The sequence below is a fragment of the Sabethes cyaneus genome, chromosome 3, assembly GCF_943734655.1.
Source record: "Sabethes cyaneus chromosome 3, idSabCyanKW18_F2, whole genome shotgun sequence".
NCBI classification, from domain to species: Eukaryota; Metazoa; Arthropoda; class Insecta; order Diptera; family Culicidae; genus Sabethes; species Sabethes cyaneus.
The window spans coordinates 13,997,425-14,134,391 of record NC_071355.1 but is presented as its reverse complement, the minus strand read 5'-3'; the positions used below and the strand labels follow the sequence as shown (position 1 = coordinate 14,134,391).

Genomic DNA, 136,967 nt, shown 5'->3' with positions numbered 1-136,967 from the left:
TTGCCAATCATTCAAGGCGTGTTGACCGCAGACTAAAAATGAACTTGAAACTTCTTCTGTTAGAGTTTAAAACCTACTCGCAAGTAATGACATTCAGTTGTGCATCAGCGGCACTCGCATTTTTACTAGATTTCGATATTTGACGATTCATATCGGTCATGATATCTGAAGTAATGAATACTAACATGTTCAGTGTTTAAACACACAATCCATGGGAAGTGACCATGGGAAGTGGTCGAAAAACGATCGAACACATAAGCATTCCAGTGCGGCGTTGAACAACTTCAACGGAATAAAACGCCGCTTCTGTAAAAACACGATTCTGAAACTTTATGTACCTTTTCCTCAGAAGCTACACAACGTGTCGAAACAAACTTTTCTTAATATTTTTTGAAACGATGGTTCTACAATTGATGAAGGGACGGTAGGGGAAAGAAATGAAAATTTTTTTTGGTGAAGGAGGGGAAGAGCGGAAAGGAAGGAGGGGGGGGGGTATTGGTAGCTATGCTTGACAAGTAGTCATTTTGACTCCTACCTTTTGTCCAATGCTGGAAGGTGCATGAGTCGAACCAAGCTGTAATCTGAAATTATAACTGGATTCGAACCCACAACACCCGCCAGGGCATGTGGTTCGCTGGTACTTGTACCTTTGAACCATTGAGGCGCTGGACAAAAGGAGACCGCAAAATCCACTTCTCAAGAATAGCGACGCGTTTGGTTGGGTTATCGACACATATTGTGCCGCTTCCTGCATCAATTGCAGATTACCACCGAACGAGAAGTTTTAATCTAACTACTATTTACTTTCAGACTTTCAGGACGACGACACTGTGCCGGCCCTTACGACTTGCAAGGTACTGCACGTGACGTTGTTCGTCTGTCAGCTTGTGTTAGCCGCGTTAGCCGCATAGCTACCAATACCCCCCCCCTTCCTTTCCGCTCTTCCCCTCCTTCACAAAAAAAAATTTCATTTCTTTCCCCTACCGTCCCTTCATCAATTGTAGAACCATCGTTTCAAAAAATGTAAATATATATGTATGACTACATTTCAAGGTCAAGACTAAAAAACTTGAGATTAGTCTAAACTTTTCTTGTTTTGTTAGTAGAAGCTTGGCAGTAGTAGTAGTAGTAGTAGTAGTAGTAGTAGTAGTAGTAGTAGTAGTAGTAGTAGTAGTAGTAGTAGTAGTAGTAGTAGTAGTAGTAGTAGTAGTAGTAGTAGTAGTAGTAGTAGTAGTAGTAGTAGTAGTAGTAGTAGTAGTAGTAGTAGTAGTAGTAGTAGTAGTAGTAGTAGTAGTAGTAGTAGTAGTAGTAGTAGTAGTAGTAGTAGTAGTAGTAGTAGTAGTAGTAGTAGTAGTAGTAGTAGTAGTAGTAGTAGTAGTAGTAGTAGTAGTAGTAGTAGTAGTAGTAGTAGTAGTAGTAGTAGTAGTAGTAGTAGTAGTAGTAGTAGTAGTAGTAGTAGTAGTAGTAGTAGTAGTAGTAGTAGTAGTAGTAGTAGTAGTAGTAGTAGTAGTAGTAGTAGTAGTAGTAGTAGTAGTAGTAGTAGTAGTAGTAGTAGTAGTAGTAGTAGTAGTAGTAGTAGTAGTAGTAGTAGTAGTAGTAGTAGTAGTAGTAGTAGTAGTAGTAGTAGTAGTAGTAGTAGTAGTAGTAGTAGTAGTAGTAGTAGTAGTAGTAGTAGTAGTAGTAGTAGTAGTAGTAGTAGTAGTAGTAGTAGTAGTAGTAGTAGTAGTAGTAGTAGTAGTAGTAGTAGTAGTAGTAGTAGTAGTAGTAGTAGTAGTAGTAGTAGTAGTAGTAGTAGTAGTAGTAGTAGTAGTAGTAGTAGTAGTAGTAGTAGTAGTAGTAGTAGTAGTAGTAGTAGTAGTAGTAGTAGTAGTAGTAGTAGTAGTAGTAGTAGTAGTAGTAGTAGTAGTAGTAGTAGTAGTAGTAGTAGTAGTAGTAGTAGTAGTAGTAGTACATTTTAGGTCCGGACTTCTGGTAGGAACTGGAACCATAGACAAACAGACTTAGCAACACAAACAAGCATGTACATAACATCTTGGAGCATAATAAGAAAGAGTGCTAATAATAACACATGGCAACAACTAAATAATAAATGGACTGCACTCATCAACGATAATAGATTAAAACTGCATAAAAACCGGAAAATGGCTCAAGCTAAAATATTTGGACAAATTTACTTGAATAGCCTCTAGGCAGTAGTTACATTACACGATCGCTACATTTTAAAATTAGCTTAGCGATAATAATTATATTGATGACTAAAATTTGATTTTTTATTTTACTGTCACACATATTTTCAATGGTTGAAAAGGTATTAAACGCGTTTAGCGTAACTCGATAGTTTAGAGTTTTATTCTCGTTTGTGATCCTGAAATTACGCCATTTCATATTAGTCCAAAACTAAAAAAACGTGCGCACATGAATTTTACGTAGGAAAAGTGTTTGTGAAACCTTTGCAAGTGTTGCTTAAAATTGAAAACTCTATCCTTTGGTGGAATTCAACTTTTGATTAATCCCCCTAAAAGTAAAACAAAAAATTTATTTTTCGTCATTTTCCATATAACACATTGATGTGTTCTGCAAAGTTTTAGAGCATATTATTATAAGAAATTTTCAGCAAAACAGTAACCTTCTATCTCTTTAGCGAAGATAAAAAAATCCGAAGATTGAAAAAATCGTTAAACTCTGTTTTAGCTCTTTTTGTAGTTGTTGTATGACTTTTTCATGTTCTACAAAGTCGTACAAATGGTAAAAATACATAACTATGCCAAATATAGTATACCTCTATGGCGATATCCATTTAGTACGCCACGCAAATTTCGACCAAAAACATAACAAAAATTACCTTCTATGTTAAAATGAAAGTTTAATTATAATTACCCGAATAAATTTTCCACTTGAAATTTTTTTCTTGTGATACCACATCCCTTTCTTTGCTTGTTTAGGAGCTGTAAAATTTTCAACATAAAAAAACCCAATTTCGACCCCGATTTACTCAACTAGTATGTATCGACAGACGGTTACGAATGAAACCTTCTGGATTTTGTAGCATTTTTCATATAGTGTCTAGTTCATGTGATTACTTAGCTGCCGGCTGCCGATAGTCGAGTAATTCGGGGTCAAAATTGGGGATTTTTTTATATTAAAAGTTCTACAGTTCCTAAACAAGCAACCACAGAGTTATACTATATTTAGCAAAGTTGTGTATTTTTACTATTTGTACAACTCAGAACATGGAAAAATCATACAATAACTACAAAAAGAGCTAAAATAGAAAAATTGATTTTAACGATTCATATATAAGAAGTAGAATTTTTCTATCTTCGCTGAAGAGATAGAAGATTACTGTTTTCAGCAAAATTTCTTATAATAATATGCTCTAAAACTTCGCAGAACACATCTGTGTGTTATATTGAAACTGAAGAAAACTGAGTTTTTCATTTCACTTGTAGGGGGATTAATCAAAAGTTGAATTCCACCAAACGAAAGATCTTTTAATCTAAAGAAACTGTTGCAAAGGTTCCACAGACCTAAAATCAAGATTTCCTACTCAAAACTCTAGTGGGAACGTTTTGGTTCACTGATTTTGGATCGCTGTGCATTTGGTGCTTTTCATTCCGTCAAGTACTGACCGGAATCTTGGTCATTTTCGCATATTTACGTACTGAACAACCTTATTTGACTTTCTTCAACGGGTCTACAAAGTTTTCTGTAGAGTAATGCATATTCTGCGATCCGTTTTTCCCCGATATGATCCTGCTACATCCGCGCGGAATTATAAACAACACTAATTTATCTGCTCTTAATTCCGCTCACAACAAATCTTTAAACAAAACAGACAGAAAAATGAGTTATCCATAACTATTTCCATAGAACAGTTAAATGTACATCTATGTACCGTTCTGATTCAAACTTCGAACACTTAAGCTATGCTGAAACTTTCTTCAATGAAAAATGTTGGAAAACATCTTTATTCTACTCCCATAAATGGTTTAATAGCATGACAATTTAATTATTTTCGTGTTAAAATTTTAAAAATGAGGATAAAATGTTAATTTACATTGAAAAACACTAAAAAACTGCTGTTCGGTTTTGATTCAAACTTCGAACACTTTCATGGTCGACATTCAAAGCATGAATATTTCAGCCTTAGACACCGAACACTTGTATTACTTTGAAAAGTATTAATGTTTTTAGTGTAATTCAACATAAATAAGTGAAAATTCATCCTTTTTCTAAACACTGTCTTTTTAAATTCACCTACCAGTATGATTTAAATTTTTCACACAATAATTAGTTTCAATCCGTACTTCTGTAGTCAATTGCTAATATTTTCAAACTCTATGTACCACATCTAAAGCAAGTTGCCTTTGTACAGCTTTACAATGCAGATAATTCATTTTCCCGAAGGAAAATCCGGAAAAAAACGGATATTATTCGTGGGTGTTCGAAGTTTGAATCACACCTCAAAACGTGATTCAAACTTCGAACACTTTTTATTTATCTAATATCTTTGAAATAATGCATGAAATATTGTATTTTAACTATGCTTTAGTACGTATATACCTTGCACTTACCTAATAATCACGAAGTGGGAAGGTAAATGTTCTAAAATTGGTAAAATAATGCAAACGAAAAAACAGCCATTTTTGCACGAAACGCTAAGAGTATACGAACGAAGTTAAAATCTGAGCTCTCACTTTTTTCCAGCGCCTGCTGATTTCTTACAAGGAGTCCTACAGTTCAATGTCATACCCCACCGGATAGAGGACATTCTAACGAACACGGTGGTGTACAATAAGCATAATATTTTATCATAGTAGCGAAACTAACGAGCATTTTATTCTGAAGTGTTCGAAGTTTGAGACTGTTCTAAGTTTGAATCAAAACGGTACCTATGTAGCACAAATTCACCATAAAAAATACTTTTTGGAGCGAAAAAAAACCTTCCGATAATTTAGACCTTCGCTTAGAACAATTGTTAACAAAACATTCGGAAATCACGTTTTGGTCAGCGTGCAATGAAAAGTTTTTAACAAAAACATTAAAGGAACATGGTATACCATGATATTATACTTATTAATGACGTTTTAGTGAAATTTACTGTTGAAAAATTGATTTTTAGGATAAGTGCGCGGAATAATGTGCTGCGCGGAATTACCCGCAGGCACGGTAACTATGCATTTTTAGGTCCCACTTGCCCCGGGGTACCTTATATCCGAAGGCTTCATAAGACGTTCGAGCCCAGCTTGCATAAACCATCAACAAATTTAGGCGCGTAAAGTTGAAGTTGCCTGACCTCATTTTAGGGTCAAGACAAAAACACCAGGTTGGGAAAATGAAGACAAATTTTTATTTTTCAGCCATATTTTTTCCTTCTTTTTCTCAAACTATGTTTAGTTGACAAAGCTGCCAAGCTTCTACCAATAAAACCAAAAAAAATTGATTCAATACGTTGTGTAGTTTCTGAGAAAAAGGTACATAAAATTTGAAAATCGTATTTTTACAGAAGCGGCGTCTTATTCCGGCGAGGTTATTCAACGCCGCAGTGGAATGCGTATGTGTTTGATCATTTTACGGCCACTTCCCGTCGTCGGATCTTTACAAAATTAGTATAAAAATAAACAAAAAAGACTGCAGAATCAAAATCTGAAATAAAAAATTTGACTTTTCCAAAAATTTTAGTCGCTTGTGTCCTTAAAAAGAAATGAACACCGGGAGGCAAGACAGAAGTTTGACAGAAAACGTTATTCTGCAGTTCGTTTCCGTTAGATGAGTTTCGCTAATCGATTTTAATTTGTCATTTTTTAATTAGCTGAACCTTGCATGGCATTTTTTAAAAAAAATTTTATTTACATGTTAAAGGTAACAAATACACACTACTTTTTCTAAAAGTTTCATTGCTGGCGAATAATAAATAATAAGCACCATTTTTGGTTAGGCTCTTTTGAAAAAGCAGTCGACAACTTAAAAAAATACCTGATATGATAAAATGACACAATTTTTTAAGGAGAACAACTACGCAAAGTTTCAGCTAAATCAAAAATGATGTTTTCTTTATTGGTGTGGATGCGTAGAAGATTTTCCGCTCGATTGGTGCAAAAATATTTAAAATCGATCTGGAAACCGTTAAGCTATTAGCGCTCAAAATCTTTCATTTTTTCGTGTCGCTCGCATTTTCTCTAACTTTTTGAAATGATACCCTATCCCAAATCTTGCCATAAGACGTAGCCCTACGTCAAAAATTAATCAACAGTTAAGTTGCTTACCTTGTTTTAATATTCAAACTAATGAAGAATTTTTCATGGAGCATTCTTCTTAAAATAGGATCTTTGAAGAGAAACATCAGAGGCATTTTTTAAATTTAATTTATTTGTAAAATATTAGCAGATATAAACAATATTATATTATAGTATTCTTCAGTATATTTCGAACCAAACTGAATTTGATGAAGACCGTCGCAATATTAGCCATTTTGACAATTATTCCTTTTTCGTTATTGTTCATTTAGCTTGGAAATGTACTAACTTCAATGGTTCAAATTAAACAGCTTCTAAAATGATGTCGGTTCTGCGGCAACGGATGGTTTTGCATGATGATTGATTTGTCTTGCTTGTGATACCGAGAATCGGATAACCACAACGCGTTCTAAGCAACTTTGTACAATGTAATGTAAGTTTAATGCTAAACTAGTCTTCGCGTAACACGTCTCCGAAACAGTCTTCTATTCGAGCAGAAGCCCGTAGGCGACAGAGATTAAGATAATCCAATCGATATAAATCCTTATCGTAATGTACCGTCCAGCCGCGCCTTGTATGTTCTACTCTGTGCAACCGCAATCGAACATCCCGCTCAGCGAAAGACGTCATCAACTCCGAACTGATTGATTGGTCTGTTGATAGTTGCTTGAGCCTTGGACAGCGGAGCGCAATTAACGAAAATACTTTAGGCATGAAGCGCGCTGCAATTCCTGAATGAATGGTTAGTTTCTCCAGCTCACTGTACCAACGCATGATACTAAAATGATGCTCAATCCTTGCCAACCACAATCGATTCCGGTTTACAATAACTTCAGGGGGTGGTTGCTGCTCTAGAGTCTCCAACCATCGATCAGTTGATGCTTTAACTTTATCGTGACGTGGCGTACAATCGATAAAAATTATCGTCAGAGAGCGAACAAAGCTTGGCTCGATGATGCCGATCGTTTGGAAGGCTGAAAACGATGCAGTCATACTTTCTAGAAAAGGAACGTAAAGTTCCAGCCGAAGTCGGACAGCATTAAGCCTGGTGCAATCTGTGAGCAGCACGGTGAGTTGTTTCAGTTTTGGCAGATAAAGTATATGCGTATATCTCGGCAAAGTTGGGAGTTGGTACGCAAGAATGTCCATTTCATCAATGATCAATTCTTGAAGTTCAGGAAATTCGAAAAACAGCAAATCATTCACAGTCAGAACAAACTTTATCAGTTTCAATTTTGTGAGGTTGACGCAGCTGCTACGAACGGCAGCCATTGCCTTACTGTGGCCGCAGCGCATGGTGAGGCTATTTATATTACGAAAATTCTGAAATATCGATGTCCAGTCGTCGGAATCGCTACCCATAAAGCTAACGTTGATATCTAAATGCTGTAGAGAAGGCAAGCTTCTACCCAACAGGTGCATGGAACTCGGAATCGTCAGATGACGGTGGTAGAACCCTGCTATCTTGGCCGACAAAATGGGACGTCGACGCTCAAGAAAATCGATCGTAGCGAGCATCTTATTCCAATCGAGCCGCCTCCATCTGTAGGTTTTTGGAAAACATATGCTCTGAAATTCCTGCTGGCTATGCTCAATCAGTTTTTCGTCTATCAGCTGTATTTTGCTATTTACGGATTGAAACACTCTCACGGAAAGACCCTCACGTAGAAGCTTTCGTGAACTAAATAATGTCAAATGCCACTGTTTGCAAACCACTGAAGCACGTAACTGATCCGGAACACTCAGTTGTAGAAAAATCTTCTCGGAAATATGCACTGGTAGGTTGGCGTACAACTCATTCGACGATGACTCCATACCGGTTTTAGATTCACTCTGGTTTGCACTGCAACTTATGATTGAACCGATCCGATCCATGCAGAAGGAGTCGCTTTGAAAGCAATGGAACCCAACCACGAAGGGATGCCATATTTAGCTTCGTGTATTTCAGCTATAAGTCGTATTCAGGACATATTCAGAATCTTTTGAACGAAGGTTAATGCTGCGTAAGAGCAAACTACGACATTTTTGAATGACATTTTATGAAAAGTAGTGAATAATAATTGAAAATGAAGTGTAAATATTAAACTGAATTCCGTACATTTTGTTTGCGGATCTGTATTTATGTAAAAATTGAAAATTCCTATGGAACTGGCACCTCTGTCAAACAGGTAGCGTAGGAACACCGCAGGCTGTTGTGACCTGATATGATTACCTCCAGAGGTAACCGTATCCAGCTTTTTACGAGCCATAATGGCGGACGTGTTCGTAATATTTGAACAGCATTTTTGACATTTCCCTAATACATCGCACGTTTTCTTTCCGCGCGTTCAAGGTAAAACTGAAGGAATGTACGGAAAGACAACGTGCGATGTATTAGGGAAATGTCAAAACTCCGATCTCTCAACCTAAATGGTCAATTTTTAGACAATTGAGCCAAAATCTGTAGTAAACGAGCACGCTTAGTTATTGTGCTATGTGTTTATGTGTCAGTTGTTGAAACATGCCTTTGGGGCACCATGCACTTCAAAATAAATTAAATTTGACAGGCAGTAGCAAAAAACGCCATCAAAATGTATTTTCTTAGCTGAAGTGCTAAGCACTCGATCAAATTTGCTAAGATCATAGCAGCGTGAAAACATATTACCTTCTTCGGTATTCTATGATAACAAATAGATACAAGCATATGTAAACGTTCTATATCAAATTTGGCTGAAAAAATGCTGAATTTGCGGAATTTATTCCATTAAAGTAATTGATCGGAATTACTGGCAAAATGCAAGTTAACGAAGTTGCTATTTGGATTTTAGGATTAATTGCAACATGATAACATGGTAGAATTGTCGAAATTTTTTGACGTAGAACTACGTCTTACGGTTGGGTGTCAACCAAAATTTGGAGTCAAGCCACCGTCACGAAAGAATGAAAGATTTTGAACGCTAGTAGCTCTTCCAATTTAAAACGGATTTTGATCATAAACGATGCAGCAATTGTATGGCTTTCTTGAAAAAATTGTTTGCCAATCGCTAAATAATGAAAATTAACGGAAGCTTTCAAGCTAAAAATTTTGCATACATTTTCCATATGATAGTCTTGCTTCCCAGGCACGGACGACCATTACACACCAAGCTTGTGGCTGTTGCTGATTAGCATAAGCAAGCATAAGTATAAGCATAAGCATAGGATTCCGCCCGTGTGATGCTAGTCGGTTATTCACCAGGACCGATGAAAATTGCAAAATGATGTCTGGAACACGCATGCTTAGGACAGCGCACTGTTCCTGGTGGGTGGGAAGGAATGTTAGTCCAATACTTGTTGCTAATAAAGACCAGGGAATCCTCTGCATCTTCACAAGCATCAAGCTTGTGGCTGCTGCCGATTCAAGACAAAGAAACAAAACAAACTTGCGTGTGTTTTGCTTACTATAGAGCACAGTATAGCCTTGGTGCTACATTCCGATTTGGAATTTTGACCTTCTGTTTTTATACCACAGACTTCGCAGCCTGTAAGAGTACGGGACAATTGTAGGACTAGTGCTACAAATCCTTTGACTCTTTCAGTCGAGATTCGAACATGTGATGTCTAGCTTCCCGATCAGGTAATTCTAACAAAAATCTTACAGAATTGTTGCTCAAGTTGATATTTCTATCCAACTTTGTCATACATGTTTCTACCAAGATTCTATCTCGTTCTGTTACTTATAAATTGATTTGTTACAATTTGGTTATACAGCAAGACAGAATACTGATTTTTGTTACTCATATGGATATAAACTAGATCAAATTATATCATAATTTGATGTATTTGTGATATGCCTTGAGCAAATTTTGGTCCAATTTTAGTTATTTCAACTGCTATCGAGACCAAGTTTATAACCGAACGCAAAGGAGACTTTGTTATAAAATACTTATTATCTAGAACTAATCTTGTTATAAATTAGATATATTCATTTGATCAAGGTTATTACACCAGTGCCGTACCTCGAGGCCAACTGAGAGGCTCAGACGTTTTGCTTTTCTAACGCTGCAAACAAGCGACAGTGACAGCGCAGTTATGAACTATCTTATTAATGCGTGTTCTTTTAATATAACAACAACATATTATTTTGAGGACTTAAGTTTTCTCCTAGAACTTTGTTAATAGCTGGATGCGTGAGGCAAATTTCTATACGCAAATTCCAATCTTAGCACTGGTACAAATTTTCGTTTTTGATATCACAAAACAGCTCACCTACGGTACAGCAAGATAATATTATTATTATATTGTTTGTTTTTTTTTTACTTTACGCTATTTTACGCTACACATATACCAATATGGTGTAAAAAGTTTTCTTTAATATTCGAGGTTTCTTCGCGAAAACCAGCCTCACGTAGTTCTACACCAACTACGAGGTCATGTCTGGAACACAACCTTTCTGATTTGATTTGTACTATTATTTATGATCAAAGCTTTATGAAAACGTCGAATGTGACCCATTTTTATTGTAATTGTAACAGTTGAACAAAGATAAAAGAAGAGGAAAGTTTTATAATCCGCTTGACGATCTTTTGAGTATACAAATTTTATGAAAATTAAGCAAATGACAATAATGATCATTAACGCAAGCAGAAGATGACTGGAAGGGAGAGTGTCGTTTAACTACATAAATGCAATACATTTCAGATCCATTTGGTACGAGTTGACAATAGGGTAAGGAACGAGTTAAGCAGTGTCACCTATTTTAATCAGTTGAACATAAATGAGCCGAAAATGCACTTTTTTATTCATATTTTCAAAATCTTTTGATAGGATCATTTTCACAAATCACTCAACCATACACACAAACACAATTTACTGAGTTTCCGACAAGAAATATGATGAACTAGAGGACCCGGCGCGCGTTGCTACGCCATGCATAATTTAATGTATATTTTCGTCACCGTAGCATTTTAAATAAAATTATTAGGCCATTGCAAATAATTTTAAAAGTTTTTGTCACCCCCCCCCCCCCGCCACTTGGAAATTGCCTGAAAATAATTTAAAAAGGGGGTACATTCTTGCAACCAAGAGCTTTCTTTTTGACAACCCAAGATATTCCTAAATCATGCCGCAAATTTCTAATCCAACGCATCAGCATTTGTGACTCGAGCAGTCCAACGTAACAATTTGGGTTTTATTACCAACCCTTAAAATGGTAATGTTGGCAAAATCGTAATAAAACATCAGTTGAAAACTGGTCAGAAACCATAAACTTAGTGTAATCACAACATTATTTTCTTCATATTTTCATTTCAACAATGTGTTTTTTCTTCAATTTTTTTTTAAATAGGTATTATATTATCTTACTTTTATTTAATTTGACCCATTATCTAGGCTTCACCGATTTATTCTTAACAATTGTGTACCAAATTTATCTTATATTTTAGTATGGACGGCAACACTCGCGAGTTCGATTACTTTTTGAGTATTGCAAAAAATTCTGTTTAATCTGTATGAGAGCCCTCCCCTCTTCAAGAGAGGAGAGGAATCTCAATACGCCATAAAAAAAATTGTGCCTCCAGTAACTTCCAAATTCATTTGCTTGATTAATAGTCGAGTTATGGGAAATTTGTGTTTTATTTGTATGGGAGCCCCCCCCCCTCTTAGAGAAAGGAGGTTTCTCAATCTACCATAGAAAAAAAATTCTACCTCCAGAAACCCCCACATGCCAAATTTGGTTCCATTTGCTTGATTAATAATCAAGCTGTGAGGAAATTTTTGTTTTATTTGTATGAAATACCCCGCCCCCCGCCTCCCTCTTAAAGGGAGGAGAGGTTTTAATTTACCATAGAAAAAATTTCTGCCTCCAAAAACCTTCACATACCAAATTTGGTTCCATTTGCTTGATTAGTTCCCGAGTTATAGAGAAATTTATGTTTCATTTGTACGGGAGCCCTCCCCTTTCTAGAGGAGGAGGGGTCTCAAACATCCATAGAAAAAAATCATGTCTCTAAAATCCCCCACATGCCAAATTTGGTTCCATTTGCTTGATTAATAGTCAAGTTATGTGGAAATTTTGGTATTATTTGTATGGGAGCCCCCCCCCTCTTAGAAGAAGGAGGGTTCTCAATCTACAATAGAAAAAATTTGTGCCTCCAAAAACCTTCACATGCCAAATTTGGTTCCATTTGCTTGATTAGTTCCCGAGTTATGCAGAAATTTGTGTTTCATTTGTATGGGAGCCCCCCCTTCTAGAGGGGGGAGGGGTCTCAAACCATGCTAACAACATTCCTCACATCAAACGCAATGTGTATGCCAAGTTTCATCAAAATCCGTCGAGCGGTTTGCGAGTCTATACCGGACACACGAACAGCATTTCATTTTTATATATAGATTAAAAATTGTTGTCCAAAAACGTACATTTTTCAGCTGCTCTTCAGCAATCGCCACCTTGCTACTGACGAATTCATCAAATTTTCAGCACTGATTACAACCACTCTGAAAGTCAAGCACTCAATTGTCACATACCATATTATTCAGTCTCTTTTTTTCTATTATCTAAGGCTTTGTCACTAGCCGAAAGTTTTATTATTTTCTAACAAAACTGAAAACAAATTCTGAATTGATGGGACCTGTTCACCAGTAGCAGCAGCTGCAGCACAACTGATGAACTATCGTGTTGCCAAGATACTGTCTCGGTTCTGGAAATAAGAATTTTAAGTTTGAAATTAACTGAAACCTCCTATGGTGAAAACGTGGTTCAATACTTTTAAGAGAAATGTATGTTCATAATTAATTTTTCTTTATTAAAAACAACAAAAAAGACAGCTTTTTCAATAATTTTCGAAGATTTTCTCAGTGATTTAATGAAGCAACGATGTGTTTCAATGTTATTTGCTTTGACAACACTGTTCAGTCGGATCGTTTGTACTGCTATATGTTTACCTCTTTTGTTCTCCCACCATCTTTATGAACAGCGAGTGAGACGTCAAACACGCAGTTTCCCATAAGAACACTAGAGAATAAAAGAGACGACGAATACCGTTTGCCGAACGGTGCGGTGAGTGTATGCCCCGATAAACAATTTAGACAGATGGCATTTTACGATTCTATGCCGATACGCTATGCCGATTAGTAGGTCACGGATAGGAACGCGAACTTACTGAATAGGGGGAAAAGTTCGAGGGATTTTTTATGGGGACTCAACAATAGTGTCTTCCAATGGTAACAGCTTGAAGAACTAAAGATAGCTAAAAAAAGCTAAAAACTAAACTTAGTCAACCCATCGCTTGTAATAAGGTAAAACAATCAGTGACCCGCTTAGACTGCTTAAAACCGGTTCTTTACCCTAGTTTTATACTTTAACAGCTCATCATGACGTGATCGGAATTAGATACACCTGTGATCGGAATTAGGTGCACTGATACATCATACTTTGACGCATTTTTTTTAACTTTCGGTAAATAATTTAGGTAGTATTTTTTCATGAAACATAATTGAAAATACTTGCTAAAGACACATGCCGTGTAAATAAATATCAAAGCTATATTTTTCAGTAGGGGCTCAAAGATGAATCATGCCTTAGGTGATCGGAATTAGGTGCTTTCACGGTACTAGCTGACCCGACAAACTTCGTATTGCCACAAATTAAACTGTAAAAAACTGTTAAAAAATTACCGAATACCGAATACCATTTTGCGGAACACCAATTCTCGGTTGACCATAACGCGGAATATAGAGTTTCGCAGAATAAGATTTCGCGAAAAACCTTATACGCGGGATGTTCCATTTCACGGAAAATGTTTTCATAGAAAGTACCATTTCGCAGGAGTGACCCAACAGTGGCCGACGCTTCCGACGGCAGGTCGCCGGCAACACTCGTGGCCTGCGTCCGCCTCGCCCTGAATCACCTAGTGTTACTATTGATAATTTCTGGTGGTCTTGTTACTGACTAATGTTTTATGAAAGAGTCTTAAATTTCTCGAGTTCGATTAGTATTTGAGTTACGTAAAAATTTATGTTTTATTTGTCTGGGAGTCCTTATCCCTCTACCACAGGGGTGAGGGGTCTCAAACCATCAAGGAAAAAGAAAACTGAAGGAAAATAATTTTTTTATTTCACTTTTAGGGGGATTAATAAAAATTCGAATTCCACCAGACGATAGAGCATTCAATTTCAAGAAACTCTTCCAAAAGTTTGATAAACTTGAAACCAAGCTTTCCTAGTCAAAACTCTAGTGCGCACGTTTTCTTTGGTTTTAGACTATTGTGCGCGCGAGTAACTGTGTTACAAAAGTTAGCGCGAGTGTTCGAGGGTTAATATCTTTTGACCGGAAAAACCAATTCTTATAAAATTTTGCATATATATTCGTAGTGTCAAAACCTCTCGTTTGACATTAAAATAATTGAAATTAGGCAAATTAATTATTTTCCTTGGTTAAAATCATTATAAATTATAGTTAATTTTGGTGTGGTGTATACGGTTGCTCATAACTTTCAAACTAAACGTCCAATCAAAAAACAATTCAATAGTGATCTTTCCGGCTATATTACCTTTCAAATGAAACTAATAGCGGAAACTAATAGCGCATAAATCGGTTTAGCCATTTCTGAGAAACAGGCGATCATTTGGACCTTGTCAAAACTGGTTTTTTAAGCGTAACTTTTAAACTGCATATTTGGTTTCGATGAAACTTAGTAGAAAGTTTAGCGATAGCAAGAGCTTTCATTTGGTACTAAGATCATTAAAATTGGTTGTGTAGTTCCGAAAAAAACCGTGTCACGTAGTTTTCACATTTTTGCCTATAACTTTTAAACGAATCGTCGTACTACTAGGCATAAATGCCTTTCAAACAAAAGTAATAGCGGATGAATCGGTTCAGCCATCTCCGAGATACAGGTGATAAAAAATGAGCTGTACACACATACATACACACACATACAGACATTGCTCAATTCGTCGAACCCTATCGATTGGTATATGACACTTGGCCCTCCGGGCCTTGGTTCTATTTCGCGTTTTTCGACCATCTGATTTGGGTGACAAAAATTTTGAAAATGATTTGCAATGGCCTTAAAAAGTTTTGATAAGTGCTACTTTAGATTCGGAGATAACCGGAATGTATGACCAAGGGGAGGGAGCAAGCTGCGATTCTTACCACAAAAATGTGGCGTCCAGTTAGGGGCCCGGTTTTCATTACAGACGGAATAAGGCGCCAATAAAGTAGACTGAAACGGATTGCTTGGAGAACAGAAGGCGTACAACAGACGCTCTGTTCTGAAAGGACATAAAATTCACGATATCGATTAAGTCAAGTGATCACGAATGATGAACGTCACGATGCACGTTTTTGTTTCTGATGGCTACACCTTTCAGCGCAGAAGAATATGCAGATAGAGCTCTGCTGTTAATAATGATACCTGGCAGACCGGAAGCATTGAATCTCGGCTACACCTGAGTCGAGCAGGGACAAGGCAGGAGCTATCATAGTGTTTTTAGAAGCCACTTCCGCGGACAGGAGCTTCTCTTTACTAGGCGATTCACGACTAGTTTCATATTTTCGAACAGTCCTCAAAAAGTATTTTATAGTTAACAAACAAGAGACCAATGGCATTTATTGTTTGAATTGCATCTGATCATGAGTTATTCGAACGTGAGATTTTTTCGCTTCGTACATGACATAGACGGCCTGTCTGCATGTCACGGGATTCATGACTTTTGGCGCTCCCAGAGATATGATTATCAGTAGCACCTAGTTTAAAAGCCGAATTCACGAAAAGTTGAAGCAAATCGATCTAATTAGACAGTGAAGATACGATCCGATGTATTGCTGAAAGGACTATTTAGGGATGGGCATCTATCGGAGTTGCAGCAAGACACATGAGCTGGATTGAGCTTTCATAGTGATAGACGAGATATGGAAACGGACAGCTGAATGCCAACATAAGAATCTCCCAGTGTGCCAGGGAGCAACAAACACTGGTTTAACATGCCAGCATGTTAGAATCTCGTCTAGGAGGGACTGTTAGAGACAACAGGCTCGTAGCACTAGACCCGCAAAGGTCCTGTACTCTTACAGCTGTCCTATAAAATCCTATATCCTGTAAAAAAAACTAATAGGTCTATCACAAAAGATTTGCCAGAAAAGTGTCGAAACGTAGGGAAAACATCAGATTATCGTTCAAATATACTCGAAGAAATGCTAACGAAATGAAAACAAGGTATTTAAAATATCTCATTTTACTATCTATACAAGAATTAATATTAAAAATAACTTAATTAATGAACTTTTCTACGGTCCGTATTAGTAACCATAACGTCATAATCGTGCATTGTCGATGGAAGACAGCTTCTTACGTAGATACGCATATCTGGCTTTTTTCTCGAGAAATTCGGCACTATTGTATTCCTCAAGGATAGTTTTTTCGATTTCCTTATATCGCTCCCGCTGTCGAATAAGCTCTTCCTCGAGTTGGGCGAATTTTTCGGCTCTTTGTTGGATGGCCTCGTGCAGTCGAAGGTATTCTTGGTGTTCGCCATCGTCGTTCTTCCGACTGTGATCAGCCAACCGCGGTTCCTTAGCCTTAGGCATAATATCAACGTCATCGCTATCAAGCCGTCTTTTGCCACCGATTGGCAAGTTGTTGTTGTTGGCCGAACTCTGTTTGGAGGTGGATGAACCTGTGTCGGAACGCGGTTTACGCTTTTTCATCGCTTGCCGCTCCTGTTCGGAATAGAACGGCCAGTCTTCCTTCACCTCCTTCCAAATGTGCCGCCGCAGTACGTAAACTTGACCACAGAAAGTGGTGATGTCATTCAGTACTTGTGTTATGCACTTTTGTTCTTCCTCGCGAATGCCTTCGGCGGTCAATTTTGCAACCAGCTCTGCCTTTTTACACACCTTTACTGCTAGTAGATGGATTAATCTTTCCCTAATACTCCGCTTCATTATTTCACGGTTGATCCTTTCGTCGGGCTTGGCCACCGGGATTTTGGCAGATTTATCTTTTTGTCTAGCCATCAGCCATTGCTTGGCTTTCTCGTACGCGTCTTCGCTGTCTTGAAGGTCCATTTTTTGCCCTATGTGGGCCACATTGTGTAGCTGTTGGCCCGGACTTTGTTTGACGCATTCCGTCGACGCGCTGCCTTCGATGTCCGAAACGGTGAAGGTGAATTTTTGATCACCGAAAGATATATGACCCTGGCGGCCGTTTTCGGTCACTTGCATTTGTGGTCTCATCGAGGATCCACCTTTAAGCTGACTCTCAATAGCGAGCAACATAGAGTCTGTTAATTTGACTTGTATAACCGACTTGCTACAACCGGGGTTTGGCTGAGCTAGCCCATATTTTCCGGAGTTGAAAGCAGCCATTATGTTTACTGGATTCGAGCAGTATAAACTAAACTAGCAGTATAAATAAATTTTAGCAAACTTCAGACTCAATAATTTCACTAACCACTTCTGACTACTGTCGTGTTTGAACTGACTTCTTGTTGCTAAATTTCGTTATTTAAGGACACACTCGATGCACGCTGTAAGTCGGTACGTTACCGTACGTACGTTAGGTACGGCTGTTGATAGTGGGTTACCTAATTTTTAAAAGCGTTACCACAGACAAACAAACATAACACTTGGAAGATTTATATGATCTATATGATCGACATATAGAATAGTAACTAGCAAGTATTTTTTTATGGGTAATTCCTCTCCGTTCGTAAAAAGCGCCACTTTGATGACAACAGAAACATTCCCAACTAAGCCCAAATTTGAAATGACGAAGTAATTGGTGGGAAGAATGGAAAAGGAGAGTTATGTCTGTTTGTCTGTGGCATTACCTCGGGTTTAAAGACTTCCCCAAAAAGAAAAATTTTAAAGCACTTTAAATTAAAAGAAAGAATTTTATATACGAATTTTTTGTTTATATGTGTTCGAAATTTCAGATCATAACGCCCTCCAGATATAGTTTGCCAAACGACTCAAAAAATATGTATGTACCTTTACTAATATTAGCAAAACCTTCGATGCTCAGGGAAATCGCAGAAATCCTCACAGATCTACGACGCACTAAGCCTAATTAACTAGGGGGGAGTCCTATATGGTCGGACACTTTAGGTTTTCAGATAAAACTCCATAAATACCGGCTTTATTACATTGGTCTTTCCTTTAATGTGGAGATAAACAATATTATCAGCAAAAAAAATCACAAGGGTTGTGCCAACGACCGGTTGGCGGAGAATTACGTTATGCGGGGTTCGTGATGAAAGTTTGAATATAAACAGCAGTTTTCATTTGCAGTAGGGGGAAGTCCTGTATGGCCGGACAGACCGCTATGCCCTGACAAAGGCGATTTCTCAAAAACAAAAAAACGATAAAAATATTAGCTTAATGGTACTATTGTCCTATTCTTTCCAAATAATTTGATCATTCCTTGTTTTCGAGATATCGCTAGTGTCCGGTCCTAGAGGCCTATCCGGCCAAACAGAACTTCCCCCGAGGGGCAAGACACTGTTGAAAATATATTACTTTCCCCTATGGAAATATTTTTTCACCCTTAATATACAGGCCGGACTCGATTATTCCGGGATTCGATTATCCGGGTGAAAGAAAATTTTTGTTTAACCTTAATGTTATAGTTTTCATGCTACTTGATGATTTCAACTAGACAGTAAAAAAATTGCAAAAAGAATTTGATGACCTTAGGGGATATTGATCAATAATAAAAAAAACATTTCTAATACCTAAATATTGAAAAACATAACATACAGAAAATAATATTACAGGGATACCGCGATATAGACAATTTATAATTTCAAAAAGTTGTCTTTTATCGAAATTGTCTTATATCGTAACATGATTTTTTCAAGAAAATTTACTTTAACGATCGCCAATTTTGTTCTGTGTTGTGTGTTTATGTTTTTTGAACTATTTATTATTGTTTGAACTATTAGTTTTATTAATATTTTTTGAAACGATGGTTCTACAATTGATAAAGGGACAGTAGGGGAAAGAAATGAAATTTTTTTTGGTGAAGGAGGGGAAGACCTTTTGTCCAATGCTGGAGGAGTCAAAATGACTACTTGTCAAACATAGCTACCCCCCCCTCTTCCTTTCCGCTTTTCCCCTCCTTCACCAAAAAAAAAACTTTCATTTCTTTCCCCTACCGTCCCTTCATCAATTGTAGAACCATCGTTTCAAAAAATATTAATTTATATGTATGACCACATTTCAAGGTCAAGACTGAAAACTTGAGATTAGTCTATTAGTTTTACACAATTTCTAGGGCTATTTTGAAATAATGAACATCTTCATGGCGCCGATTTTGGAATGGAAAATTAGCTCTGGTATCGTTATCGTATATACAGTGATGACCCGATTTTGTCACTCGTCGATTTTGTCACCCCCGATTTTATTACGTTTTTACCCGATTTTGTAACGCTTTTGTTTTGTCAAAGTGAACTGCTTTTCTGTTCAGATTTCATATGTTTTTGACACATTCCGGCGTGACGTTACATCGTATTTGTGCACAGTATTTGTGTTTCAGCTAAGAAAATCGTTGAGAAACCCCCAAATATTATTATATATTTGGAAAGAGCATAAAATTTCCTATTAAAAATGAACAAATTAATAGCATTTGCCTTACCTAGATGGTTTTGGAAAGCAAATATGTAGCGTGACGTTACAATACGCCAGAAATTTGTCTTTTGCTTCTGTTAAAAATATGAAAATTCTGCTCTCTTTCAAATTTTATCTAAAGACTTTCTTTTATGATTTGATAAGAGATGAATACTGAACAACTTGCTATGTTCAGAATTCCGATAATTAGTGAAGTTAATTTTTAAACAGATTTTACTTTTCGTGACGTTACAACGCTCTGCTCTACACAGAGAGGGTCGTAGCTCCGTTGTAACGTCACGAAAAATCTGTTCAGTTAATATTCGTCAATTATCGCTGTTGCTGCCTTCTGTATATAACATACTAGCTGACCCGACAAACTTCGTATTGCCACAAAATAACCTGTGTTGTACATAAATCATGAATCTCGGGTGATCTTTGTCACAATCTCGAGTTTTGCAAGTTTCTGAGGATTCCAATCTTAGATGATTCATTTTGGCAGTTACGTAACTATGAAAGCATCCCAGGTAACCAATAAGCATCACCAATGCTATTCAAATGTAGGCCAATAAGCATTTAAATCGCCTTAAATGCTACTTAAATGCTATTTTGGTAAAATATACAGCTACTTTACTGATAACCTTCTTATAGTGCTGACAATGCTAATTTACAGCTAATTACCGACACAAAGAATTTGAATACAATTTTAGGTACCAATTTACAACACCTATGCAGTCAAAAAGCTAATATACAACAACGTGCAGTATAAAATGCCAGATACGCTGATTTGCTGCTTATGTTAATGCTTATTAGTTACCAGGAATGGGTAGTTTAATATACAAATTTGCAATTTTTCCTCACAGTAAAGTAGAAAACAACTCCCCTGTCCCCTCATTGCATAGCCAGTAATGTACAACATTACGCCGAATATCATTTTGCGAAAAACCTTAAGCGGAATGTACCATTTCACGGAAAACTTTTTGTGGAAAGTACCATTTCGCGATCCTCTCCTTACTCGCTGTCGCTCGTTCCAGGAAACCCAGGTAGACCTAGGAAAATAAATAAACCTAGACAGTAGTGATTTCTGCGGGGAGTTGCCTCCTCACAGTGTGCGGCGCTTCCGACGGCGGGTAGCCGGCAACACTCGCGGCCGTCTCGTCCTGAATGATCTAGTGTTACTATAGATAGTTTTTGTGGTCTTGTTATTGACTAATGTTTTATGGAAGAGTCTCGAATTTCTCGAGTCCGATTAGTTTTTGAGTTTCGCAAAAAATTCTGTTTTATTTGTATGAGAGTTCATATCCCCCTACCACAGGTGTGAGAGGTCTCTAACTATCATGAAATAAATTCAAAACTCCAAAATCTCCCACATTCCAAATTTGGTTCCATTTGGTTGATTAGTTCCCGATTTATGAGGAAATTTGTATGTCATTTGTGTAGAAGCCCCCTCTCTTAAAGGGGAGATGGGTCATAACTCGCTTTCTAAAGAGAAGAGGGGTCTCAATTCACCATAGAAAAAAATCTTGCCTCCAAAACCACTTACATGTCCAATTTGGTCCCATTTGCTTGATTAGTTCTCGAGTTATGAGGAAATTTGTATTTCATTTATATAGGAGCCCCCCCCCCCCCTCCTAAAGTGGGGAGGGGTCCTAATTCACCATAGAAAATATTCTTGCCGACAAAAACACCCACATGCTAAATTTGGTTCCATTTGCTTGATTAGTTCTCGAGTTATGAGGAAATTTGTATTTCGTTTGTATAGGAACCCCCCCCCCCTTTTAAAGTAGGGGAGGGGTCGTAATTCACCATAGAAAATATTCTTGCCCTCGAAAACTTTCACATGCCAAATTTGTATAGGAGCCCCCCCTCCTAAAGTGGGAAGGGGTCCCAATTCATCATTGAAAAAATTTTCGTCTCCAAAAACACCCACATGCCAAATTTGGTTCCATTTGGTTTTAATAGTTCTCGAATTATGAGGAAATTTGTATTTCATTTGTGTAGAAGCCCCCCCTCTTAAAGGGGAGAGGAGTTATAATTTCCCTTTTAAAGAGGGGAGGGGTCCCAATTTACCATAGAATAAATTCTTGTCACCAAAAACACCCACATGCCAAATTTTGTTCTTTTTGCTTGATTAGTTCTCGAGTTATGCAGAAATATGTGTTTCATTTGTATGGGAGCCCCCCGTCTTAGTGGGGAGAGGGGTCTCTAACCATCACTAAAACCTTTCCTAGCCCCAAAAACCTCTACATGCAAATTTTCACGCCGATTGGTTCAGTAGTTTTCGATTCTATAAGGAACATCCCGACAGACAGACAGACAGAAATCCATTTTTATATAGAAGATAATCCAAAACCGTGTTGTTAATTTGTCTTTTCACTATTTTGCCTACGTAATTGTGGGGTTCTTCACAAATTACGTCGCGCAGTGGGAGGGATTCTAAGAAAGTGAGACGTAAGTAATAGCATCGAAACCATAAAACATAGCATAATAGTAGCTTCAGAAAAGTTTCTTCATTTAAAAAGCACTTTCTAGTGGTGAAAAAATATTCGGACATTAGGGTGTCCTCAAGCAGATACAAAAAGTATTTTCTCTATTTTAAGTCAAAAATGATTGCTGCCCACAGAAAATTTATAGAAAAACTAATTTTAAGAAACTTTGTTGAAAGCTAAAGATTTATATATTTTACATGAAAAAAGTTATAGAGCCAAACTCTTAGGGACACCCTTAAAATATTTTTTTTCGATCTACCTCTTTAATAACGCTTCGTATGGCTTGCGAATGTTCTAAAAAATTGGTAATCTAATCAAATTGCACATTTTTGTCGAAAATAGTAGAGCACTATCTTTTTCCCTTTAGACGCTATCACTGGCTTTTTTTATTTTTACATGTACTCTTTAAGGGGGTCTATCTGCGATAGAATCGAAAGAAATCAATCTAAATGTAATGCTTGACTATTGAAACGTTGAAAAGAATTGCAGGCAACCAGCCGACGCAAAGCAGCCAATGAAATGTTCAAAACTCTTCTTTGAGAATTGCTGCTTTACGTCACATCCACAAATAACCCTTCATCACTGTTTCTCTGCAAAACAAATTCGAACAAATTCTTGCAGCATTTAGATACAATCTGGCAAAAAAAAAGAAACAACTACAGCTCACTTTTCTTTCAGGACATCAATTTAGACTAGATTAAATGTTCAAAGATAAACTCGATTGAAAAGTAGAGGTGGTTTATACTTGAATAAAAATAATTACTTTCAGGACATCAAATTGGACAAGGTTAAATGTTCAAACGATAACATCGGTTAAAGGAAAAAAGACTGGCCTACTTCCCAAGCACATATGTTAAATTGGTATACGTTTATAAGTTGTAAAGAATCTTCGACCTGTTGGAACGGGAAACTGTTCAAACTTTGGTGACGCCTTTTCAAACCAATCAGGTTGCGAGCATTTTTAGTTGGTAAATGTTTCATTAATTTCAATTTTTCAATACACTTACGAATTGTTAGCGTTCTTCATTTGGGCCAACGCGTAGAAGATGTTTCAATCGATTGGTGCAAAAATTTTGAAAATCAATCGGGAAACCGGGCGAAAGATTTTATGTTCCGGAACTTGTGCTGATTCGTCGGGGAATCTAAGATTCCTAAAAACAGCGACGAAGTCAGTTTAAACACGATAGCAGTCAGAAGTAAAGATTCCTGTTATTGAAATTATTGAGTTTCGAGTTTATTAAACTATAGTGAATCCAGTAAATAATACTAGGGCTGCACTTAACACCGGAAGCTATAGGTAGCTCAGCCAAACCCCAGTAGCAAGTAGCAAGTCGGTTATACATGTCAAATTAACCGATTCTATGCTGCGCGCTATTGAGAGTCAGCTTAAAGGTGGATCCTCTATGAGACCACAAATGCAAGTGATCGAAAACGGCCGCCAGGGTCATATATCTTTCGGTGACCAAAAATTCACCTTCACCGTTTCGGACATCGAAGGCAGCGCGTCGACGGATTGCGTCAAACAAAGTCCGGGCCAACAGCTACACAATGTGGCCCACATAGGCCAAAAAATGGACCTTCAAGACACCGAAGACGCGTACGAGAAAGCCAAGCAATGGCTGATTAGGCAAAAAGATAAATCTGCCAAAATCCCGGTGACCAAGCCCGACGAAAGGATCAACCGTGAAATAATGAAACCACCTACTGGCGATGAAGTCCTCATGTTCTAACAAAATTTCTTAAGCCCGCTGTAAACCTAGGCCAATTTGATGTCTGTGTTAGGAAAGTACGTCAGAAACTGTGGCAAGTATCCTCACCCCGGTAATATTCTTTAGGATCGTGACAAAGCTAGTCCAATTTGATGTCCTGAAAGTACAGTTGTAAAAAAATCAGTGGGGTTGGGTACAAGAGTCTTGTCTTGTCACATGCACAAATATCCCTTCGGTACTGTTTCCGTATAAGACAACACTTCCGAACAAATTCTCGCAACCTAAACGGATACTAACTGGCAAACGGTTCACTTTTTATGACGTTTTACTTTCAGGACATCAATTTGGACTAGATTCAATGTTTGAAGATAAACTCAGTTTAAAAGAAGGGGCGGTTTTATACTTTAACAAAATTGTTCACTTTCAGGACATCAAATTAGACTAGGTTAAATGTTCAAACGATAACATCGGTTGAAGAAGAGGGGTAGTTTGCACTCTGGCGTACTTTCCAAGCACAGATATCAAATTGGTATAGATTAAACGTCGTAAAGAATCTTCTACCTGTTGGAACGGGGAGTTTCTGGCTTTATTCTTTGCAGCGAGTGCATACTTAAACAACGAAATTTAGCAGTAGTCAGAAGTGGTTAGTGAAATTATTGAGTCTGAAGTTTGTTAAAGTTTATTTATACTGCTAGAATCCAGTAAAGATTATGGCTGCTCTCAACTCCGAAAACTATGGGCTAGCTCAGCCACGCACCGATGGTAACAAGTCCCTTATACACGTAAAATTAAAAAGCTTATTTTTTCGGCACAACGTTACAAGAAACGTAGATTTTAGCAAGATAATTAACTTCCTAAATTACTATGAACACGTAAAAATTGACCAGAATAAGTCAGGGTTTGAAAACTGTTTTAAAGGATTTGTCCACGAATAACGCTTCATAGATAATTTCCGTGAAGAAATACAAGTATGGTGTCTTTGACAAAGTTTGTATTGATATTTACTACAACTTTGCCGAAAGTACCAGATCTGTATCTCGAATATACGAGAAAATAAATTTCGTATCTCATTTTTAAGGGGCTTGTTATACCAAGAAATGTTTCTAAAGACACTACATGCGGACCACTGTGCATTAGGAGAGAATCTTGTTTGAGAAAATATACACTGATTTTTTTTCCGGTTTTAAAATTTCAATGGTGAAAATTTCTGGAGGGGGCCTGGTCCCCCAGGCACTCCCTCTAGCTACGCCAATGTGATTCTCCGTGTGGCAATTCTTCCATTGAGTAAGAATAGAAAAGTTAATGAATTGAGTTATATTTTCGAGATTGCCAGGTTGAATGGTTATAAGAAAGAAACCATCAAAGCTATTTTGAATGAAAAAGGAAATTATTACTTAGAATTTCTTTTATGACACTAATCGCTATAGCAGAAGATCTGAAAAGGGTGGTTGTCGAGAATGATAGTGGTTTAACACATCAGCTTCATACAAAATTTAAAAAGTATGGAATGGATGTCGTCTACACTAGTAGAAATAACCAGCTCCAAACACGATTAGGATCCACAAAAGATCCTATCGGTGAATTGATCAAAGCAGGAGTCTACTAAATTGCATGTAGTCACTGTGATAAGATTTATATCGAACAAACAAAAAGAAATTTTGGAATCCGATTCAAGGAGCATGTTTCAGAAGTAACAAAAGCTAGGAAAGAACTACAGGAGAAAGAATTTTACCACTTCAAATCCAAAGTATCCGAGCACATTTTCGAAGAACATCCATAACTTTTGAAAACATTAACCTTCTTCGCCCTGTCAATAATATTTGGAAGCTGGATGTTGCCGAATCTCTTGAAATTTAAAAAAAATCCATCCAATCTTTTAAATAATCAAACAGGTAATAGCATTTCGCCGCTTTTTTACCTAGCAAGTAATTAAAATATGTTTTTTGGGATATGGCAACTACCGGTTTTTGCGCGCCCACCGGATTATGTACCCACAATCCCTATTCCAAACTGCTATACCACAAACAGTCTAAGTTAGTTTGACACTGATGAAGGTCTCACGTCGAGACCGAAATACGTATTTATCAATAAAACACAGTAGTTAAGAATTAAAGAATATAAATAACTTTTGTTTTCCTAGTTTTCATCGTTTATGGAATTGTTTATTATTTCAGACGTCAGTGACTGAAAGACTGAATTGAAGAAAGCAGTTCGAGATTGGTTCGAGCACTATGACTGAATTCATTTGACGGTACCGTCTTAGTCGAGCAAAATTTGACATTATGTATGGGACATTTGTAGAAATAGTTATTGTCTACAACTTAGCTGAATAAAGTTTTGCTGTATCTTTTGTAGGTACGATGCTACAATGCTAGTAGCTCATTAGTAGCTAAGTGACTGTTCACAAATATCTGCGATTCACAGGACCTGAGAGGTGAAGTTGAGTACGAAGTACGCATCAGGTTATAATAGAGATTACAGATCTCCCTATCTCTATATCTCCTTTATGACTTTTTAAACTGTGTCGATTGGACCGCTTGCAAGCAAAATGCAGACTGCCTACCATACATTATGCCTTCCATTCCCTATCCTCCGATATCAGCATCTTTGGTAGCACGTGCCTCACCATTACAAGCAATTGACCATTATGTCTATCGTTCATTATACCTAACGTGCGTGTGCCTAATAGGGTACATTCAATAAACCCATGCTTAGGTCTCTTAACGTCGAAGGGATTAATTCTACTCTGATTCAAACTGATTCGTTTATCATAGCGCATTCGGTCACCTCACCACTTCATAAAAGTCTAGCAATTATATTTTCGATCTGGACTATTTTTTATCAAATTTTGTTCCAGATTCTGGAATAAATTTGGACTAGACTAGAGGCCATGTTTCAGTCACACATCATTTTATATCAGATTTTGGACCCAAATATCAGCTCGGGTTCCAGAAACGTAGCATGACATTATGGCAGCCTTGGCCAAAACCTAATTTGGCGCCTGCTCATTTCTCAACTCAGTGTTCCTTTGAAGTTAATTAGTTTTTAGAGTAATACTGTAAGACATGATTCGTACAACCTCCAATATGCAGTACTTTGCGACACTTGACTGTGGCTTCAGGGTGTTTTTGGCGCCCCGAGTACTAGGGCTCTTGGTGGGGGCCAGTCTGGTCATTTGCACGCTACAGCGCTGTGTCAATTAGTCAAATATTTCTCGGAAATGGCCGAACCAATTTAGGTACAATTGGCCATTTCTGAGTAAGGATGGACCCAAAAATCACCATTTTTGCCAAGAATTCCATCTTTGAGAGTTGATAACTTTTAAGCCACTGAATTGCTTTCTATTATTAAGGTATCCAATGGAAGCTATTTCAAATAGCTTTCCAGGAATAATATGGCGCTGAAGCTTACAGTTGGCGAGAATACAACGTCGAGACGTCCGGTGGTCTGTTTTTGTCTGCAATTTGTCTGAATTATTAACAGAGATTTTCATTTATTGTTTAGGATACTTTTAACAACGACGAACCAGAAATATGTGTTTCCATGTTTTTCCGAACTACTTACTTGGAAATCTTGGAATGCTCGTACTATAAAAATTCAGTTCCTTTCAACATTAGGTGGTTTTGAATCGGGTTTTAGTTTGATGCCTCCTGAATCATGTAGCCCGTGTGCGTCACCTCGCGTCTAATTGATAGCGAATCAGTGGTACCTATCTATCCTTATTTTTCGATAATTTCGTCACAAACGCACTTTAGATGTGATAATTTAGGTTCGGTGATAACCGGAATGTATGACCAAGGGGAGGGAGCAAGCTGCGATTCTTACCACAAAAATGTAGCGTCCTGTTAGGGGCCCGGTTTTCATTACAGACGGATTAAGGCGCCAATAAAGTAGATTGAAACGGATTGCTTGGAGAACAGAAGGCGTACAACAGACGCCCTGTTCTGAAAGGACTTAAATTCACGATATCGATTAAGTCAAGTGATCACGAATGATGAACGTCGCGATGCACGTTTTGTTTCTGATGGCTGCATCTTTCAGCGCAGAAGAATATGCAGATAGAGCTCTGCTGTTAATAATGATACCTGCCAGACCGGAAGCATTGAATCTCGGCTACGCCTGAGTCGAGCAGGGACAAGGCAGGAGCTATCATAGTGTTTTTCGAAGTCACTTCCGCGGACAGAAGCTTCTCTTTACTAGGCGATTCTGAAAAGAAACCCCTATCTGGGTAGAACTTCATGACTAGTTTCATATTTTCGAACAGTTCTCAAAAAGTATTTTATAGTTAACAAACAAGAGACCAATGAAATTTATTGTTTGAATTGCATCTGATCATGAGTTACTCGAACGTGAGATTTTTTCGCTTCGTACCTGACATAGACGGCCTCCCTCTGCAGCGAGGATGTCATGGGGTTCATGACTTTTGGCGCTCCCAGAGATAGGTTATCAGCTACTTTAAAAGCCGAATTCACGAAAAGTTGAAGCTAATCGATCTAATTAGACAGTGGAGGTACGATCCGATGTATTGCTGAAAGGACTATTTAGGGATGGGCATCTATCGGAGTTGCAGCAACATACATGAGCTGGATAGAGCTTTCATAGTGATAGGCGAGATATGGAAACGGACAGCTGAATGCCAACATAAGAATCTCCCAGTGTGCCAGGGAGCAACAAACACTGGTTTAACATGCCAGCATGTTAGAATCTCGTCCAGGAGGGACTGTTAGAGACAATAGGCTCGTAGCACTAGACCCGCAAAGGTCCTGTACTCTTACAGCTGGCCTAGTATCCGGGGCTAGAGGCCTGTCGGGCCATACAGGACTTCCCCCTACTGCAAATGAAAACTGCTGTTTATATTCAAACTTTCATCTTGAAACCCGCATAACGTAATTCTCCGCCAACCGGTCGTTGGCACAACCCTTGTGATTTTTTTGCTGATAGTATTGTTTATCTCCACAGTAGAGGAAAGACCAATGTAATAAAGCCGGTATTTATGGAGTTTTATCTGAAAACCTAAAGTGTCCGACCATATAGGACTCCCCCCTAGTTAATTAGGCTTAGTGCGTCGTAGATCTGTGAGGATTTCTGCGATTTCTCTGAGCATCGAAGGTTTTGCTAATATTAGTAAAGGTACATACATATTTTTTGAGTCGTTTGGCAAACTATATCTGGAGGGCGTTATGATCTGAAATTTCGAACACATATAAACAAAAAATTCGTATATAAAATTCTTTCTTTTAATTTAAAGTGCTTTAAAATTTTTCTTTTTGGGGAAGTCTTTAAACCCGAGGTAATGCCACAGACAAACAGCCATAACTCTCGTTTTCCATTCTTCCCACCGATTAGGGTAATCAACGTAATTTGGACCCCAGCAGCAGCTGTACATAATTTGGACACTTACAGCAAAATCAAATGGAAATATCCAAATTATGTATAACTGCTGATGGGGTCCAAAATAGGTTGGTTACCCTACTTCATCATTTCAAATTTGGGCTTAGTTGGGAATGTTTCTGTAGTCATCAAAGTGGCGCTTTTTACGTACGGAGAGGAATTACCCATAAAAAATACTTGCTAGTTACTATTCTATATGTCGATCATATAGATCATATGAATCTTCCAAGTGTTATGTTTGTTTGTCTGTGGTAACGCTTTTAAAAATTAGGTAACCCACTACCTACAGCCGTACCTAACGTACGTACGGTAACGTACCGACTTACAGCGTTTACCTATAATTTGATCGGCTTTAATAACGAAATTTAGCAACAAGAAGTCAGTTCAAACACGACAGTAGTCAGAAGTGGTTAGTGAAATTATTGAGTCTGAAGTTTGCTAAAGTTTATTTATACTGCTAGTTTATACTGCTCGAATCCAGTAAATATAATGGCTGCTTTCAACTCCGGAAAATATGGGCTAGCTCAGCCACAATCCGATGGCAAGTCCAAGTCCCTGATTTATGTTTCATTGGATGATTCAGTGCTGCGAGCTCTTGAGGATCAACAGAGGGCTAATATCCAAATACTCACAAACGGCCAGGGCAGCATATCTATTGCGAACAGCGCTGGTGGCGACCAAAAGTTCACCTTTACTATATCGGACGTTGAAGGTGATCGGTCGATGGAATGCATCCACCAACACCAACAACAGCTGCACCATGTGGCCCGTATACGGCACGAAATGCGTTTTCAAGGCACCGAAGACGTGTACGAGAAAGCAAAGCGACGGCTGATGGCACAAAAACAACAATCTTTCATAATCCCGGTGACCAAGCCCGACGAAAGGATCAACCGTGAAATAATGAAGCGGAGTATTAGGGAAAGATTAATCCATCTACTAGCAGTAAAGGTGTGTAAAAAGGCAGAGCTGGTTGCGAAATTGACCGCCGAAGGCATTCGCGAGGAAGAACAAAAGTGCATAACACAAGTACTGAATGACATCACCACTTTCTGTGGTCAAGTTTACGTACTGCGGCGGCACATTTGGAAGGAGGTGAAGGAAGACTGGCCGTTCTATTCCGAACAGGAGCGGCAAGCGATGAAAAAGCGTAAACCGCGTTCCGACACAGGTTCATCCACCTCCAAACAGAGTTCGGCCAACAACAACAACTTGCCAATCGGTGGCAAAAGACGGCTTGATAGCGATGACGTTGATATTATACGTAAGGCTAAGGAACCGCGGTTGGCTGATCACAGTCGGAAGAACGACGATGGCGAACACGAAGAATACCTTCGACTGCACGAGGCCATCCAACAAAGAGCCGAAAAATTCGCCCAACTCGAGGAAGAGCTTATTCGACAGCGGGAGCGCTATAAGGAAATCGAAAAAACTATCCTTGAGGAATACAATAGTGATGCATATCTACGTAAGAAGCTGTCTTCCATCGACAATGCACGATTATGACGTTACGGTTACTAATACGGACCGTAGAAAAGATCATTAATTAAGTTATTTTTAAGATTAATTCTTGTATAGATAGTAAAATTTGTAGTTTGGTTGCATATTTAGGTTTAAGTGACTTTTTGTGAATACAATTGCATGAGATATTTTAAATACCTTGTTTTCATTTCGTTAGTGTTTCTTCGAGTATATTTGAACGATAATCTGACGTTTTCCCTACGTTTCGACACGTTTCGACACCTATTAGTTTTTCACAGGATATAGGATTTTATAGGCCAGCTGTAAGAGTACAGGACCTTTGCGGGTCTAGTGCTACGAGCCTATTGTCTCTAACAGTCCCTCCTAGACGAGATTCTAACATGCTGGCATGTCAGACCAGTGTTTGTTGCACACTGAGGCACACTGGAAGATTCTTATGTTGGCATTCAGCTGTCCGTTTCCATATCTCGTCTATCACTATGAAAGCTCAATTCAGGTCATGTGTGTTGCTGCAACTTCGATAGATGCCCATCCCTAAATAGCCCTTTCAGCAATCCATCGGATCGTACCTTCACTGTCCAATTAGATCGATTTGCTTCAACTTTTCGTGAATTCGGCTTTTAAAGTAGCTGATAACCTATCTCTGGGAGCGCCAAAAGTCATGAACCCCATGACATCCTCGCTGCAGAGGAAGGCCGTCTATGTCATGTACGAAGCGAAAAAATCTCACGTTCGAGTAACTCATGATCAGATGTACTTCAAACAATTCGTCAATTCATTGGTCTCTTGTTTGTTAACTATAAAGTACTTTTTGAGGACTGTTCGAAAATATGAAACTAGTCGTGAAGTCCTACCCAGATTGGGTTATCTTTTCAGAATCGCCTAGTAAAGAGAAGCTCCTGTCCGGGGAAGTGGCTTCGAAAAACACGATGATAGCTCCTGCCTTGTCCCTGCTCGACTCAGGCGTAGCCGAGATTCAATGCTTCCGGTCTGGCAGGTATCATTATTAACAGCAGATCTCTATCTGCATATTCTTCTGCGCTGAAAGATGCAGCCATCAGAAACAAAACGTGCATCGCGACGTCCATCATTCGTGATCACTTGACTTAATCGATATCGTGAATTTTATGTCCTTTCAGAACAGAGCATCTGTTGTACGCCTTCTGTTCTCCAAGCAATCCGTTCCAATCTACTTTATTGGCGCCTTAATCCGTCTGTAATGAAAACCAGGCCCCTAACTGGACGCCACATTTTTGTGGTAAGAATCGCAGCTTGATCCCTCCCCTTGGTCATACATTCCGGTTATCACCGAATCTAAATTATCACATCTAAAGTGCGTTTGTGACGAAATTATCGAAAAATAAGGATAGATAGGTACCACTGATTCGCTGTCAATTAGACGCGAGGTGACGCACACGGGCTACATGATTCAGGAGGCATCAAACTAAAACCCGATTCCATCCACCTAATGTTGAAAGGAACTGAATTTTTATAGTACGAGCATTGCAAGATTTCCAAGTAAGTAGTTCGTAAAAGCATGGAAACACATATTTCTGGTTCGTCGTTGTTAAAAGTATCCTAAACAATAAATGAAAATCTCTGTTAATAATTCAGACAAATTGCAGACAAAAACAGACCACTGGACGTCTCGACGTTGTATTCTCGCCAACTGTAAGCTTCAGCGCCATATTATTCCTGGAAAGCTAGTTGAAATAGCTTCCATTGGATACCTTAATAATAGAAAGCAATTCAGTGGCTTAAAAGTTATCAACTCTCAAAGATGAAATTCTTGGAAAAAATGCTGATTTTTGGGTCCATCCTTACTCATAAATTGCCAATTGTGCCTAAATTGGTTCGGCCATTTCCGAGAAACATTTGACTAATTGACACAGCGCTGTAGCGTGCAGATGACCAGACTGGCCCCCACCAAGAGCCCTAGTTCTCGGGGCGCCAAAAATACCCTGAACTTCAGTAAGCCACTGTCAAGTGTTGCGAAGTACTGCATATAGGGAGTTGTACGAATCACGTCTTACAGTATTACTCTAAAAACTAATTAACTTCAAAGGAACACTGAGTTGAGAAATGAGCAGGCGCCAAATTGGGGTTTCGCCAAGGCTGCCATAATGTCACGCTACGTTTCTGGAACCAGAGCTGGCATTTTGGTCAAAAATCTGATAAAAAATGTTGTGTGACTGAAACATGGCCCCTAATCTAGTCCAAATTTATTCCAGAATCTGGATACAATCCATCGACCCGTCACTTTCGACGCCCGATATAGCGAAGGGGAACTTTTGGTCATAGATATGTGGCCCTGCCCGTTTGCGAGGATTTGCATTTTAACCTTCCGTTGCCCCTCAAGAGCTCGCAACATTGCATCAATTAATGAGACGCAAATCATGGTCTTCCCCTCCGGCAGGCTTGGCATACACTTTTCGCTTCGATTGTGCTCTTTTGATTACTGCATCTCAGCCAAGCAAAATTTGAAAAAGTGATGTATGGAGTGTTTGTAGAATTTGTTATTATCTACAATATTGCTGAAGTAAGCATTACTGTGCATTTTGTATTTATGGTGCTATAAGGCTGCTACCTTTTTGGTAGCAGCCTGGGGCGCTCTTTTTGCTGCCAAAGGCAATGCGGCCCTACAGCGCCGTAAATTCTAAACATAAAACTTTACGTTCTTCAGCAATATTATAGATAATTACTAGCTCTACAAATGCTCTATACAATACTTTTTCAAATTCTGTTGGGCTGAGGAGCAGTAACCAAAAGAGCAAAATCAAAGCGAAAAGTGTATGCCAAGCTTGCCCTCCGGTTGCGGTTGAGCTAGGCCAAAGCTTCCGACGTTCAGAGCAGCCGCCATTTTTGGATTGACGGCATGTGGCTGCTGATGCACCGTCGTTGCCGCCTGTTGCTTTATGCTACAGGCACTGTTTTTCGGTGGTGTTAAAGTCAAATTGCGTGAAGGAGGAGGAATGCTCTGCTTTGCTACTTTTACTTTGTGCCCAATGCCCTACCATCGGGCATAATGATTTGGGTACATTTTTGTTTCTGCGCCGCTTTAACTACCGCCAGTCGATCTTTCGTTTTCACGTACACTTCTTCGGTGGCCTGAAGATTCGCTTTATGTTCTATGCGTGCCACATTACATAGCTGTTGGTTGGCATTTTGGTGGATGCATTCCGTTAAGCTGCAGCCTTCGACGTCTGAAATGGAGAAGGTGAATTTTTGGTCACTACCGGTGCTGTTCACGAAAGATATATGACCCTGATTTCCGACGAATTTTATTTTTGGTGGCATCGAGGATCCACCTGCAAGCTGACTCTCAATAGTCCGCAACATGGAATCCGTTAATTTTAGGTGTATAAGGGACTTCCTACCATCGGTGCGTGGCTGAGCTAGCCCATATTTTCCGGAGTTGAAAGCAGCCATTATGTTTACTGGATTCGAGCAGTATAAACTAAACTAGCAGTATAAATAAACTTTAGCAAACTTCAGACTCAATAATTTCACTAACCACTTCTGACTACTGTGGTGTTTGAACTAACTTCTTATTGTTAAATTTCGTTGTTTAAGTATACACTCGCTGCAAAGCATAATGTCAGAAACTCTCCGTTCCAACAGGTGGAAGATTCTTTACGACGTTCAATCTATACCAATTTGATATCTGTGCTTGGGAAGTACGCCAGAGTGCAAACTACTCCTCTTCTTCAACCGATGTTATCGTTTGAACATTTAACCTAGTCCAAATTGATGCCCTGAAAGTAAAACGTCATAAAAAGTGAACCGTTTGCCAGTTTGTATCCATTTAGGTACTGCGAGAATTTGTTCGGAAGTGTTGTCTTATACGGAAATAGTACTGAAGGGATATTTGTGCATGTGACAAGACAAGACTCTTGTACCCAACCCCACTGATTTTTTTATAACTGTACTTTCAGGACATCAAATTGGACTAGCTTTGTTACGATCCTAAAGAATATTACTGGGGTGAGGATACTTACCACAGTTTCTGACGTACTTTCCTAACACAGACATCAAATTGGCCTAGGTTTATAGCGGGCTTAAGAAATTTTGTTAGAACATGAGGACTTCATCGCCAGTAGGTGGTTTCATTATTTCACGGTTGATCCTTTCATCAGTCTTGGTTACCGGGGTTTTGGCAGATTTTTCCTTTTGCGTCAGCAGCCATTGCTTGGCTTTCTTGTACACGTCTTCGATGTCTTGAAGGTCAATTTTTTGTCCTATGTGGGCCACATTGTTTGACGCATTCCGTCGACGCGCTGCCTTCGATGTCCGAAACGGTGAAGGTGAATTTTTGGTCACCGAAAGATATATGACCCTGGCGGCCGTTTTCGATCATTTGCATTTGTGGTCTCATCGAGGATCCACATTTAAGCTGACTCTCAATAGCGCACAGCATAGAATCGGTTGATTTGACATGTATAACCGACTTGCTACAACCGGGGTTTGGCTGAGCTAGCCCATATTTTCCGGAGTTGAAAGCAGCCATTATGTTTACTGGATTCGAGCAGTATAAACTAAACTAGCAGTATAAATAAACTTTAGCAAACTTTAGACTCAATAATTTCACTAACCACTTCTGACTACTGTCGTGTTTGAACTAACTTCTTATTGCTAAATTTCGTTGTTTAAATATACACTCGCTGCAAAGCATAATGTCAGAAACTCTCCGTTCCAACAGGTGGAAGATTCTTTACGACGTTCAATCTATACCAATTTGATATCTGTGCTTGGGAAGTACGCCAGAGTGCAAACTACTCCTCTTCTTCAACCGATGCTATCGTTTGAACATTTAACCTAGTCCAATTTGATGTCCTGAAAGTGAACAATTTTGTTAAAGTATAAAACCGCCCCTTCTTTTAAGCTGTGTTTATCTTCAAACATTGAATCTAGTCCAAATTGATGTCCTGAAAGTAAAACGATATAAAAAGTGAACCGTTTGCCAGTTTGTATCCATTTAGGTACTGCGAGAATTTGTTCGGAAGTGTTGTCTTATACGGAAACAGTACTGAAGGGATATTTGTGCATGTGACAAGACAAGACTCTTGTACCCAACCCCGCCGATTGTTTTATAACTGTAATTTCAGGACATCAAATTGGACTAGCTTTGTCACGATCCTAAAGAATATTACTGGGGTGAGGATTTTTACCACAGACGTACTTTTCTAACACAGACATCAAATTGGCCTAGGTTTATAGCGGGCTTAAGAAATTTTGTTAGAACATGAGGACTTCATCGCCAGTAGGTGGTTTCATTATTTCACGGTTGATCCTTTCATCGGGCTTGGTCACCGGGATTTTGGCAGATTTTTCCTTTTGCGTTATCAGCCATTGCTTGGCTTTCTTGTACACGTCTTCGGTGTCTTGAAGGTCCATTTTTTGCCCTATGTGGGCCACATTGTGTAGCTGTTGGCCCGGACTTTGTTTGACGCATTCCGTCGACGCGCTGCCTTCGATGTCCGAAACGGTGAAGGTGAATTTTTGGTCACCGAAAGATATATGACCCTGGCGGCCGTTTTCGATTACTTGCATTTGTGGTCTCATCGAGGATCCACCTTTAAGCTGACTCTCAATAGCGCGCAGCATAGAATCGGTTAATTTGCCATGTATAACGGTCTTGCTACAATCGGGGTGTGGCTGAGCTACCCATAGCTTCCGGTGTTAAGTGCAGCCCTAGTATTCTTTACTGGATTCACTATAGTTTAATAAACTCGAAACTCAATAATTTCAATAACAGGAGTCTTTACTTCTGACTGCTATCGTGTTTAAACTGACTTCGTCGCTGTTTTTTTAGGAATCTTAGATTCCCCGAGGAATCAGCACAAGTTCCGGAACATAAAATCTTTCGCCCGGTTTCCCGATTGATTTTCAAAATTTTTGCACCAATCGATTGAAACATCTTCTACGAGTTGGCCCAAATAAGAACGCTAACAATTCGTAAGTGTATTGAAAAATTGAAATTAATGAAACATTTACCAACTAAAAATGCTCGCAACCTGATTGGTTTGAAAAGGCGTCACCAAAGTTTGAACAGTTTCCCGTTCCAACAGGTCGAAGATTCTTTACAACTTATAAACGTATACCAATTTAATATATGTGCTTGGGAAGTACGCCAATCTTTCTTCCTTTAACCGATGTTATCGTTTGAACATTTAACCTTGTCCAATTTGATGTCCTGAAAGTAATTGTTTTTATTTAAGTATAAACCACCCCTTCTTTTCAATCGAGTTTATCTTTAAACATTTAATCTAGTCTAAATTGATGTCCTGAAAGAAAAGTGAGCTGTAGTTGTTACTTTTTTTGCCAGATTGTATCTAAATGCTGCAAGAATTTGTTCGAATTTGTTTTGCAGAGAAACAGTGATGAAGGGATATTTGTGGATGTGACGTAACGCAGCAATTCTCAAAGAAGAGTTTTGAACATTTCATTGGCTGCTTTGCGTCGGCTGGTTGCCTGCAATTCTTTTCAACGTTTCAGTAGTCAAGCATTACATTTAGATTAATTTCTTTCGAAAATTTCTTTCGATTCTATCGCAGTAATTAGAGTAAATTCATAGAACATTATAATATGTTACTAACTGACCCGACAAACTTCGTATTGCCACAAATTAAACTGTGTTGTACATAAATCTCGGATGACCTTTGTCACAATCTCGAGTTTTGCAAGTTTCTGAGGAGTGCATGGGTGTTTTAATATACAAATTTTCCTCACAGCAGAAAACAAATCCCCCCATCGCTCAGCCTGATAAAATAAAGCGGATAGCATTTAAATATTCGCCATCATTACAAACCATTTCGCCGAATACCATTTTGCGGAACACCAATTCTCGGTTAACCATAACGCGGGATATAGAGTTTCGCAGAATACCATTTCGCGAAAAACCTTACGCGGGATGTACTATTTCACGGAAAATCTTTTCGTAGAAAGTACCATTTCGCAGGGGTGACCCAACTGAAGGAAAGTAATAGAGTAGGGGTAGGGGCCCACAACACCTGCCAGGGTTCAAATCCGGTTATAATCTCTGATTACAGCTTGGTTCGACCCATGCACCTTCCAGCATTGGACAAAAGATAGGAGTCACAACGACAACTTGTTAAGCATAGCTACCTATTACCCCCCCCCCCTTCCTTTCCACCCCTTCCCCTTCATTCCCGGAAAAAATCCTTCTTCATTACTTTCCCTTCATCAATTGTAGAATCATCGTTTCAAAAAAATATTAATATATGCCTGACCGCATTTCAAGGTCATGACTAAAGTCACGAGTTTGGTCAACAGAAATTTGTGTTTCATTTGTATGGGAGCCCCCCCCCCCCTCTTAGTGGGGGGAGCGTTACTAACGCTCTTTAATAACGCTTCGTACGCCTTTTAGATGTTCTAAGAAATTGGTAATAGAATTAACCTCCACGTTTTCGTCGATGATAGTAGAGATCTATGTTTTTTTCCTTTAGGAGCTATCCCTTGTTTCTTTTATTTATACATGTTCACCTACGGTTGTCTTCATAATAACTTTTTTTAGATTTTCCACATTATACCCTAAGTTGTACATGGTGGAATACAGAATAAATTAACTCATAAAAAACAAGTGAGATTAGCTGCTCATAGCTGCTCTCCCTCGAGATACACCCCCTTAAAGAGTACATGTAAAAATTAAAAAAGTCAGTGATAGCGTCTAAAGGGAAAAAGATAGTGCTCTACTATTTTCGACAAAAAATGTGCAATTTAATTAGATTACCAATTTTTTAGAACATTCGCAAGCCATACAAAGCGTTATTAAAGAGGTAGATCGAAAAAAAATATTTTAAGGGTGTCCCTAAGAGTTCGGCTCTATAACTTTTTTCATGTAAAATATATAAATCTTTAGCTTTCAACAAAGTTTCTTAAAATTAGTTTTTCTATAAATTTTCTGTGGGCAGCAATCATTTTTGACTTAAAATAGAGAAAATACTTTTTGTATCTGCTTGAGGACACCCTAATGTCCGAATATTTTTTCACCACTAGAAAGTGCTTTTTAAATGAAGAAACTTTTCTGAAGCTACTATTATGCTATGTTTTATGGTTTCGATGCTATTACTTACGTCTCACTTTCTTAGAATCCCTCCCACTGCGCGACGTAATTTGTGAAGAACCCCACAATTACGTAGGCAAAATAGTGAAAAGACAAATTAACAACACGGTTTTGGATTATATGTTATATACAGAAGGCAGCAACAGCGATAATTAACGAATATTAAATGAACAGATTTTTCGTGACGTTACAACGGAGCTACGACCCTCTCTGTGCAAAGCAGAGCGTTGTAACGTCACGAAAAGTAAAATCTGTTTAAAAATTAACTTCACTAATTATCGGAATTCTGAACATAGCAAGTTGTTCAGTATTCATCTCTTATCAAATCATAAAAGAAAGTCTTTAGATAAAATTTGAAAGAGAGCAGAATTTTCATATTTTTTAACAGAAGAACCAAAAGACAAATTTCTGGCGTGTTGTAACGTCACGCTATATATTTGCTTTCCAAAACAATCTAGGTAAGGCAAATGCTATTAATTTGTTCATTTTTAATAGGAAATTTTATGCTCTTTCCAAATATATAATAATATTTGGGGGTTTCTCAACGATTTTCTTAGCTGAAACACAAATACTGTGCACAAATACGATGTAACGTCACGCCGGAATGTGTCAAAAACATATGAAATCTGAACAGAAAAGCAGTTCACTTTGACAAAACAAAAGCGTTGCAAAATCGGTACGTACGTATCCTCCAGCATTGGACAAAAGGTAGGAGTCAAAATGACTACTTGTCAAGCATAGCTACCAATACCTCCACCCCCCTCTTCCTTTCCGCTTTTCCCCTCCTTCACCAAAAAAAAATTTCATTTCTTTCCCCTACTGTCCCTTCATCAATTGTAGAACCATCGTTTCAAAAAATATTAATAAAACTAATAGTTCAAACAATAATAAATAGTTCAGAAAACATAAACACACAACACAGAACAAAATTGGCGATCGTTAAAGTAAATTTTCGTGAAAAAATCATGTTACGATATAAGACAATTTCGATAAAAGACAACTTTTTGAAATTATAAATTGTCTATATCGCGGTATCCCTGTAATATTATTTTCTGTATGTTATGTTTTTCAATATTTAGGTATTAGAAATGTTTTTTTTTTATTATTGATCAATATTCCCTAAAGTCATCAAATTCTTTTTGCAATTTTTTTACTGTCTAGTTGAAATCATCAAGTAGCATGAAAACTATAACATTAAGGTTAAACAAAAATTTTCTTTCACCCAGATAATCGAATCCCGGAATAATCGAGTCCGGCCTGTATATTAAGGGTGAAAAAATATTTCCATAGAGGAAAGTAATATATTTTCAACAGTGTCTTGCCCCTCGGGGGAAGTTCTGTTTAGGCCCGGACACTAGCGATATCTCGAAAATAAGGAATGATCAAATTATTTGAAAAGAATAGGACAATAGTACCATTAAGCTAATATTATTATCGTTTTTTTGTTTTTGAGAAATCGCCACTGTCCGGGCATAGAGGTCTGTCCGGTCATACAGGACTTCCCCCTACTGCAAATGAAAACTGCTGTTTATATTCAAACTTTCATCACGAAACCCGCATAACGTAATTCTCCGCCAACCGGTCGTTGGCACAACCCTTGTGATCGGAGTATACCACAATAGATCTAACTAATGGTCGCAGTGGTCCTTCTTCTTCTTCAGCAGCATAGAGCCGGGGTGGCTCGTGCTGTTTCAAGCACTCGTCTCCATTCAACTCGGTCTTGGGCCACTCGTCGCCAATTTCCTAGTCGTCTCAGAAGTCGCAAATCGCTTTCGACCTGGTCGAGCCATCGTGCACGTTGGGCCCCCCTGTTCCTGGTGCCGGTGGGGTTGTTGAAGAGGACCGTTTTCGTCGCACTGTCGTCCGGCATCCTTGCGACGTGTCCGGCCCACCGTAGCCTGCTAACTTTCGCTAGATGTACGATGGGAGTCTCCCCAAGCAGTGCCTGTAGCTCGTGATTCATACGCCTCCGCCACTCTCCGCTTTCAGTTTGTACTCCGCCAAATATCGTCCGCAGCACTTTCCGCTCAAACACGGCAAGGGCGTGCATGTCCTCCGTAAGCAGCGTCACGGCTTCAAGTCCATAAAGAACTACCGGTCTAATAATGGTTTTGTACATTGTTAGCTTCGTGCAGCGGCGTATGCTTCCTAATCGTAGCGTTTTACGAAGGGCAAAGTAGGCCCGATTTCCCGCTTGGATGCGCCGCTGGATCTCCTTACTAGTGTTGTTGTCCGCGGTCACCAGCGATCCCAAATACACGAACTCTTCTACCACTTCTAGTTCGTCGCCGTCAACGGTTACCGTCCGTGGGAGGCGCGCATTTGTTTCCTTTGAGCCTCTTCCTTTCATGTATTTGGTCTTCGACGCATTTATTTTTAGCCCAATTCTCCTAGACTCCGCTTTCAGTCTGGCGTAGATTGCCTCCGCCGTCGCAAAGTTCCTGGCTATGATATCGAAGTCATCTGCAAAGCCTAAAAGTTGGCTACTCTTGGTAAAAATCGTGCCTCTCGTTTCAATGTGTCCAGTGGTCCAGGCTCCCATAAAAAAAAACCCTTGTGATATTTTTGCTGATAATATTGTTTATCTCCACATTACAGGAAAAACCAATGTAATAAAGCCGGTATTTATGGAGTTCTATCTGAAAACCTAAAGTGTCCGACCATATAGGACTCCCCCCTAGTTAATTAGGCTTAGTGCGTCGTAGATCTGTGAGGATTTCTGCGATTTCTCTGAGCATCGAAGGTTTTGCTAATATTAGTAAAGGTACATACATATTTTTTGAGTCGTTTGGCAAACTATTTCTGGAGGGCGCCATGATCTGAAATTTCAAACACATATAAAGAAAAAAATCGTATGTAAAATTCTTTCTTTTAAAGTGCTTTAAATTTCTTTTGGGAAGTCTTTACAACCGATGTAACGCCACAGACAAACAGACATAACTCTCGTTTTCCATTCTTCCCACCGATTAGGGTAATCAACGTAATTTGGACCCCATCAGCAGCTGTACATAATTTGGACACTTACAGCAAAATCAAATGGAAGTGTCCAAATTATGTATAGCTGCTGATGGGGTCCAAAATAGGTTGGTTACCCTACTTCATCATTTCAAATTTGGGCTTAGTTGGGAATGTTTCTGTAGTCATCAAAGTGGCGCTTTTTACGTACGAAGGGGAATTACCCATAGAAAATACTTGCTAGTTACTATTCTATATGTCGATCATATAGATCATATAAATCTTCCAAGTGTTATGTTTGTTTGTCTGTGGTAACGCTTTTAAAAATTAGGTAACCCACTACCTACAGCCGTACCTAACGTACGTACGGTAACGTACCGACTTACAGCGTGCAGCGAGTGTATCCTTAAATAACGAAATTTAGCAACAAGAAGTCAGTTCAAACACGACAGTAGTCAGAAGTGGTTAGTGAAATTATTGAGTCTGAAGTTTGCTAAAGTTTATTTATACTGCTAGTTTAGTTTATACTGCTCGAATCCAGTAAACATAATGGCTGCTTTCAACTCCGGAAAATATGGGCTAGCTCAGCCAAACCCCGGTTGTAGCAAGTCGGTTATACATGTCAAATTAACCGATTCTATGCTGCGCGCTATTGAGAGTCAGCTGGCAGGTGGATCCTCGATGAGACCACAAATGCAAGTGATCGAAAACGGCCGCCAGGGTCATATATCTTTCGGTGACCAAAAATTCACCTTCACCGTTTCGGACATCGAAGGCAGCGCGTCGACGGAATGCGTCAAACAAAGTCCGGGCCAACAGCTACACAATGTGGCCCACATAGGGCAAAAAATGGACCTTCAAGACAGCGAAGACGTGTACGAGAAAGCCAAGCAATGGCTGATGGCTCAAAAACAAAAATCTGCCAAAATCCCGGTGACCAAGCCCGACGAAAGGATCAACCGAGAAATAATGAAGCGGAGTATTCGGGAAAGATTAATCCATCTACTAGCAGTAAAGGCGTGTAAAAAGGCAGAGCTGGTTGCAAAATTGACCGCCGAAGGCATTCGCGAGGAAGAACAAAAGTGCATAACACAAGTACTGAATGACATCACCACTTTCTGTGGTCAAGTTTACGTACTGCGGCGGCACATTTGGAAGGAGGTGAAGGAAGACTGGCCGTTCTATTCCGAACAGGAGCGGCAAGCGATGAAAAAGCGTAAACCGCGTTCCGACACAGGTTCATCCACCTCCAAACAGAGTTCGGCCAATAGTAACAACTTGCCAATTGGTGGCAAAAGACGGCTTGATAGTGATGACGTTGATATGCGTAAGGCTAAGGAACCGCGGTTGGCTGATCACAGTCGGAAGAACGACGATGGCGAACACGAAGAATACCTTCGACTGCACGAGGCCATCCAACAAAGAGCCGAAAAATTCGCCCAACTCGAGGAAGAGCTTATTCGACAGCGGGAGCGCTATAAGGAAATCGAAAAAACTATCCTTGAGGAATACAATAGTGCCGAATTTCTCGAGAAAAAAGCCAGATATGCGTATCTACGTAAGAAGCTGTCTTCCATCGACAATGCACGATTATGACGTTACGGTTACTAATACGGACCGTAGAAAAAATCATTAATTAAGTTATTTTTAAGATTAATTCTTGTATAGATAGTAAAATTTGTAGTTTGGTTGCATATTTAGGTTTAAGTGACTTTTTGTGAATACAATTGCATGAGATATTTTAAATAGCTTGTTTTCATTTCGTTTTAGCGTTTCTTCGAGTATATTTGAACGATAATCTGATGTTTTCCTGACGTTTCGACACTTTTCTGGCAATTTTTTTGTGATAGACCTATTAGTTTTTCACAGGATATAGGATTTTATAGGCCAGCTGTAAGAGTACAGGACCTTTGCGGGTCTAGTGCTACGAGCCAATTGTCTCTAACAGCCCCTCCTAGACGAGATTCTAACATGCTGGCATGTCAGACCAGTGTTTGTTGCACCCTGAGGCACACTGGGAGATTCTTATGTTGACATTCAGCTGTCCGTTTCCATATCTTGCCTATCACTATGAAAGCTCAATCCAGCTCATGTGTGTTGCTGCAACTTCGATAGATGCCCATCTCTAAATAGCCCTTTCAGCAATACATCGGATCGTACCTTCACTGTCTAATTAGATCGATTAGCTTCAACTTTTCGTGAATTCGGCTTTTAAAGTAGCTGATAACCTATCTCTGGGAGCGCCAAAAGTCATGAACCCCATGACATCCTCGCTGCAGAGGGAGGCCGTCTATGTCGTGTACGAAGCGAAAAAATCTCACGTTTGAGTAACTCATGATCAGATGCACTTCAAACAATAAATTTCATTGGTCTCTTGTTTGTTAACTATAAAATACTTTTTGAGGACTGTTCGAAAATATGAAACTAGTTGTGAATCGCCTAGTAAAGAGAAGCTCCTGTCCGCGGAAGTGGCTTCTAAAAACACTATGATAGCTCCTGCCTTGTCCCTGCTCGACTCAGGCGTAGCCGAGATTCAATGCTTCCGGTCTGCCAGGTATCATTATTAACAGCAGAGCTCTATCTGCATATTCTTCTGCGCTGAAAGATGTAGCCATCAGAAACAAAAACGTGCATCGTGACGTCCATCATTCGTGATCACTTGACTTAATCGATATCGTGAATTTTATGTCCTTTCAGAACAGAGCATCTGTTGTACGCCTTCTGTTCTCCAAGCAATCCGTTCCAATCTACTTTATTGGCGCCTAAATCCGTCTGTAATGAAAACCGGGCCCCTAACTGGACGCCACATTTTTGTGGTAAGAATCGCAGCTTGCTCCCTCCCCTTGGTCATACATTCCGGTTATCTCCGAATCTAAATTATCACATCTAAAGTGCGTTTGTGACGAAATTATCGAAAAATAAGGATAGATAGGTACCACTGATTCGCTATCAATTAGACGCGAGGTGACGCACACGGGCTACATGATTCAGGAGGCATCAAACTAAAACCCGATTCAATCCACCTAATGGTGAAAGGAACTGAATTTTTATAGTACGAGCATTCCAAGATTTCCAAGTAAGTAGTTCGGAAAAGCATGGAAACACATATTTCTGGTTCGTAGCTTAATGGTACTATTATCCTATTCTTTCCAAATAATTTTATCATTCCTTGTTTTCGAGAAATCGCTAGTGTCCGGGGCTAGAGGCCTGTCCGCCCATACAGGACTTCCCCCGAGGGGTAAGACACTGAGTTTTCCCTATGGAGATATTTTTTCAATCTTAATATATTTCTACCGTTCCCACTCTAATATAACCTAAAGCCCTATAAAGATATACATTTATAGGGCTTCAATGCAAATATGGGAATGGGAAGATAAAATAATCTATTATATAACCTATTTATATAAGAGGCTTATGTCTGTCCCGAAAACCAGGCCTCTGACAGGACGTCACCTCTCTGGTAGACAGCTGGACTTTCTCGATTGCTTAACTGGTTGACTGGACTGCTCGACTGGACTGGTCGATTAGACTGCTCGATTTGATAGCTCGACTGTACTGCTTAACTGACCTGCTTGACTGAACTGTTCGATTCGACTGCTCGACTCAACTGCTTGATTGGACAGCTCCAGTGGACTACTCGACTTAACTACTCGATTCGACTGCTTGACACATTTGCTTGCCTTACTACTCGACTCGATTGCTCGACTGCATGATTGAACTGCTCGACTGAACTGTTCGATTCTACTGCTCGACTGGACTGCTTGACTGGACAGCATGAGTCATCTGCTCGACTACACTACTCGACTCAACTGTTCGATTCGACGCTCGACTCGACGGTCTCGATTCAACTGCTTGATTCCACTGCTCGACTAGACTACTCGACTCAATTGCTCGACTCGACTGCTCGACTCAACTGCTCGATTCGACTGCTGGACTTGACTGTTCGACTCGATTGCTTGATTCGACTGCTCGACTCGCCCGCTCTACTCGATTGCTTGTCGCGATATTGTATGGTCGATGTTAAAGCAGACCGGACCAAGTCACAAAATTTTTAAAAATGAGTTTTTGATAGTAAACGATCAAGAATTTTCTAAGCAACATTTTACTCTAATAATACTACATAAATGTTGCAAACAGCCAGAGTTATAAGATGATTTCGAATGCAGCAAACTTTGAATGCGTTTTTCTCGAAGTCAAAAACTTGCCACCCAGTTCTGTCTGACTTAACACCGGCTATATGAATCGGTTTGCGGGAGACAATCGATGATTCAGAGCCACTTACACAAAAAGTCATATTGCCCGCCTATAGAATCAGAGTCTAGCATTCCAGTCAAGCAGTTGTGATGCGTGAGGCAGCAAATGAAAAACAGAATCGAGGATGAAGCTTAACAATAATTTTCCATTCGATGATATCTATGCCGGATTACCACCGGCGGGGTCCAAGCTGTGCTGATTTATTTAGGTCAAGAAACATGTATGCCAAGTTTATGACAGAACAATCACGAATTTCCGGAGTTATGGCGCAACACATTCACTTTTATATACTAAAATATGTTAGGACCCCACATATTCATGAAGTTTATTTAGGCCATTGCAAATCAAAAATGAGTCTCCGAGTTGAAGTAACGCTTCTAGCACGAAACAGAAATAGAAATTCAAACAATGGAATTTCCGAAAATCGTCCAAAAAAATTTTCCTTCGTTTTTGTCTTTTTTCGTATATTTTTGCATAGAAAATAATAACGTATATATTATAAGCAAGAATAGATTCGGTTTTCACGTTTAAACCTTAAAATAAATTCTTAAAATCCATGAGAGGGAGGGAGGCCATAACTCCGAAATGCCTGGATGGTTCTCCATCAACCTTGGCATACTTGATATAAGGGAATTAGCACTGAGAGGTTGCCAAAAGGGCGGGGGGGGGGGGGCTAACAAGGGGCTAAGTAAAAGGGGATGCGTTTCTCTTGCATTTAAACCGATTGCAGTTGTGCAAATAACTTGGAGAAAACAGGGGGTTCCACCGATCAGGTATTGTAAGAAAGACCTTTGTTTAGTTTCCATTATAGTGATTTTCATAGAGCAAACGAATGCATAATTAGCTACGTGACAGAAGAGGGAGCTGACTGGGAAAAAATCAAGAAGTAGGGAGACGAAGAACGCGAGTATGATTGTATGTTTCGCCATACCTCCGGAACTTCTGAACTGTTCTTTGTTGACAAAAGAGGGAGATGGTCTCTTACAAGGGGAAAAAGGTTCAAATGGGTAAAGGGGTACGTTTCTCTTGCAATTAGAACGATAGCAGTTGTACAGGTTGCTGGATTTCTGAAAGGGGGGATAAGGTGGCCGTTAACAAAGGGAAGGTTCAAAAACGGGTTTTTGTCGATTTATAGGGATTACCGGAAAGAAGTCAGATTTAGAAATGGCTGGGGGACAACATAAGGGAAATTGATAAAGAGAGTAGACACATTAAAATGAAAGAAGGGTTTTGTTTTTTGCATTATGAGAATTTTCGTTACAATAACAGATGTACAAGTGGCTAAGAGGCAAAGGGGCCCCGAGTAAGATCGGGTAATCAGCTAGTGCAAAATAAAAAAGTTACGTAAAAAAATCGCAAAACAGCAGAGTCACTCTAACTTAATTCAGGAAAAAACACCCTAATACGGAAACGGTTTGAGATAGAGGGATTTCGTCTTCTGTAATATTGCTCGAAATTTATTTCTCAAGCTGTCAAAAAAAGACAAAGATCCGATTTACTCTAATCAAAGATACATTGTCTATTGTTAAAACAAAATTAGTGATGCTAATTTTCACCTTTTGTCCGACTTTTCGGTCTTTTGTAGTTTTATAGAAATCAGAACAGATTTTTAAATTCTTTCCGACGTTTCGGCTTTGTATTTAAGCCTGTGTTAATTTCTTCAAAACACTGAAAAGCCGGACAAAAAGTGAAAATTAACTTCAAAAAGACACCAGTCGATAGAATACATTTTATACAAAATTAGTGAAAATTTGAAAACGGTCCGTAATCGGCTGTACGGCGAAGCTTCCGTTTGATGTCGGAACAGGCGCGTTGTGCGCGGTCGTCATGTCAACTTTGCGAATGCATCTCTTGAATCTATCAATCAACTGTGTGCAATTCGTGGCTCTCCAGTTACTTTTGTACACCAAGGTGCTCAAAATCTCGAAGAAGGCCAATGATCAAAATCGACTGGCAGATGAAATGGTAAATCTAAATTAGCTCCAATTGAGTCACGAAGCAATTTTCGGAAATGTAAAATTACAGACTGAATTATTGAAAGCATAAAACTAGTCGTGGAAACAAGAAGTTACATTTTTTTCTCAATTTCCATACTCCATAAATGACATAGAATTAAAATTAAATGCTTTAGAGCTGTATAGAAATGTCGGCAATATTAGATCAAAAATTGTACATAACAGTTTAATGAAGTTGCGATGCAAAAAGGTCACCAACCAATGCAATCATTAATATGCAGAGGAGGCCGCAGTTAAGTTTTTTCATCCTCATAATTTCAGCTGATGGTATCTTTTTGCCCCTTCCCCTAGACTGCACTTTTACTGCGGTTGCTCCCGTTTGTTCCGTTGCGTTTAGCCGACTTTTTTTTTGGCTGTCCACTTTTTTGGCAAACCACGATAACAGCCAGTCATAACAAGTGCCGCAAACGGAGGAGGTAAAATCATCCCCAGCCAGAATCCTGTCTTTTTCATCGGTTTGTTTTTTTCCCCCAGTTTGTTTTCTTTTCCGGGCAATCAGTCGGTTTTTTTTGTTTCAGTCTCTCTCTCTGGTTGCTCGTGCAGCCTCCAAATGTCCATCCCGTCGTCCTTGAGGAGCAAACTCAACAAGAAAAAAGGGAAAGTGATAAATTGCGGCTTTCGGTTGTTGAGTGTTGTTTTTTGTGTGTACAACATAATTTCAGTTTTCTGGAGGGTGTGCTAAAAGGGGGTTAAACATCTTTAGCCTTTTTTGTGTCACCGAAACTGTCACAGGCAGGTTGCTCAACTGGATGTCAATGAAGATAGGGAGTGAGTTTTGTTTGTTCCATGAAACTGGTAAGGTTTCATCCCGCATGAACAATAAATATCGCTTACTTGGCTCACTTTTGCCTTCAACGGAGAGGAAATAGGTTACTACGCACATCGATAAAGAAATTATATTCAGAATTGTATGACTTGACTGAGTACATTCCAATTACTGATGAATTCCGTTGATGTTTTAATAACAGATTTCAAGAAGTAACATTTTACACCCCTCCACTCTACTCGTAGCTGCAGTCTGGTCCAAGCAAGCAGCGAACTATCCAACTATTTTTCAACAATAACAAAACTTATTTTCTTTAGTGCATAAGTCGAGTGGATCAGGCTGACATGCCGAGAAGCAGGCGTTGATAGTCGCGATCGAAAGCAAGCTGCCGGCAAACTCCGAGTCTCGGTTGCATTGCAATTGCACTGCACTTATGCATGCCTGCAATGTGCGCTGCGCTTGTATGCAGGCATAGTGCATTCGTGTACCTTTACAGTAGTGGTAAGTAAGTACGCGCGAAAAGGGCACCGGACGGCGCAAGCTGCAATTGCAATTGCACGCCTACCGGCTTCTGCGTAATCGTTTTTGCTCGACTTACATACTGATTTCCATTCTGAGTCTCTCTCTCTCTCTCTCCACAGCAAACAGTCGGGTTGGTGGTTGTACTGGCAGACAATGGGATGCAAGTAGAAAATGTTCAAGAATAATATATTTACAGTCGTTCTACAATCATGGGTCACTTAACGAATCGTCGCTCTACAAAACAAATTAATGTCTACTTTAACGGAAAACTAGCAGACATTAATTTTTCGTCGGAGAGTCCAATTTCGGAAGCAGTTTTTGGACCCAAAAGCGGGGTTCTGTTTATAGAAATGTATTCACTGTATTCTTCTTGCCAATCTGAACACAGCGAATATATTTTCGAGAACAGAAATTTTGATTCAAACAAAAAACTGCTTTTGAAATTTGCAGAATCGATGACGACTAATTTCAGCTTAAAACAAATCATTTATCAGAACAATCAGAACAAAACAACCGCCCAGTTAGCTATTTAATTTATTTTAACAAGGCTTACGAATTTACTAGCCGCACGTTCAGATGTTTACAATTTCAGCGTTAGTTTGACAGCTGGACTATGCAGCAAAATGAAAAAATTCAAAACTTATTTTATTCGGCGTTCATGCCTACTATAGACTTGTTTAGTAGTACAGAATGAATACATCTATTAATGAAAAATCATTTTTTCTATCAATGAGTAATATTAGAACGAAAATAAGTCACAAAAGTCAAAAGTGATCAATAATTATGTGTGACCCAAAATCAGGGAATCAAAAATCACGAACGCGCAAGAGACAATGATATTGTCCCTACTTCAAGATGTTGCGACAACGTATGATGAAAGTTTGTCACTATTGCATGGAAGTTAGGACAAAGACAAGTTATCGTAGCTGTTTATCGTGGATACAGATGTTTCATAACAAACAACTATGTTGTTGCTTGCGAAAAAGACACACTGATGTATGCAACACGTATCGTACGCAACAAAAGCAACCTTAATCATGTCACACTGGGTCGGCAGTGGCAGTGTTTGGTAGTTACCAAGGTAACGTTGGTAACTTTTGTACGCCAGACTTTAGGTCAAAGCAAGCTAGTCTTTTTCTTAAGGTTTTTGATGTTTGTCCCTTTTGTTCAAGTTGCTGATAAAATATTGTCTTTTACCAGCCGACTGGCGACAAAGACATATTTTATTGTATACCTGCATTCATTGGCTTAGCTAGGAAATTTCTCTAGAGGGGGCCTAGGGGGTGCCTTCCAAAAAATTTTTGATTATGATTTTGTTACTTTTGCTGTCGCCGATAGCACAAGGTTTTGTAGGGAAATACCAGGCGGGCTTGATGAGGGTCCGCGCAATTACCAGAAATGTCGGGAGTATAACCTGTCCGCGTATCACATCTTTATTGATTTCAAAGCAACATACGATACAGTCGATCGAGACCAGCTATGGCAGATAATGCACGAACACGGTTTTGCGAATAAACTGACGCCACTGAACAGGGCTACATTGGAGAAAGTGTTGTGTTTCGTGTGCATATCGGGGATACTTTTGAGTTACTTTGCGACACGGCGAAAGTTGAGACAAGGTGACGGCATATTTTGCATGCTATTCAACATCGCTCTTGAAGGGGTGATCCGACGAAATCGGAATCTACTACGAGTGTTCTAAACATAAATGCGGCCAAGACCAAATACTCAAAGAAAACAAATGCGTTCCTCTCGCGGACACCAACGGGACTGGCTTTCTCACACAATGAATAAAAGGATGGATTGTGTGACGGCAACCATCCGCCAACGGCGGTGGCTGCTAGTGCACTGAATGCTGAATGCTATTTACTGATTGCCTTTTATACACTTGTAGTAAATAGTTTATTACGTGTTCAGAACAATAGCCTTTGTGCATAAAATTCAGTTGAACAGACAGTAGCGTTTTGCGACAATATTCGGTTCTACAATAGAAGCTAACTGCGAGGGAATATTACAATGCGGCTTTCTGCCGCAACACAATCATTTCAAATTTTCGCTTAAGCCAAGAGTCAAACAACAGTCGCTGCGCGAGAACGCCACTCGCATATTACGCCGCAACATATTTATTTTAGGGTTATGTTGCGGCCGTGCAGGATACGGTGGAGCTCATTCCGGTTTCATGCGGGTCATAAAGAGGCTGACTTACAATCATTTCTGTCCTTCAACGGGAACCTGTTTTGGTGGGCACCATCGACGTATTGTTCGGTTCCATTGATCACGTGGGCGAAGGTTCTACTTCTGGTGCTCGGATGCGCAGGGGAAACTCATCGGCCTCAGCGTTAGTAAGCTTTAGCCTTCGAAACGTCCGTTTCCTCCTGGCAACCCACCCGTGTGACGACGACGATATCGGAAAGGGGCTCGTCGGCCACTATAGCACCCTTCGACAGTCCGGGGTATAGGCTACAGTTGAAACTTACAGACGATTTCTGTCCGCCGATGCTTTCTGTGTCTTCTTCCGGTGTCAAATGAGGTTATCGAAAAAACTGGATGCCATTACTGTCCAAAACAGACGATGTTTCGGTAAATGCACGTGGTACTCAACAACGATCGTACTTTACTGGTTCCGGAACACTGTTTCCTTGTGACTCGTTGGCTCGGCGACGTGAGGGTATCTCGATAACTACAGCAACTATGGCGTGGTGTAGATACTTGGTCCCGAGGGAAACGTCGGACCCACAATTCTGCCTCCGTTCCGGGAACTTTCCAGGTCGCTGGTTTCCGAACGGCTCCGATAGATTGACGACCTTTTAATACCGCGCACGAGGCCAAAATTCCAATCAAAACATGCACACGCGGAACACTTCAAAATGTGCGACAACTAAAGTGGCTTCTGATCCACACGGATGTCCACAGCCAACTGCCTTCCGTTTTTGATTCCTCTTTTCTTCCGCGTTTTCCCACCAGACAGAGATCAAATTTCGCTCTCATTCGTCAAAACCCGGATACTACAGCGCAGCCAATTTTTAGGCGAATTTTGGGGTTAATAGGGGCTACTCACAGTTAGTTAGATTTCCAACTTTTCCAAGCTTTTGGTCCCTATCGTTTTGTAAAACTGCGTATGGTTGGTTGTATCGTAGAGCGACTTTGTTGTCATTGGTATAACACCGGTAACAAGGTGATGCGCTGTTTAATAAAAGGCATTTTCTATTTGATAGTCACAAAGTACAAATACGTTTTTATATACCGATAGTTTTTACAATTTACGGAGGGAACGGAAAAAGAAAGTAATGAAACAAAGAGTGAAGCAACGCTTAAGAAGTTGTGTACCGCAATCTTTTATCCAAGCTGGGGGATTCATTTTTTATTTTCCTGTATGGTCACTGCGACCAGTATCGTTTGATCTATTGTGATATCGCCCGGGTGTTTGTTGTATAACCCGCACTCAATTATTTTTGCTATAATCGCTATTGAGTGAGCGATATGCTTATTGAATTTTATGCGTACTTGTGTGTCATTGGGTACTCTTCCTTCAATGCTTTTCTCTACTTTACCCACCTCGTTCCACGTTACAGCGCTGTCCCCAATTATAGCCTTAGCGCATATAAGGGTCTCATTTTTGCACTGTCAATAGGCCATATCGGGATGACATAGAATTCAGCAAGAAGGAAGGGTGGTGAGGGGCTTGAGAATAAACCCATGCTAAAGTCACTTTAACATCGAATGGTCTGATTCATGAATCGAATCAAGCTGTAATCGGAGCATTACTACCGGATTAGAATCCACTCCTCCTCCTAGGCCCTGTGGCTCGCCGGTAGTAATGTTCCTTTGAACCACAGAGGTGCTGGAGATTCCACAACCCCTTTATTAAGCCTGCGACGTATCGCAAACTCTACCAACACTTGGCAGGTTGAGTTTAAGTTCAAATACAGTGTGTTTATGTTTAGTTAGTTGAGTTATTTTGGGAGAGATTCCCATCGTACACCTGGCGAAAGTTGGAAAACTACGGTGGGCCGACCACGTCGCAACGATGCCGGACGACTGTGCAGTGATATCCGTTTTCTTCAAAAACTTCACTGGACCAGGAATAGAGGGACCCAACGTGCTAGATAGGTCGACAAGGCTCAAGCCGACTTGCGTGTGTTGAGAGACGCACAACGAACTGGCGACGAGTAGCCCAGGATCGAGTACAGTGGAGAGGAATTCTTGAAACCGCAAGAGACACCACCGCTCTCGGCTGGTAAAGTAAATGGGATTTTGAGGAAAGTTTCCTCCTTCCTACCTGTGACCACGTTAAAAACACAATATATTTCACTAGTTCAGTCCCCACTCCAAGTCATCATTATGAGAACTCTGAATGATACAAAACTGGTGCAACAAAAGCTGTTTACATACTACACGACTACTATGCCAGAAGCCTGATTATTCAATGCTACCGATCCGAGTGCTACAAGAGTTCCAAATGTTGGTTCACTTGCGAAATATCATTACTGATTCCTCTTCTGTACCGAGTAGAATGCACGAAAGTCGCTTCAGTAGACAAATAGGTCATCTTTACCCGCCAAGATTTACCACCAAGTTCGGTCGTAAAAAATTTTCTGTATCGTCAGCAATCTATGCAATAACCTCCCACCCTCGTGCAAGAATGCCCCATCAATCTAGAATTTTAAACGATGCCTGCGAGCAAAAACTGAGCAAATCTATACCTATAAAAATGGATTTCTGTCTGTCCCTATGTTCCTTATAGAATCGAAAACTACTGAACCAATCGGCGTGAAAATTTGCATGTAGGGGTTTTTGGGGCTAGAGAGGGTTCTCTCGATGGCAAAAGACCCTTCCCCCCACTAAGAGGGGGGGGGGGGGGGCTCCCATACAAAAATGGATTTGTTTGTCTGCCCGAATGTTCCTTATAGAATCGAAAACTACTGAACCGATCAGCGTGAAAATTTGCATATAGGGGTTTTGGGGGCCAGGGAAGGTTCTTAAGATGGTAAGAGACCCCTCCCCCACTAAGAGAGGGGGCTCCCATACAAATGAAATACAAATTTCTGCATAACTCGAGAACTAATCAAGCAAATGGAACAAAATTTTACATGTGGGCGTTTTTGGAGACTAGAATTTTTTCTATGATGGATTGAGACCCTTCCCCACTTTAGGAGGGGGGCTCCTATACAAATGAAATACAAATTTCCTCATAACTCGAAAACAAATTAATCAAATGGAACCATATTTGGCATGTGGGTGTTTTTCGAGGCATGAATTTTTTCCATGATGAATTAGGACCCCTCTCCCTTTTTAGGAGGGGGGACTCCTATACAAATGAAATAAAAATTTCCTCATAACTCGAAAAGTAATCAAGCAAATGGAACCAAATTTGGCATGTGGGCGGTTTTGGAGGCAGGATTTTTTTAATGATGGTTTGAGACCCCTCATCCCTGTGGTAGGGGATAAGGACTCTCATACAAATCGAACTCGAGAAATTTTAGACTCTTTCATAAAACATTATTTATTTATTTAATTGCTTAGTCAACAGGTAAAAAGTCACCCCAATGACAGATTGTGCTATATAACTATAGATGCATAAAGGTACACACACATAGACAACATACATTAACATAATACACGCTTAAAACTACACTTATTAGTTTGTCGAGATACATTAAAATTAAATACGTTATAACATTTGTTGAATACACGAGGCATGCTACGCATTGGTTCGTTAAGTCCATAATTTGTTCTCGCTGCTGAGCTAATGCTAAGAAACGAATGGGACCGAAGATTGCGGCGACGTATGCTGATATCTAAGGTACTGAGCAGCGCAGAACAATCGATGTGTCCTTGCAAGAGATCACCAATAAAGGACGCTTTTGCTACATTTCGTCTCTCCTCTAGTAGTTCCAAATTAATAAGCATGCATCTGCTTTTATAGCTAGGCAGATTTAATGGAGCCGTCCACCTGAGATGACGTAGAGCGAAGCGGATGAATTTTCGCTGAATAGCCTCAATGCGTTGAGTTTCGTTCTGGTAATAAGGAGACCAGACGATGGACGCATATTCTAGGACAGGTCGCACAATCGAGCAATATAGAGTTTTCAGGCAGTAAACAACCTTAAACTTCTTCGCAAAGCGAAATAAAAAGCCCAGCTGCGAAGAGTCTTTTGACACGATGTAAGCGACGTGATCCTTAAAGGTTAGTTTAGTGTCGATTAGGATTCCCAAATCCTTGACTGTTGATTCGCGCTTCAACTGCACACCCTCTAAGGCATAGTTAAAGTGGAATAGTGATTGTCTTCGACCAAAAGAGATTATCGAGCATTTGGATACGTTAAAGGGCCAAACAGAATGCTGCGTCAACGCGTCCGTCAGCGTTATTCTGACAGTTTTCCCATGGGTTTACTGTCAAATTGACGCTGACGGATGCGTTGACGCAGCATTCTGTTTGGCCCTTAAGCGACATGCGGTTCATTTGGCACCATTCTGCGAAAACTTCCAGCTGTTTTTGTAGGAAAAGTGCATCTTGTGGTTGTTTTATAGTGTAGTATAGTTTTAAATCGTCGGCGTACGAAAGTTTCATGCAATTCAAAATGAAATTGACATCGTTCATGTATAACAAGAATAAAAAAGGCCCAAGATGACTCCCTTGTGGAACGCCGGACCAAACTGAGAACGGAGATGAAATATGATCACCTATTTTAACAGACATACTCCGACCGCTTAGGTAAGATTGGAGCCAAAGAAGCAAATGTTCATTCATGCCCAGTTTATCAAATTTAGCTATCGCTATTTGATGATTCATAGTATCAAATGCTGCGGATAAGTCTGTGTATATTGCGTCCACTTGATTGCCAGTCTCTATTTGGCATATCACAAACGACGTGAAGCAGGTTAAGTTGGTTGACGTGGATCGTTTTGGCATAAATCCGTGCTGATCAGGCGAAATGTAATGTTTGTATCTCTGGACTAGCTCTTGAAGAATAATTAACTCGAACAGTTTAGAAGTGGCACTTAACGCAGCAATGCCTCGATAATGTAACAACTCCCAACTGAGCTGCTACCCCGACCAACTTCAGCAGCACGAGACCCGGAATTCGTCGCAAGGTCGGCGCGCTACTGGGCAAACTAGAGGGATTTCGCGATACAAAGTTCTCACTGAAACGGCCAACTTCTTTGAAAAACGTGTACTTTATAGTGCAGTGTGGTGTGTTCGATAGGTTGGGATCACGGTGCGTATCACTCACTTTTTCCTTCTCTGCTCGTGGACGGTGACGAAGACGAGACCGACGAGCGCTCGTTGATCCCCGCGGCAGCTAACGGTGTCTTCCCGGCCGGTTGCAAAATGGCGTCGACTCTTAACGGGTGGCAAATGGGCGACCTGGAAAGGCGTTCCAGGTGGGTTCTTTCAGGCGCTTCCTTCGTTGTCGGAAATCGGCTGGCGACGGACGATACCGACTTTTGCCAGGCCGAGAAGAGAATCCTCCTTTGTACTTAGGGCCGATGCCCGAGGGTTGTGGTCCTCCTTGGCGTTTATGAACGCGGACGATCAGAGGACGAATCGCTGGTCTTTTACGGTTAGACGTTCAAAGTGCCTTCGGTTGCTCGCAAGCTCCCGGAAATGCGATTGCCAATCGCAATAAACGGTATCGACAGAAAAATATGTCCAAGTATACCGAAATATACCAAAAGGTTCTGCATATGGGAGGGAAATTTACCCTTTTAGCCTAATTGTCGAGTTGTAGGTTTTATGTTTCCTTTGAAATTACCTGAATGCCTGTCTCAGACAATTGATTTTATATAAAAGACTTTTAAAGTCGCACTTTGGCACCTGAATAATTACAGCTTTATGCACTTCTTGAGCACTCGCTCGCCTGATTTCAAATGGCCGTTGGCGCATTATCGAGAACTACCCATAGATTTGGCGGTTTGTCGACTGTATTGTGTATTGTGCCGTTACCCGTCTACCCATCGGTGTTGTAGCGTGTGTTTGAAGTGTGTTAATGTTTAGTACTGATATTCAAAATAGGTGGGCGTTTATGATAATCTTGCATAGTAATTTAAAAAAGTATTTAATTATACTGTAACGATCGGTTACAATAATTCGATACGATTCGCTTGCAACCTTTCTTAAAAACAGGAAAAACATACGATTGTTTCCAGCAGTTTGGGAATACGCCTGTAGCTAAGGATAAGTTAAATACTGTTGCAAGAGGTGTCGCAAGTGTCTCCATACAGCGTTTCAGAATGACTGACGGGATACCGTCTGGGCCGTGTCCCTTAGATGATTTTAAGGCTTTTCCAGCTGATTTAAGCATGTCAACGGAGATAACAAATGGCAATGCGGGTACAGAAAGTCGGGGAACGTTTCCGGTAGCGACAATTACATCCTGCGGTTCGAGACGTTTATTTGTGAACATGTTACTAAAATGAGAACGAAACAAGTCTGCGATGTCAGCAGTGGAGTCGGCTATCAATAACATTTCAATCACAAGACCACCAAAAACTATCAATAGTAACATTAGATAATTCAGCGCGAGACGGCCACAGGCCGCGAGTGTTGCCGGCTACCTGCCGTCGGAAGCACCGGCCACTGCGGGGGCAGCCTCCCGTAGAGATCACCTCTATCTAGGTTTATTTATTTTCCTAGATCTACTGACCTCTATTACTTTTCTTCAGTTGGATCACCCCTGCGAAATGGTACTTTCTACGAAAAGATTTTCCGTGAAATGGTACATCCCGCGTGAGGTTTTTCGTGAAATGGTATTCTGCGAAACTCTATATTCCGCGTTATGGTCAACCGAGAATTGATGATGGCGAATATTTAAATGCTATCCGCTTTATTTTATCAGGCTGAGCGACGGGGGGAGTTGTTTTCTACTTTACTGTGAGGAAAATTTGTATATTAAAACACCCATGAACTCCCCAGAAACTTGCAAAATTCGAGATTGTGAGAAAGGTCATCCGAGATTCAGGATTTAAGTACAACACAGATTAATTTGTGGCAATACGAAGTTTGTCGGGTCAGCTAGTACTTCTATATAACAGCAAATGCTCACTGGAAGTGAAATTAATCAAACTTTGTAAAATAAATGTTTGACGAAGTGACGAAGTGCATTTATTTAACCTGAAAGTAGTTAACTTCAACAAGCAAAAGATAATATATATAAATTTAAAAAAAATGTTTTTACCCCATATCCCTTTTCATATAGCATGAAAGAAAACTTCGAGTCAACAACGTTCCCAACAGAGCTTGAAAGCGTTACCACGCAAAGCTACCGCACAACAGCACATGTGCGTTATGGTGCCATAACGAGGCACGTAACGCTAGTTAGCCTATGCACAAACCATTATGGTGAGTGAAAGTTGTGCGAATCTAGCTTTCAGTTGAGCTTTTTATGGAACGACTGAAGCTTTTGTAACCCTTTAGCGCCTCTTACTGCTAACTGTTCTAGTTTACAGGCAGTCCTTATTATAACGTTACTACCTAGGGGTGAGCAAGGTAAGACCACTCGCTGCCGGTGTAAAAACACCCACCCTATAGTGTTACAGCGCATTACTCAATTGTCCTGCACAGTAGGCGACAAAGTCCGTCGAACAAAAAGCAGGAGGCCAAATTTCGTCGGAATGTAGCGACCAAGACTTTGCTTTTGCAATAGGCCTAGCTAGGCATTGCATTCATAAGTCCTATTAAGTATGACTGCGCACAAGTTTTCATAAAATTCTGCGAACCCCTTCTGACCAAACCTGTACGAAAATTTTGCTAGTGCCTAACCTACATTTCTCAACGAGTTGTGACACACTTAGGCAGTTAATTTTGAGGTTATTTGGTATTAAAATAATTAATTTGTTCTTAATTCGAAAGCCAATAATACAAAGCGACGAAGTTTTTGTGGTTACTGGAAAGGGTACTTCCAGCTGAACATTTTGAATTTTTCCTTCATACAAATTGAATATTATAAAAAAGGCAATCTATGAAAGAAAAACGAAATAGTAATGTGAATTCAAGGAAAACTCTCACCAATCCATGCCTTCCTTGTCCAACGGCGTTGTCGGAGCCTTCCGACAGGAAGTATCAATATTCGCGATGACAGCTTTTTTTGTGTGTTTAAAGTAGAAAATGCTGCAATATCACACGCCAGGGTTAAACAAAATTCACTGAAATATTGTTCCACAGACTAAATAACTTGTAACCTATTAAAATAACACGAATAATCACTGTTTAGAAAAGGTATTCTTGTTTTCTGAAAGTTGTTTCAAAGATTCGTTCCTACAAGCGTGGTAGATGAAAACAATCGCGAAAAAATTTGACAACTGTTCGCGGCATGGTTTGCTGCGATCGGCTGTCACGCTGAGGTGAGTTGGCGCCTGTCATCGTCAACATTTAATTATACGAAAATAAATAAAATATTTTACAGAAAATTTTGGGAATTATGTAAAAAATGTTCACTCCTGTTTGTTTCAACAATCACCGTAATCAGGAAACCCTTCCAGTATGTTTTATTACCTTTTAATTTTATTTATTCAATGTAATAATATTACCATTATAATTGTAATAATAATTTTAATATATAATAATTATAATTAATTAATATAATATAATGATATGATAATAGGTATTTACAGATTTCTTTATTCCGTCCGCCCTTCTTCCACTTGATTACGACGACGTTCGCTCTTCCCTTTTTTTACCCGCCCGCTGTATGTTATAATAATTCGCCCAGCAGTGGGGTTTTGGAAGGGGGGCTTTGAACAAAACTTTTGGGAAAGCCCACGGTTCAGAGGGTTCATGACCAGTTTCATGACAGTTCCTTCAGCCGCAAGCCGTCCCTTCTTCCGCTGCTGTGGGTGTGTCTGGATTTTTTTTCTTTTTCTATGGCTAGAGCTACACGGTTTTTTGCATATTTTGTTAAATGTTTTTGTTTGTTTTGCTTTTTTCCTTTTTCTTTTCCTGTGTCACAAATTAATTCATTTTTACACACATGAACGGGATCGCGCACGCGATCTAAAATTTTACCTAATTCAACATAAATCCGTTTTCCATTGTTTCTTTTTTTGTTGTGTTTTATTTTCTCCTTCCGATTGTGGTTTTTTTTTGTTTGCTTGCGACGGAAATAACTTTCCCATTCAATTCAACATTCGTTTATCTACATAGATTTTTCACTCCCCCCCAGCCCCCAGCCCATTCGCGCCACAAAATTGGGGAGGGAAGGTGTATTTCGACCGCTTCCGGTTAGAGGCAGCGACAAAAACAGAAAACATAAACTAAAATAAAACAGATTTTCTCTCGTCGGAAAGTTAAGTTCCTCGCTTTTTGTTTTCTCCACTTCGCTTCAAGCATACTCGTCCGTAATTATAATTATAATCGTAAAAACTAACCGAATAATAAATTAACAAACTTTCTCTTAAAAACGTAATTTGTGTTTGTTTGTTTGCTTGCTTGATATTTTCTTTCTTTATATTCATTTCATATTGTTGCTGGGAGACTGGTGCGACTTTTCTAAAGTCGCACACTTTGCGCGCTGTGTTCTCTCTCATGAAGAATTGCCATTTTTAATTCTTTCAGAACAAAAAGCGTTAAAAGGAAAAACAAAACAAAAAAATTAAGCAGATAATAAATTCATTTTGAACTATTGGCGCGCGTTCGGCCGATTTTTTTTCTTGTCCTTTTTTTTTTGTTTGACGCTTTTACGTATTGCAATTTTCCTGTTTGTTTTGTTTTAAATTATTATTTTCCTTTAAAGTACTCATTTCGTTCCAGTGTGTGTTTTTATAGTTCAATTTTTACAGGGTAAACATTTTCCGGGGCGGTTACCACCCCTCCCCCGCCCCCGGATACGGAAAGTTCACATTCCTAGCTATTTTCGTTCGTTTTGTTTTGTTTCCGTTATTTTGATGTTGCTGTTGTTGTTTGAATCAAACAATTTGATGGACCGGTTGATGCAAACAGCATGCGCAGCTTGCTTCGATCCAATCGCCAATGACAAACGAAGAAAAGCGTTTTTGCCGTTTTGTTTGTTTGTTTGTTTGCTTGACCAAAACGAATATTTTTTCTTATGTTCACTTAAAAATTCTGAATAAATACAAGACTTTTTTTCCACTTCTTGTGTGGGTTGCTTTTTTGCTCCATTAAATTCGGATATGCGTTCATCATTTTTTTGTTTGCTTGTTTGTTCTGATGTTGTATTCTGATTCTGATTAGCTTCCGATGATTTTGTTTCTTTGTTTTTCAACTGAGAAAATTATTTACAAAAGATTTTTCTTTTTACACGTCAGGCGAGCGACTGTTTTGAAACGTTTTGACGACGTTCGGTCGGAAAAGTTTCAAACAATCAGCGCACCCCGATTAAAGTAGAGGGGGGTTGTTTTTGGAAATTCGATTACTGACTTTTTCCGTTCGTTTTTACTTGTCTCCGCTAAATACAATACATTTCCTCTGTTTTTCATCATGCTATTTTGTGTTTTTGTTTAGATTGTTTAAATATATTTGGTTGGTTTTGAGATCGTTTCATCCTTACTTGCTTGATAAACATATGTTTTTCTTTCTTCAGCTTGACAATGTACGGGGTTTTTTGAGTCATTCTAAAATCCTGTAATTTTCGCATAATTTTTTTAACGGTCACTGCTCTGCTAAAACCAGTGTGAAGAAAAAAAATGGAAAAGAAATAATAAATATAATCATCGTTAAAAACACCGATCATCCGCTGACAGCAGCCGGCTGGTCAGCCGAAAAGACTCGTTAACCTATAATTTCCGCTATTTCCCGAGATTTACATAACTATCCGCTAGATATTTGGCCATTTTCATATTTGTTACGTGTCTGTCTGTCTGTCCGTGTGAATGTGTGTGTGTGTGTGTTTGAGTATGTGTGTCACCTCTTATAAACACTGTTTTTGCTGTTTAATGGGAATTTATGTACAAGAAGATAAGCCAGAGCCTGCTTTGAGTTCGTTTCAAATATTTTGATTTTCCGTTCACGAGTTGCCCCTTCGATTAAAGTTTAGATTTTTTTGATTATAATTATCTTTACTTCGCAGGAAATGTTCGGGCTTTTTGTTTTGTTTGTTTTTTATTCTGCTTGGAAAACGGGACATTCATCGTTAATTCAATTTACCTATAAGTACGTGTTTTTTTGCTTATTATTTCTTTTGTTTAGATAATAATGTTATTATTCTGCTTACTCATTACTATCGGATAAGATTCGAGAAGGTAGAAGTAAATGCAATTTGGAGAAAACTCATTTTTTCTTACACGATCGTAGAACTACAAACAGAAAAATAGAAGATTTCGGTTTTCCCTTGTTCTATATAAAAAGTATATCCCTCTTAAAAGTTACGCTAGCGGCTTAAAATATACTAATTATTCATACTTTTTTTTTATCAATATTATGTTATATTTAAAACTTGTTTTAACAGTCTTCTTATATTGATAGTTCAAAAGAAGGAAAAGTGGTAAAACTAACCGATTTCTCAAAGGGTTAAGAACTGAACTGAAAGTGAAACTATTTACAATACAACAGGAAAGGAACGGAAAATAAACATTTGCGTGTGTGTGTGTGTTGTTTACAACTGAGGAAGTTGAGGATCGCAGACAGTTTGGACTTAGAGGCTTAGGAAAAAAAATAGTACGAGCTTCCTATGTGTAAAAAAATCAGTAATTCGATAACAACTTAAAACAGAAGAGTACGAGACATTCTTCCTTAATCACAATTAATCGTCCGTAATCCACTTCCGGAGGGGGTTCGAGCTCTAACGCCTCCCGCCCCTCGGAAGCGCTCAGACTTTGCTCTTTTTTCATCTTCGAATCATCATTTTCGCTTATTGTTTATACATACAATTATTTGTTTTGTTTTTTTTTGTTTGTTTAGCTATTCTCGATTGCACTGACCTTATTTATTTTATTGGCTCCCGCTGGCTTCCCACCGTGGTATGCGTCGCCGGCGCTGACCGTTGATCACCGATATTGTTCGTTGGTTTATAACCTCACTTTTCGGGGGATTGGATGGGGGCGTTCGTTACTAAGCGTTTCGCTTAGTATTCCCACCGTTCGTTTTCCTCCATCATCATTTCCGTCTTCACCTGCACGAGTTCTTTGTCTTTTTCCGACCGTTCGCCTTCCGTCTCCGACGAGGCAGCCCCAATCACCGAAGAAGATTCATCTTTCTCCGGTCGTTCGTCCGCATCCATTCGATCCTCAATCGATTGCTTCGAATGGGTTGATTTGGCATCGTCCTGCTCGTTGTCACTGCCGGAGGCAGCCGCCGCGACGGCTGCCGCAGCCGCAGCCATAGCCGCCACAAACCTCTGCTGAACGGACTGCACTCCATCCTGTTGCAGCATGCAAACCCCATTCAGCAGATCGCCATCCTTCTTCCCATCGCCGCCTGGAATGTTCGTCTTCTTATCATCCTGCCAGTCCGGATTAACCCACTGTGGAGCCGCCGGTTTTCGCCTGTTAATCCGGGACATAGCTTGCAAACTAGCCAACGATAAACTCGTCGCCGAGTGATCATCTCCATCACCGCCCCGCTTAGACCCATCATCAACAGACTCCGCATCACTATCCCCATCATTATCACCATCCTCTTCAAACTCCTCCTCACCTTCCCGCTTCACAGAGGAAGGCATCGACAGATCCAGTCCACTCATCTGTTCACTAACAGCTTTATTCAGTGCTGCCAGATCCACATCTCCGGGGATGAATCCCCGACCAATCAGCGCTGCCAGGTTCGGATTGGCAGCAAAATACGGAGGGTAAGGCAACGGAACCCCACTCAATCCCATTCGCTCCTTCTGGATCTCCATCAGTCGCTGACTGAGCAGAACCCGAAATTGAACGGGATCGAACGGCGCCCCAGATTGGTTTTCACGCGACGGGATCGGTTCGCTCGGTTGACCGTGCGGCACTTGCTGTTTCAGCCGCATCCGGTGGTTGTGGAACCAGTTGGTGATGGTGCGTGTCGAAAGCCCAAGCTCGGTCGCCAGGAATTCGATTGTCTGTACGTTCGGGTACGGGTCCAGGGCGAACGCCAGCCGGAGGGCTTCCTTCTGCTCCTCGGAGAAGAGCACCCGTTGCTTCTTGTTGGGCGGAGCCGCTGCCGAGCCGACCGAACCCGGTCCGGGCGAATTGGAGTGGTAGAATTCGGAGGTGTCGTTGCTGCTGGTGTCGGAGCTGTTGTCCTGCGCTCCCGGACCGGTCGATCGGCGCCGTTTGCTCGCTTCGCGACGTTCGTTTTTCAGCATCTGCAACCGTTCGACGTTGTTGGCATCGCTCAGCCAGAGCTGCATCCGGATGAACGGTTCGCGACCCTTGATGCTGAGCATGTGCCAGGGTTTCGGTTTGGAGAGGAGCTCGGAGACGGAACCCTGCGACAGGCCGAGGACGGCTTCGCCGAAGATCTGCGCAGAAACAATTGCGAAATTAGTTTGAAGTTTGGTAAAAGAAGGGTTTGGAGAACTTACCTTCTGACCGATGTTGTTGGCAAGCAGGGCTTCCTTGATCTTGGTGGTGATGACTTGCGTGTCGAGATCCTGCGTAAGGGCGGCCATTTCGTAGACGGTCGGCGAGATGTGCTGGTGCATACTGCCGCGCATGGTGTTGACTCCTGGTGGTGGTCCCGGTTGGTGATGAGAAGTGGGTGTTTGGGGTGGTTGAGACTGTTGCTGGGGCGAGTGGACTCCCAGCATGACGGGTTTCTTGTCCATGCCAAGGGGGACTGAAGTTTGCAGCGGAATGGCGTGTTGTGGTGGAATGCCGGGTGGTGTGAGTAGCATGGTTTGCGGCGAAGGTTGCTGGCGTTGTTGGTGAAGGGATTGGGATTGCACTTGTTGCTGGGAGGAGGGGATCGGTGATGGTTGTGACGAGGCAGGTTGATGCCGAGCAGCGGCTTCCTGTTGGGCTTGATGCTGGGCTGCTGCCGCAGCTGCCAGATGCTGCTGGTGCAGCTGCTGCTGATGCTGTTGGAGTTGCTGGGCTTGTGACGTGGGAGGCATCTGTTGCATTTGAGATATTTGCAGCTGGAGGAGCGTCTTTTGGTCTTGCTGGAGTTTACTGATCGAGTCGCTGAGCATCTTGGGCATGGGAGGCATCTGTTTGGAGATCATTCCGGGGATCTGAGGGGTTCCGCTGTAGTTGCCGGTTCGCATCAGCTTCTCCGGGGCGATCTTGTACTGACTGGCGACTAGCTTGTGGACGGCGTTGTCGTCCTCCAAGAACATTTTCATGCGGATGAAGGGTTCGCGACCCTTTTGCGTGAGCATGTGCCAGGGCTTCGGTCGGGCCAGCAGATCGCTGACGGATCCTTGCGACAGACCGAGCACGGATTCGCCGAACAGCCGCTGGCTGATGGAGTATTGCGAGAGGGATTCCTTGACCCGTCGGACGATGTCTTCGGTGTTGAGGTTGTTGTACAGATCGAACTGCTGCTGAGTGATGGGCGGCAGAATGGCTTTCAGCGGTCTTTGCTGCGTGCTGTGATGGGGAGTTACGGGAGGTTGAGTAATTAGGGAATTGGTGATGGAGGCCATTCGTTGCAGCGGACTGGCGGTAACACCGAAGTCATCCGTAGGTGCGATAACCGGTGGCAGGATGCTGTTACTGATCGGACTCGGGGCGGACGACGCGGTGGTGGTCGGCGTACAGGTTCCCGGTTCCGGTTTCGGTTTGACTAAGCTGAACGCACTGTGCTTCATGGCGTCATCCACCTCCTTGTTGGCGGCATCGATTTCGCTCTCCAGATCGGTCAGCGAACCGTTCAGTTTGGTTGATTGTTTCTCTTTGGGTAACGACAGGTCCTGAGCGGACCCGTTCAGTCCGGATTGCTGGTGATGGTGGTGCTGTTGCTGCTGTTGTTGCTGCTGTTGAGCGGCAGCGGCATGCTGCTGAGCTGCTTGCGCTGCTTGCTGTTGCTGGTGGAGGGCCAGGAAGTTCGGAAGGTTCGAGATATTTGGCATGTTTGGCAGGCCACCTCCGGTGGCAGCGCTTTGCTGCAGCTTCGCCAACTCCCTGTGGTAAGCCTCCAAAGTCATGCGGATGTTATCGTCCTGGAGACGCTCCAATGGCGGCATTCCTCCACTGAGGAAATGTGGAAAAAGAAAACTGAGGAGAACAAGGTTAGATTTCAAACCACAAACCATAAAAAGTGAGACGGTAAACTTACTTTGGAAAATCTCGAGGACTTCGCATCAGTTTCGAGAACTCCTCCTGGTAGATTTTAGCGATTTTGTCCTGCGGGATGTCGTCGCTGTCGAACTTCTTCATCGCGGCTCGTCGGTTCAGGTAATCTTTGGCAAACGGTGACTGCACGTCCCGGTTGTGCGGAGACTTGGAGTCGTTATCACTATGCTGGGAGTCGTCCAGCGAGTTGAGCTGCAGCTGCTGCTGTAGCTGGAGCTGTTGGTGCATTTGCTGCTGCTGATGTTGCTGCTGTTGCTGCTGCTGCTGGGAGGGATGCTGAGGAGTACCGAGCCCGGTCGGGTCGCGTTTGATCATCGACTGAGCCTCGGACAGGATGTGCTGGATTCGGTCGTCATTCATGTCGGAACCGTCGGGCCGGCCGAACGATGGCATTCCGGGTTCTTTACCTGCAATTAGCACATATCTGTCATAAAACAAAAAACGAGGCATCTCAGACCTGCATTTCGGGGGCGTCGGGGTGGATTTGACGAGCGAGAGCGGTGAAAGTCCTGCGGGCCAGAATAGAGGAGCAGAAACAAAAAAAAAAACCAAACCAAACCAAAGTCAGTCGAACCTCCCTGCCCACTGAGCTCGATTATTGCGAAACAGTTTTCAGTCGCATGTGTATGGGAGAACAATCGAAGGAGGCCGGGGGTTATGGGCGTCGCTTTTATCTTTTTCTTTACCACATCCTCTCGTATCGTATCCGCTTCTTCGTCGCAGAAGCGGTCGTCGACGCAGAAATGGATAAAAACCACTACTTGAAGTCTAGATTTTATGTGAACGAGCATATCATCATCATCATCGTTGTCGTCGTCGTCGTTGAGGACGACGACGGGGAAGAACTTTAACCGAACCGAACCGACTATCCAGCGCAGCCAGCGGCGCGGCGCGGCGCGCCTTGGTGGCAGGAGAAGATGGCAAAAAAAGTCCAACGATGTGCAATCTCAAGTCTCGATCTGTATTTATATATGTTTCAGCTTTTATGAAATTTATATAAAACGACTTTACATCTCTTTTCTCTTTGGTCGTGGTCGGCACGGTGAATGATGGCGAACGCGCACAAACGGCACAAACAAATGGCGAAGCACTTCTTTTGCTTTATGTTTTTTTTTCCTTTTTATTTTCCTTTCTGCTGTCCCTTGTTCGCTCTCCATCGCATCATGAGATGCGATGCCAACCGCGGACGGGCAGCGGTAGGTACAGGTTAAAAACAAGAGCCCAGTTTCAGCGCACAGCACAACAGTGGATCCTCCGGATGGGGCACTCACTCCGTCGTCGTCGCAGGATCATCGCAGGCGCTAGCAGTGTACTAGGAGCGTGCGGAACTAATTGGCATTTAAAGGGGCAACCACGATGACGACGCTGGCTGACGCTGACGTTGACAACGACGACAATGTCGTCGTCGTCGGTGAAGCTGTCACGAGGTGAAAAAGACACCTACTACGATGCATCCCCATTTCTATTGCTAGTCAGGCTCTAAGTGGCTCCTAATGTAAACAAGCCACGTATGACAGCTCAAATTAGCAAAACGGGAAAGAATAATAATTTACCGCCACGGGATTTATCAGTCAGACGACGGGGATGTTGACGACCTTCCAGGAATCAATCTAGAGTGTGTGTGTGCATAGGAGACCGCACTCTTCGTCCGAAAGATGAATTTCGAAATTTAATCATTAGTGCACGCGAGATTTGGTCACGCAAAATACGGTCCCTCCTCCCCGGTTCCCGTCACCATCATCGTAGGTCTGTCATTAAACGGTAGCACCGCACTGATAATTCCGAAGAACCGTTTTTTTTCTGTTCGTTTTTCTCGTCAATCGTTTCTCATCCGACTGTCACACGATGGCAATGGATGGATAGATGGACGGATGGCCGGGGAAAATATTCCGGTATTTCACTGGGAGCGGGTGTGGAGGCGGTAGTGGTTTTATTGAAAAGATGTGTCGTTTTTTTTGTTTGTTTGTGAACTGAACATGATTGAAGGACAACAATCTTGGCCCCCCGATTGCCCAGTAATGTTGTGCCGAAGAGGGAAAAGGGGAACGAACGATGATGACGACGACGACGACGACGGTTGAGACTGATTGTGGGAGGAAGTAATTACTACAAATGTCTGTCATTTGAGGATGCTCTTTTTTCCCTAGATGGTGTGTTTGCTATTGATCCGTAACTCCGTGAGTGAGACAGGCAGACAGTGGCTTTTGTGTTCCATTCGAGTTCAAGATGTGATCAGCCTTCCGTTCGTTCCGTGGCGGTGGTTTCGCTGCTCGATGCCTTGTTCAATTCTTTTGATTGATTATGAACCCTCGGTAGGAGCGGCCGCAGGAGTGTTGCCAGATTTTGCTGAAGAAAAATCCGTAGTTTTACCGAAGCAAACGTTATAATTTTGTTTTAAATACATATTGGAAAAAAGCAAAATTTAATCAAATTTTAGTTTACTTTAAAGTTCAATCGACATTTGTGCTTCAACGCTTTTTCGGCGGATTTTTGCTGTTTTATTGATCTTTCTGGTTGCCGTTTTGGCGTCATTTGTCGTCGTTTCTTCATTTATTTGTTATCATCTTTTGTTTTTGTTTTGTTGTTTTCTACCTGTTGCAATTCTTTGTACTGCCTTTTCGTCGTCTTATTGTCGTATAATCTTATCTTCTGTGCATGTTTTAACGCTTTTAAATGTCTTTTTTCGTATTTGTCTTGTTCTTTTGTTTGTGTTTTCCCGTTGTTTTGGTGTCTTTTTGTCGTCTTTTCATCGTATTTTCATATTATTTCCGTCGTATTTTTGTCGTCTTTCGTCATCTCGCAATCTTTTCATCGCTTTTTTGTTGTCTTTACACAACGTTTTCGCCTCTTCATTTCATTTGTCTTCAGTTTGTATTTCCTCACCATATTGTTGTTTGTTCGACGGTTCAACGCCGTTTTCTTTTCTTTTCTCCGTATTACTCCACTTTTTATCTTCTCTTCGTCGTATTTTTGACTTCTTTCAGTGGTCTGTAAACCATCTTTTCATCATATTTTCGTCGTGTTTTGAGCTCTGGTGCTGGTTTTTTGGTCGTTTTTTTTGTTGCAGTTTCATCATTGGTCGTCTTTTCTTCATTAAATGATTTTATTTGTCTTGGTTGTCGTTTCGTCGTTTTTTTCTAGTCCCCTCTTTGCCATTTGTTCGTTGCCCTATTTCTTGTCCAGATAACAATGCAATGCAAAAATGCATATTGTCCTTATATTTTCGTCGTCTTTTTGCATGTTTTGACGCTTTTATACGTGTTTTTGTCGTTTTGTTCTGTTTTGTGTGCCGTTTTGTGTTTCCGTCATTCTAATCGTCGTCTTTTTGTCACTTTTTTGCCATTCTTTGTCTCCTATTTGTTGTATTTCGTCATCATATCGCTGTCTATTCGACGGTTGAACGCCGTATTTTGTTTTTTCTTTGTTTTCTATATCCATTTGTCCTAGTTTATTTGTCTCCGTCTTTTATTTTCGTTTCGCTGTTTTTTTCTGTTGCATTTTCGTCACTTTTTTGTCATTTTTTCGTTGTTCTATTTTTTGTTAAGGTAACAGTAATATTGTCTTCTTCTTCTTCCTCTTCTTCTTTTACTGTCAATATCTTTTTGTCATCTTTTGTGCATGTCTTGACGCTTCAGAATGTCTTTTTGTATCTCCTTTTTTGTGGCATCTTTTCGTCGCCTTTTCTTCATTTTTTTATTGTTTTCACCATATTTTTGTCTTCTATTTGCTGTATCACTTTGTTTTCTTTTCTCAGTATTAGTCGTCTTTTAGTTATCTCTCTGTTGTATTTTTGTCGTATATTAATCGTTTGTTTTTTTGTTATTTTTTGTCGCTTCTTTGACGTTTTCGGAGTCTTTTTATCATATTTTTGTTGTATTTCATGTATTTTCTTCGTCTTTTTGCCTACTTGCCATCACTTTTTCGTCATGTTTCGCAATCTTTTTCTTTTGCATTTGCTGTCTTCCCGACGTTATTTCGTCGTCGTTTTGTCATGTTATTGTCTTTTCTTCGTATTCGTCCTCTTTTTGTCATCTCTCTGTCGTATTTTAGTTGTCTTTTCATCGCTTTCTTATTTTCGTCGTCTTACACGTTGTCACGATTTGTTGTTTTTTTAATGTCTTTCAATCGTATGTTTTTCAATTTTGTTTTGTTGGTCTTTTTGTTGTTTTTTCGTCGTCTCTTCTTGTTATTTCCGTCGTATTTTTGTTGTCTTCCTTCGCCTTTTCATCAACTTTTCATTAGCGTTTCGCCATCACTTCGTCACTTTTTTTTGCTTGTTTTGACGCTTCTGAATGTCTTTTTGTCGTTTTTATCTCCTTTTTTTGTTTTGGCATCTCTCCGACGCCTTTTCCTCACTTTTTTATTGTTTTCACCAAAGTTTTGTCTTCTGTTTGCCGTATTTTGTCATCACACTGATTTCTTTTCTCAGTATTAGTTGTCTTTTTGTCATCTCTCTGTTGTATTTTTGTCGTATTTTAATGGTCTGCTTTTTTGTTGTTTTTTGTCGCTTCTTTGGCGTTTTTGGCGTCCTTTTATCAATTGTTTTTACCGTCTTTTTGCCTTGCTTGCCATCACTTTTTCGTCATGTTTTGGCGGTATCTTTGCCGCCTTTTTGCAGTCTTTACGTCGTTATTTCGTCGTCTTTTCGTCATGTTATTGTCTTTATTCGTATTCGTCCTCTTTTTGTCATCTCTCTGTAATTCTCTTAACATGTTCTCGTCGTCCAGTTCGTTGTCACGATTTATTATTGCTGTTTTTGACGTTTTTTCGTCGTCTTTTCATGTTATTTCCGTTGAATTTTGTCGTCTTCCGTCGCCTTTTCCTTAACTTTTTTTTGTCGTCGTATCGCCATTCTTTTGTTGTTGTCTTCTCGTCTACTTTTTGCCATTGTCAAAACAACAAAAATGCCGTCTTTTTACTGTTTCATCGTTCGTCCATTCAGTGTCTTTCACTCGTACATTCGACAGCTCTTCGTCGTTTTTTTAGCACGTGATAATTGGCCTTTTAGGCGTTTTTCAAACGATTTTTTCTCATTCTTTGTGGTGTTTTTTTTGCGACTTTGGCGTCTTTCCACCGCACAGTGGCGCCAGTCAGAACAAAACTGAGACAAAACTAATAAAATTGGCAAAGTAGCATGGAACTTACTTATTTTGTATATAACTGTGAACCAAATTGACCACTAAAACTTAAAGTTTTCAAATATTAAAAAAATCAATAATTAGGGTGTCTCTAAAATAATTCTCTAAGAAAAGTTTCATAACTACTTGAACTATTATTTTTATTTTGTGTTTTTTTGCATTGGGATAATTAGGAGAAGTAGTAATGACCTTGTAACACTCAGCAAATCATAAGGTTGCGCCACATTTAAAAATAAATTTTTAATTATAAAAATAGCGCTTTCTCCAGCCAATAACCATGTTTATTCACTAAAATTTGAATATCAAAGTGTCACTTCTGCTCTGTCAACCTGGTACTAACCTATACCTGTTAAATGCTCAAAGATTTACTTTAAAAATATCTGTAACAGTATTGCTTGAAGTAATTACAAAGTGGAATTGCCTAAAAACACATGGTTCTATAAAATACAATATAGGGGGGCTCTGTAGCCGCAAGGTTACCGAGTCTGCTTTGACAAGCGAATGGTCATGGGTTCGAATCTTAGTAGAATCAGGCCATTCGATGTCAAAGTGACTTTAGCATGGGTTTATTCTCAGGCCCCTCATCGCCCTTCCTTCATGCTGAGTTCTATATTATCCCGATATGGCCTATTGACAGTGCAAAAATGAGACCCTTGTAGTAAAAATGCACTGGTTTGCTACGCCAGGGATGACTATAATTGGGGACTGTGCGCTGTCATGTGGAACGAGGTGGATAAAGTAGAGTAAAGCATTGAAAGAAGGGTACCCAATTACACACAAGCACGCATAAAAAAAGAAATTCAATAAGCATATCGCTCACTCAATAGCGACTATAGCTAAAATAAATGCAGTGCGGGTTATACAACAAACACCCGGGCGATATCACAATAGATCTAACTTACTGGTCGCAGTGATGAGTCCATACAGGAAAAAAAAAAAAAAAAAAAATACAATATTTTTAGTCTTTGCGCAAATCTGCGCAAAATGCGGATATGATTTTTGGAAAGTAGACTAAATTCTACATAAAATATGAAAAAATGACGGTTACCTTCCGTTCCCAAAAAAAGATGCTAAACTTTGAAAATGCGAAGTCACATGTGTGTTACTATTTGGAGATTTGAAGCAAATATATTTTAGAGTGTACTTGATTTTCGTCAATCTGCAAAATAAGGTGCTAATCTATAACCATTTCAATATCAAATCACGTTTTTTTTGTATGCAAATACCTAACAGGATACGATTAAAAACCGTTTTTCGAAACTTGCGTTGAATGAAAAATATGAGAAGTTGTCACACAAACCTCAGATTCAAAAATTTCTCCAAAAAGCTGTATCATTCCCAGCACTTTGAAATTTTGCAATTAAGTTATTTAGTCTGTCTACTTTCATAGAAAAATAATACTTCATGAAAAACTTCAACTCCATTTTGGGTATTTTGTCCCAATATTTTCCACTGTGCACCGTTATTTCACCCTTTTCAGCGATTTCTATTCATTTTATGTCGTTTTTTGTGGCATTTTTGTTTGCTCGCTTTTTCGGAAGCTTTTTGTGTTTGTCGTCTTTTTTCAATAGGCTTCCGCCTATTTGTCACCACCTTTCCGTGGTTTTTTTAATTGCCTTTATTCAGCGACTTTTGCCATTTCCGTGGTTTTTTTTTCGTTTCTGTTTTTGGCGTCTTTTTGCCATCAGCTTTTCTTCCTGTTTTTGTTCGGTTTCCGTCTTTTTTCAATGAGCTTTTCGATAATTTGTAATCACCTTTTCGTCGTCGGTCCATCGTCTTTTTGCTGCCTTTTTACTAACTCTTCGTGGCGTTTTCATCGCCTTTTTGTCATCTCTTTGTCGTATTTTTTCTGTCCTATCATCGTTTATGCGGGTTTTTGTTACTTTCTTCAATGGCTTTTGCCGCTTTTGTCGTGTTTTCTTCGATTTTTGGCATCTTCTCAATGTTCTTTAGTTTTTTTTATTGCCCTTTCGTCACTTTTTCCGCCGTCTTGTGTATTGTCAAGACAACAAAAATGTTGTCTTTTAACTGCCTTTCTGTCGTTATTCCATTCTCTTTCTGTCGTAGATTCGATATCTTTTCGTTGTCTTTTTAGCATATTTTGTCACCTTTTTGATGCGTCTAAACAACTCGTTTTCGGTTTTTCGTGGTTTTTGTTCTATTTGTTGCTGTTTTGCCATCTTTTAATCGTATTTTCGCCATCTTTACATGGTTTCTTTGTCTCTTTTCAACGATTTGCGATCACTTTATATTGTCATCTTTGCCTTTATTAGTTCTTCCATCGTCTTTATTTTGTTTATTCGACATATTTTTATCGTTTTTTCAGCGAATTTTGTTACCTTTTTGATGCTCTTTAAACGACCTTTTGTCATTTTGTTTTACAGTCTTTTTCTCGTATTTTCGCCATCATTACATGGTTTCTTAGTTTGTGGTCAACGATTTGTGATCATTATATTTCTTCGTCTTTTGTGGTATTTTTGTTTGCTCGTTTTTTCTGCGGTTTTTCATTATGTTTTTGTTGACTTGCTCCTTTTTTCAATGAACTTTAGGCCTATTTGTCACCACTTTTTCGTCATCATTGCTACCTCTTCGTGGTCTTTTCATCGTCTTTTTGTCATCTCTTTGTCGTGTGTTTGTTATCGTTTCATAGTATTTTCGTAGTCTGTTCATCGTTGTTGTGTTTCCGTCTTTTTCCGTCACTTTTTTTTCATTTTTTTGCCATCTTTCTGTCCGTTTATTGCTGCCTTTGTATCGTTCTTCCGTTCTCTTTTTGTCGTATATTCGACATCTTTTTGTCGTCTTTTTAGCATGTTTTGTCGCCTTTATGATGCTTTTTAAACGACTTTTTGTCTTTCTTTGTCGTGTTTTTCGCTGTTCTAGTATTAAATCAGTAGAAGTTGCACATTGAGAATGCCAGGCTATTCCCAAACACCAATCAATTGGTTCTTTGTACAATCTTACTGGTTCGGCCAATCGCAGAATGCAACTACGAACCGTCTACCTAAGCTAAGCTAAGCTTCTTTTGTCATGTTTTTTGTTGTTGCTGATGCTATTTTGGCGTCCTTTCGTCAACTCGACTTCTTTTTTTCGTTTTTTTTCTGCGGTCTTTTCCGCTTTGGTCGTTTTATTTTGTCTTTTCGTTATTATTTTACCATTTTTTCGACATTCTGTTTGTTCTCAATACAGTAAAATGGTTGTCTTTTTACTGTCTTTTCGTCTGCAGTATTCGACTTCTTTTCACCATCGTCGTTCGTTCATCGTTGCATGTCTTGTCACTTTTTAAATGCTTTTCTGTCATTTTGTTGTTTTTTGTCGCTGTTTTAGTGCCAGTTCATCGTCTTTTCATTCTATTTTCATGTTGTTTCCGTCTTATTATCGACGGCTTTCGTCGTCTTATCGTCAACTTTTCATCGTATTATCACAGTGAGGAAAAAATACTTTTTCGTCATCTTTTCATCGTACTTTCGTTGTCTTTTCTTCGTATTTTAGTCATCGCCTTTTTGGTGTATTCTAAATGCTTAAATATTCAACAGATTTTAATTATTGCCTGAGAGAAGTAAAGCTAATTGATACAAATAAGACAAGGATTACAGCTACTAGGTTATGTCTGGATCAACCTTATTCGCTTGACAGCATGCAGCATTATCGCAACTCTTCCAGATTTAATTCAATAAAATTTAGAGTTAACTCTCTTTATTATTTTGTTCGTATAAAGGGTGTCCAACATCAAATTGCACTACGGAAGAAACGCTGTAGAAAATTACTCAATTGACCGATCCTTTTCAAACTTTCAGACAATAAAATACAACCCAACAATAAAATACAAATCAACTTCGATGCCCTAACCGTATGCTTGCACCTTACACTTTACTTCATTCATAAGATTTTGTACAACATCTGGCTGCAGGTTCTTCTTCAAAAACCCACTATTCCCGCATGTCTTTCCCAGATTTGACATCTTTGGGATGCTTCCGTAGTACCTGCTTCATAATAGCCCACTCAAGTAGCACACATTTGTCATTTCTGGTTGCTGCAACCTATTTATGACTGAAATTAGTCAGTAGGGCAGTATTTTTAGTTCCGGTGCGTTGAAGAGGTTGATGTCTTTGGGTACGAAAGTAGCCCCGTTGGCTTCCTACCACTCCAGGACATCTTTTGAATAGTAGCACGAAAATAGATCCGGCCAAATGATCGTAAGGTTCTCGTGTTGCACCAGCAAAGGAAGCAGACGCTTCTGTAGACACTTCTTGAGGTAGATCTGCTCGTTTACAGTTCCGATAGCCACGAACGGCGCATCCGTTTGTCACATGAGCAGATCACTTGCCAAATCATGTAGTGTTTGGCAAACTTTGAAAGTTTCTACTTCCTTACTTCCTCTGAAACATCAAAATTGTGCTGGGCGGTGTTTCGCAGAGTTTCGCAGAAACGTTTATTCACACGGCCGACCGTTGACTGCACGATTCCGAGTGCTTTTCCGATGAGAGGGTTGAAGATTTTCCTCTTGTTTGCGCAAAATCAATTCGCGACGTTGCTTTTCGGGTGACGCCATTTTTTCCAATTTTTGGAAAACTGACAGTGATAAAAATACAATACAATAAACTTTACACTCTAAACTACTTCTACCCAAATTTTCAAGAGAAAATGCCCAATGGGTAATTTTATACAGCGTTTCTTCCGCGGTGCAATTTAATGGGGGACTCGCTTTATTTCTATAAGAAGACCATTATTAGAAACTTTCGTGTGGGCTCTTTAAGTTTAATGTAGCGTACTCGTGATTTGTCCGTAGAAAATTTCTAAATTCGTAGCACTGCGGATAAACCCGTAGATCTGGCACTACTGGCCCGGCAGCAACGGGCTCGCAGGGTTCAGGTTCAATTCACGCTGGAGAGCAGGAAGGAAGAGGTTTACCTCTTCATGCTTTCTATACCGTAGAAAAGAATTCAAAGTGAACAGTTGAATACGCACTGGATGTAAGTTTTTCTGAAAGTGGAATAATCCCTCGGTTTCGAAATCGAACACTCTAACATGAGGAGGACCCCTCATGTCTTCTGCTAATAATAATTATCGAACACACGAGCTGGCACAGGCCGGAGGCCGCAGGAAATGTATTGAAAACAGAAGATTTATTTGATAGCAATACACAGCCGCGGGGAAGGAACACAACTCAGGAAGAAAAATTACAATCGCGATTCTAATTTTCGTATTTTTTTGTGCTTAGCAGGTTCGCGGTTCAACGCCTGATTTGATGTGGGCGCGAGAGGTTCAATCACTTTTTTCCTCTCTACCTCACAGGCTGAGTCTCTATATGCCTCGCACTAGGAAGGGGAGAAAAAACGAGTGAACCAATAGCCTCGGGCCCCGGGCGGTTGCTTGGATCGGATCGCATGGCTTGCTTGCTGTTTGCACACGTGTCAACTTCGAGTGGTTTACAGCCAGCAGTGGAGGGCTGTGATTCGAGTTTAATTAACAAATCGTTAACCTGCTGGCCTGCTGGTTTGGCATCCCCCCCCCCACCTGGTTGGTGGGGGCGAACCGGCTAGGGGCGTGATCGCAAAAGGTGGAGTTGTAACGAATGATGTACCGCCAATTGACAAGCTCGTCACAGGCGATTCCAGCCCGGCAGCAGCCAGCGGTGGTCGATCTCTTGAGAGTATAGTCGTTTAGCGCGCGTGTAATGAGACGCGTCCGGCAGGGCACAGGCAGGCGGAACATCGGACTCCAGCTTCAGTTTCATTCAGAGCTGACAACGTTTTCGAATGGGTCCGTCCGTCAGTCAAGGGTCGGGGGAGGCCGGTCAAATGATATTTATAAATACTGAATTTTAAAATGCAATGATCATTTCGAACTGACACTTCATTAGGTTTTATCGTGCTTTTCCGTTTCTGTGCGGCTACCGGCACAGCCGGCTGGCCGGCCGGCCGGGCCGTTACCGGAGTGGTGAAAGCGCAACGCGTTTAGTGCAGCGCTCATGTGTGAACTGCAAATTGTGATTATTACTAAATTATTTTTATTGCCCTGCTCTATCTCTCTATCTCCGGCCCAGACCCAGACAGGGTCGCCCGAGAGGCTGCCGGTATTTGATCGAAATTTTCAAATCTGGCGAAAACGAGGTGTGAGAACGCTCCCATCACCATTAATAATGCCCCTCGAAGCAGGCAATCATCGGGAGCTTTAATTATAGCGATGATGAAATAATTTAGAATTTTGCAATAATTAAAACTGATTTTTCGGCCAGCATCGTCGGCGACGTCGTGGTCGTCGTCGTCGTCGGTTGGTCGGTCGGTCGGTGGCGGCCCCCCGCGGTTAATGGATCATATCGAGTGTCGGTAGTAATTAAACGTGTGCCCCGCACTTTAGAGTACGATGCACCCCTTCCCGAAGCCGGGGATGAAGGATGAAGCGGGCGAGAAACCGGGCATACCATCTATTAGACCACCGACCGACCGGTGTCCAGCAGCAGCAGCAGCCGGCCGGCCGGCTGGCCGCGACTCGGCAGTGAATCTCTTCTAATTAGCAGCAAAAATCAGTGGGTTGAGCGTTGTGAAAAATTATTGCTTGCAGGAGCAGACTCGCGTGAAAGGCTTTTCCCCCCCGTCAAACGGCACCGTCCGGCCGGCCGGGGGTTATTTGTGCGTGGATAATAATGGCCAGCTAATCGCTGCGAATTCGTTGATCTATCGGCGGGCGGTAGAATGTTCTGTTTATGAATTTGCTAATCTGTGGATTATTGGAATGATTTCCATAAGTTCGGCGAACGATTGATGGACTCGAGAAAGTACGAGTGCGAGCTAAAATTGGGTACAAACGACTAAGTGAAGAAGTTTTGCATTAAAACTTGTACGTTAAGAAATTTAATGTCCATTTTAATGCATATCCACATGTTTATTCCAGCAATAAAATCCATTCCAACACACGCTTTGCGTGTGCATCGATGTTGTTTTTATTGCTCCATGTTCGGTATTAACTTTAATAGGTAAATTATAAATAAATAGATCAACGATGTGTTAAATGTACTGTTTAATTCAAATAGTCATAATCGCTTTGAATAACCATGGCGCATTAAAAAAAAAGAAGAAACTTTTCGTGACTAAAACTGAAGCCCCGCATAAAAATGTTGTTTTTATCGTGTGTTTTTTTTACGAGTTTAACTACTTGTTTTAAACCCCAGAAAACTGCACTGGAATAATTTAGCTGACAACCATTGAACATACCAATAGTCCAGTGCCCGGTGCCATCAGATGTCAATTTACCCGGGGCAGAGAAAATTGAATTCTCTGGCATTCGCGCCTGAAGTGTTCTGAAATTACAGAAAATTAATCTAAAGCACCACCGTAATGATTATGGAAATATTTTCGCTCCGTTTTCTGTGCCTTTGCCTTGAAAGTAAGAGTAAAACAAATGATAAACGGAATGGAAGATTGGTTTCAGCAAAAGATGCATCCAGCCCAGCGTCTACTGCGATCGTAATCGCGGCACCAAATGTTCCATCGGATAGGAAAAATCTGACATGAAAATGAGCTTTCGAATCATCATTCTTCGGTTGGTTTGCACAATTTTCCTCTGGGGATCACAGCAAACCGCGACCGGGAACATAATTTATCGTGTCAAGAATTTTCTCCTACGAACATGTTTAAGTTAAATAAGTATTATTTTAACAAAGTGAGTGTGTGTGGTTAGCTCTTTTGGACACGAAGTGCGGACCCGAAGCGGCTTTGTTTGGATCTCGCCATGTTCAAATAAATACTTTTCCTTCAGCTGATACGGTAAGGAATGGACCAATCAAGGGTATTTTGTTCATAATTTCAGAATCTTTTGACGAGAACATCATCTTGAATCTCTTAACTATACCTAGATGTAATTCATACAAACACAATTTACTGTGTTTTCGTTGAGAAATATGATGAATTTAAAAAAGTCGCATTTTTTCAGCTGCTGAATCTCCACCTCGTTACTTTGAGCACTGATTACAGCCTTTCTAAAAGTTAAGTACTCAGTTTCAACATTCCATTCCAGGCATTTGATGCCTTGGTCACTAGCTTATAACCGTGATAATTCGGGACATGTCAGTTAAAATTCAGGACTGCTTAAGAAAACCGCTTGGTGATTAAGCTGTATTCAGGTTGATTAAAATTAGTTCCAGAGCCTCAATTTTTAATGTAAAATATCAGAAGTTTAGCGTAATAACAGTGATTTTCAGTGGTGACAGCTTGAATAGGTCAAGTGAACACGAAGATTGGTATGCTGTTATCCCCCCGCTTAGTCGACCCCCATCGTTTATAATAAGGGAAAATGTACAATTGTAAATATACAATAGAGAAAAGCGTCTGGTACGGGAGGTCCATGCCTTCTTCTTCGCCTTCAATTTAAAGGAGTTGAATCGAGTTGGTTTCAGTGATGGTGATTTCAGTATTGAAGAAAAGCTCTACCTTCGGCAGCCATATAAGCTCGAAATCGAATATCTGTTTAGGAATTTCTGAATGAAGATCTGAGTCACCATTTTGTGTATTTCAAGGCAGCACACGATACAGTCGAATGTGAACAGCTATGGCAGAAAATGCCCCAAAAAATGATTTTCCGGACAAACTGTCATGACTGGTCAAAGCTACCATGGAGCGAGCAATATGTTACGTATGTACGTGTTTCGAAGGCACTCTCAAGTCCTTTCGAATTGCGCTGAGAGTTGCGGCAAGGGGATGGACTATTGAAGGTGTGATCTGGCGAGCGGGCGTCGAAACTAGAGCAACGATTTTTGACAAAAGTTGGAAGAATGCCTTGGACAAACCTTGGAAGAATGCACGTTAGTGAATTCAGCTAGATGGCTCGACCAACTTGTAGCCGACTTGCGTGTGTCGAAACGCTCAACGAATTGGCGACGAGTAGTCCAGGACCGAGTACGGTGGAAAGAAATTCTTGATATAGCACGAGCCGGCCTGGCTCTTTGTGGCTAGAAGTAATTAGGTATGCCAATTCCGGAAAATGATGACCTATGGATTTATCTTTTTTTGTCGACGGCTTGGTCATCTATGCAGCATGTACCGTAAAAAGAATTCTGAGGAATCAGGTGGAACCAGAAATGATATCCATGATAAGTTCCATACTTGAAATTAAGGGGAAGGAATAATGCGTGGACATCCCGTACCAGCCGCTTCCTATCAAAAACGTGCCGATTTCGCAATTTGCGCAAAAACTCGCATATATTCCAAAGTTTGGGTAAAAAACTGCGTAGATTGAAAAATTCTTCTGAAAAAATTCGCGTTGGATCCGATATTTGCTTTGAAAAACGACGCAAATTCCGAAATTCGCGTAAATATCCTCATTAAACTTGACAATATAACTCAATACTCAGACAGTCAGACGTAAAGAATCAAGTGGAACGAAAACTGATATCAAGTTCCATTCAACTTGCTTGAAATCGAGGGGAAAGAAGAAAGCGTGGACATCCCGTACCAACTGCTTTCAAAACCATGCCAATTAGGTCGCAATTAGCGAAAAAACTCGCATATATTCCAAAGATTACGTAAAAAACTGAGAAGATTCAAAAATTCTTGTAAAAAAAAATCGGCGTCACATCCAAAATTCGCTTAAAAAACGCCGTGAATTCCGAAATTTACCTAAATTTTTACAGTGGACTTACCATTTTTTACATACTGGATGATCGGAAAGCAGACATACACGTCTACCAGAACAAATAGCTTCGAGCACTACATTTTTTTCTAACCAAATTCTGTTGCTTCCGTTCTATTGAAGCTTGCTTTTGACAAGATCGAAGCCATTTCTTTTAGTCGTAAAGAAATTTTTCGGTGAATTTTTCGGTCCAACACCGGCTTCCTGTTGGATTCTTCGAATCCTGCCTGCCGTGTCAGTTTGTCAATACCTGGTTTTGATGGCACTTTATTTGAAGCCGTCTAAATCAGCAAAATAGTGGTCAATTACTGGTGCGTTTTACGCAACCGATGTTTCAATTGAATCGATTGGATTTACATCCAGATTTGGATTCGAATTTGATTTGGATGTAGATTTGTTTCGGGGTAAATTTGGATTGGATTTAAATCGGATTTGCTTATTTGAATTCGATTGTGATTTAAGTTTGGTTGAATTTGAATTGCATTTGGAATCGAATCCATTCCAAACTTAGAATGAATTTAAACGGAGTTCGGATAGGATATATGGACTGGATTTGGATTGGATTTGGACCGAATTAGGATTGCAGTTGAATTAAATTTGGAGCAAATTTAAATTCTACTTCAATTAGGTTTGGATTAAATTTGGGCCGGATTGCTGTTCGTTTTGAGTTGCGTTTGGATTAGATTTGGATGGGATTATATTTGCATTATGATTTTATTGGATGCGGATTGGAACTTGATGTCATTTGCATTGGATTTGGATTGGATTTGGATTCGATTTGAGCTGGACTTCAATAGCATTTGGAGTGGATTGGATTTGAATTAAAATTTGAAAAGATTTGGATTTGAATTAAAATTTGAAAAGATTTGGATTTGAATTGGATTCGGATTCGATGTAGTTTGAATTTGGAATGCGCTTAGATTCCATCTGAATTGGCCTTGGATGATATTGGATTTGGAATAGTATAATTTTATTAACTTCAGATTGGATTTGAATTGGATTTTGTTTGACTATGGACTGGATTTTGATTGGAACTGGATTAAATGTGGGTTTATATTGGATTTGAATTGAATTTTAAATTTAGGATTTGAATTGGGTTTGGAATAGATTTGGGTAGGATTTGGATTGGATGTGAATTAGGGTTGGAAAAGATTTGGAATACATTTTGAGCGGCTATCGATTGTATTTGAGTTGGATTTTGATTGAATTTAAATAGGATTTGAATTACAATAGTTTGAAATCATTTTATTTTTAATCGTGTAAATCAGCAAAATAGCGTTCAATAACTGGCGTAGTTATACATAATCGATATTTACATTAAATTTATTGGATTTGTACTTAATTCGGATTTGGATTCGAATTCGAACTGAATATGGATTTGTTTTGGGTAAAATTTGGATTTGGAATGAATTTTGAACGGATTTCGATTGTATTTGATTTAAGTTGGGTTTAATTTGAATCGCATTTGAAATCATAGATTTGATTTTAGAATGAATTTGCATAGAATTCGGATAGGATATAGACTGAATTTGGATTGGATTCGGACCAAATTAGGATTGCAGTTGATTTAGATTTGGATCAAATGTGAATTGTACCTGAATTAGCTTTTGATTGCATTTGGGCCGGATTATTATTCGATTTGAGTTACATTTAGATTGGATTTGGAATATGTTTTTATTGGATTCAGATTGAATCTGGATGGTAATTTCATTGACTTTGGATTGGATTTGCATTAGATTTGAATTGGATTTCAATAGCATTTGGATTGGACTGGATTTGGTTTGAATTTGGAATGCGCTTAGATTCGATTTGAATTGGCCTTATTGAATCATATTATTGAATTCAGATTTTGATTGACTTTGGACTGGAATTGGATTGGATGTGGATTGGATTTAGACAGGATTTATAATGGATTTAAATTGAATTTTAAATTTAGGATTTGAATTGAGTATGAATTGAATTTGCATTGGACTTGGATCAGTTTGAATTGAATTCGGGTTTGGAATAGATTTGAATAGAATTTGGATTGGATTTGAACTGGGTTTGGAAAAGATTTCGAATAAATTTTGAGCGGGTTTCGATTGTGTTTGAATTTGATTTTGATTTAAGTTTGATTAAATTTAAATTGAATTTGAATTACATTTGGAATGGCAAATCCATTTTAGAATGAATTTGAAAGGAATTTGTACAGGATATCGACTGGATTTGAATTAGATTCGGACCAAATTAGTTTTGAATGTGGATTGCAGTTGATACAAATTTGGAATAAATTTGAATTGTAGTTGAATTAGGTTTGGATTAGATTTAGGCCGGATTCCCGATCAAATGAAAATGTCAAATTTATAACAGGATGAGATCTAAATAACAAGTATTTAATAACCAAATCGCCTTTGTGTTTTGATATAAACTTGGTTTCGTTAGAACAAAATTTGCTCTAGGCATATCACAAATATATCAAATAATGATATAATTTGATCTATAATTTATATCAAGCCGCATTGGTATTCGATTTGAGTTGCATTCGGATTGGATTTGGAATATGACTTTATTGGATTCGGATTGGAACTGGATGATATTTGCATTTGATTTGGATTGAATTAGGATTGGATCTGAATTAGATTTGAATTGGATTTCAATAGCTTTGGAATTGGATTGGATTTGGATTCGATTTGAATTAAAATATGAAAGAATTTGGGTTGAATTTGAATTGGATGCAGATTGGATTTGGTTTGAATTAGGACTGCATTTAGATTCAATCTGAATTGGTCTTGGATGAGATTGGGTTGGGACTAAAATTTTATTGGCTTCAGATTAGATTTGGACTGGAATTAGGTTGGCTTTGGACTGGATTTGGAATATGATTTTATTGGATTCGGTTTGGTACTGGATGGCATTTGCATTTGATTTGGATTTAATTTGCATTGGATTTGGATTGGAATTGAATTAGATTTGAATTGGATTTCGAAAACGTTTGAATTGGATTGGATTTGGATTCGATTTGAATTAAAATATGAAAGAATTTGGGTTGAATTTGAATTGGATGCGGATTGGATTTGGTTTGAATTTGGACTGCATTTAGATTCGATCTGAATTGGTCTTGAACGAGATTGAATTTCAAATATGATTTTATTGGCTTCACGAAGGATTGCCATACAGTGCTGCTGAACTTGACAACTCCGCAGTGAAGTGTACCGTCAAGTTTACCTGTATGCAGCCTTTCCAAAAACCCGTTATGAAGTTCTATATATAAATTCTTCGTCTGGATGCTCGAAGGCGATTGATTCACTGCTCGTTCGAAAGCTGAATTCTACCGAAATTGATAAGTTTGAACACATTGCAATTTGGACTTCATTTGAATTGAATTAGACCGGTAGTCCTTTACGGCCATGAGGCATGGACTATGCTCGTGGAGGACCAACGAGCTCTTAGTGTTTTCGAACGGAAGGTGTTGCGCACCATCTACGGCGGAGTGCAGATGGAAGACGGAACGTGGAGGAGGCAAACGAATCATAGATTGCATCAGCTGCTTAGGGAACCACCGATCGCTCACACCGCAAAAATCGGTCGCCTGCGAATGGGCTGGGCATGTCGTGAGGATGTCGGACGACAGCCCGGTTAAAAAAGTTCTCAATAACGATCCGACTGGAACGAGACGACGGGGCGCGCAGCGAGCAATATGGATCGATCAAGTGGAAGGCGACCTGCGGACCCTACACAGACTACGTGGCTGGCGAATTGCGGCCATGGACCGAGTGGAATGGAGACGACTTCTTTGTACAGCAGAGAAAACTACGGCCTGGAGCTAATTAAGTAAGTAAGTATTGGATTGAATTTGGATTGAGTTTGGATTGAATTTAAATTCGATTTAAATTGAATTTCGATCCTATTTGCACATAGATAAAATTTGGATGGGATTGGAATCGGAATATGATATCGGCTTTAGATTTGGACTGGATTTGGACTGAATTTGGATCGAATTTTAATTGGGTTCGGATTAGATTTAGATCGGAATTGGACTGGATTAGAGTTGAAATTGGATTGGACTTCGAAGGCATTTAAATTTGGATTCGAGTTTAATTAGATTTGGATTGGATTTTGACTGGATTTAGACTTGATTTGAATGGGATTTGAAACATGATTTGATTGGTGGGTTGAATTGGATTTGAATGAACTGGATTTGGTTTGGATCTGGAATGGAGTCGGATTGGATTTGGATTCAATTTGAATTAGAATTTGAAAGGATTTGGATTGGATTTCGATTGGATTTGGTTGAATTTGGATTGGATTTAGATTGGCTTTGAATTAGATTTGAATTTGAATTTGGACTTCGATAGTATTTGTATTGGATTGCAATTGGACTCGATTTGAATTTAATTTTGATGTGATTTGGATCGGATTTGAATTGGATACCAATCCATTTGGATTGGATTTGGTTTCGATTTGAATTAGATTTGTACTAGATTTGGATTGGATTTTGGCTGGATTTGGATAACATTTAAACCACGATTTTATTGGTGGATTGAATTTGGATTGGATTTCGATTAGATTTGGATCAAATTTAGATTGGATTAGAATTGGCTTGGGTTTAAATTTGGATTGGATTTGGATTGGATTTGGATTAGATTTATATCGAATTTGGAGTCTGCAGATTTGGATTGGATTGGACTGCGCTAGCATTTGAATTTGTATTCGATTTGAATTAGAATTGGATTGGACTTTGACCGGATCTGAGTTGGATTGGATTTGGACTCGATTTGAATGGGATTTGAAACTTGATTTGATTGGTGGGTTGGATTGGATTTGAATGAACTGGATTTGGTTTGAATTTGGAATGAAATCGGATTCAATTTGGATCAATTTTGGAATTTGGATCGGAGTCGGATTCAATTTTAAAGGATTTGTATTGGATATGGTTGAATTTGGTTGAATTTGGATTGAATTTAGATTCGATCTGCATTGGACTTCGGTGGGATTAGATTTGGAATATGATTTTACTGGCTTCAGATTGAATTTGAATTGGATTTAGATTGGCTCTAGATTAGATTTGAATTGGACTAGTACAAATACTATTGTATTGGATTGCAATTGAACTCGATTTGAATTTAATTTTGATGTGATTTGGATCGGATTTGAATTGGATACCAATCCATTTGGATTGGATTTGGATACGATTTCAATTAGATTTGTACTAGATTTGGATTGGATTTTGACTAGATTTGGATGAGATTTAAACCATGATTTTATTGGTGGGTTGGATGTGGATTCGATTTGGATCAGATTTGGATTGGATTTGGTTTAAATTTAGATTGAATTTAGACTAGACTTATATCGAATTTGGAATAGATTTGGATTGGATTGGACTGCGATAGCATTTGGATTCGATTTGAATTAGAATTGGACTCGATTTGAATTAGATTTGAATTGGATTTTGACCGGATTTGAGTTGGATTGGATTTGGACTCGATTCGAATGGAATTTAAAACATGATTTGATTGGTTTAAGATTAGATTCTGGTTTGGTTTTAATTAACTAAATTTGGGTCGAGTTGCGATTCGATTGCATTGAATTTAGAATGGATTTGAATTGAATATTTGTGATATTCCTCAATTGAATTGACAGTTATGAACTGACATTGATGATAGAAACAATTCACACTCGGAAAATGTCCGAAAAATACTTTCTAACTGCATCAAAAAAAACTTGTTTCATAGGCTAAGCCTCAGCTTGCGTGGTTCTACCACACAGCGGCGATGAAAGCTCATAAATTTCCAATCGACAGAAAAGAAGCTGACACGCTCCTCCGGCGACGGAACACGGTTTTCGCGGTAAATCCACGCTATAGCCATACACAGGCCGACGCGCCGGGGTGAGGGGAGTATCACCTCACGCACGGAGCGGAGCGGTGACGAGGCGCATGGAAAGCGAATTAAATTTCTCCTCATTTATATTTATCATATTTATCCACTTCCTTTGATATTGCGTTCCGGGGGTTTTCCGAAGTGCGATTGAGTGCGCACGTACCTAGCTAGCGAGCGCACGGGGACAGGCGGCGAATATTATTATTAATCTTGTAGGCGAAAGACGGCTGTTTATTACCCGTCGAACGCATATTTTTTTTTTTGCTTCCAAAACCCACACCCACCTCCGGTCGGTCCGGGTGTCTCCAGCATCCAGCATCCACAGCGCCGTCGTTGCACCTTTCATCTGCGAGCGAGGAAAATTCCCCCGTATGCCGACCGTGATGCTGTTGCTCCGCTGCGTATGGTAATATTCGCCTTTCATCGGGCAATAACACTCGCTGGAAGTTCACGTTCGCGGTTCGGGGAAAGCGTCGTCGTCGTCTTTTGGGCGAAGGAAATCCAATAAAACCACGACGTCGGTCGCACACAGGTAGGAATATCATCAGCGGGCGGGTGGATGGCTGGCGGCGCGGTGCGCCGCTGGATATTTATGTTGTACTTTGGTTTTGCGCGGATAACTGTCCTCCCTCACCCACCCGGCCCGGCCCGGCCCGGCCATGGCAAGGCTCAAGGGGTGGGGGAGTTTAGAAATGTCACCCCATAGCGGTGAAACTGACGAAATCGACGCCGGATGAGGAAAATGAAATATTTTCAATATTTGTATCGATGCGGCTCGGTGTAGGGTGTTTCCCCCGGAAGGGGGAAATTTATTTGATTTTTCATGTCCTGCCAACGTTTATTGAAATGTAAACAACGGCCCTGCAGCCACGGGCCCAGGCTTTCATTCTGCTCTAATCAATGATAAATGTCATGTAATCAATTACCATTAAGGAGCTTCTTCCTTTGAGAGCACCGCGCGAATTCGGGCGTTTGATCTCCGGCCGGCGAAGCGTGAGGGATTTGATTTATGGAGTGTGCCAGCGGCGCTAGTGTACATCATATTTTACCACGATTTTGACTGCTGTCGTTTTTCCCGATGGAAGGTTGCGGTGGGTTGGGGTCGGGACGGGGGTTGCTCCGGGAGGACTGGTACTTGTCAGTCAGTCGTTCGTTGACATCTCGCTGGCTGATCGCGCGATTTCGATTTTAATTAGTGCAAATACTGTATAGCACCGTGCGTGAACGACCTTCAAGGACTGCTGCACTGCGACAGATTTCATCGAAATGTTATTAACCTATCGCGTTTTGCGGCGTCAATGCCGCCGGCGGCGGCGAGCGCCTGCGAAAATCGGAAAATTAATATCGAACTTTTCCCCGGAGTCGTCTAGGAGAACGAAACGAAACGGTGCGTTCTGGTTTCACAGTCAGCAGACAGCAAACAGACAAAATCGAATTCATAAATACGTCGGGAATAATTAATACCGCAAATGTGCTTAAGATTGAGAAGAGTGGCATCTTTGAATGGGTGGGGGCCGATCGGGTGGTGGCTTCGACGTAGCTGTCATATTTGCCCGCCGACGATGGATTCATCGCAGCAGGCCGAGTCGAGCGGCGGCGGCTGGAGTGAAGCACCGTGACAATATATTTATAATGCTTGGTTACCGTGTGTAATGTGTGCGAAAGTCAAGATAGGTCGTCGACAATACCCCCTAACTGCCAGCCAAATTATTTTCGATATTCTGAACGCGGTTTCCGCACGTCAAATGTCAACCAAACAGCCAACCAACCAACGGCATGCTATTACATTGAAGTCTATTATAAATATTGTATCAATGTTATAAATAAACTATCTGCTCTCGTTTGCTGGCAAAAACACGGCTCAGCAATCCTGCTGAGTTCTCCCCGAAGGGGAGGCGGGCAAGCGGGCAAATGTCACACCAGACGTGCGATAAAAGTATTTACAATGGAATGTTTTCTTCTGCTCGCTAGAGAGCTGCTCGTATGCTCACCACACCGACATACACATACGCATAGACATTGCTGCTGCTGCTGCTGCCGAGTACAGGATGGCAAAAGGGCGCGGGGTTAGCATTTCTGAGGTTTACCACGCTACCGCCCATCGGATCGTCGCGTCGTGCCACACCATCCACGCCAGAACAGTGCACCGCCACCGGTTGCGAGATCAAAGATTAAAAATCTGTCCTTTCACATTATTGCCGTTAATTAAAATGAGTTACATTTTCTTTTCTCGTTGCAACCGAGAAAGAGAAATGGTTGCATTGCTGCTGCAGCAGCAGCGGCGGGCGTGTGATGCCGTAGGTTTGAACTTTCCTAAAATTTCGCTGGCAGAACTAACGTTCTGAACCGACCAACCGTGCACTGTGTGTGGTGAATTTGTTGCCAATTAATTGGCTTTTTGTTTGTTTTGTTGGCATGCCTGACAGAGGAGCACACGACTCTCCCCTCGACACGACAAAGTTGGCTGTGAAGTTATCCCGTGTAGAATAGTGAGCCGATAAGAACTTTGAAAGAAATCATATTTACAGCACTTTAGACTGTTCAGCGTTCGCTGATTGGCTTGACCGGTCAATTGGGGCAGGAAAACGATCCGATTCCGTTACAGGAGACCATTCTGCGGCCTGCTAACCGTGTGTACATTTCGCTGACTGGCTATTTATTTGAATGTGGAAACAACCAAATGATATACAACCGGCAACTGTTTGTCTGCTGAGTCTGACAACTGAACTGCGGCGGAGCGGGAGGAACGACGTAGGAATGAATAAATAAACACCAGTGAAACAATAATCGCGTGCTGGCGTGTGACGAGTTGACCACCCCCATCAGCGTGGTTGGCCTTGGCGAGTGTGCTTCTTTCTCGCTCTATCTCCAGCCAGCCAGTGACCGGCGAAACTGTCCGAAAATCCTTCAAGATGGCGTCCGCTCCAGCCTTGTCCAGTTTGACATGTGGCGTGCGGTAATTTGATGGAATGATTAATACCGCAGGAACACGACTGCTTTGTTTGTCAAGTCAAACGATTATTGATAGACCGGTCGTCGCGGACCGGTCCAACACCACTCCACCAAAGCAAATAACAATAATCGCAGTGCGATTTAATTCTATGCCATCATCGTACTGCAGTGCTATAAAGCATAATTACAACGGCGAAAGAAACGATAGTCGATTGGTCATAAATCATGCCGTCGAGTTGTTGGGGGAGAGGGGCCAGGGAACAAGACAAAGGCAAAAATTGGCGGCGGCGGTGGCGTCGTACTTCCCCCCGAGGAGGGGTGGTCTGTAAATAAATTGGGAATAATGATCGCAATAAACAAATTAATAACCATTCCCAGTTGGACTCGACTTCGATACTGTATGTGACAAACTTTTCTACGACTCAGTAGGCGTGTTCCTCGCGCTGCTCGGGAAGAAACGATTATTAATATGCTAATTTTTGCTAAAAAACTATATCGCACACAAGCTCCCGCGCCCGTTTCTTCGAACCGATCGTTTAGTGGAGCAGCTTTGCTCCCGAAACAGTTAATTAAGTATTATTGCACATTTATGGTAATTATTTATTACAACCATTTGCTGCTCAACCACCAGTCAGTCAGCCCGTGAAGGCCTGGAGTGCCTGGTTCTGGTCGGTTGGATTGCACTCCTTGGCGGAGGTCAGCTCCGTGAGTCGAGTATGGTTCGAAAGTTTTTTTTTGCAGAGGGGGAAATTAATTTATTTAAAAAAAAACACACACACATACGGAAAGTAGCAAATCGGATCCCGTCACGCACAACAGATGGGAGGATTTTCGAGAAAAAGTTTCACTCAATCATGGTTGCCAACTTTGGCCGCTCGAACAATCATCATAGTAGGCCAAACGGCGCAACAAACAGGTGCAGGACCCGATTACCTGAAAACAGAACAGAATTACGAAATTTCAGTTGATCCAAGATCAAATCGAGTCGGGACCTATGCTGCAGCTGTCAGTCGTCGAGTGAGCGCCGTCGGGATCAGCCAAACAGGGCGGTCCCCCTCGTCGGTGGTGGCAAACAACAACGGGCGCACAGCTCTTTTGCGATGATCTTTAAACTAATTAATACATTCTTCGCACGGCCAACTATGTGGCTACAATTCGTATAAATGTTGCGATCCTGCAGCCAACCGTCACAGCGATGGATCGGTTCTAAATTTAGGATCCCTTTTTCGCGTTGTATTGGGCGGCCGTTTGTTTGTTCGTTTGTCATTTGCTTTCACCTCCTCCTGGCCGCGCGCGCGGTTCCCCTAACGAACCGCCCGCTGCCCGCCGCCCGCTGCGGCTGTAAAGAGGGGCGTCGTAAATAATGTCGAACAAACACGATTCAGCCGTTTCTGCTCCTACAGTTGACTAGATCCATATATCTAAATCACACTCCTGAGGATTGATCCACAGTCGTTGCTGCTGCTGCTACTGTTTTTTTTCGCTTGCTTCCTCTTCTTGGCACCAGCAGTGTGGCAGTACTGCCGCATTACGGCCATCGGTCACCGATAATTTAACCACACAATCTAATATGTTCGTATCGTGCACTGTCTTGTTGCTGCTCTGCTATTGCAACATAATAATAATAATCAACGTCGGTCGAACACGCGCACGTTACAATTGCAAATGTCACTTTGACATTTGTCGGCACTGGTTGGCAACGCTTCGCGGAAACCGATCCGGCGGCGAACAGCCGAACCAACCAGCCAACCAGCCAATGACGAGCGCAGTCGGCCGGGAACTAATTGGGTCAGTTTCGCTTTTCTTGGGCGGGCAGCGGTGGGCGCAGAACCTTCTTTGTTCCTCGATTTTGTTGTTTCTTAACCTAGAAACTATCACCAACACCACCACCAGGTGGCCGTCCGGCCAGGCAGGAGGCCGGAAACGGGGTTCGACAGAATTTAAAATAAATATGCAATCACAACCCCCCGTCCGGGGAGTGAAAAAACTATGAGTTGCCCGTAAATTGGGCACGCCACCTCACGGACGGCGTGGGTGGGGACGTTCAGTGGGTTGCACCGGAGCGGCGAGCAAAGTTTGAAAGACGGTAATCGATGATTCGTGGAAGCACCACAATCGATTACCTAACCTAGATTTGGTTTCGCCTAAATTTAAAATGATGTCAATTTCAAAGCGATTTAACCTTTCTTTAAATACTTTTTCGTAAATTTTAAACTTATTTTCCAAATTATTGAGTTGAAAACCCACAAATCTCTCCCCCCAAATGGACCGGTCCATTGACGCATCAAAATAAAAACTGAAGCGATTTTTTGCCTTCTTCCACAGTCAACTTTTAAACGTTTTATATCAATTTGATTTAGGCTAATGACCACAGAGAGCGGCATCGTGACAATCTACTAAAATCATCATCACCACTTCGGCGGCGTCGTCGTCGTAGTAGTCCATGATCATAACTTCTTAGAGAGTCGTTTGTTGTTTTTTTTTTGTTGCTATTTTTCTTCTTTGAGATTCTGAATGATTTTGGAATCTTGTTGTGAGAGCTTCGGTCGGCGAGGTCACCGCCTACAAACAACAACGGACAACGGACGGCCACTTTCATTTTCATTATTTACTACTGAAACAACCATGATGCAGTAATACCGGTGTGATTTATGCTGAACAGCGCCCGCATTCGGATCGGGACTCGGGAGGTGTAGGCATAAGAATGCAGAATACTTTGGTAGCCGAGGAACCGGACGACGACGACTGAGACGGGTGGCGGCCATTTTTAAGCGCGGGCAGATAGGCAGGGTGCGGCACGGGCACCTGCTCTCGGGCACCCGAGGTAATCGCTACATACATCGATGAAGGATGATGATGGTTCGTTCGCACAACTTGCCGGAACCGTAGGGCGGCTTTGAGTGCAAAGCAACAAAGAAAGAGGTTATGAGTAATTGGCCATAATTCGAGAGCCCTCGGGGGGAAAAGAACTCTGTAGGTTCTTTTTTTCCCTCGTTACCGCCGTTTCGTTCATCCCGAACCGGTTCCGTCCGAACGTCGTCCATTGAAGGGAAAACAAATGCAAAATCATTAATCATGGAAGCGTGGAGCCAAAAGCCGATGTTGTGTGTGCTCTCATCTCATATACGTGTGGGGAATGACTTTAATAAAAATCAAATAAATCCAATTTTTGAACGCTGCTGCCTTGCGAACGTTTGACTGCGGAGCAGTCAAATTTTCACTGAACTTGAAAATTGTTTGATCCTTCCGTTTCCTTTACCATCCGGGGGGAAAAAAGTATTAATTTTTAATTTTCATCACCCCATCGACTACGGGAAAACGGGAGAGGGTTCGAAATCAAAGCAATCGATGAGCTGTCAGTTTTATTCACCACCACTCACTCAAGCCGAGGGGTAGGACAGCAATGAAAAATTAACTCCGATTCTGGCGAAAGGCCAGATCAAACGGTTTAACCTTGGCTCGGGCGAGTCGGGAGTGATGTCTTCACTTCGGAAAAGGCTAAACGCCAAAGTGACCATCCATCGGCAGGGAGGCATCCGGGGTGAGACACATCATTGTCATTATGAAAATGACACTGAAGATCCGAACTGGCCGGACTACGGTATAACCTTGACTCCGGCCAGTGCAGTGGGGGTAACACACACCGACACACGTGGGCCGGCTGGAAAAGGAGCAACTTTTTAACTACCGTCTATTGGTGCTGTGACATGCTGCCGGTTGGTGTGAGAAGCTGACCTTACTCCCGCCAGCCAGCATAAGGCGACCGGGGGCAGGCAAGTGTCGGTGTTTTCGGTGTCGGACGTCTTTATCTCCCACTCCCGGCGACGATGATCCCCGGTGGGATTTAGGGAACGGACGACGACGACGACGATAGTTTGCTACTTTCAGTTCAGTCAGTTCAGTCAGTTCAGGCGGCGTATGGGCAAGATAATACCAAGAGGTCGAAAGGGTTAAACCCACTGTCGTAAATCGTTTCCATTTTGAGGGGGGTATTGGAATCTGTTTGTAATTACCGGCACTTGCCGGTGCATTGGAACGGGTGTTTGAAGTGCTTGGTTTGACCGCTTGGCCGGAAAAATTATCGAACGCAATTAATTTTGAATTATCGGAAGATAAATTCTCAACTTTTAAGGGCCTGCTCGAGACTAAACTATTACCGCAATTAACGACGGCACCGGCATGTTGGGTGTGCTTGCTCGGCAAGTCGGGAAAAAAGGGATCCGAATTGTCCAATTGATCGACCAATTAAACTGTCGGTCGGTCGGTAGTTTAATCGGATTGCGCCAGTTCCGAGGGCTGTGTGCGATGGGAGCAACAAAATGGCGATTTGCCTCAGTAGTGGCTGCTGCTTCGCAGATGATGGGATGAATGGCGGAATCATTGTGATCGAATCGTGTTTTATTCCACTCTTTTCCGTTTCTCCATGAATGGCCATTCATGCGTAGATTGTGTTTCGCTAAATCGAAAACTTTATGCGAATGCGGAATGATGCGGACGACGAAACGGGTTATGATGTGACTGAAATGACATTTCAGTTAAGACTTCCACTAGCAGCACTGACGGCTTGGTGAGCTGAAGAACCACTAATCACTGTGCATTGACTGCTGCATCTCTCTTCATGGGAAATGGGCTATCATTATTAGATTAAAACACAGTTGTAGGATACTTTCAGTTATATTAACTTGCTGATGACTAAAATTGGTTATATGACAGTCTGTTCAACTGTTTTACAACAAGTTTGCTAGTAGGGTGACGTACCCTCACGATCTCTATGAATGTAAAACGAAATAATTCTTTATTTTTAATGATAAGTAAATTACAATTGTGTAACAATAGAGTTTCAAGATCAATTTGAAGGCTAATTTCAAGCCCAACTTACGTGTTATTTCAAGACAGAAAGTAAAATTCAAGTCTAATGTAATGTCTGACATCAAGTCCAATTTTAAATCTTATTTAATACCAATTTTCAGTACTTTTTTGAGTCTAATTTCAAGTCCGATTTTGTGTTCAAGTTCAAGCACTGGCGTGCTCGGCCTGACCAGACTGGGAAACAATTTCTCAAGGTGCCACCGGTAAGTCCGGAGTGGTCAATTCAATAGCCCATCTCAACTTTAATTTTAACCGAAGACTACAGAACCCCAAACTAGGCATAGTAGATGGCTCGTATATACACAACTACTGATGTCCAAAATGTTCAATTATTCGATTACCGATTAGTCGGTGAGTGTTGTCCTATTTAGTGTCCCATTTTGAGTCCAATTTAAAATCTTATATAGTGGTGAAATTAAAACCTGCGATTTCGAAACAAATTCCAAGGGCAATTTAATGTCCGATTTCGGATCGAATCCCAAGCATAGAATGTCCGATTTTACAACTACAAGTCAAATTAAAGTTCAATTTCCACACCGATTTCAAATGCAATTTCCATTGAAGTCCAATTTTATGTTCAATTTCGAGTCTAAGGTAACCCCAATTTCACCTCCGACCCTCAAGTCCAATTGAAGTCTAGTTTTAAGGCCAATATAAAGTTCCATTTCAGGTCCAATTTCATGTCTCATTTAATTCCCATTTTGAAATACAATATTAGGGCTAATTTAAAGTGGAATATCACACTCTTTTTTGAGAAAAAATTGAAGTTTAATTGAGGTCCAATTTAATGTCCCATTTTTAGTCAAATTTCAAATTTAAGTCAGTTTCAATTCAACTTCATCTCCGCTTTCGGATCACAGAATCCCAAACGTAATTCAATGTCCGATTTTACACTTCCAATTCTAATTCCAAGTGCCATTTGAAACCCATTTGAGGTCTAATTTCAATGTCCCATTTTAAAACCAATGTCTAGTCTAATTAAAGCTCAATTTCACAACCGACTTCAAGTACAATTTCAAGTCCCATTGAGATCCATTTTAAGTCCAGTTTAAAGTTATTTTTAATGTTTAATTCCAAGAGAATGGAAGTGGAATTTCACGCCCAATTTTAAGAAAAATTAGAAGTTTAATTGAGGACCAATTTCAAGTCCAATTTAATGTCCCATTTTAGGCAAATTCCAAGCCGAACTTGAATCAAATTTAAACACCGATTTGAAGACAAAATTCCATTTTATATCCGATATCAAGTTCACTGGAAGTAGCCAAAACTGTTTTCAGCAGAAAACCAGAAATAGGCAGTAGACTTCGGAGTAGACCCCGCACCCGATGGATGAGCGCTGTCGAGGACGACACACAGGCAGCTGGCATTCGATGGGATTGAAGAACGGCAGCCCAGGATCGACAGTTCTGGAGTCCCGTCGCCAATAAAAATAACTAGAACACATTAATTCAATTTCTTTAAATTCTTTTCAACTCTGCTTTCAAGTCCAATGTACAGTTTAATTTAGAGCAACGCGTTAAGTTATTAAACGTGAAATTGGTCTCAATGCAAGTTCAATTTCATGAAAATTTCATTTCCAGTTTTAAATGCAATTTCATGTCCAATTGCATGTCTAACTTCAAATCCAATTTAATTCCATTTTCAAGCAACATTTGGACTCCAATTTTAACTTCGACTGCAAATCCAATTTATGTCCAATATCAAGACCAATTTGTGGTAAAATTTCAAGTCTAATTTATCCGTCTAATAAGTACGATATTACGTTTCAAGTCCGATTTGAAGTCCAAATTTAAGTTCAATCCAGTCCTAATTTTATGACCGATTGTAAATGCGATTTAAAATCTAATTTTAAGTTTAATTGCCAATCTAGTACTAGTTTTAGTTCCAATTTAAGAACAATTTCAGGTCCAATTAAAAAAACAATCTCAAGCCAGGGCAATTTAAGTCCAATTTCAGTTCAAACTCCAATTGCAATTTGCAATTCGAAATGAAAATCCAATTTCATTCCGATTTGAAGTACAATTTAAAAGTCAAGCCCATGTTACTGTTTAATTTCATATCCGATTTCAAGTCTAATTGGAACTCAGGCCTGTATTAAGTTCAATCATAAGTGCGATTTCAAATTTTGTAGCGAATTTAAGGTCCGATATAAAGTATAATTTCAAGTCCGGTTTCAAGTAAACCTCATGTCAAATTTCAAGTCCTATTTGACGTCCAAACTCAAGTTCAATGTAAGGGTCAATTTAAAATTATAAAACAAGTCATATTTTAAGTCCGATTTCACTATTTTAAGTTCATTTCAAATCAGATTTAAAGTCCAACTTCAGCTACAATTCGAGTCCAGTTTCAAGTAAAATTTCGAATCAATTTTAAATTTGCTTTAATGTCTAACTTCTAGTGAAATTTTGTATCTAATTTTATCTAATTTCAAGTCAGAGTTAAAGGGCAATTTCTAGTCTAATTTGAGATCCAATTTAAGTCCAATTTTATATCCGATTTCAAGTTAAATTTCAAGTTCGATTTGAAGTTTAAGTTAAAGTCCAATTTGATGTCCAAATTCAAGTCCAATAATTTTATAATTATTCTGAAGTGGAGCAGATAAGACACTTACTCATTGACTAGCGTCTGAGCCACGGACTTGGATCTGAACCATGAATTTAGATCTAGACTAGACTTGGATCTGAGCCATGGACTTGGATTTGAATCATAGCTTTCGTACTGAACCTCAAACTTCTATCTGAGCCTCGGATTTGCATCTGAAACTCGGATTTAAATTTTACCCCGGATTTAGATATTGAGATTTTATCCATGGATTTAGATCTGAACCACAGAAGTGCATTTAAGCCACGGACTTGGACCTGAAGAACGGACTTGGATCTGAGCCACGGAGTTGGATTTAAACCACGGATTTAAATCTTAGATGTGAACTACGGATATGGATTTTAAACACGGATTTAGATATGAGCTACGGACTTGCATCTGAACTACAGACTTGCATTTAAAGCACGGTCATGGAGCTGAAGCACAAACTTGCATCTGAACCACGGATTTAGATTTGAATCACGAGCTAGGATCTAATCTACAGACTTGGATCGGAGCTACGAACTTGGATTTGAATCACGGACTTGGATCTGAACTACGGACATGGATTTGAACCACGGACTTGCATCTGAATTAGGTACATGGATTTGAGCCACGGATTTAGGTCTGAACTACAGACTTGAATCAGAGCCACACACTTGGATTTGAACCACGAATTTGGATTTTATCCACGGATTTAGATCTGAAAAACGGACTTGGATTTGAGCCACGGACTTGGATTTGAACCACGGACTTGCATCTGAATCACGGACTTGGCTCTGAAAGTCTGAACCACGGATTTGGATCTGAACCACAGACTTGGATTTGAACCACGGACTTGGATGTGAACTACAGACTAGGATCTGAGTCATTGATTTGGATTTGAATCTCAATCTGATTTGGAATCTGATTTGGATTTGCATCTGAACTACTGACTTGGATTTGAATCACGGATTTGGATCTGAGCTACGGAATTACATCTCAAGCGCGGACTTGTATTTTAGTCACGGACTTAGATTTGAACTACAGACTTGGATCAGAGCTGCGAACTTGAATTTGAACCATGGATTTGGATTTGAACCACGAACTTACGTCTGAAGTGCGGGCTTGAATTTTAACCACGGATTTAGATCTGAACCATAGACTTGAATCTAAGCCACGGACTTGGATTTAAACCACGGACTTGAATCTGAGTCACGGATTTGGATTTGAATCACGGATATTGGTCCGAACCACGGATTTGGATCTGAACCGCAACCTTAAATATGAGCCATAGAATTGGATTCGAAGAACGAATTTGCATTGTTACCTCGGACTTGCATCTGAACCACGAACTAGGGTCTGAACCGCGGATTTAGAACCGAATCACAAACTTGCATCTGAAGCACGGACCTGAAGCTGAAACACGCACTTGTATCTAAACCATGGGCTTGGATTTGAACCACGGATTTGGATCTGAGCCATGGATTTGGAACTGACCCACAATCTTGGATCTGAACTACACACTTGCATCTGAATCACAGATATGGATTTGAAGCACGGACTTGAAACTAAAGCATGGACTTGCATCTGAAACACAGCCTTGGATTTGAACCACGGATTTGGATTTTGATCAGGGATTTAGATCTAAATTAAATACTTGGATCTGAGTCACTGACTTGAACCTGAACGACGGATTTGAATCTGAATCACTGACTTGTATCTGAAGTACGGACTTGCATTTGAACTGTGGATTTGGATCTGAATCACAGACTTGGATCTGAGCCACGGACTTGCGTATGAATCCTGGACTTGGATCTGAACCATGGATTTGGATCCGAATCACAGTTGCATCTGAAGCACGGACTTGAAGCTGAAGCACGTCGTTGAATCTGAATCAAGGACTTGCATCTGAACCACAGGCTTGGATTTGAACCACGGGCTCAATTTTGGATTTGGATTTTGATCAGGGATTTAAATCTAAATTAAATACTTGACTTGGATCTGAGCTACAGAGTTGAATCTGAATCACTGACTTGTATCTGAAGCACGGACTTGCATCTGAACCATGGACTTGGATTTGAACCGCAGATTTGGATTTGAACCACGGATTTGGACCTGATTCACGGAGTTGGATCTGAACTACAGACTTACATCTGTATCATAGTATCTGAAGCACGGACTTGCATCTGAACTATGAATTTGGATCTGAACCACGAATTTGGATTTGAATCATGGATTTGGATTTTGGTAACGAATTTAGATTTGAACCACATACTTGGATCTGAGCCTGGGCTTGAACCTGAATCATGAACTTAGATCTGAACTACAGATTTGGATCTGAACCACGGTTTTAAATTTAAACCACAGACCTGGAATTGAGCTTGGAGCGGACTTGGATCTGAAGCACGACCAGGCTTGGATCTGAACCAAGTACTAGCATTTGAACCAGAGATTTGGATTTGAACCACGGATTTTGAACTTGGGTATGAGTCATGGACTCAGATTTGAGATTGGATTGAGATCTGAATCACTGACTCGGGTCAGAGCCACGAACCTGCATCTGAACTATGAACTTGGACCTGAACCACGGATTTGGATTTGAATCATAGATTTAGTACTGAACCACAAACTTGGATTTGAGCCACGAATTTGCATCTGAACCACGGATTTAGAAATAAACCGCAGAGTTAGACCAGAGCCACGGACTTGTATCAGAGCTACAGATTTGCATCTGAATCACGGATTTGGAGCTGAAGCACAGGCTTGCATCTGAACCACAGACTTGGATTTGAGGATTAAGATTATGATTTTTACCATGGATTTATATCTGAACCACAGACTGCACTTGAGCCACGGACTTAGACCTGAAGCACGGACTTGGATCTGAGCCACAAACTTACATCTGAAGCACGGGCTTGGATTTTAACCACGGATTTAATCTGAACCACAGACTTGGATCTGAACTACGGACATGGATTTGAACCACGGACTTGCATCTGAATTAGGTGCTTGGATTTAAACCACGGATTTAGAACTGAACCACAGACTTGATTCTGAACCAGGAACTTGGATTTGAACCACGAATTTGGATTTTAACCTCGGATTTAGATCTGAAAAACAGACTTGGATCTAAGTCACGAACTTGGCTCTGAAAGCCACGGATTTGGACCTAAATCACGGTCTGCATCTGAGTCACTGATTTGGATTTGATGCTTTGTATTTTATCCACGGATTTAAATCTTGGATGTGAACTACGGATATGGATTTTATACTCGGATTTAGATCTGAACTACGGACTTGCATCTGAACTACAGACGGACATGGAGCTGAAGCACGAACTTGCATCTGACTGAACTACGAACTTAGATTTGAACCACGAGCTAGGATCTAATCTACAGACTTGGATCGGAGCTACGAACTTGGATTTGGATCTGAACCACGAACTTACATCTGAAGCGCGGGCTTGGATTTTAACCACGGACTTGCATCTGAATTAGGTACTTGGATTTCAAACACGGATTTAGGTCTGAACTACAGACTTCAATCAGAGCCACGAACTGGGATTTGAACCACGAATTTGGATTTTTACCACCGATTTAGATTTGAACCACAGACTTGGATCTGAGCTACGGAATTACATCTCAAGCGCGGAGTTGTATTTTAGTTACGGACTTAAATTTGAACTACAGACTTGGATCAGAGCCACGAACTTGGATTTGAAAACTGTTTTGGATCTGAACCATGAATTTGGATTTGAACCACGAACTTACATCTGAAGCGCAGGCTTGGATTTTAACCACGGATTTAGATCTGAATCACAGACTTGGTTTTGAGCGGACTTGCATCTGAATCACGTACATGGCTCTGAAAGTCTGAACCACGGATTTGGATCCGAACCACGGACTAGGATTTGAACCACGGACTTGAATCTGAAGCACGAACTTGGATTTGAACCACAAATTTCAATTTTAACCACGTATTTATATCTAAGCCACATGCTTGGATCGGAGTCACGGACTTGAATTTGAACCACGGACTTGGATTTGAACCACGGATTTGGATTTTAACCACGGATTAGGATCTGAACTGCCGCCTTGAATCTGAGTCACGGACTTGGACCTGAACCACGGACTTGGATTTGAACCATGGATTCGAGTTTTAGCCACAGGCTGGATTTATGCCGAGGACTTGGACTTGAACCACAGATTTACATCTAAAGCGCGGAGATGAAGCACTGACAAGCATCTGAACCACGGACTTGGGTTTCGACCACGAATTTAGATCTGAACCATAGATTTGGATTTGAGCCATGGACTTGGTTCTGAACTACAGACTTGCAATTGAATCATAAACTTAGATTTGAACCGTAGATTTGGACGTTAACTACGAATATAAAACTGAACCACAGACTTGAATCTGAGGCACGGACTTGGATTTGAACTACGAATTTGGATTTTATCCACGGATTTAGATCTGAAACATAGACTCGGATTTGAGCCACGAATCTGGATTTGAACCACGGATTTAGATCTGAACCACAGACTGGGATTTGAGCCACGGACTTGCATCTGAATCACGGACTTGGCTCTGAAAGACTGAACCACGGACTTGGATTTGAACCACGCACTTGGATGTAAACTATAGACTTGCATCTGAGTCATTGATTTGGATTTGGAGCTGAATCTGATTTGGATTTGCATCTAAACTACTGACTTGGATTTGAACCACGGATTTGGATTTTAACCACGGATTTTAATCTGAGCCACGGACTTGGATCTGAGCCACGGATTTGGATTTGAGCCATGGACTTGGATCTGAAGCACGGACTTGCATGCGAATCCTGGACTTGGATCTGAACCATGGATTTGATTTGAACTACGCATTTAGATTTGAACCTCGGATTTGGATTAAACTCGCGATAGAACATGGGCCTGGAAATAAACTTAATCTTGGACTTGCATTTAGTTTAAAACATAGCCTTGACTAAGTGATTAATGGATGTCTTTCCAGTAACAATGGGCCGTATGAATAAGATTTACACGGGGAAAGCAAAGTAAACTGTTTTATTCATACGGCCTAATATCTAGGCTGGATTACCACTGCACTATGTAAGTTACTAAGTAAGCACTTCGAAATACCATCTTTTTTCCACGTAAATCAACTAGTAGAAAAATTTCTGATCAATTGATGGAAACTCCGGAATTCCAAGCTTCCGAATTTATTCTAAATTATAAAATAAGTCGATAAAAAACTCACAAATTCGAACTCAAGCATGGGGGCTTATGCCAAAGCTTTGCTAAAGTGTGATTTTTGACGGTTAACCAGGGTTGCTAATATATCAGTAAAAATCAGCAAAGAAGTTCATCGCTGGTTTGGGACTGAATCGAAAGAAACCATTTTCGGGGCGTTTATAACCAGCAAAGCTGGTTAAAGTTTTCCACCGATCGTCGTCGTTGTCGTCATTAACATTCGGTAACAATAATTTTCTGCTAATGAAAGCTGCAGATCCCCCTCAAACTCAAATCCCGCTTGAAGGGAAGGTCTGGGGGGCCACCACGAAAAGAATAAATACATTTACTAAGCGATTTAGCCCGCGCGAGTCGCCCTTTCCGTGTACCTAAGGAAAAGAAACCTTCCGAAACCAACAGGACAGGGCAGAACAGGTAACGAGGGGCGAGACACACGTCTTAAACGATTCATTTGGTATTCCGATCCCGATGCACCGTGCGCGCCGCCGAAATGGGGAGGGGGGGGGGGGGGGCGAAATGAGTCGTCGTTTTTTCGGAAAAATCAACCTTTTTCATGTTTCTTATTGAACGGTCCCTGTGCGCCGCCACCACCAGGTACGGGGATGAGTTGCGGAAAGTAATTAGATTTGTTGTATTCGAACAAACGAATCGTCGGAAAAATCGTCAAAATTTGTTTAAGGCTTATATCGTACAGGGGAGCAAGGCAGCTCGAGTTCGCTGAATATGCACACATCAATTAATTGATGGTTGGATCGTAAGGTGGTTGCTTGGGGAGGGGGTTGAAGCAAGAAGCGAGCAAAAGTTTTTAATCTTGCAACGATCCAATGGTGGCGTGAAATCAGCTTTTTCGGAAAATTCTGGTACACCGCTGCCGAACAAAAGTAGCGGGAACCGGCGGCGTTGAGCTCATTTTCATATGTAAACATTACGCGGCGGATGGAGAGAAACGAATCCAAAGAAAATGTTTGAGTTTTTATTCGAAACTCTTTCGTTTCGTTGGTGTTCGAGTTTTCGGAAACTCCTTCCGGATAGGGACCGTGTTCCGTTGGGGGGAGGGAGAAAGGGGAGTGCAAGTTTAATGAGCGGATTAGGGGTAATCGATTTTTCTAGCCTTGTTGGGGGTGGCAACGAGAAGTCCCCACCTGCAAGTGGGTGTTACGAAAAAGTTCCTAAAGAATTTGGTTTGGTGCCGAGCGCGTTCCGGAGCGTCCTGATTGCGCCATAAATTGCCTTTATCTATAATTTATTCAAGACAATAATTATCGCTTCTCGACTAGACAGTGACGAGCGGCAGCACATGTGTGTAAAATTATTGTGTGCAGCCAGCAACAATGGCGGCCGGGAGGGGAAGGAAGGTGCGGCAGATTTTGCGGCTTCTTCCTTTGTTTCCGTGAATAATAGATGAGCTTGATTGTTGTCTATGTTCCGCACGAATGTGGCCCATTCCTTTAACGGTGAATATTTAATCGATAGGAGGTGTGAAATTAGAGGAGATTTCTTCGGTTGTTTGACAGCTGTTTGTACTTGAAACTAATCAATCAGGATAATTGAGTGGCTGTCAAAGTTTGTGCAGTTTTTCGTTCTAATTAAATTACGTTTAAAATTCGAAAAAAAACGGTATTAAACATTAAACAAGTTCAATGACACATTCGTTTCGAAAGGTAAAGCGCATCGAAAGGCTGAAAGTGGAAAACCGAAGTGACACTTACAAGCCCGCCAACGAGCAGCCAGCCAGCCAGCCAGCCGGCAAGTCGCGGGGGAGGCAACACTTGTTTTCCAACAGTTATCGTTGTTTCTCGGTCTGCCAATCTCTCTCGGTACGCTTTGACGACGACGATGGGTCCACCGATGTGGAACCGGATTTTCACGATTAATAAAAGACTTTTCCCGACGGGTTCGTCCCTCGTGCGTGCGTGTGTGATGATTTCCGCCCATGTAGGTTTTTTTCAATTTTCAATTGACGATTCGTTCGGTTTGCGTTCGTTTCGCGTGTGCGTGGGAAGAGCAGCCCCACACAAACCCAGCGAAAACGCATAAAAAAACAAACAATGAAATTTTAATTATGAATCAATAGCTTCGCCTGCTTTGATTCGCTTCGAAACTGACGGATACGAACGAGCAGTATCACGTCACCGTCGTCGTCGTCTAACGACGACGGCGACGCACAAAACCATCGGTTTCCAGTCAAGTGGCGCTTTTTAATCTCCTCCAGTCCGGGATCAAAGTCGACGTTGAAGCGGTGCACTTCCGACTTTTGCCTGTGATGCTGTTTCCGTTGCAATCGAAACCAACCCATACAAGACACTCCAGTCATTAGAGTCGGTCTGTGTTTGGCTCAGCTCTTGCCCACAAAAAAAAGATAAAGAAAAAGGAAAATCTGCGAATTTGGTGAATTTTTGATATTAATCTTTGCCGGCAAGAGCTGACTGTTTTTTTTTCCTGTGCTCTGGCCGCTTCTGCATTCCGAACGTTGCAGCAATTGAAGGTTCTTCGACGGAAGATAAATACCCGGGTAGAAACCCCTTTCCGGGCAAAAAGTGCAACGCTCGCTCTCTTGCGCTTGTTTCGTTCGCAATGGTTGTTTGAATAGCGTCTAAAATGCTACGGCCATGCTCGAAAGAGGAGCCCAGCCAGCTACTTTGTATCCATCAGCAGCCGGCAGCGGATCGTCTTCTTCCCGATAGATCCCCGGGAGAAACTTTTTTAATAAAATATTATTTATGCTCCCAAGCGCACATTTTCATCTCACCGGGAGATGCAATCCTGCGTCCTTCCCCTCGCACTAGCACTAGCACTCTAGCAGAGCGCCGTCTGCTGGAAGGGAAAGGTGAAACACAGTGTATCATTGAGCTTCGAATATTAAAATCGTCTTTCCGAATAGTTCGCCCTCGTTTCTCGGCCGTTCCCGACCATAGTCGTCTACGGCAGGTGCTAAAGTTCGTCCAAACGAAAAAAAATTGTGAATTTTTAATTGCATGGTTTGAGGGGTAAGACACTTGAGCGATCTGACGTTGCAACTCCTCTGCCGAGGCAGGCTGAGACTCCAGAAAGGGCGAAAAGGCAGCGAAAAAAAAGTAAAAGAAGCAAACAGAGAACAATTCACGTTCGTTCCCTCGGGGGCAATTCCTAATGAAGATAATAATAAAAATTATATAATAACAATACCGAAGGTTGGTTGGTTCGGGTTGGTTGCATTGCACTGCTTTCGCGGCAAATTTTACCGAAACAAACTGCACTGGAATGGGGGGAATTTATCTTTTGTTTTCGTAGTTTCGCTCTCCAAAATGGCCGCCAATTTGGACTTCCACCAAGCAAAAGGAAAATGAAAAACTGTTCGGGGACGACAGACAAGACAGGGAGAGTGGCCCTAACCTTTTAAATCTAGTCTACGACCTCGGACTCGGTCGTAGCCAAAATGTGATCACTTCGATTGGAATAACCGATGACTTACCTTTTTTCGGGATCAGCGACTTGAGCAGCATGACGGCATTTTCGTCGCACGCCCAGGCGTGCATCTTCCGGTAGCTGTCGCGGCCTTTCTCGGTCAGTTTGTCCCAGGGTTTCGGCTTGGAGAGCAGCTCGGAAACCGTTCCCTGCGACAGGCCGAGCACGTACTTGGCGAACAACCGCTGGCCGATGTTGTGCACGGAGAGAAGCTCGCGAACCCGTCGCGAGATGTGCAGCGTGTCCAGGTTCTGGTTGGCGTACTTGTCCATGTTGTAGCGAAGCATTTCCTGCAGTCGGGCCTCCATGGGATCGCCCTTCGGAATCAGCGAGTCACCGAGACGACCCACCATCGAACCGGGCGGAAGCTGCAGATCATCGGCGAACCGAAACGGTCCTCGATCGGGGAAGTGGAAGGGTAGCCCTTGTATCAGACCACTGCCGGAGTGCGACAGCGAACCGAGGGTGTTGTTGTTGTCCTCCAGGGGACTTTTGGACATTCGCATCGGTGTGAGACCTCCGCCGTTTAGGTGCTCATCGTGGCGGGAGGTGTCCTGCAGGATCGGTGTGCTTGCACTCGAGGAGTTTTCATGATGCGAGCTAGCTTTGTCCGGATCGTGATGTGCTAGATCTGTGGGAGGATGATGGTTCATTAGTAGCTGTGGGTGATGGTTTCGAGCGGCAGCGGCGGCGGCGGCGGCTGCTGCGGCGGCCGCAGCCAGTCCCGGTGGGGGCGGTGGCAAATCCAAACCACGCCGCCAGGTGCTGACAATCTCTTCGCCCAGAAACGAGCTAAACTGTTCAACGTTGTGCAACGGAGGTGGAAGGATGGAGTTGAGTTGGGCAAGACTGTTGCTTCCGGTTGGGGTGGCACCGGTCGAGCCAACACCACCAGAGCACGGAGACGGCACAACGCTTGGGCTGGAAGCCGGTCGGCTCGGTGCTCCTGCCATGGTGCTGGTGTTAGTGTCATTGCTATTGGTGCTGGTTTGGCTGTGGTTGCTTAGAGCGGTGCTATTGTGAATGTTGCTGTTGTTGTTGTTGTTGTTGTTGTTGTTGTTGTTGCTATTTTTGCTGTTGCTGTTAGACAGGTCGTTACTGGCGTTACAAGCGTTAGCATGAGGAGTGACTAGTGCGGCGCTGCAGCTGCTCGTCGCTGGCGACGAAGCGGGCTTCGGCTGACCGCCAGGCGGAGATCCTGCAACGAGGTAAGCGGGAGAGCAAGAAGAGGGCAACTCGTTAAACAGGAGCGTTCACTTGACTGTCCTCAGCGCAGTGGTGTCCTCGAGGGCGCGAGACGTCAAAAAAGTTAAACACAAATTAACAACAACAAACAGTAGTGCTCTAGCAGCGGAGGTTGGTGGGAGAGGAATGGTTAAAGCGGTGATGGCGGACGGGAGTGGGTCGGTGGGACAAGGGAATACTAAGTAGGCGAACTTATGTAAAACATGTTTATTTTCCCATGAAATCGAACTGAATAGAGCAGAATAACAATAACAGAAGCCATAAATTTCAATAATTCCATCATCGGCTCTCGGTTCGGGCTGCACGGCAGTGCAGCGCAGTAGTTTTGTTTCAGTGTAGGAAGGAACGGGGGGGCTGAAGATGGTTCGGTTCGGTGTAGCTAGCTAGCTAGCTAGCACCCACGCAAGAGGCACGCTTGGTTGCTTTCTGTCTGCCGCGAGTACCGGAGTGTAATTTGAATTCAATAAACTGTTTTGGAAGACGTGACCGCGCGCTGTCGGGGATTGACGAGTTCCCAGGCGAAAAAAAACCACAAGAGTGCGATCCGTCAAAAAAAAAAGTGACGCACCCCGGGGCGATAAGATTTTAATTTTGATTTTAATTAAAAATTACCGCAAATCGAAACCATCGGTCCCCACCGGGGTCGGGTCAGGGAAAATCAGATACGGGATAAATCCGTTTTGTGTTTCGTGCCGATAGCGCGCGCACACCAGAGGAGGCACCAGAGCAGTTCGTTCAAACGGCAATCATCAGCTCCCCGTAAAATTTGATTTTATTGTTATTGGAGTTTGGTGCAGATATTTTTTACTTTTCAGTCTTGTTGGACTGAAAAGTCACGTTGCGTGGAGGGCGCGCGCGAGTGTGATTGAGAGCGCGTGGGAGATTTTCTGTGTTTAATTTAAAAGTTTTTTTTATTAATGTGAGAATGGAAACAACGGAATAGACTGTGAGGTCGGTTTTGATAGACGGTAGCCCATGGGGGGCGGGTGAGGACAGGGGGCCACTACTGCTGCTGTAACGTGCAGTAGGCGGAAAATCTGAAAACTAATAAAAATGATACTCCAGTTTTCGATGTTTCGAGGAGAATGAGTGATGAAAGAGCTTGGCACACAATGGCTTGTCTACCGTTCGCGGTGCGGTGTGTATGTGATAGGAAAAGCAGGGTTGCAGGGACGAGCAGGGAGGAGGGAACTGAAACAAAAAATCGAGGTCAATCGTGCGATTGTCAAACTTTGACAAGTAGGCGCTAACTTGTACCGCTCTGCTGCTGTTGCTGCTGCTGCGCAGAGAAGAAGCATTGGAAGTAGTAGGCTGGGAGTGTGTTGAGTATGGTTAGAACAGTTTGAAGGTAGTTTCTGAGCAAGGTGTAACGAAATGCAACTGACGTACGCCGGCGGTTGGCTGCAGCAGCACCAGCTGTTTGGGATCGATCTAGCCCGTGCCAGCCAGTGAGCTGCGTGCCGTGCCGTGCCGTGTCGTGCCGCTCGTCGAGTGTGGAAAGATACACGTCATTAACATGTAAACATCATTACGTCTAACGGCGCGAGGTTCCTCGACGCGCTTTGGAGAAAATTTATTAGCCTTTCGCGCCCAGTGCTGCCAGCTGTACGGGGCGGGTGAGAAGACCTCCGGCGCAGTTTGTTTACGCCTGGCGCGAGGCCAATAAAAAGCAGTCACTTAAAATGGCTTGTTTGGAATTTCTCGAATGGTATAAGTAATTTGTTATTCATACCAACAAGTAGATCAATAACGTGCCGATAGTTGTAAAAGCTGGCGGCAGCGGCACTGCCGCCGTCGTGCGTCGTTGCATTTTTTTATTGCAGCTGGTTGTTTGCGTTATCAGTGTAGGTCTAGCGACTAACTATATGGAGTGAGTGTTATTACTGGCGCTTGCTTGCTTGCTTGCTTACCTTCGGAATTGGACGACTTGATTGCTTCGGTTTGGGCGGCCAGGGCTTTGGTGCGTTCTAGCAGCAGTTCCTGGAACTGCTTCGTATCGTGCGGTGAGCTCAGGTCCACTGATCGAAGGATGCTGTGGGGGAAAAGGAAAACAACAATGTTAGGATACGAACTTCATACACACGACGCTCATACAATGGGGAGGATGTTTGACCCAGTGGCATTTGTAATCCACTGACACATAAACAACGCAGCACTGCGTTGTGGCGCTTACATTCGCGAGCAAGGGAGTAAACAACCGCCAAAATGGTTGGAATTTTGATGGATGGGAGGGAGCGAATTTTTCACCGATGTTCATCTCGTTTCGCCGTAGAAAAGGGGTTCAGAACATTTTTTTTTTCGTCCGCTTTAGGGGGTGAACTGCTGTTTACTTTAACGGAAGTTTTTTTTTTCTGTGTGAAAACAGCACAAATTGAAGGTGGCTCAATTTTATGATCACGAATCACAGCCTCCTTGTGCCGCGTTACTATCATAGTAATAAGATGCAAAAACGTGTCGGCTATAAACACGGGACACACACACCGGATAGGGAACACGGGAAGCCGATACTTACTTGTTTTCCTTCTTCAAATCGTCGAAATCCTGCTGCTTCTCGATGCGAGATTCTAACCGCACAATGTGCTGCCGTTTCTCTTCCAGACGGTCTTCTAACCGCTGGATCTGCAGGTTGTGTGATTCCTGAATATTGGCGATGGCCGTCCGCAGTCGGGCCACTTCCTCGAACAGGGCTGATATCTGTTTGGAGCAAAGAAAGTGGTATAAGCTTGATTAATTATCGTTGACATAAGTGTCATATTGTTTAAGCTGGCGCCATCGCCGAGAACGAAACGGAACGGAACGAGGTTTCTTGTGGCTGCCAGCCAATTGACAGCACACATATCCCCAGCATTTGGAAATTAATTAATTTCCCGTCATGTTGTCTTATTGTAAATCTATTAAATAGTTATAAGTATGAATCGTCTGTTTATTTGTGACCGTCTTGTCGCTTCCTACCCCTCCGCGCACTGCGCTCGATGCTGTCAAATTGGAATTCAAATCACAAACGACATCCGACTTGCGAAAGCGGTAAAGCAATCGCAGCAATCGAATGCCAGGAATGCTAAATAAATCTTTCCTCACTCGCACACTGCAGTGCTTGTCCTCCATCTTCGTCTTCCAGTCCAATCGACCGAGTTGGAGGAAATCGTTCAGCAGAGGCGTATCAAGGCACACTCTACTGAGGAAGAATCCGTAGTTTTACCATCTGTGTTTTTATCACCGAAGAATAGTTAATAATTTGCTTTCAAAATTAGGAAAAAAAAGTCAACTTTCAACCATCATTTTAACCAACCATGGACTTTCACGCTTCATTTGAAGGTTTGTTAGTTTCAGTTTTAGTTGTTTGTTTTAGCTATGAACTGTTTTCTAATATACTAGAGTTTCTTCTTACACGGGATTGTCTTTTCGGCGCCTTTTATTAGTCTTTTGTCAGCTTTTTGATGTCTTTTCTTCGTATTTATCGTCTTTTTGTCATCTGCCTGTCGTTTTTATGTCGTATTTTCGTCGTATTTTCAAGGTATTTTTGCCATCGTCTGTTCGTCATCGCTCGACCTCTGTTTCCGACATTTTTTGTCTCTATTTTCTACTGCCTTTTTAATAAACAAAGTCTTTTCGTCGTTTTTTTTTTGAGGCCTTTTCGTCCTTTTTGGCCAGTTTTCGTTATCATGTTTGCTGTCTTTTTATTACCTTTTTGTCGTTTTTTCGTCATCTTTCTGTCGTATATCCGCCATATTTTCGTCGTCTTTTTTGCATGTTTTATCGCCTTTTCCACGCTTTTAAGACGTCTTTTTTTGTTTTTTAGTAACTAAGGCGCGTGTCAGACATGAGTAATCTTTGTTTTGGCGCCTTTTCGTTGCCTTTTTATTTAATTTTCGTCGTATTTTTGACTTCTATAGTCAAAAATTTCAACATATTTTCGCTACCTGTTCATCATCATCTTTTCGGTTTCGTCATCTTTCTATGTTTTGCGTTTTCGTCGCCTTTGCGCCGTCTTTTTGCTGTTTTTTCTCCGTATTTAGTCATTGTTTCATTGTTCTGTTTCCTGACAGTTAACATTTAACAAGCTACATAGTCTGTAATTAACGAGTAAAAGATTAAAACTAACAAGGAATAAAAGAAAAGTGGGAACATGAGAAGAGAAAGGACGGAGAACGGGAAAGAAAATAATAAAAATCGAGAGAGAAATATGAGAAAAAACAAGACTGAAAACAATACAAAACGGGACAGAAAACGAAGAAAAACAATAAAACAGAAAATACGGAATATAAAAAAGAGAAACGAGAGAAAAAGAAGCAAAATGGAAGGAAAGTGAGAGCAAAAATAAAAAAAAACGCTACAGACAAGGAAAAAAGACATAAAAAAGTGGAAAAATGAGACTGGAAAAGAGAAAAAAGGAACTAAGAGGTAAAATGAGTGAGAGAATAAGACGAAATAGAAAAAAACTGGTAAAAATAAAAGAAAAAGAGAAGTACGTGACAGAATGCGAGGAAAAACAAAGCATAAAAAGAGATAAAAAATGTGGAAAACGAGAAAACCGGTGAGAAAAAAAGGGAACACGTCGCTTAAAACGAGCGAACTGGATGGAAAAAGATGAACAACAGTTGATAAAAAAATTGAGAGTAAAAAAAAACAATAAAGAAATCGGGATTAGAAAACAGGAAAAACGAAACAGAAAAGAGATAAAACATGTGATAAGACGAAATTAAATTAAACCGAAAGGAAAATGAAAAGGGAAAAAGGAAAGAAAATACGTGACAGAATGTGAGGAAAAAGGGAACATAAGATGGAGAAAAACAGACAAGAAGACAAGAGGAAAAACGAGGCAAAAGTGAGAACACTGGACAGAAAAAGATGACCAAAATGAGCGAAATGAAGAATAATGAGTATAAAGAGGAAAAAATCATGAAAAAACGTGAAAGAAAATGAGGATGAACTGGCTAGAACATACGGGAGCAAGACTAGAACATACGAAAGCAAGAAAAAGACAAAAGGGATAAATAGAAAAGAAAAACAGAACGTGAAAGTAGAGAAGCACAAGCACCATACAATAAGAGAAAGAACGGAACAGACGAAAACGAAAAATGAAACAGAAATCGTGTTGAAAAAAGTTGAAACGGGACAGAAAATGACAAAACACGCCTGGTCTTGGTCTGAAAAAGACGAAAAAATATGAAAAACGGAGTCGATGAAATTATGAGCGCAGGAAAAGGGCGAAAAACAGGACAGGAAAAGAAGAGAAAAGCATGAACTAACAAGGAAACAGCAGATAGAAAGAAGGAGAAACGAGACAGAAAAATAGAAAAACAATAGAAACCAAACGAGGAAAGTAGACTAGCGAAAAGAGAGAAAGAAGAAAACCGAAACAGAAACGAGTAAAAAGCAATTAAACGGAATATAAAGGGAGAAAGATGGGACAAAAAATGTAAAAATGGGACAGAAAAAAAGAAAAGAAAAACACAAAAAACGGACTAAAGAACAACGAAAAATGGAAGATAGAAAAGAGAAACCGGAGAGGAACTGGAAAAAGGGACTTGAAACAAAATACACTCAAGTCGCTTTTTACGCGAAGGATACGTCCCGCGTAAAAAAACCGCGTAAATTCCGAAATTCGCGTAAAAAAAACCGCGAAAATTCCGAAATTCGCATTAAAAAATCGCGTAAATTCCGAAATTCGCGTAAAAAAAACATGTAAATTCCGAAATTCACATTTAAAAAAACCGTGTAAATTCCAAAAATCGCGTAAATTCGGAAATTTGCATTAAAAAAACCGCGTAAATTCCGAAAATCGCGTAAAAAAACGCGTAAATTCCGAAATTCGCGTAAAAAACCACGTAAATTCCGAAATTCGCGTAAAAAACCGGGTAAATTCCGAAATTCGCGTAAAAAAAACCGCGAAATTCCGAAATTCGCGTAAAAATAGTCGCATAAAAAACCTCGTAAAAAGCGACTTCAGTGTAAACATGAGAGAAAAGATGGAAAAACGGGGCACCATAAAGGGGAAAAACGGAACGGTTCGAAAAACGGAAAACGGGAAAGAAAATAATATAAGAATGAAAAATAGGATTTAAAAAAAGGACAAAATGGCAAAGAAAAAAGCAAAAGTAATGAAACGAGAAATACACGAGACAGAAAATAAGAAAAACGAGGAAAAGAGAAACACTGGATGGTAAAAATGGTAAAAATGGAACTGGAAAAGAGAAAAATCGGAACAGAAAAGCAGTAAACCATGTGAAAATATAAGACAAAATAGAAAAGCCCCGAAAAAAGAAACAACATAAAAAGAGAAAAACAAAGAAAACGAAGCAAACAGGAGAAAAAACGAGGAAAAATGAAAATAAATAAGGAGTAATAAAAAGATATGCAAGGCGGAAGAGAAAAGACAGCAAATGAGGGCAAAGAAGAACACACCATAAATAAAACGACAAAGAAAACAAAACGAGAAAATATAGATACGGAAGAATAGAAAATAAAAAAAAAGGAAAAATGGGACACTAAAAAAATTGAGAAAAAAGAAAGAAAACGGAAGACAACAGGAATAAAACAGAACATGACAGGAAGGAAGAAAATGAGAAAAAACAGGGCATAATAAGAGGAAGAGCAAACAGACAAAAATCGAAAAAAAAGAAAAAAATCGAAACGGTACAGAAAATGACAAAAAGACGCCGGACCTGGGCTTGCAAACGAGGAAAAAAAGACGAAAAATGGAATAGAGGAAACGGAAAATGTGGACTCTGGAAAAGAGAGAAAGACGGGACAAGGACAGGAAAAGAAGACGAAAAGAATAAAGAAAAAGGTAACAGCGAGTCAGAAAGAAGCAATAACGAGAGAAAAGAAGATAGGAACAACAGAAAATTAAAAGAAAAAGCAGAATAGCAAGCGAGAGAAGAGAAAACCTATAGAGGAAACGACGAAAATGGGAAAAAGAAATGAAATAAAATATAAAGAGAGAAATATGACATAAATAACGGAAAACTAACACTGAAAAAGACGAAAAGAAAAACAGGAAAAGCGGACTAATGGACTAGCAAAACGTAAGGCGGACGATAAAAAACGAAAACCTGGAGATAAACAAGGAAACCCGAAAAATTAAGAGAAAAAATGGGGCCAGAAATAAAATAAACTTTACCGGAAAGAAGGAAAAACGGTGCACCTTAAAGAGGAAAAGCGGAACAGACGAAGATGAAAAACGACATCAAATGGAGATAAAATAAGTTAGAAAAAGACAAAAGCTGGAAATGGAAACAGGGAAAACAAGAGAAAAGACAGAACATGGGAAAGAAATTTACAAAAATCGTGTGAAAAACATGAAGAAAAACAGGACTGAAAATAGGGGGAATGGGACAGAAAACAACGAATGAACAGTAAAATAGGAAACATGGGACCGCAAAAAGGAAACCGATGCAAAAAGAAATAAAGGAAAGGAAAGTGAGAGCAAAACCATACAATTTGAAGTAAAACTTCATGTCTAATTTCTTTTCCATGTCCGATTTGAAGTAGAATTTCAAGTTCCAATTAGACCAAATTCAAGTCTAATTCAATGTCCTATGAGTCAAGTCTACTTTTCAAGTCCAATATCAATTTTTCATTCAATTGCACCTGAAAGTCCGAAGTTTTGAACCTAACCGGCCGATATTTCTGAGATAAGTGATAAGAGATCGCCATCCTATTCTTTTGAAAGGTTGGGTGCCCCACCTTTCATTTAATTTTGGAGACGCTAGTGTCGTTCAGTGCCTACTATGTAGTTTCCATCCCAACCCTGTCTTACTCTCTAACAGCACTTACAATTACGGGAGCCGTCAGAATGTGTGCTAGACTTTGCACCACCACCCCGAGCTCTACCGACAGCCGACAGCCGACAGTCGACAGTCAGCGCCAGGAAGCCAGTTTGGCATCAGTAACAAATTCACCTCCGATTCGATTCTGATCTGTTTCATTAATTTTCCCAAGCAGCAGCAGCAGCAGCACCACCATCACCGCCCGCCCGGCGAGAGAAAGCACACGGCGGGATTGATGGCAGAGGGTGGTGATAAATCAAAATTCTAAATACGATACCGCAAATCCTTTCGCTTGAGTTCCGCTGGCAGTTTCGCTCGACAGGCTGCTGCTACTGGTTTGATGCTGTCAGCCAATTTGAAAGGAGCAGCAGTAGCAGCAGCAGCAAAACGTTACCGGGGAAAGGGAGCGTAAATTTCGTTTAAATCTTTGCTCATTTTCAGACAAGAATTTTCAACTATCGCTTGTCTGGAAGGTTGCTGGCTCCTCCCGCCCCCTCCAGTACCTAAGATATATGATGAGAAATTAATATCCCCAATTCTGGTTCCGTTCCGTTCCGTCAGAAGGAGTAAGTTCCGGTGTACATACACAGAAACAGCTCTCTTTTCAGTTGAATTCCTTCGAATTGGAGAAAACAAAGCGTCTTCGATTTCGACTATCAACAATAGGGACTGGGTTTTTGGTGTGGCTTGCCTTGGCTCGGGCCGGGCTGGGAAGGGGCGCAGGAAGAATTTCACCACAGTAAGAAGCTCAATCAAACTGCTGGCTGTTTCTGTTCGGTTCCCGGAGCTGCCGGTTTGCTCAATCAAAAGAAAGTTCTTGTAAAGTATTTCATTCTCGCAGCTCCCCTGCGCCGTGCGTCGTCCTGACAATTCACCATCAACAATTGATCGCACCGGCACCGCCGGTGCGAGTAAAGAGCGTCGACTTCGTCGACGTCGTCGTCAGAGGTACCACCCCGAAGGGGTGGAACGGGAAGGAAACTAATTTCGACAATTTTAAGCCCGAAATCAGACGAAACATAGAAAACTCATCAAATTTATTAATAACTGTCTTGCTGCCTGCCTGCGTACTGCGTACGCTGCCACCGTACCGTACCTAGCCTACCCCGGAGACACTAACGCACGCAATCAGAATCGCTGCGTACTGTTTGGTATTTGGATTTTTCTCCTCTCACTCACAGCGTCACATCACAGCAGGCGGTTCCAACAACCTTAACTTAAAAAGGTAGTAGGAAAATCGATCCGAAAAAAACCCACCGAATTTTTTGTTTTTGACAAATGACAATAATGCTAAAAGCGTGGAATTGTTCCTTTCGCCGGCCGTTTCGGTACTCGGTGTATCCGCCGGGGTGAAGGTGACGGTGGGGACCAAACCGACAAGCAAAATAATAGTAATCATGCGAAAGGCTCTGCCTGCGTTGAATTGTTTGAGTGTGTGTGAGTGTGGGTTGACCGCGCGCCGCGCGGTGTGGGCAGCTAATGACGACCGCAATAATGGCCCCTGCTGCTGCTGCTGCTGCTCATCGTGCCGGGCGATTCGCGTGTGAAGGCATAAAGAAAAGGACATAATTTTTCAATTTCGGCGATCGTTTTGATCCCCTCGCCAATCCTTTTCGCCGGCGCCGTGTGTGTGTTTGCATTTGTGTTTGAAATTTTTGCAAAACAGTTGAATGATAAAAGGCACACAGCACACAGACACACAAGTGGGAGGAGGGGTAAGGATACTTACAATAATGACCGGAACGGGAGCAGGGAAAAATTCTACATATTCATAAATAGGGTATAGATTATATTGTCGGTCTGTCGGTTTCGTTTCATATTTTTCGGTTGGTCGTTCCTCGGACTATCGTTAGAATATTTGCGTCAATGATTCGGTGGCCAGAAGCCAGAAGGAGAGGGTCTAAGCCGCAAAAGTACTCCGGCGCACTTCGGAATGGGCAGACAACAGTGCCGTCGTCATCGACGACTCCCGCTTTTATGTATTGTACAAAGCGTAAACGTGGCCAGCAGCAAAAAAAAATCCTCCAAAACAAGGGAATTTACAACGCGGCAAAAGGATTCGGGCTTTTGTTGCGGTTGTCTCCGACATTCGGCACTGGCGCCCAGTGCCCAGTGCCGCCAACCTTGGCATGTGGGAACGAATGTCATCGTAAAAGTCTTACATCGATAATGAAATCCGAGAATGATTTCCATATTGTCGCAGTAAAAACCGTCAGTCCTGTTGCGAAGTCTTGTTGCATTCAGGGATAATAAAAGCTGTTGTAACTGGATTATAAAGATGATCAATTATTCGAAAATTTAATTTTTTTTTTCTGAGTGACGAATCTGGTTTATAGCCAACTCAGTAGGACTTCATTTACAGAAACCAACCCTTTAAGAGAAACTATCAAAGATAGCAACCTCATTTCTTGAACTCCCCTCCGACAAACAAATTCCCGCAGGGGTTAAAGATCTCTCCCCTGCTTCGGGGGGGTTACGCAGCCCCCAGTCAATTCAAAAGCACATCGCACGGTTGTGCACCTGAATTAATCAGGGTAATGACTTCCACCAACCAACCAGCGAAGCTGTCATCGTCGTCGTCGTCCTCGCTCGCTGATGATGCCATACTGCCGTTAATGAGTGTATCAATTTCAATAGATTGATGGCTTGCACTGTCACAGGGAAAATTATGGAAAAACCGCGCGCCCACAGTCGGCAGTTCCTGCCTGCCGTGAATCCTCCCATCGCCATTCCCATTCCCATTCCGGCATCGGTTTTCGATTCAGTCAACCGACTACTCCGTACTCCCGTAAAGCCGCACTCGCTACACAGTCGATGGCAGCGATGAATAGAGAACAAATCGTTAAAATTCAAGTGGTGGCAAACTTTCAAGTGCTGTCTCCTGCTTTTAATTACGGCATCGCTCTTTTTTGCCGGTCCGGTTATCAAATCCCATCCCCCTCCAGCTCCGGCTCCGGCTCGGTCGGGAGAGATCAATACGCGCAGGGATCTCTTCCGGTTCCGTGGTTCGAACGGAGCGCAATTACATTACCGAGTTGTAAATGTACAAATAAATAATATTTTTCAATATTTTTTCCCCGTTGATGGTCGCGCTCGTTTGACGCTGCTGGCAGGTTCTGTTTCCGTGCCCGGCACTTGACAGCAAGGATGAGTGGATGTCGTTTGTGACTACCGTCGTCGTCGTCGTAGTCGTCGAGAATTCCTAGAAGATCCGGGAGAAAGCTAGCGGACTGGCGGGTAACCACGAATTCGAGAATAATGTGATAGATAATCTTGATGATGCTGGCTGACTGCTTTGGCTGGTTGGTTGGATGGTTGGCTGCCTGCCTGCCTGCCTGCCGGTAGACATCATCATTGTACAGCGAGACTGATATTTGCCCCGAAAAAGCAGCACATGAAACAGAAAAGTAACGGTCGAGTGATTTGAAATGGTAATACCAAGAGGTATATATCATTTTTTGGCTTCCCGCTTTTTTCCGGCCGGAGATATGAGAGATATTCTCACCAGCAGCATCTGCCCGAGAAAGACTCATCAAGTAATATCTGGAAGCCTCCTGCCAGCCGCTGGCTGGCTGGCTGGCTGACTGCTTCGAACGTGTGTATTTATAAAATTTATATCTATTTACATACATCTAGTCGCTGCCGGTCGTGTGTGGTCCTTTTTTCGTCGAGGACATGACACACCGGACGGAATCGGGACCGAAGCTTGAGCTACATTCGACACACAAACTCCGGCAGGTTCGGGTTTGTTTCAGAAGTGTGGAGGAAAAAAAATATTGCAAAAGGCAGAAATCCCTCCTGCAAAAGGATTATTTTTTCGACTGATACCAAACAACTAGACGACTCGCAACACATGGCCCCTGGTCGTTTGGCCGCTCGCTAAGGCTGGCTTCCGTATGAATTATGGCGGCAGCTGCCAGTGCAGCAGTGGGCTCCTCTACTTGGACTCGAAGACTGTTTCCTATATCTCACCACAGCGAACAGACAGTTGATCTGGATTAGAAACCTCAGCTTACGTAATGTCAAAGTCGAACTAAAAGGAATCCTGTGTCCAGCTTGGACTGTCGGAACACACAGAGACCAGCAGCAATAGTAATGAAAATAAATCGACACCGCAGAGCATCAGTCGTCGGGACAGCAAAGCAGCAGTGTGTGGATTCCTATTTACATTTGGCCCGGATCATAAATTAGTCAATATTTGGTACACTGTTGGGTTCGCAATCCAGCGCTCGGGAAAGAAAGCCGTAGTCCACCACAACCTCATCGTCACTGTCGTCGTCGTCGACGACATCGTCGACGTCCACTCAATGATTAATCAAAAATTACACCATCATCCTAGCAGGCTACGGGAGCGAAAAAAAGCGAACCGGGACGAATAGCGCCCCAAAGAGAAAGCACTCATTTGACAAATAATGAAAAATTGACATTTCGCATGGTTCCCCCCGCTCGTTCCTCCCGTGATGGTGGCGTTCCGATTGGACCCCGCCCCACCTCCCCCTTCGCACCACACCACGCGTCCCCGTAATCATCATAATCGTAATAAATGGCATAAGAATTAGGTGTGCCAACCCCCGACCCCGAGCGGGCGCTGCTGGGCTCGCTGTTCTCCATTATTTGTCATCATTAGTCAACGCGGACGGAACGTCAAATGTAAATCCTCCCGGTCCAGTCCCGGTCCAGTCGGCAGGGTCCGGCCAAATCTGTAATTAATATCGATTTTTATTCGCCAGCACGCCTCTGCCTCGCATTGTTTGCCCTTCGTGTTAGCCGACGACAACGAGGTTCGATCTTTTAACGCGCCACTTTTAACCTAATAATCTTCAAATATTATTTCAAAACATACCACCCACCCACCCACCCCCCACCACTCGTCACTCGGCGGACGCGGAAAAGGGCGGAACCAGGAAAAATCGAACGACCGGCAATAACAATCACAGCATGCTGTGAAGGACCGACCAGCAGCGCAGCAGCGCCGCGATTCGAAAAACATCAAATTTTATGCTACAATTTCATATCTTTCACCCCGTCGTCGTCGTCGTCGTCGTCGTCGACGTTGTTGATGTCTGGCCTGTAAAGACAAGATTATCGGGGTAGTGGGAGGCCATAATCCAAACAGTAGTGACTGGAAGTGAGTGCCAGTGGTGCAAGATCTGCGGATTTAACCGTAGTTCCACGGATTTAGTATCTGCGGATTTTTAAAAACTTTGCGAAAAAGTCAAACTGAAATTTCTACCTGCTCCCTTTGCCATAATGCCGTAAAGCATAACTTTATTGTTTAAGAACCGATATGAAAATTTTCCAATAGAGTTCTTCTAGGAGAAAAAACGAACACAATTGTAAAGAGGGTTTACTCTAACAAAAAATGAATTAAAAAGGGAAGATTCAGATTAATGACTCCATGTTGTCAAAAAGACAGTACAAGGACAACATTTTTGCTGTATTGGAAACAAGTAAAACAATGAAAAAATGTCAAAAAAAGAGACGAAAGGGCAAAAACCGTAGAAACAGCAGCAAAAAGCCGACGAAAACGGCAGAAAAGCGACACAAAATACCCGAAGTAGGCATTATAAATGTAGACGAAAGGACGCCAAAATAGCAACCAGAACAATAAAGAGCACTGTAAAGAATAACAAAAAGTCGTTTAAAAAGCACGAAAAAGATAAAAAGTATGTCGAATAAACGACAGAAAGAGGACAAAAGAACGACAGAAAGGCAGTAAAAAGTCAACATTTTTGTTGTCTTGACAACAAACAGGACTACAAAAAAATGGCAAAAAAGTGATGAAAGGGCAACAACAAAAAATGGCGAATAGAACTATAGAAAGATGACAAAAGACGGCAAAATGAGGACGAAAAGACGTCACAACGACAACAACAACAGACAAAAATGGCAAAAGCTGTCAACGAAAGCAACACAAACAGACGATGAAACTACACAGGCGTCGAAAAGACAAAAATAGGATGGCGAAAAGATGACGAAAGCACGGCAAAAAGACAGCAAATAGACCACGAAAATACGATGAAGCTGTAGTAAAAAGACGATGGAATGGTGGCGAAAAAAGGTAATAAATCCATTGCAAAAAGCCAGAAAACGACAAAAATGAGATGAAAGGCAAGCAAACAAAAAGCCATCAAAGATGATATAAAAAGACCACAAATTGCAAAAAAGTACAAAAGAACATGTAAAGATGGCCAAAACATGATGAAAGAACGCCAAAAAAGGGACAAAAATACGAGGAAGAAGTGGTGAAAAGACAACAATGGAAACATGACGAAAAAGTGTTGAAACGATAGTGAGAATACGATGAAAAGCTGACGATAATATAGCGAAAGGAATATGACGGAAAAAACACAAGATTACGATGACAAAAATGACGAACAGATGCTAAAACCACAACTAAAAAGACGAAAAAACAACAAAAAGATATTTAAAAAGCTTCAAAAAGCTTCAAACATGCAACGACGAACAAACGAATGACAACGAATAGATGACGAATACAACACGATAGTGATAGTGATAGATGACGAAAAGACGGTAAAAACGGTATTCAGAACAAATAAAACGGCGGAAAAATGTCGAAAAAGCGACGAAAGGACAAAAAAACAACAATGGAATGACGACAGAAATACGCCAAAACAGCAGCAAAAAGGACATTAAAAAGAGCAAAAACTTCCGGAAGAGCGACAAAAAATGCCAAAAGCAGGCTTCCAACAAGTTGACGAAATACGATTAAAACAGCGACAAAAACATGACACAGAATGACAAAAAGTCGTTTAAAAAGCTTCAAAAGGGCGAAAAAGACACCGGAAGAACTCACAAAGACTGTAAAAAGACAACATTTTCGCTGTATTGAGAACAAACAGAACGGCGAAAAAATGGCAAAAAGTTGACGAAACGAATAAAAAAACGGCGAAACGGTGACAACAGACGATGCAATTTTTTGTCTGGCACCGAAAAAAGAACCAAAAGATAACGCAGATGCGGTAAAAAGGCAACAAAAAGATGACAAAAAGGTGATGACGAATTGAAGCCCATTGGTAAAAAGGGAACACGACGAAAATAGGATGAAAAGCTAGCAAACAAAAAAGTCACAAAATACGATATAAAATTGCTGAAAAGCGACAAAAAAAAAACATGTAAAGATGGCAAAAATACGTCGAAAAAAAGAAAGACAAATGGCAAAGAACAACAAAACGTCCAAACAACACGAAAGTGCTAAAAAGGCGACAAAACATGCTCAAAAAACGATGAAGAGATATCGAATATACAACAGAAAGACGGCGGAAGAATGACACAAAGGCAAAACAACAACAAGACGAACAAGACGACGAAAAATGCCAAAGGTGACGAAAGGGTAACAAAAAAAAAATGGCAAAACAACGCCAAAAGATGATGAAAAGATGACAAAAAACAAAGATTTTGGAGATAGCAACAAAAAAGACAACAAAAAGGGCAAAAACCGCCGAAGAAAGTGGTTAAAACACAAAAATAGACGTAAAAACTACGAACAGACGACGAAGGATAGGATAGAAAGGACAAAAAGACGACGAATACGAAGAAAAGACAACAAAGAGATGACAAAAAGACAACAATAAAATGACGACAAGACGAGGAAAAAACGTATAAATAGCAAATAGACGATAAAAAGACGACGCAGAAATGGCTAAAAGGTAACAACAAGTCGACATAATCAAAAGGTGATGACCAATAGGTGAAAAGCCCGTTAAAAAAAAGACGAAACACGACAAAATCACGACGAAAAACCGCTGAAAAAGGAGTAAACTCCAGTCGCTTTTTTTACGAATGATTCGTTCCGCGTAAAACAAAATCGCGTAAATTCCGAAATTTTCGTCATAACAGTCGCGTAAAAAGCAGTGTAAATAAAAACGCCACAAAAAATATTGCAAAGAAATGAACATAAGATACAAAGACCAAAGCAGCAACAAAAAGAGCCAAATATTCAACAAAAAATGATAACAAGTCGTTTGAAAAGCGCTAAAAATGCCACAAAACATCCTAGAAACCGACGAAAATATGTCGAATATACGACAGAAAGACGACGGAAGAGTGACACAAAGGTAAAACAACAACAAGATGACCACAAACTAGCAAAAGGTGATGAATAAGCAATAAAAATGGCGAAACGACAACGAAAGCCTATGAGAAGACGACAAACAACGAAGAAGACTGAAAGACGAAGAAAAACTGATGACGAAAAGACGCCAAAAACAGCAATAAAAAAACAACAAAAACGGTACAAGCCGTCGAATAAAACGACAAAAAAAAATAAAAATAGACGCAAAAAACGACGTCAATACGATAAAAAGAAAACAAAAATACGACAGAATACAATACAAATACAAAAAAAGAGACAAAACCCGGCAAAAAAGGCGTCGAAAAGACAACAGTAAAACGACGAACAGGCGACAAAAAGGCAGCAAAAAGACGACGAACAGGTAATATACAAATAGGCAAAAAGTCCATTGAATAAAGAAGACGACAAAAACACGATAAAATCCACCGAAAAAGCGTGTAAACAAAATGTAGCGTTTTTGTTACGATATGAAATAACAACAAATCGCTGAAAAGGAACAAAGAAACGATGTAAAGATGCCAAAACAGCAACAAAAAAAAAAGAAAAACAAAGAACTCGACGAAGTATGTCAAAAAATCGTTTAAAAAGGGCCAGAAAGCCGATAAAACATGCTGACAAAAACGATGAAAAGGTGTCGAATATACGACAGAAAGACAACGAACGAACGACACGAAGGCAAAACAACAAGACGATGCGAAAATGGCAAAAGGTGTCGAAAGAGCAATAAGAATGACGATAAAAGACTGAAAAGATACAAATAGATGTTGAAAATACGAAGAAAAGACAACAAAGAGATGACAAAAAGACGTCGAAAAGGCATCGAAAAAACAACAGTAAGATGATGAAAAGGGCAGCAAACAGATGACAAAAAGGAAAGTTGACGAAAAGCTGATGACAAATAGGCGAAAACCCATAGAAAAAAGACGGTAAACGACAAGAACTCAGTACGTTTAAAAACGCTGAAAAACGAACAAACAAAAATGCCACAAAAGACGATATAAAATAACAGATCACTGACAAGAAACAAAGAAAGCATGTAAAAATGACAAAAAGTTGACAAAATATGCTTAAAAAGTTTTCGTTGTTTTTAGACAACTACCCGACAGAAAGATGACGAAAGAACAGCGAAAAGACGTTGTTTCGACAACAAGCAAGATGACGAAAAAAATAACAAAAGATAACGAAAGGACAACAAAACACGATGAAAAGATAACAAAAAAACCCAAAAAGACAACTTAAAGACGCCAAAACTACAACCAGAAAGACTACAAAACGGCAAAAAGTCATTTAAAAAAAAATTTAAAACATTTAAAACGATGAACAGAAGATGAGAATATAATAAAGAAATGGCAAAAATATCATGAAAAGACAGCAACAATACGACAAAGAGATGACAGAAACATAACAAAAAGACAATGATAGAAGGGCGAAAAGGCAGTTATGAGGAAATGGAAAGGTGAAAGATGATGACAAGTAGGTGAAAAGCTTATCAAACAGCAACGGAAGACGACAAATATACGATGAAAGCTCGCCGAAAGCCGAAGAAGCGACCGAAAAAACAAAAACGCCGCCAAAGACGATATAAACGACTAGAAATCACTGAAAAGTAGAAAAAAAACTAAGTAAAGATGGCGACCTTGAAAAGACGCTAAAACACCAATAAAAAGAACGAAAAACACAACAAAGAACAACAAAATTCTACAAAACGATGTGGAATATATGACAGAAAGACGATGAAAGTATAACGATAAGGTAGAAAAAAGACATTTATGTTGCTTTGATAAAAATAATGAATGATGAAAAATGGCAAAAAATTGTCGGAAGGACAACAACAAAAGTATCGCAAAAAGACGACAAAAAACGAAAAAAAACCCGAACAGCAACAAAAAACGCGACATAAATTGCAAAAAGTCGTTGAAATTATCGCTTTTTCAGATTTTGATTTTGATTTCAGAACAGATTTTGAGAAACGACGACAGATGACGTAAATACCATGAAGAGAAGGCACAAATATCATGAAAAGACAACAAAAATACAACGAAGTGATGACAGAAGGACCACGAATATGAAGAAAACACAATACCATGACGGAAAGATGCTGAAAGAACAGCAAATAGAGAAGAAAAAGACAGCGAAGAGAGGGCAAAACAGATAATAAATAGACGACAGAAGGATGACGACAAAGCGACAACAAGTAGGCAAAAATACAATGGAAAAAGATAAAATACGACAAAAATACGATGAAAAGACGCCCAAGAAACGCCAACTTTGCAACAAAACAGACAATAAAACGACGAAAAGGCTATAAATAGATTCAGAAAGAGTGATGAAGAGATGACAAAATGACGGCAAAACAGCGAAAAGAATGCCAAAAAGACTACAAATGACGACAAAAAGATGTAAGACCATTAAGAGCAACCATAAACGCCATAAAAAGTAATAAAAACAAAAACAAAGCATCATGAACTGATTCGATTTCAAAAAGTATCAATTTCCTTCAAATACATTCGAAAACAATATCGATAAAATAAATACGATGAAGACCCACCAATTCAACAAGCATTATTAATGCAATGCAAATGCAAGCCACTAAGCATTTAAGTGACCTTAAATGCTACATAAGGACTATTTTGCCGAAATATGTGGCTGTAAACTGAGACCGATAGCGGAGCTTTTTTTCCGCGGCGAATACCATACTGGTTTTCGTGAAGGTCGCTCCACGACGGATCAGATATTTTCCCTGCGTCAGTTACTAGACAAGTTTCATCATCTGTTTGTAGACTTTAAGGCGGCGTACGATTCAGTCGAAACGAAATAAGTTGTGGCAAATAATGCTAAAACATGGTTTTCCGACGAAACTTGTTACGTTGATTCATGCGACGTTGGATGAGGCAAAATCAGGAGCCAGTATTGCGCGCCTTGAGGTGATGCACTCTCTAATTTGCTATTCAACAAAGCTTCCTTGAAGGAGCGGGAGTCATTCGGTTGAAAAGAAACTCTAGTATATTAGATAACAGTACGCATCAAAATTAATTAGCACAAACGCTTAAACTTTCAAGACATCTTGTTGTTGATAAAATTTGTCTTCTTTTTTAATTTTGAAACGAAATTATAACCCTTTCTCTTGTGATAGAAGGACTTAGACGGCAACACAACGGATTTTTCTTCAGTAAAGTCTGGCAACGGTGCTAGCAGTGATGAGTGCGCGTTTTAAATCCGGTCCACTCGGATTCGGATCCGAAACGGTTCGACATGATTTCAATGGGAGATAAAACAAGAAAAGTGTTCGTTTCGTTCAATGGCGACCGGCGGCCGGCCGCGGAGTTTCACACCGCTTTTTATGAGTGGGCGAGTGGACGCCGCCAACGTCCAAGGGCTGTTGGTAAAGGGTTGATTTTTCTTCCGGCTGAGACGGTCCGGACGGACCGATGAATCCGCGTAAGTAGTTTTATCAATTGTCTGACTGACTGACTGACTCACTGGATGATGGCTCGGTGCAGTTGAACAAGGACGCGTTGCACGCGTTGGTGTTTACTTTCTCTTTGTTCTAAGAGGATCGGCTAGTCTAGTTGTAATTGGAGGAACACAGCTGGATTGGTGGGGTGGGACTGGCCAAAACCATCGATGGAAAGGGTGAAATGCGATACGACAAAAATATATCATTTTTTTTCGGTTGTTGGCGGAAATAAAAAGCAACTTGCAAACACACAGGACCTTCGTTGAGAGCAGAATCCGTCGGTTCGACCGAAAATAAACCAACAAAAAGTGGAAAATATATAAGTAATAATCGTTAGAAAGGGAACCGAAGCCAATGACAGCCGAACGGGGACTCGACACGGGTTCCTTTTGTATGGCAGAAGCAGAAAAAAATGGCAGAGCAGAACTCTTTTCCCGTCGTTGTTTTCCGAGAGCCGAAAAAAATGAAGTACCTATATTCACGCGGTGGCGGATGGAATGTTTTTACATCACAAGAGGAGTGTAACATTAGAGGAGCATAAATTTATGCTCGTATGAACCATCAGCCGTGCGGTGCGTGGAACGGGGATCTATTTCCTTCAACGACGGCACCCGCAGGGCAGGCGACAACCCGCACTCAGTGCTCCGGTACTCCGGCATCCCGGGAGCCGAAACAAACGCCCTGCCTGGAGATAATATCTAAGATCCGTCATTGTGTCATATCAAGATCGGTGAAAAATGGCCTCCCCCTTCGCTTCCCGTACACAGACACACACACACAATGCGCTACTCCGATGAAACATAACAGCGAGAGCGACCGCACCGCACCGTTGTCGTGATGGGTTGTCTGATCCATTAGCGAAACTGCTGCTTTGTGGCTTTCTTTCTCCTGTGATGCTGCCAGACCGCGTCGAACACGAAGCAACAGAGCCAGAGCCAGAGCCAACCGAGGACTCATTATTGAAATGCATTTCCGTAATGGATTTATAGACATCGGTGAATGAAAATAGATAATAGCGATTTTTCTCCTGGACCCGTTGTCGTCGGGGTGAAGCGACGACGACGACGTCGTCGACGTCCACGACGATGGGATCCCGTTAAGTGATATGAAAATTATCCTTTCTCAGCTCAGCGAGATAAGGGTGATTAAGCTGCGGAGGTTACCTCGTTCCAACGTGCGTGCACTTGTCTATACCGGAGTGTCCTGCCCGACGGTGTACATACCTGGAATGGGGAAAAGAGAGAAAACATTTGTTAGGTTCGATGCTCGGTTTTAGGTTCCAAACTATAAATCATAATCAAATTAGACGCAATCCGGATTGGAGACCGAAAAATGTGGAACCCCTCAATTAGGACCGGAACCCGGTTGGTTTTTTGGCTATAATTCATTTAAAAGCTGAGCTAAAAATTTTAACCGATAATATATTCCCGCATGAAAAAGGGGATTAAGCCGGGAGGGGGAGCAGTTCGAATAGTGTACGTCAAACCCTCAAACCCTTGCCAGGAGTGTCCTTTTTCCGGAAGCCAACCGAAAACGAAACAAACCGTAATATTTGCTGCAGAATTTTCACTTTTGTTTCACTTTTTTGATTGAGAATTATGGTTTGAGGGTGCTCGTTCGCTACACACTACATGGGGGATTCAATTCTCGATGACTCCATGCTTATGTTAATGGCAATCAGTAAAAATTTCCCAGTGTAGTAATGAAAATGTGGAGATTTGGCAAACTAGCAAGTAAATAATATTTTCGACTTTACGAGTGCAATGAAGTTTGTTTGAGCGAAACTCTATTCAGTCGACTCGCCCAACCGAGAGTCGAAATTTACAGCATCCTTATGGCTTTTTTTCCTGATAATAATCTTCAAGTGTAGAACAAAACAACCAACCAGAATTGGAATGATTTAGAGAAAGTTTCGTTCCGTTAAGACACCCTCCACAAGTCACAGAGCTCGTGTCTGTCGTCCGATGGTGAAAATGTCATAAAAATCAAATGAAGCAAATGAGCGAAAAAATCTCCGCCATAAATTTGTGTGCGACTGAATTTAATTAGCCAACCGTTTTCCCCCCGATTTGCCCGCCAGGCCATATTGCCTCTTAATCAGTGGAAAATCCGGCATTCCTCGTTCGTTTAATTTCCCATTAAAATCCGCAAGCACGCTCTGGCCAGAGCAGAGCTGCAATGAAGTGTCCCGGTCGAAGTCGAAGCTGGCATCAATTGCCCGGCCAGATTCTCCGATAATAATCTCTAATCCAATAATCATTATCTTGCGAAATTGGACTTGCACTCTCACACCCCTCGGAGAGCGCGCTAGCCAGAAGGAATGTGAACCTGCTTCGGTCACGCTCGAAGGTTATCGAATCTAGCTGCCGTCGTCGTCGTTGTTGTGCTCCTGTGGCCTGTGGCCACATCCTCAGTCGAATAAATTTTCCCCCCATCTCCCATCGCAGTCGCTCCGGTTTTTAGTCGATTTAAAAATCACTCAAGCTTGTCATTGGTATCGCTTTTCTCCTTCTTGACCGATCTTTCGTTACTGCTGCTTAAGAACGGAAAAGCGAAAAAAAATCGACGCTAGTTAATTCACCATCAAAGCTATTCAATTAATTCCCCAATCCCCACGCCCTCGCGGAAAAACCGGTGCACCGTCGAAACGGATCATTCAATTAGAAGGCGCGAGGAAAGCATCCGTCACACTGGTAATCCCAATTACCGCGCCGAACGGCTCCGAATCGCGTGAGCATGATTCAATCAAATTAATTTCTGTGTCTTTACTCGCCACTCACTCACTGCCAACCTCGAAACCTGCACCGGAAAGGTGGAATCCTTACTGTTTACATTGCCCTGCCATTGCGCGTCCTGTCACTTCCCGATGGCTGCTAAGCCCCGATCGATTTTCGAAGGGTGGCACCACAGACTCGAACGAAAAAAAAACGTAAAAAGAAAGCTTCTACTTGAAGAAAGTAAACACTGGCGGTGGGTTTGGACTATCAAAAAATACGACCCATCATCAATAGCGAATGGAGCTCTGCTCCTGGTTGGCTAGGCTGGGCGACCAGACACAGGACGACACCCACAACCGAAGGCGAAACAATAATAATGATATTAAGTGTCTTTAATTGTTTAATTAGGGCAGCGAAGCGTCAAAATGACGCCCGCCACCGACGTCGTCAGCTTCTCCTATAAGCAGCTAAGGGGAGACGAAAAAAAAATTCGTCCCCGAAGACGGTGACTTCGGTTATCGCTTTTCAATTAATATTCAAATGTGCTGAGGCGTCAGGATTTTAACGTTCCGAGGACTTTCTTTTGTTACCACTTAGGGAGGTGAGGCAAGCGGATCGGTTTCGGACGATTGATAATCAGTATCAACTTGCTTGCGGATTGTTTCCTCTTGTTGAGCAGTTGATTTTCAACCTAATTTAGTTGCACGCTTTTCCAACCGGGACGTCGAACTCTATGATGTTGTGGTCAGTGAATTAAATTTATCTGTCAATCTGTCAATTCAGTCAATCTGTCAATTCTGTCAACTCTAACAACCTCTCATCCCACCAGCTGACAATTTCCCAATGCAATTCAAGTCTGTTGCTTCCGTCCAACCAGACGACCATTCCGGTTCGAAACTAAGAGAACATCCGAATCGCTCCCCTTCCATCTACCCAGTGGCCCCTCCCAGGAGGAAAGACCCCATCGAATTCCATTTATCATTTGGCACAATATTATTCCAAACGAACCCAAACTACTACTGCTGCTGGCCGGTTGGCTGACTGCGCCCTGGTTTGGTTTCGGTTTTGGGAAAAATGGTTGCAGGATAGTTTTCTGTCGTCGTCGTCCAGCAGCAGGACGACCCATCAAAAATGAGAAATGACTGAGTCATTGCCGTTGTCCGTCCGTTTTTGTGTGATGGCTGCTGCGTCTCCGAAAGTTGCGAGAGTGTGGTTTGATTTTTACCCACTCCCTACCCCGTAGCGTAGTCCCAGCTCCTTACCGCTTTGCTTGGTCGAACCACTGATTTATAATATTAAATAATAAAATAAATATCAAAAATGCAAAAACGGCAACGAACGATCGGATCGGAAGAAAAGTGTCCTCCGTGCTTTATGCTGCTCTCGGACTGTCTTCGGAAAAGCAGAACCGGAGCTACTCAGCTTGAAGCTGGCTGGAGGTTGGAGGTAAAAATGTCACTCTTCTTTTTGGCTGCCAGCGTGCCCGTTCCACTCCATTATTGTGCGGTGGAGTGGGGGTCGACCCATTGGTTAGTTCGTCATATGCTTTTCCGTCCGGAAATGTGACTAGTTGCGACGGCGGCGCTGGGACGGAGAGGTAATCGGCAGACACGGGAAGCTTCATAATCAAAGTTGATTTTTGGAATACAAATTTTTCGGAATTTTGATTAAAAATATCTAACCGTTCGCTCCGAGTCGGTTGAGTGCTCGGATGCCCCCTGATGATGATAGTTGCGTCTGGGTTAGAGACCAGCGGAAAAGTCTCACCGATTGGAATGGGACCGACTTGGACTGACTGGCCGGATTTTATGAATGCGACGACGAAAATGATGGCATACCGATCGGATTGTGTGGGTAAGACCGGGGCCGAAGGGAGGGAGTCGTTTAAAAATATCCCCTGGCTAAAAGTTCGAAATCGAATGAAGTTATCCTTTGACGCGAAGGTTTTGTAAAAAGACGACACTGACGACAACAATGTGAGGTAATTAATGCAATTATGGCAAGGAAGTTTTTCCACCTTCACCTTCGCTCGATCGCTTCGAATTGTCGGAGAACGGAAACGACAGACAGAAACAAGAGAGAGTATGTGAGTCGGGATGCTGGAAGATTTCGCGCTCGGTGTGATACAAGTGTGGGACTGAATTTAATTTTAATAAATTTTTAGTCACTTTTTGCCACTGCACCGCACTGTTTCAGATTTTCCACCGCAAGAAGGTTAATTCTTCGGGGTTTGGTTGGCTTTTCCAGGTGACGTATTTCAGGCGGGCTCGGATGGAGCATGGAACGAGCAGAGACTGTCGAGAGGCTACTCGAGCATAAATATGAATTCTAACTAGGAAACGGCTGGGCGCTTGACTGGCAGTGTTATTTTTGTGATGGAAATTTACGACTCAAAGAATTCAGATTAACTCCCTGACTTCATATCAATTTATTGGCATCACTCAGAAAGTCACCGTCAGGAGTAATTCCCCCTATTTCGTAATCCGCAACAAACTTTCAATCACTCGAACGGCTCGAATCGAATCGAACCGAACCGAACCGAACCAAGCTCGGGGAGAGAGGCAAACTATTCATTAAACATTCATAAAATTTCAGCGTTTCCCCATTTCAGCCTCGACACCTCGGATTGCGGCCCTGAGAACTGAGCCAGACACTTGAGATTAGGTAGAAAACCCCTTTTCATCAGCCATTCAATCGAATTCAATAAATTAATTCAAGAGCATGTGATGTATCTGTTATAATTTATTAATAGAATTATTAAGTGACTGGCAGAGTGACTAGAGGAACTGCTGGAACTGCTGCTCCACTTTGTGCCAGAAATCCCAGTCACACAGTCGAGCGCCCAGCAGCGGCGGCAGCAGCAGCAGATAAGATTGGGAATGTGTGTAATTTCTCACTCCCTTCCGGTTACAGCAGCAGCCGCCGCAGCAGCACCGATCGTTTGTACGGTCCCATTCAAGTCAGTCGAATTTATTGAAAGCATGTGAAAACGATACGCTTCCGCCACGCCAGTTCGTTCCTCTCGGGCAGAACGCATCTCTGAATGTCGACGTCGACGACGACGCCGTCGTCGGTGACGTGTGGAGGACGTCTTCGGCGAAGTCGAGCTTTCTTCGGTTTTTGTTATTAGAAATTCAAAGATAACACAATAAAATTGAATATTAATTGAATGATAAATAATACTCCAGTTGCTGGTGTGCTGCATCAACCCAGCCACTAGCAGCTCTGGATTTGGCTTTAGAATTTGAATTTCAATACAGTCAGCTTTCGCAGCAGAGCAAACCCGATGATGGGCGGTGGAGCAGCATTTCGGAAACTATTCGCCGACTAGTCAAAGCTCTAGAAAGTGCTGGGTGATGCTGGTGGTAGTGGAACGGCAGCTAGTCTGAATTGGAATGAATTACTAAACCAATTTATGAAATATATGCAACTCGGTCGGTTGAACTTCCCATCCCGCCCCGGGAGGACGATGACGCAGCCTACTCATGGCTGGCTCATGGATGGCCACTAAAGATGTGTGTGCGATTTGCATGCACACAGACTGCGGCGGCGATGGCGATGACGACGACGACGACCGGGACATGGAATTGAATACTAAATTGATCGTTTCCTTATTTCGATAACTTGTTATATATTATTACACATATAAATTATGAGTAACAGCAGCAGCAGCAGGCTGCTGTAGCAAAAGCAGCAACAGTCAAGCTGTCTCATCTGCTGTGAACGTTTAGGCGATAGAGTTCGCATTGTGAGACATATTAGATGAGGTAGATTACTAGGGACGGATAGAGAGACACCATCATCATCATCATCATCTGTACCAACAATCGTAGGGCTCTCGAATGACGTACAGATTATCAACCGTCGGAATTGGTTCAGTTTGCCATTCAGCACCAGCAGCAGCATCAGTGGGAAAATGCATTTACGCGTGTATGTAAATGCAAACCCATTCGGAATCGGAATCGGACAGTCGAGTGCTGGTGATGGTAAACGTTTCGAATTGCACCCCGTCAGTTACTACGCTACGGTAGGAGGGTTGTTATTTTTTTTGCACGCGGACAATCGCGTGCTCGTTTGGTCTACTTTAGACTAGTGCTGAAAAGTGTTCTATCGGGACTTCAGCTTTAACGATAATTGATTTGTAATTGTGTATATTTGTACGTATGAAAATAATAGAAATAAAATTTAAAAAGAAATTAAATTGAATTAATTTGACATAGGATGCAATCACCATAATTTAATCACGAGAAAACGAAAAAAAGGTATCATTTGTTTTCAGCCCAAGATTGCTTTGATTAGAGGCCACGTTCTTCTTAATGAGCCTAATGAATGCAATTTCGATATTATCTATTTGTTTTATAGCTTTATTGTTTGAATGATTTGCGCTGAGTGCCGTGGTGCATGTGGGCAAATGTTTCCCCTCCAGTTTCCTTTACACAAACATAGACGTTACTTAACTTTATCGATTCCAATTTTCTATCTTTGTTTTTATAACTCGTAAATATACCAGACCCTAATGGGAGGTCTTTATTGTGACCCTATTACATCGCATAGAACTACAAGCGCAGACCTTCAATTTATGGCTTTTGCTGGTTAATTCTCATTCGACGTTGCTGCTCTTGTTCAATTCGAAAGAACTATTGGCGAGGGCTATGAGAATGCTCAACTCAAACTTAGGTCACCCAATGATAGAACGGGCTGATTCTGCGCTGTGATAAGAAGCTCGCGAGCAGTCACCTTTTTCGACTCTGGGTGTTTTGGCTATGCAGTCCGTCGTGTTTCACAAGAACAATGTTTTACGGCATTTTTTTTGTTCTTTTACACCTTTTGGATAAAATAGATTAGATTTATAGATGGTTGTTTTCCGTCCGCGTTAAGTTCTACGGGGAAGTTGAAATAAAATTATTATTATTAGAGCTTGAATTGGGTAAAATGTGGATGTGGATGTGCATAAAAATTGTTTTCGGCAACCGCAGCTTTGCATTAAATTACCTCAAAAAACGCTAAATGTAATGGTTTTAATGAAGCTTCAGAAATCAAGAGTTTGGAAAAATTACTAGCATCATAGCAAAACCAATCAATGCTATACACTTTTAAAGACACTTGCTCAAGCGGGACAAATCATTCAAATCCGGGGCGGTCCCGCAATATCCGGGACGTTTGGTCAACGTCATTTTAGAAATTGGCAAAGTACGTGGTTATCAAAAACCAACCATTCAAGCAATTTTGCATAAAAAGACATGAACCCGTAAACGAAAATCTCACACAAAACTCAATCCAACAGGAAATCTTGAAAGGGTTGCTGCTGCTAAAGATGGTATTGCATCAAAGGCTCTTAACAAAATAAAATTGCTTTGATATAGAACACAGTAAAAAGTGGTTTTTATCTCTAAATAATCAGAAATTGTGGCGAAGAAGTGATCAAACTAATCCAATAGCGACCAACAACGGTTTAAATCAAATGTTGAACAGATCAAAATCTTTAAGATTAAATAAATTATGGAGCAGCTTGAGGATTGGTATTTTGAGACAAAAATATCGTTAAACTTAACGTAACTTTTCTTTAAGATTTGATCTACATAAAGTTTTGTAAAATTCTCCAAAATGCTTTTATGCCCTTAGAAGAGAATCGATTTGAGCGCAACGTAACCGGGCTTTGAAGAACATTTTTCTTCCCAACCTGCCTTTATTTTGACAAGCTACGCAAGCGTAAGCGTAAGCGCGATTTTACATCAGAATAAAATGACATTTTTAGGAACAAAAATGCCGCAATTAAAACTACTTTCAATTCGTTGCTTCGTGTATTTTAAATAGAAGCGAATTTAAAATGCATATTTCATTTCAACTAATAGCATTTCTGGCATATCATATATTAGAAATTAATGGAAGTTCCCTCTAATTGTTACTCTAAGCCTAACTGAACAGATAAATATTACCTAATCATTTTTATTACAACCAAAATGATTTACTTATGGAATTATCTGTGAGAAATAGGACAAAACCATTTTGATATCAATAATTATTTCAATCAAAACGAATCGTTTATCAACATTAGCACGCTTTTCGGACTCATGAATGAAAAAGTCACATTCTTAATTTTTTGAGCAACTAAGTCCGTAAAAAATGCTAATTTTGGAGCCAGTTTTATGGAAATAAACCATGCCTTGCGAGCGTCAAAGGTTTAAATTCGTATAAAAATCATGAAATTAGTGATTTTTTCAACGAAACCATTTTATTTACGGCTTCTTGCGGTTGATTATGCGGATTTATCCCATTAATTGACACAAACAACCATTAAAATGTTGGAAAATGTTTTGGACTTAACGGCCAGAGGCAACTATACTGTCACCAGTTTTTTCAAGTTTTACAGCTATTTTTTAATTATTGAACATTATTCATGGTTGTGTTAATTCTACACTTAGTTGTCTCAGCCTCGTAAAGTGTTAAGGGAAGCTGTACTTTCCTACCAGTCATTAATTAAGTTCAAATTATCAAAACTTAAAAGTTTTTTTAAATTGCTCACAACTTGATTTTTTTAGCGCCAGCTTTTTGTTCCAATCTAATAGTCAGTTTTGTTTTGCAAAAACCCAATCTTGCTTCTCACAACAGTAGCTGTAAAACTCCAAAATTGCTTTTTACAGTAAGTTTAATGAGAATATTTTGAATGTCATTACATTTCAGCTCTAGAAGAGGTCTAGCCTATCTCTTTGGTGATTCTTGTTTCATATGACACTTCACTATCAAGACATCAAAACTTCGTTCTCGTGGGTGCAACATGAAACATGTTGCTTTTAAGGTAGACGGAAAAATAGAACAATTCTGCAGTGTTTGAGTGTGTTTCGTCAATCTTAACTACGTTTCTTCATCTGCTAGTCTACAATAATTGAAATAGCACACCAATTTTTCACTTAATTCTTCCTGCTCCTAGCACAAAAAAAGATTTACAGATCTAACACATGAAATAGTTTCAAGTTGCTGCACTGTGGATTACATTTTCATTCGGTAAAACACTGCCAGTAAGTAAATCATGTCGGTTGAATTGACTGTCTGTTTTCGGTAAAAAAAACCAAATTAAAACAACGTTAAGGTTAGTTTCTTATTCGCAGCCCTCTTCAGACAATTGTAATAAGTCTAAATTGAAAATTTTCTATCCAAACTATTCACTTCACTTGTTTGCTGATGCAGCCGAATCGGTACAAATCAAGGCCTGTTTTGTTTGATTTGGTGACAACAGAGTTACACTAGACACAGCAGCGTACACTGTGATCATTTTGTTCAAACACATTTGTTGGACAGAATTAACTTTACGATACGAAAATTTTGTTTTTTTTTGATGAAATTTCATTTTCAGTT

At 41.0% G+C, this 136,967-nt stretch overlaps 4 protein-coding genes across 4 annotated transcripts; 2 read left to right on the top strand and 2 right to left on the bottom strand.

Annotated features, from left to right (window-relative positions):
* Positions 1-16,509: 16,509 nt before the first annotated feature.
* On the bottom strand, positions 16,510-17,562 carry LOC128739294 (RNA polymerase II elongation factor ELL2-like). Its single transcript, XM_053834772.1, has one exon. The coding sequence runs from the start codon at positions 17,560-17,562 to the stop codon at positions 16,510-16,512; it is 1,053 nt and encodes a 350-aa protein (XP_053690747.1).
* Positions 17,563-29,881: 12,319 nt separating this feature from the next.
* Positions 29,882-30,898, top strand: LOC128739293 (RNA polymerase II elongation factor Ell-like). Its single transcript, XM_053834771.1, has one exon. The coding sequence runs from the start codon at positions 29,882-29,884 to the stop codon at positions 30,896-30,898; it is 1,017 nt and encodes a 338-aa protein (XP_053690746.1).
* An 11,563-nt stretch (positions 30,899-42,461) lies between these two features.
* On the top strand, positions 42,462-43,508 carry LOC128739292 (RNA polymerase II elongation factor ELL2-like). The gene has a single exon (XM_053834770.1). It carries the CDS (start codon positions 42,462-42,464, stop codon positions 43,506-43,508), a length of 1,047 nt encoding a protein of 348 aa, XP_053690745.1.
* Positions 43,509-63,487: 19,979 nt separating this feature from the next.
* LOC128739290 (homeobox protein cut) lies at positions 63,488-127,854 on the bottom strand. Its single transcript, XM_053834769.1, has 7 exons — positions 127,720-127,854; positions 110,086-110,267; positions 109,484-109,605; positions 106,336-107,526; positions 66,616-67,039; positions 64,919-66,554; positions 63,488-64,855 (listed from the first exon to the last, which is right to left on the bottom strand). Exons 1-7 carry the CDS (start codon positions 127,852-127,854, stop codon positions 63,488-63,490), a joined length of 5,058 nt encoding a protein of 1,685 aa, XP_053690744.1.
* Positions 127,855-136,967: the final 9,113 nt, after the last annotated feature.

Coding starts and splice junctions, on each gene's coding strand:
- LOC128739290 (XM_053834769.1), bottom strand. CDS start 127,854: ATGAGTCCTCGGTTGGCTCTGGCTCTGGCTCTGTTGCTTCGTGTTCGA. Junction 107,527..109,483: donor CAAGTCGTCCAATTCCGAAG/GTAAGCAAGCAA, acceptor ACCTCGTTGCAG/GATCTCCGCCTGGCGGTCAG. Junction 64,856..64,918: donor CCAACAACATCGGTCAGAAG/GTAAGTTCTCCA, acceptor GTTTCTGCGCAG/ATCTTCGGCGAAGCCGTCCT.
- LOC128739293 (XM_053834771.1), top strand. CDS start 29,882: ATGGCTGCTTTCAACTCCGGAAAATATGGGCTAGCTCAGCCACAATCC.
- LOC128739294 (XM_053834772.1), bottom strand. CDS start 17,562: ATGGCTGCTTTCAACTCCGGAAAATATGGGCTAGCTCAGCCAAACCCC.
- LOC128739292 (XM_053834770.1), top strand. CDS start 42,462: ATGGCTGCTTTCAACTCCGGAAAATATGGGCTAGCTCAGCCAAACCCC.